This window comes from Panthera uncia (genome assembly GCF_023721935.1).
Source record: "Panthera uncia isolate 11264 chromosome C1 unlocalized genomic scaffold, Puncia_PCG_1.0 HiC_scaffold_4, whole genome shotgun sequence".
Classification (NCBI taxonomy): domain Eukaryota; kingdom Metazoa; phylum Chordata; class Mammalia; order Carnivora; family Felidae; genus Panthera; species Panthera uncia.
Genome location: NW_026057585.1, coordinates 49318549 through 49462727, shown reverse-complemented (window position 1 = coordinate 49462727; position 144179 = coordinate 49318549). Strand labels below are relative to the sequence as shown.

The following is a 144179-nucleotide window of genomic DNA, read 5'->3' as shown; positions in this document are numbered from 1 at the left end:
GGTGTTTAGCATTGAGAGAAACTAAGTCAAAGTTACTCAGGGTCTCTATTATTTCTTATAACTGCATGTGAATCTTCAATTAGCTCAAAGTAAAAAACATTAATTTTAAGAAGCACTTGTAAAAAAACCAGAAGCAACGCAACTCTCACGGCTCCCGATTAAAGCCCAAACTCTTTAGTTTCATATTCCCAGCTCCCTGCAAACAGACCCCCAAATTCCCCTTCAAATCTTACCTTCCCCGAGCCTTCTGCACACACTGACTTCACTGGATATTCTTGGGAGTTCCGTGTGTCTGCTTCTCCAGTCAGCTCTTCCCCCAACCCAGGCCCCTTATCCACATGCCCCAGTTCCACTCCTCTTCAAGGTTCACTCCCAACTGGAAGGAATCTCTCCGAGTTCCCAGGCACCTTTTCACCTTGTATTAAAGCTTTGTAGGTACTTTTTTCTATTTCCCACAAAGCTATTAGCTTTTCTCTGACAGGGCTGAGATTCATTAACTCTGATTTCCTCACAGGGGCTAGTAAGCACTAGTGGGTAGCTCTGAGGCAACCAGTATGCTATGGGGTAACATAGATTCCATCAAGGGGGTGTGGAAGAGCCTAATTGCTCTCCAGCCCTGTTTCCACTACCTCTCTACAGGGTAGCCTTTAACTCTATCCTCAATATCCTCAACTGATAATAGGGGCAGTACATAGCAAGTGTTGACATGTTAAAAAGCACCTTTCTCAACCACCTGGCACCGAGTAGACACTCAGAAAACGCAGCTGGAGTTTGGGGACCTGGTGTCCAGTTCCTGTTTGCTCACGTAGTAGTTGTAGGGACTTGGCCAAACCATTTGTTTTCCTTTTACATCGTTTCCTCACCTGTAAAATGGGGACAAAAGTAATTATGTTTGAGGTAAAACTAATAGACTTATTCGTGTAAAATTCAAGCAGGGTATTGCTTGTAGAATGTGAATGAGCTAACATTCATCCGAGTGTTAGCCATGACACAGGCATTGCTTGAATAATTTTACATGTGTTAACTCATTTAGAACTTACTCTGAGTCTATAAAGTGGAGATAATTTTATGTCCATTTTATAAATGAGGAGACCAGGCATAAAGAGATTAAGTGGTTAATCTTAGGCTGGGAAATCTGGCTAGTTCCAGGGCTTGTGCATTTTACACCATGCTACCTTTTTAGCAGAGAGAGGTGGTGATGTTTGGAACCCTCACAACTGGAATTTTAGAAGTCTTTTTTCTTCCAGTTTCTTTCTAGGCTCCTCCCCTCTTTAAGCTCTGTAGAAAACTAATGGCAGTTGTGTTCCCCATTCTTCACAAAGACATAGTATCTTTACAACTTTGATTTCCAGGATTGGGGTTACTTCAGAATCCCTTCCCTTACCCCATGTAAGCATCTTTTCCCATCCCTACAACTTCTCTTTCTAGCCTGACTGCTCCTACCACCTTCTGGCTACAAATAGCCCGTTGTTCACAGAGCTATCCTCTCCATAAAGAAAGGAGGCCACCAGATAAAATTCCACCAGCCCTGGGGCACCTGGGTGGCTCAGTGGGTTAAGTGTCCGACTGCCTCTCAGGTCATGATCTTGTGGCTCATGAGTTCTGAGACAGCTCAGAGCCTGGAGCCTGCTTCCGATTCTGTGTCTCCCTCTCTCTTTGCCCCTCCCGCGCTCATACTCTGTCTCTCTCTCAAAAATAGATTAAAAAACCTTAAAAAAAAACAAACAAACACTCCACCAGCCCCTGGCCCACACATCTCCTGTGGTATATTTATGCTCTTTTCTCCATCTAGGGTTAATGCTTTCGTCTGAGCCCTAGGTGCTTTTCAACTTGTGGTCCTAGGATCAAGCATATTGGAATCACCTGGGGTTCTTGTTAAAAATACCCAACCCACGTCTACAGAATCAGAATCTATGGTGAGACCTGGGGCGGGGCTGCAATTTATAGGCCCCTTCCTGTAATTCTGATATAGAACAAAATCTTAAAACTACTCCTTTGGGGGGGCGCCTGCATGGCTCAGCTGGTTAAGCATCTGGCTTTTGATTTCTGCTCAGGTCGTGATCTCATAGCTTGTGAGTTCAGGCCTCACGTTGGGTTCTGTGCTGGCAGTGCAGAGCCTGCCTTGGATTCTTGCTCTCACGTTCTCTCTTTCTCAAAATAAATAAACTTTAAAAAAAATACTCCTTTAGAACCTTACTTGATTACTGTATTCCTTTATTAACTTTTTAATGTCTGCCGTATCAGTAGTGATGACCCCTATTTCATTTCCAATACTGGTAATTTGTGTCTTCTCTTTTTTTTCTTGGTTAGCCAGGCCAGTGGTTTATTAATTTTATTAATCTTTTCAAAGAGCCATTTTTTGTTTCATTGATTTTTTTTGGTATGTTTTCCAGTTAATTTTGTTGATTTCTGCTCTGATGTTTTTCATTTCCTTTCCTCTGCTTGATTTAGTTTTAAATTGCGCTTTTTTTCTCTAGTTTTCTAAAGTGAAAGTTTAAGTTAGAGATATCAGATTTTTTCTTCTTCTCTAATAAGGTCACTTCATTCTATAAATTTTGCCTACACGCACTGCTTTCTCTACATCCAATGAAAAGTGTGTTAAGCCTCCAAATATTTGGGAGTTTTTAAAATTTATCATTCTGTTGTTGATTTCTAGTTAAATTCCACTGTGGTCTGAGAACATATCTTGTATGACTTCCAGTCTTTTACATTGGTTCAAGTCTGTTTTATGGCCCCAAATGTGGTTGTGTTGGTAAATGTTCCATATGAGTTTGAAAAAAAATGTGTATGCTGCTCTTATTGGATGAAGTATTTCATAAATGTCAATTAGATCTAGCTGATTAATGGTGCTGTTTACTTCAACCTTATTATTACTCATTTTCTGCCTGCTGGATCTATCAGTTACTGAAGCGGTATTTAAGTTTCCAACTATAATAATGGATTTATCTATTTCTATTTGCAGTTCATTTATTTTTTGCCTCATGTCTTTTGATGTTCTATTATTAGGTACATACATGTTAAAGATTGTTATATTTTCTTGGAGAATTGACACCTTTGTCATTATGTAATGACCCTCTTTATCCCTGATAATTTCCCTTTTCTAAAGTTTAGTTTGTCTGAAATTAAAATAGCTATTCCAGCTTTCTCTTGATTAGTGTTATTATAGTATATCTTGTTTCATCCCTTTACTTCTAACCTGTTTCTTTACATTTAAAATGGGTTTCTTATTAAAAAATATGTAGTTAGGTCTTTTTCTTATCTACTTTGACAGTCTTTGTCTTTTAATTAATGTATTTAGATCATTCATATTTAATGTGATTCTTGATATATTTGGTTTACTATCTACCATGTTTGTAACTGTTTTCTATTCATTGTACATGTTCTGTGTTTTTTACCTTTTTCTTCCTTTTCTGGTTTTAACTGAGCATTTTATGTAATTCCATTTTCTCTCCTCTCTTAGCATATCAATTTACAATATACGTTTATAACAAATTTAAGTCCACTTTCAAATAACACTGTACCACTTCACATGCAATGAAGGTATCTTATAACACAGTATTACAATTCATACCTCCCATCTCTTATACCATTAATGTCATTCATTTCATTCACCCATATGCTATAATCACCTAATAAATTGTTACTATTTACTATTATTACTTTGAACACTTGTCTATTAGAACAATTAATAAGAAATATAAAAGATTTTATCTTACCTTCATTTATTCCATCTTTAACAATCTTTCATTTTTTTTAAAAACTGAGTTCTAAGGAAAAGCTTTATAGAGAAAATGCTGTCTGGAGAGAACCTTGAAGGGAGAAGAGGACATTGGGGAAAAGACATTTCAGAGAGAAGAATGATGCTGAAAGGGCACAGAGCCAAGAAATCATCTATAGATGAAACAGTAGTTGACTTGGAATGTATCCTAGAAATCATCTGTGGTTTAATTACATCATTTCCTAGATGAGTAATTTGCCCAAGGTTACACAGCTAGAAAATTGCAGAACTAAGATTCAAACATAGGAAGAATAATTTAGCACCTATTCTTACCACATAAGGAGATTAAGATGGCCCAGACCATCAGACACAGCGAGGATAGGTCTGTTCCTGTCTCTCAGACCCTTCACCTTTATTCTCCCACAGGTAAACATCCTGAAATATAATTCATGTTCATAAATCCTATGGGGATTATAGAGATGAAGTTAATATAGTCTTCTGGAATCAGGAAAGAAAAAATTCCATAGGAATCAAAAATGATATATTCTTGGGAGGCAGAGAAGATTTATAGAGTAGCACTAATTATAGTTTCCTTCCTTGGAAACTTTCCTAGACAGTCAGATCTGTGTAAGTGAATACTTATATCCTAGACCCAAGGGAATGCGTCAACTAACTGAAGCCTCCTTGAGGAGGGGACTGTTGGGAAGAGTGTCAGACACCACAATGGGACTGGCTAAACAGGGACTTTCTTTCTTCCTTTCTTTCTTCCTTCCTTCCTTCCTTTCTTTCTTTTTTTCTTTCCTTTCCTTTCTCCTTCCTTCCTTCCTTCCTTCCTTCCTTCCTTCCTTCCTTCCTTCCTTCCTTCTTTCCAGGATGCTCACCTTGGAATATCGTGTAGCAATTATAAATGTGTCATATATTCATATAACAATAAGAATGGGTGTTAAAAACATAGTGCTTGCTGAAAAAAGAAAATGGGATGAGATATATTGCACCTCACCATTTATATACATTAAAGATGTATGCCTATCAACAGCATTATACATTTTTTCAGGAACACTTACATACAAGATACATACTAAACACATTAGAAAAGTTGCCTATGGGAGGTAAGGAAAGAGTGATCTTTGTAAGATATGTATATACATATATATATATGACTTACATATTTATAATTATACACACATTATACATAAGGATATAATTTATATATCCTTATTATAAATTATAATACATAATTTATATGTTCATATACAAAGCGTGTGTGTGTGTGTGTGTGTGTGTGTGTGTGTGTTACAACCCTGAACAATGATAAGATGCTTGAGGGTAGCATCTGTAAATGATTCATTTTAGAAGCCTCACACTCCTGGCATACAGTAGACAAACAATAAATACTTCCAAATGAATGGTTTTGTCTTCAACTGCCTGATGTTCTGAACATGACCTGCCAGACAAAGACCTTTCTTCCCTACACATCCCTTACCCCTGCTCCCAGTTCTCTATTTTCACCACATGGTCTATTAAAGTGGCAGAAGAGAGTTACCTAGAAAGAGAGGAATAATTATTTAACAATGAAAATAATTATCCCATTAAAAACAAGAAGCATATTTTATGTCCTTTTTAAATCACAGGATTCTGCAGTGTATTCCCTTTTGATTGTTTCCATATGTGCAGTGTTTCTACTGTAAAGCACTCATTGGCTATACAAAAGTATTTTTTTGTACAAGTCCATAAAGAGAAATCCATTTTCACTCCTTTGTGCCACTACAGCAAGACTCTGGATGATATTGTGGAACATAATGGCATATGCTTTTCATTTCACTGTTTGAAAGCAAAATCCTATTTCTGCCAGTAAAACTGAATTCTACAAGTCTGATTTTCTTAAACATTTTTTAAAAAGTTTATAACCCTCTGGGGCGCCTGGGTGACTCAGTGGGTTGAGCGTCCGACTTGGCTCAGGTCATGATCTCACAGTTCATGAGTTTGAGCCCTTTGTTGGGCTCTGTGCTGACAGCTCAGAGCCTGGAGCCTGGTTTGGATTCTGTGTCTCCCTCTCTCTCTGCCCCTCCCCTGCTCGCAGTCTGTTTCTGTCTCTCAAAAATAAATAAACATAAAAAAAATTAAAAAAAATTTTTGTAACCATTCTAGATTTATAGAATTATTGCAAAGACAGTAAAGAGATATACCTCATCTACCCCACAGCCGGTGTCCCTTTATTACTAACATCTTACATTAGTATGGTACATTTGTCACGATTAATGAATCATTGATGATGCATAATTATGAACTTAAGTCTATACTTTATTCAGATTTCTGCTGGGAGGATCTCAGTTTGTCTCTTAAGGCCTTCAACTGATTGGATAAAGCTCACCCACATTATGGAGGGTAATCTGCTTTCCTCAAAGTCTATCGATTTCATATTATTCACATCTAAAAAGTATCTTCATAGAATCGTCTAGACTTGTGTTTAACCAAACAACTGGGTACTATGGCCTAATCAAATTGACACATAAAATTAACCAGGACAGATGGTATAGTGAGCTCCTATATGTCTCATAGACAGTTTCTCCTCTTACAAATATCTTACATTACTACCATACATTTATTATAATAAATGAACCAATGTTGGTACATCTTTTTTTAACGAATTTCCATTCTTTAGTCAGATGTCCTCGTTTTCTTTTCTAATGTCCTTTATTTCAGGATCCCATGAAGGCTACCTATTGCACTATATTTAGTCACCATCTTTCCTTAGTTTCCTCTCGATTGTGACAGTTTCTCAGACTTTCCCTGTTTTCAGTGACCTTCACAGTTTTGAAGATTATGGGTCAGATACTTTGTAGAATGTCTCTCAGTTGGGACTTGTCTGATGTTCTTCTTGTAATGAGACTGGGGTAATGTTTGGAGAGGAGGAGCACAGACAGGTTTCCATGTATTAACTCAGTTGAACCTCACACCAGCCAGCATTGTGAGGGAAGTACTGTCATTGCCATGTTGCAGATAAAACAAACAAACAAACAGCAACAACAACAAGAACAACCAGGCTTACAGAGTGACCTCAAAGAGGGCAAGTGACTTGTGTAATGTCACACATCCAATAAGTGACGAAGCCAAGACTGAACTGCATGCAGGCTGGCTCTCGAGTCTGTGCTTGCAGCCACGGTTCTCCACCAACTCTGAAACTGATGAGAGTCTTCCAGAGGGCTCACTGAAGCCTTCTTACTCCCACGTATTGTCTTCCGGTTGCTTGTGGGACAGAGCTCCAGCTCAGGGTGCACCGATCTGACATGGACAAAACTCCACGGTCAGGCCCGGCCTCATCTCACCCAGCTTGTCTCCATGCTGGATGCCACAGGCTACCCAACCTCTGCCACCCGTGCCCTTCCCCACACCTGTGAGCAGCTCTGTGCAGAATGGGGGGGCACGGCCTGGAGAGTCAGACAGAGCTGGGTTTGAATTCTGGCTCTGCAATTTATTGTTTCTAGAATAACCTTAGGCAACTATATAATAACATCTACCTACTAGGATTTTCACGAGGATTTAAAGAAATAACATATATGAGTACTTAACATAGTGCACACCATTGATAATATGCACTTCCACTGTAGGAAAAGCGATGTGAAATTCCAGTATTTCCACCTTCAAATATCTCATGGATAGCTATTCATACCCATAACTGGTTGACAAACCCTCTACAGACAAGGCTTTCTGATTTAGGGTGTGGAAAATAGAGTCACAATGTAGCCATTAGAGTGACAGCACAGGAAAGAGCATGCACAGGGGCCTCCAATAGTTAGCAAAACCTTTCAGAGGAAGCTGCATTCAATTCAACCCTGAAGACAAGAATTGATTCATCTAGGTAGAAATAAGTGGGCAAGTTATGGACAAATGCTCAAATGCAAAAAGCACATGGTGTTTTGTGGTGGTGACTTTTGTCTGGTTAATAGGCACCACCCACGGGATCTGCTGGAGATATGTTAGAAAAGTTAGCTTAAGGAAAGATGATAAGGGTCTTGAAATCCCTGCCTTCTCGCCTTTCTCTTATACAACAACAAAGGCAGTAACAGCAAAGACAAAACCTCTCGGAGGAAAACAGCCTGGTTACTAATCTGCACTCTCAGATTAAAAATTAAAACCCAAATCTCAGTATCCCACTTGTAGATGAGGGAGCTTGGGGCCACACAGAAGGGTTCTGGGGGTGTGTTCCTCTTAACAATCAAGCTCTCTGAGGGCTACATTCATTTAGGATGAATCCTGGCAATTTGCAGCTTCGTGTTGATGGAGACGTTTCCATTCTGCTATTGGCCAGTCAGCGTTCAAAGAGTTCTGCCTTCATCTGGTCCAAGATTAAGACAAAAGTGTCACTGAGACCAGAGGAGGAATAGGTGGGGTATGAACCAGCAGGAGCCTCACAGATGAAGACAGAGCATACTTGAATGCCAGCGAGACTCAAAGTCAAGTCAGGCAAGAAGCATTTTTCTAAGGTGTTTGGTTATGTTCCATGTGTAGCTGTTTTTCCATGAGTTCAATTTAATTCTTTTGTTAGTAATTATTAACCTTAGATAATTTCCCCCTTTTGTTTCATCAGTGTTGCTCATAAATTGTCACATCAACTATTACATTATTATGACTGAAGTGTAAACAATTTTGCGAGATTGGCCTGATTAAGGCATTGCTGATTATTGAATTAAATTATTGAAATGTATCTCACATTAAAAAAAAAAAGAGTGTACAGAGGTGCCTGGGTGGCTCAATTGGTTAAAAATCCAACTTTTGATTTCAGCTCAGGTCATGATCTCAAGGTCGCAAAATCAAGCCCCATGTTGAGCTCTGCGCTGAGCATGGAGCCTGCTTGGGATTCTCTCTCTCCCTCTCTCTGCTTTTCCCTACCTTGTGTGCATGCACTCTTGCTCTCTCAAAATAAATAAACATTAAAAAAAAAGAGTGTACAAATCATAAGCATATATCTCAATATAATCCATCCCATAGTCAATAGGACATTTCCAGCACCCCAAAAGCCAAGCTCAGTTCCTCTCAAATCTATTCCCTCCTTATAATTACTATACACACTCTAAGCCGTAGTTTAGTTTTGCTTGTTTTTGACCTTATGTAAATGAAATCATACAATATATATTCTTTTATGTTGGCTTTCTGTGCTCAAAATAATGCTTGTGAGATTTGTTCACATGTCATGTTTCCGTAGTTTTTTCATCATAATTGCTGAAGACTATTTCACTGAATGGGGATGTGGTTCTAATGTGAGTGGATATTTGGGTTGCCTCCAATTTGGGGCTATTAAAATAATACTATGATGAACATTCTTGTAAATATCTTTTTGCATGCATATGCTTGAACTTCTGTTGAGTATGTGCCTAGGAGTGGAGCTGCTGGTCACAGGGTAGAATATGTTTCAATTTGTATTTCTTTGGCTACTAAAGAGGTTGAGCACCTATTGTAGGCATACCAGTTATTTGGATATCCTTTTTTTGTGAAGAAGATATATCGAATCATCTGTACCTCTCTTCCTGATTTGTAAAAGATTTTTCATGTATTTTGAACACAAGTCCTTTGTCAATAACATGTGTTACAAGTATTTCTACTCTGTGGCTTACATTTTCCCTCTTTTAGTGATATCATTTAATAGACAAAGTTCTTAATTTAATGTAGTCCATGTTATTAATATTTTCCTTTATTGTTGGTGATCTTTGTGTCATTTAATAAATGTTTTTCCCTATCTTCACATCATGAAGACATTTTATTTTATCTTTAAATGTTTAATTATTTTTGAGAGAGAGAGAGTGCAAGTGGCGGGGGGGGGTGGGTGGGAAGAGAGAGAGCGGAGGATCCGAAGTGGGCAGAGAGACCGATGCAGGGCTGGAACTCACAAACCATGAGATCATGACCTAAGCTGAAGTCATGCTTAACCAATTGAGCCACTCAGGCACCCCTCTTATTTTATGTTATAGAAATTTTATTTTATCCTTCACAGTTAGAACTACCATCAATTGAGATTTGATTTTTGTGTATGATGTGACATAATAATCAAGTTTATTTTTCCCATAAAGCTACCCAATAGCCTGAACACTGTTTATTCAATGATCCTTTCCCTCTGCTTTTCAGTGTTAACTTATAAGATCAAGTATTCAAATATGTGTGGGTCTTTTTGAGGACTCTTCTGTACTCTGTTTATCTGCACTTACATCAATATCACACTGCCTTAATTTCTGTAGTATTATAATCAGTATTGATATCTAGCAGAATAAGTTCTTTGGCCTTATTCTATCATAGTAGAATCTCAGCTATTTGTGACCCTTAGTATTTCCATATGTAGTTTGGAAGCATCTTATAAGTTTTTATTAAAAAGCACTACTATGATTTTTATGAGGATTATAAATAATGGAGTTTATGTTTTATGGAGTTTTTCAATTCACAAACATGGGATATTTCTCTACTTCTAGAGGTCTTCATTAATATCTCTCAATATTATGTTATTTTATGTGTATAGGCCTTGCACATTTTTTATTAGATTTATTCATAGGTATTTGGTATTTTTGTTGCTACTGTAAATGGTATCTGCTTTCATTTATTTTTTGTAATTTTTACTACTGGTATTGATTTTGTATCTTGACCTGTGTTCAGCAACCTTGCTAAACTAATATTTATTTCTGATAATTTAATTCTGATAATTTAATTATTTCCGATAATTTAATTCTGATAATTTAATTATTTCTGATAATTAAAAATTTCAAGTTTATTGGCAAAAAAAATGTTTATTTTATCATCTTGTAATTTTAGTGTCTACTTGAGTTTAAACAAATTGCCATTCTAGCACCTAGCACAGTGTCTAGTCCCTTGTAACATGCAATAAATTATTTGAGAAATGAATAAATGAATTTGAGTGATGCAGAAACAATGAAGGGATACTGAGAAAATGTTATTTATTGTCATATTAAGCTAGGAATCACAGTTGAAGAAGGCCTTTGCACATGCCAGAAAACTACATGTTTGAGGCCTTGGCCAGTGGTTCTCAAACAACACACCACCATTTCAAACATGTATTTGTAATACCCCCTTTGCTATCTTGAAAAGAAATTCACAAATAATCTACATTTTTAGAAAACAATATATTATGTTGAACAGAGAATAAACAAACAAAAAATAATTTATAATAAAAAGTATATATTTATGGTACAATCCTGGTGGAAAACAGTATAGATGCTCCTCAAAAAATTAAAAATAGAGGGGCACCTGGGTGGCTCAGTTGATTAAGCATCTGACTCTAGATTTTGGTTCAGGTCATGACCTCATGGTTCGTGAGTTCAAACCCCACATCAGGCTCTGTGCTGAGCCTGCTTTGGATTCTCTGTCTCTCTCTCTGCCCCTCTGTGGCAAGTATGTGCTGTCTTTCCCTCTGTCTCAAAGTAAATGAATAAGCTAAAAAAAAATTAAAATTATAACTACCCTATAGTGGAATTACTGGAACATGTGATATGTACCCAAAGAAAACAAAAATACTAATTTGAAAATATGTGTGCACTCCTATGTTTATTGCTGCATTATTTACTGGAGCCAAGATATGGAGGCAACCTAAGTGTCCATAGATGGGTGAATGGATAAATAAGATATGATATATCTATATCTATATCCATATCTATATAATGGAATATTACTCAGCCATAGGGAAGAATGAAATCTTGCCATTTGCAACAACATGGATGAATGTAGAGGATATTATGCTAAGTGAAATAAGTCAGATAGAGAAAGACAAATACCGTAGGACTTCATTTATATGGGGAATCTAAAAAACAAAACAAACAAAAAAAAAAAAAGAAAAAAAACAGGGACAGAATCATAAATACAGAGAACAAACTGGTGGTGGCCAGAGGGGAAAGGATTGGCAGGAGATAGGCGAAATAGGTGAAAGGGATTAAGAGGTACAAACTTCCAGTTGTAAGATAAATAAATCATGGGGATGAAAAGTTCAGCATAGGGAATACAGTCAATAATATTGTAATAACATCGTATGATGATAGATGGTAACGGCACTCATTGTGGGGAGCCTAAGGTACAGAATTGTTGAATCACTGTTGTACTCCTGAAACTAACAACATTGTATGTCAACTATACTTCAGTAAAAGGAAAAGAGAGTATGTATTTCAACCTGGATGTGTTCAGACATGACTACACTAGAGATATAATGAAGTTGGCAGATGTTTGCTTCTATATACAATAAGTAAATTTAGATGTAAGAGAAGTAAGATAATATTCAAATAATATTTATTGTTGACGCTTTTTCTTTATATTGAACATTTTGAGATAAAGGCTACACGGGCATGTTTGTATGTATATATAAGTAGAATCAATATGAATGTGACATCTACAAATGCAAACTGATACAGGCATATTGTATTGAAACAGAAACAGTATCATTGATGATGGAATATTTCTAAATGGTGATCAATTCTTGGTAAAGTTCTGAAACAAAGCACAATCTTCCCTTTGGATTCCTGGAAAATTCAGTATATATTAAAACCATGCAAATTATCCTTTTAAAAAATATGTGAAATGGAGTTAGCTGCTAGGGTCTGGCAACCGTAGAGATTTTTATCTGCCTGAAGTTCCAGTGGAACATTTAAAATTTGTCTGGGACTGTGTCCCTCATTGTAGGACATAAGCAGATTTGTCCCTTGTCCAGTAAATCCGAATAGCATCCCCTAATTATTATGATAATCAATCTCCCCACACCCAACAAATTTTCCCAACACAGAGCATGGTTATCTTTGTTGAGAACCTGTACCTAGTTCCTGTTAAGAGAGAGCTACCTCCTTCACTCCCACTCTCCCAAATCCTCTGCAAGCACAGCACAGGCACTGGAGAATACGGCAAGTCGCTTAGGAAGATTCCAAATTGTATCATTGAATCACCTTTATTTTTATTATTTTTAAAAATTTTATTATCACCTTCCAAAAATGATGCTTTGGTAAATTACAAACAGACACACCCAAGGGGAAAAAGTCTGGTGGGGTAAAGAGTAAGAGAAAAACAGGAAGGCAGGGCAAAGCTGGTGGTGAACCTGGCACCTAAAACATACATTCCCAGGGCTTGCACATTTGCTAAAGGTGAAAGTAAACTGGTTGCCATGAGGGACATTAGATCAGTTACAGAATTCCATCGTCTCTAAAATAACAACAACATAAGAACATGGACTCTGGAGCTGGACTACTTAGATTCAACTTGGCTTCACCCCTACTAGCTTTCGGACCTTGAGTAAATCACCATGTGCTTCAGTTTGCCTATAAATTGATGGTAATAGCACCTATAATACCTACCATGCAGGTCTATTGAGAGGATTAGATATGTTGATGTAACAAGGTGCTTAAAGCAGTACATAGTAGCCAGTTGTATGCATTATATAAGCATTTGCCAAACAAACATGCAAATACGGTCGCTCAGAGAAAACACGGCTTTTTCTAACAGTTTCTCTCACTGAATGGTATAGGATTGAATTACCTAGCTTGGATGCTCTGGGGAAACTTGACATCATTCATCAATTCCAATCTGTTTGTACGGCCGTGCAGGAAAGCTATAGCTGGAGAGTGGAAGTCTAGTGGCCAAGCTCACGTAGCTAAGTTAGTGAAGAATCCAGGTCTCCAGCTCCTGTCTGCTGCTCCTTCAAATACACCGTGGCTAGAGCTGGCCTGGGGTACAGAGAATCAGCCTGTTATCTCTCCTACCCAGAGCTCCCACAGCTCCCCAATCCAGCCTTTCCCCAACTATCCTCTTTCTCTTCCCATCCCTTCCTAAGTACAGAGGGCAAAGAACAAAATAAATCAAGTGTGAGCAATCTATAAATGCAAACACTTAAGGAACATGCAAATTCAAAGTGGATTTGCTTTAAATGTCTAACTTTGGGTAGGAGTAGGAATGGATAAGTAGGGCGTAAAGGTTTTGGCAAGAATTTAAAAGTAAACTATCTGGACTGGCAAAGTTCCACCACTTTCTAGTTGAAACTCCACACAAAGTTACTCAAGAGTCTCTCCAGCCCTCATTTGCATCATCTGTAACATGAGATTGCTGTAAAGAATAAGTGAAATAATATAAGATATGTAGCACTATGCCTGGCACAGAGTCAGGTGCGGGTAAATGCTAATCACCATCGCTGTGATTATTTTGGGCATCAGCAACCTACCACAAGAGAGAGCTTTCCTTTACTTTCTGAAAAATTAAGGCCATATATTATTCTGCCCCAGAAAGGTTTTATTTCAGTGTCTTCCTCCTCCACAAACCCAATTACCTAGTGAAAGGCAAAAACGATGTCTGGAAAGAAAGAACCTGAATGTTAAGTCTCTCCAGGCCCGTGTGAAGCAGGCATAAAGAGGATGGATTTGGGATTGAATCCAATTCAACCACTCACTGTAGCATGTTCTTCTATGTGTTGTTTTCCCTCTCTGATCTTTAGACATTCTTTCATTGTCCAGCACATAATACATGACAGGACTTTCCATTATTAATGTGCTAGTTACTAAAGGAAGAACTTTGAAATATACAAAAAAATCTAGAAAGGTAATGAGCAGGGATGAATCTTCTGATGGTGACAATTCAGAATGATTGGCAGCAAAGGGCTTTGCAAAGTACAGGCTTATAAACACATTCTTTGTTTTACTGGGAAAATTATAAAACTATATTGAGTCATGGTGAGAAATACTGGAAAGTTTACTGAAACGTTTTTATACCCTTAAAAATTCAACAACTCAATAGTTCTGCTCCACTCAAACTTGTCGTTGGAAAGAAATGAAATGTCTCATGGCGGATTTTAGTTTTCAAGGAGACTTTGACCTGTATGTATGTGGGTAGGAGCAAATGTCTTCTTTACAGCTCCTGGGTGCTGCAGTCTTTCTGCACACAGAGGTGTGAGTGGCCAGACGTCTGTTCTTTGGGAAGCAGGGAGAGGCAAGGACTATCTACCATGAGCAGATGTGTGTCTTTAGTATTTCATTCAGTATCTCCCTCCCTGTGGTAGGAAACCATTTTCTCTCCTCCTGCATTCTTGCCAGTCTACAAGGCACAAATTTCTGCCCTCTTTAGAGCATTAGAAAGTTAGCTTGCCCTCATCCCTCTACCTCTCCTTCACTTCTTGCAGTGGGAGGGAATGACTTCTCTTCCTGGTGAACATAAGAGTCCTGAAAGGTGGGCTCTCTTTTTAGGCTAGTTGCACACAGGATGGAGCCTTTTTTTTTTTTTTTTTCTCACTGTTTCTGCTTTCCCATGGGAAGAACAGTTGGATCCCAGCATAGGGTCCAGAGAGCCATGTCTCTCTTTCTCCAGAATTCATGGGTTTGAGGCAGGCTTCCCATCTCATGCATCTGCGCCATAGCCCCAATTCCATCCCTGTAGGGGTCCAGATTCAGTCAGGGTAATGCCATTTTGAAGGTCATTTGGTGGCAGGTCCAGTTTCAAGGCTCCAGTATGGGCCACCAGTAAAGCTGCTATTTCATCTCTGACTGTAAATATGACATTTTTAAAATTGGCTCAGAACCAGAAATTCCTGCTATTTTAAAGAGCTGGAAGAAGCCAGAAAAAATGATACAGCTCAAGCCCCTTACTGTGGTGGTAAAAAGCTGAGAACCAAATGCCCTCTGGCTGGCCCGCCCTCCCAGACCCCAGCAAGGTGCTGGCAGCGTAATAAAGTGCATTGCCCAAGATCGTTCCATGCCTTGGCACTTTGAGCACTGCTCAGGCCCTGTGGAGCTCGATGAGCTGGCTCTGCATCAGACCTCATCGTGTCTCGGCTTTGTCCAGTAGACCCCTGGCCTCAACTTGTTCTGTGCCTGTTGCTTTCATTCACTCAGAAATACCTGAGTCTTCCTTAACCTTCCACTGCTCAGACCCCGTTTCTCTGCTGGGGGCATTGACCACCAGGGTCTTGGGATAAGATCCTATCCTGGATCTGACCCCAGTGGACTGGAAGCTGAATATAGGTCTCCTGCCCCATGCTCAGTGCTCTTTTTGCTCACACCAGGGTGGCTACTCGCTGTGAATTATGTAGTTGGGCTTCTCTTAATATCAGACTCCATTAAATAGAACAATAGTTTTAGCTCATTGTGTGATTCAGAGATGGTTGCTAGGGAAACCAATGGGAACACGTTTAATTTGTAAATCCTGTGATTGGCCTAAGTTAGCTGTAATTTGTGGTTTTGCTTCAAAATGATTTGGGCTAAGCTGACTGGGAAGCAGGTAAGGAGGAGGGAACAATCACAAGTTGGCTTCCACTGTGAGATATTCATGGTCCTTATAAAGGTTTTTTTTTTTTCTACTGCTTTGCCAAAAAGCCAAAGGGATTAAAGAAGGAGCTTGAGGGAACACCATGGTGTCCTTCTAGTGGACCTGGAAAGGGACAAAATAGTGCAGTCCTTCTCTTCTTATGAATTGGGTGGTCAGAGCAGAGTGATTGCGGGCAGCGCCTGAAGTGATGGGGAGAGATTAAAGAACAACTACAAGGACTTTTCATTTTAAAATGGATTTGGAATAAAATTTTGCCATTTGCAACAATGTGGATGGAGCTAGAGAGTATTATGCTAAGCAAAATAAGCCAGAGAAAGACAAATACCATATGAGTTCACTTCTTTGTAGAATTTAAGAAATAAAACAAACAGAAAAAAAAGAGACAAAACAAGAAACAGACTCTTAACCATAGAGAACAAACTGATGGTTACCAGAGGGGAGGTAGGTGAGGGATGAGTAAAATAGGTGATGGGGATTAAGGAAGGCACTTGTGATAAGCACTGGGTGCTGCATGGAAGTGTTGAATCACGAAATTGTACACTTGAAACTAATATTACACTGTATGTTAACCGGACTTGAAATAAAAACTTGAAACTAAAACAATAAAGCATAAACAAATAAATAAATTTAAAAAATGGATTCTGAATCCTAAAATTATAATTCATAACACTCTCCTAACTTCAAATTGGAAGAATCAAGCTATTTGGGAAGTTTCATCATCAGAAAAGAAACCCAGGGTGGTCTAAATGTAGCATGTCAGATTTGGAAGAAAGACTGGTATCATCTCTGCCAAGCTTTTTTTTGATTCACATCCATGATTGGAGGGTTGACCACACTCTGCTCTTAGACATTTTCAATGATGAAGAACTCTTTCCCAAGGCAGTCAATTTTGTTTTAAAACAGCCCAGATTGTTAGTGAAGCTGCCTTATCTTGAGTTTAAAAATGGGATCATTCCTTGATGCTATTAACTGGCTGAGTTCAAAGGCTTGTTTATAACCTGAGACATACTCTTCCTCTGTCATATGTGCCCATCACCGAGCAAGCCACACTGGCTCTGGGGCCCAGGACTACCCAGCCACTTGGAGACTCCTACCTTCTGGAAGAGGGGAGAAGCAGTAGGGAAAAAACTCAATGTTCCTTGATGCAACGTTTGATTAAGAGCAAAGAGAACAACTCCTGTCTCTCAGGGCCCTGTGATGTTCACCTCATTGTGATAAAAACCGAAATCAAAGTGCAGACCCTGTTGCCCAGGGTAGATGTCATATGAAACACTTCTTTCTACAGTATCAGGATCAATGGAGGAGGACTCAGTGTTCCAGATGTGGCCAGGGGCGTTAAGTCCAGGGGGGTCACAGTGCCCTCTTTTGGAAACACCACAGTTTCCTTAATGTGGCTGAACTACACATTAGCTGATGGCAGGTGCATCCCACTGGTGACTCCTGTTGGACTCTTCATAACCAGTGCAAATCCCCAGGCTAGCTCTCTCCTTTGTTGGTGCAACATCATAAGGCTCCCCACCCCAGTTCTGTTGGGTCTATGGGTGTCCAGGGCCCCTTCTAGCCCCTTGGCTGCTTCTGTTGTCAAGTTCATCCACTCGGCTTTAGTGTTTTAAAATTCAGGATCGCAGAGACTATTTACCTCACTGTGATAAAAACCAAAACCGAAGTGCAATCCTATCTCTGATTCTTTGGCATCTCTCCTGGTTTTTAAGGCCCCAGGAGGTCACTGCCTGTGGATAATCTGCATGGTCCAGTTTCTTCAACTCTAATTGATCTAGACCAGCATGTTTAATGAAGCTAAATGTCTAATCTGCCCTTTATCAGTTTCTAGTCTCCTCTTTCTAATTCCTTGACAGAAAAGTTGGAGGAACAGCAGGAGCTGAGGAGTTCTGCTCTTTCTGCAATCTGTTGAAGCATCATAGTTAATTTACCTGATAATATATTGTCCTTGTGAGAGGTAATAGTTTAAGATTTGGGAAAAAGACTTCCCACCTGAGTGTCTATGTTTTGCATAGTCTTCTTACATTGTCTAGGACTGCTATGCTTAATTGTTTTAACAAAGAATTCCAAGGTCTGTTAGAATAGACACATTTGCTAAATTCTCATTCAGTTCAATTACTCTTCTGTAAAGTCAAGTTTAGATTCCACAAAGCCATAACCAAGGTTTGCCCCAAGAACCCAGGAAGAAATAAATGGCAACGTTGCAGATTCCAAATAAGGAAATGAAGGCAGAAGTCGCTACTGTCCAGGGGTCCTGAGCTCCAGGAAATCCAAATTCCAGAGGAAAAGGAATCCTAGTTTTCTCACTGAACTCTGCTCAATATTTACTAGGAAACTAGCTGCCATGCAAAACTAAAAATCCAGAAAAGACATATTTCTTGGAATGTAGAGGTGTGAGTAATCTCAGCCTTAGAGTAAGGAGTCAGAATATGTCTGCCCTAAGGAAATAGGAGTGGAAAGATAGATTTGGATATATGGCTGCATCTGTGGAAATATATTAGTTCTGTACACTGAAAGCCAGAGGAGTGTGCAAAAAAGGGAAAAAGGAAAAAAATGCTTTCAGCCCCTAATGAGAAGAAGGGGCATGGGCTTGGTGTTGAGGTACCAGGGGTGAGAGAAAAGACAGTAAAATACCATCATTTTTCTACTCTCTTCTTTTGGAATAATAACCTTAAACTTAACATTGGTCACTGCAGTCAAAGTTTTATTATAGGAAACCAAGTATATGGCTCTGAAATTCTAGAATTCCTTGGTGCAGATTTTGCCTGGGAAGAATCCCAGCTAAAAACAACTAATGGTCACTCCCATAGCAATGCTCTGTATTTGAAATGTAGACACATCAATAATATATACATTCTTGAGTGGTTTATTAAAAGGCACTTAGAACTATTCATAAAGAGAAAATGCTAGTGTGAGGCAACATGCCCCAAGGGGAGTTAGGGGAGAGTGTTCCAGCAAGATGCTGAGTCTGCATGGGCAGGGCTGGCTGCAAGGAAACCCTAAGGGATCCCTGAAAGTATGTCTGGAAGATAGTGTCCTCAGGGATTCCTAGTCTCTGTGTGACCTCTGCAGCTTGACTGTACCAAAAGGGAGTGTGGAGGATAAAGATATCTCTCGGCAGCAAGTAAAACCCCAGGCCCAATGGCCTCCTGGCCTGGGACTCACACCTTGGAGCTGGGAAATTGGGCTGTGACTTGATTTCACCCCAAGGCAAATAGATCTAAACTTGATTCCAGAAACCTGGTGAATCTAGGAACTAATCACCAGATGTTCATCAATGCCAGATTTCAGGGCAGAAAGTTCCGTGTTCCTCAGGCACTAAATGCCTGAGGCCTCTATACCCATGCAAACATATGCACACATGCACACACACACATATACACACACATTATCACAAAGCAAACAAGCCTCACTCATTTCCTGATGCACCTTGGGTGAGGGAACATTTAATGCTCATGGCAAACCTATAAGGCAGATACTATTCTATTACCCACATTTTATACAGGAGTAAAATGGGACAGGTACACAATCTACCTAATCATAGGCACAATGCTGAGAGTGGCAGAACAGGGACTCAGACCTGGGTTTGCCTGACCCGAGGCCCAGGCTCTGAGGTGAGCACAACGCAGAAGAAGGTCCATCCCACAGTTTTGCAGAAAGTCAGCTCTAGAACCCAGCTCTCTGGGAGATGAATGAAATCATTGGTGGAAACAACCCTAAGGCCAAAGTGGTCCTGACAAGCCCTACAGCCTAGGCTCAAAGGGGGTTTTTATCAATCTGAAAATAGGTATAATAATGCTTATATGTACACAACACCTGTACACTTTAAAGCTGTTTGCTTTACATCCTCTCCTACGGTCCCACTGATAGCTCTGTGCTGTGGCTGAGGTAGGTATCTTATAGGGCAAGAGTGGCTTTTCAAACCTGACACTATATATTTGGACAGAGAAAACTCCAGATGGCCGGTTCCCAAATCATTTGAAAGGGGCATGTTCCCAGCTTCCTGGACGAGGAGCTGGTCTTTATTTTTCTTTTTTTCCACTTCAAATTTTTATTTAAATTCCAGTTAGTCAACATATAGTGCAATACTGGTTTTAACAGTAGAATTTAGTGATTCATCACTTACATACAATAGCCAGTGCTCATGATAACATGTGCTCTCACGGAGGGCCCAATAGGCCCAGTCCTCCCTCCTCCCTCTAAGGCAGTGTACCCACCCACCTCTACCACTCAGCCCCACATGTTCTCTAGTCTAGACAAGGTTCCCCCCTCCCACTTCCTTCTCCACTATGATTGATTGGACCGAGGTGGGCAGTTAAGTTAAAGAGAAGTTAGCTGAACTCAAAAGTGTCCATCAATATACTGAACTGAGTCACTTAGAATCTCCCTTTTTGAGATTTTTATTTCACTGATACCTAAATTTTTATTTTATTTCATTTTAATTTAAATAGCCACACGGAATTAGTGGCTACCATATTGAACAGCTCAGGTCTATAGGCTTATCCTCTGGAGAAGGTAAAACAAGCCGAAGGGCTGGAAAATTGAGGGGAGAATTTTGTATCATGGGAATAATTAGCACACCCCAGAGGCTGTGAGTTCAGAGAAAAGCCAAAGGATTATAAAGAAAGGAAATGGTAATGTTTGAAGATATTCAAGCACTGATTGAGAGGCAGAGATGATTGTGAAGATCAGATAATTTCTGTCTTGAACATCTATACCAAAATCCCCATGTTAGCGGAATCCAGTAGTATTAAAAAGCATTCTGGCACTGTGGAAAACTATGTATGATGGAGTGCTTGCTACTATAAGACCATTACAACCTGATAAAACATACTTTTAATTTGATTTCCAGGCTTGCAGGAAGAGATCTAGGACTCTTCTGCTCCCACCCTGACACAGCAGCAAGTGATGAGTAAAGGTGAAAGCAGTTCACCCACAACTCACAGCAGTTGGCCCTGCTGGCAAATGCTGATGGTCAAACCACAGTCAAAAGCTAAGTAACAAGGTGGACAGATTAAGCCTGGGATTCTAGCAGGGGGCTGAAGTTTTTAATAGGTGGGTAGCACCCTCTGGCTCTGAGCAAAAGCAAATGCAAATCCTTGGTAGAGGAAAGCTTCCTCTCTTTGACTCTCTAGGATTTTCACTGATTAAGATGAAAAATATAACTATCAGCTTTCAGGAAAATATAACCAAACACATGAGTAGCCAAACCACTGTGAGAGAGAAGAGGAAGAAGAAATAAAGAACACCATAGTTAGATCTTGAAGGACTTTAAGTAGTGGAATAATGATATATAAGTGCAAAATAACTATGTATTGAATCCTTAAAGAAATAGAATATGAAGTCCTAGACATAAGCATGCAATGCCATAAAAAATTAAATGGAAGATTTGAAAAATAATTAAAGTTTATAAAGGAAAATTATTATTATTCAAATAAAACCCAGCGGGTGGGTTAAATAGAAGAAGAAAGACGTAGTGAAATGAAAAATAAGTTGAAGAAATTAAACAGGATGCATCCAAGGGAGAAATAGATGATAAATAAGATAGATTAATAAGCAATGATCATAGGTTCTAGATAAAGACAGCAGATTGAACACATACATCTAATTTTATTCCTTTCCCTAAACCCATTAAAACTATAGCAAAATGATTTTTCAAAATGATATAAACCCACAAAGATGAGCAGAACATGAGAAAAGATAATAGCAACAAACTTTTGGAAAATGGAAGGCAGATGAACAAGGGACAGTAAACTTATTAGAATGAAGAAAGCCAAATCCTAAATTGGTGGTGAGGAAAGTACAGGATCAACCTGATTTTCTGGTAAAACAAACAAAAGGAAGGTAGAAGCAAGGATATAATAGAGAAATTAGTATAATAAGAGACAAAAACACAATACAGAAAAACTACCAAAACAATACAGAAAAACTACCAAAGTCTTTTAGAAGACTATAAAAATGAATTAATCTCTGGTAAGATTGAGAAGAGACAAGGTATTAATACATATGAACAAAGGGCATGTCCACAGATAAACAAAGGTTTTAAAAAGGTGGTAATAAAATCTTCTGAAGTATTTATACCCATACTTTCAAAGAAATAAAAACAAATTCTTGGAAAAATATTGCTTATAAAAGTAACTAAGGAAGAAATAGAAAATATAAATAGCCTTATTATTGTGAAATAAATTGAAGCAGTAGCCCAAAATCTTTCCGCAAAGAGAAGGTTCAGATGGTTTTATGGGCATATGATTATATCATTAAATGGAAAAGCTAATGTCCAAAAAGAGCTAAGTTATGTTGAAGACAAACAGGATGAAGGAACGTGCATCACTTTCCAGACTGCATGACTTCCTCGACAGTTAAAGTAATTAAAGCGGGATAGCCAGGACAGTCAAATTGGTCTAAGAAACAGACTATAGAACAGAACTACATATATATGATAAGTTGCTAGATGAAGAAAGTGATGGTGTAGATCATGGGTGGACCATTCAATAAATGGTGCTAAGGTCACTGGCCATCCAATAGGGAAATTAATAAAAGTCAATCCTTATTCAGATATCCAAAAATTAACTTCTGATAGACTAAAATCTTAAATATGAAAAGTGAAGCTTAAAACTTTGAGAAGAAAATTTGAATATCTTTATAATAAACCTTGGGGTTTATCAAAAGACACACGAAGTACCCCTCCCAAAACTGATAAATTGACTGCATTGACACCACCAAAAGATGCCATAAAGAAAGTGAAAAATATCAAACATCTTGGTGGAAGATATTTGTAACAGATATAACAGATATAACTGCCAAGGATTTAACATCCAGATTGTATTTCTTAAAATTCTACCAATCAGTTAGGACAGCTCAGTAAAATATGGAAACAATACAAATAGGCATTTTACAGAAGAAACAATACAAATAGCAAATACACATATAAAAACATGCTTAACTTCAGTAATTGGGAAAATGAAAACTATGACCACTGGGATGCTATTTTACACACCAGATTATACACTATTGGGAAAAACTAATACAATAGCAAGTGTTTATGAGGATGTTGGCTAATGGGAACGTTTATACACAGCTAGTAGCAATGAAATTCGTACAATCACTTTGTAAAGTGATACCATATCGTAAAGTTGAAAACCTGCCTTTTCTATGACCCATAACTCCATTCCTAAATGTGTACCTAGAGGCACTCTTGCATATGTGTGCCTGGAGACACGTCCAAGAGTGTGAAACGCATAGAGTGCAGCCATGTGACCAAGTCAAACGCATCTCACATGGTTTTGAATTCTAGAAAAAAGTACCTCATATAGCATATTATCTTTCTCTAATGTTTAAAACAAGCAAGATGAAACATTCATAAGTATGTGATAAAATATAAAAATAAAACAGAAGAACAGTAAACAACCAAATTCAGAAAGTGACGACCTGGAATGGGCCAAGAAAGTGTGGGGTAGGGCACCAGTACCTAGACAGATACAAAAACCACTGGTAATACTCTAATTCTTTTTTGTTGTTTTAATTAATTTTTTTTTATGTTTATTTATTTTTGACACAGAGACAGAGTGCAAATGGGGGAGGGACAGAGAGAGGGAGACACAGAATCCAAAACAGCCTCCAGGCTCTTGAACTGTCTGCACAAATCTCGACAGGAGGCTCGAACTCTCTAACCGTGAGAACATGACCTGAGCCGAAGTCAGATGCTCAACCACAGAGCCATCCAGGCTCCCCGGTAATAGTCTAACTCTTAAATTGTTGGTGGGCTTTTATTTCATTTAATTGCTTATATAAACATTACATACGCATTTTTTATTATTAAGTATTACATACTAAAAAAAGGTTAAGGAGGAATATTTAAAGTTCTAATAATAACATTTTTTGGCTATAATTTATTATCAGTTATTAATGCGAGGAGCACAGGAATCTGCAAAGGGCCTTTTCTGAGTTCTGTTTCTAGAGTTCACAGTGCATAAGTTTGAAGCCCATGACTGGTTGTGAGCCATGTAGCCTCCCCAGGTCACATGCTGGGTCCAGGTAGAGGCCCGGGGAGGAGGCATGTGGTCAAAAGCTCCGGGCTGGCCACTGGCACTGCCTGCCCTCTGCCTCACCTCCTTGACGAGCGAGAATGAATTTCCCCTTCTCACTGTAAGCACAGCCACGGGGCAAGGAGAGGGGAAGGTTCACCTAGTACTTATCAGCGGGGTGAACAAAGTGGTGAATTACTACCCAGCCTGAGAAGGTTGTGTGGGAGATGCGGGTCTGGCCCAGGGGAAAGAGAGGGCACAGCAGGACCACGTATGACCTTGGAAGTCAGGCCCAGCCTGCAGCCCCACTCATCTGTACTTATGGGCGCCCACCTCTCAAAACAGATGGCTACGGGCCAAAGCCAGGGACCTAACTGTTCTCTTTACCTTTTCTCTGTTTAGCTGTTGGGAGCCCGAGGGGACCATGGGTGAACTTGGATCAGTTGGCTCCACTATGTTCTGTGGTCTCAATTCACAGATCTAGATAGAGAATGAATAAGACTGGGGGGGAAAGAAAAGCAATCGTGGTGAGTGGGGAAAGCTGGTGAAAAGTGGTGCAGAGCAGGCAGCATGCACGCTAACCCTGCTTTGCATCTTCTTGTCCGTGAGAGGCTGGACACCTTACTACGCCTGTTTTCTCTTCTGTCAAGAGTGGGGACCAGTTGTTCTCATTTGGGGGTGATTCAACCCTCGGGAGAGGCCTTTGAAACCTGGAGGGGGAATTTTTTTGGTTGTCACCAAAATGCCAGCAGTACCCTTAATGGGAAGCACTGGTTCTTACAGCCCTTCAAGCCATCTGCATTTCTCTGTGTCATCTGCATCCGTGATATTCCCTGCTGCCAGCAGGGAAACTGTGGGGCACGTTCAAGTGTGCACATCTCTGCCCAACCCCTTGGGACAGTTGGTTGCTGGTCCTACCTTTACGACCCTGAGGGCTACAGATGCTCTGTTCTCATTTCCTGCTTGGGAGCTAAATCATTCCTTTCTTTTCTTTTCTTTTCTTTTCTTTTCTTTTCTTTTCTTTCTTTCTTTCTAATGTTTGAGAGAGAGACAGACAGAACATGACTGGGAGAAGGGCAAAGAGAGAGGAAGACACAGAATCTGAAGCAGGCCCTAGGATCTGAGCTGTTAGCACAGAGCCTGATGCAGGGCTCGAACCCATGAACACTGAGATCATGACCTGAACCGAAGTCGGATGCTTAACAGACTGAGCCACGCAGGTGCCCAGGAGCTAAATCGTTCTTGAAGAAGATTTAGTTGAATTCAGTCGAAGAGGACAAATACAGATACTACAGACCATGCTGGCTTGTTGGGTCAGTCGGCAGCAGAAGAAAACTGGTTTGCTCCAGTTCTAACTGCATTCTCAGAACACCTGTGTGAAGCTGAGCAGCGCCCTCCTTGGGACACACTGGGAATGCATATGACCGGCTATTTGAGAAAACACCAAGTGGCTGTGACTAGAGCCCATCAGACCACTGCCAGCCGATGCAGGTGCCTTAGTAAACACAGAGGAGTGAGAACTGGATTTCAGTGCTCTCTTGCTCCCTTGGCCAGGTACTTTTGTGCAGTGCATGAGCTATACAACTATATTTAGTGGCCAGACCCTCTCATTCCCTCTCAATCTGGTGATCCACCCCCGGCTTCACTCAGGAGCCTCTCTGTGACTGCCTTGTGGCTGCCTGAACCTAACAGCACATACCTCCCAGACTCTAGTTCTAAAGAGATGGACCCAGGTGTCCAGCCCCTATGACCTGACATTCCAAGGTCCAATTTGCTTTTCTACCCAGCACACCCCTGACCTTCTTCTAAGCAGGGTAATTTAGTCCTTGCCTCCCAAATAATGCTTATGAAATTTCACCTTCACAGTCTCTCACACCCATTCTTGTGTTCCCCTGTTATCCAACTATTTGAAAGCTTGGCTCATTTTTGCTTCTCTGGGAAGCCTTTTGAGATTGCCCCAGCATAGGAGTCACTGAAAAGCACCCACTGCACCTCCCATTGGTCACTGGCTATATAGCTCATGCATTGGTAGCCTTGCTCCCCAAGAAGATTAGAAGTTCCTGGAAGGAAAGAACTGATTTGAGGGAGACTTGGTCTCTATGCACACCTACTTAAGAATCTCAATGAGAGGAGCACCTGGTGGCCCAGTCGGTTGAGCGTCCAGCTTGGGCTCAGGTCATGGTCTCGTGGCTCGTGAGTTCGAGCCCCAACATTAGGCCTTCTGCTGTCAGTGCAGAGCCCACTTCAGATCCTCTGTCACCCTCTCTCTCTGCTCTTCCCCCCATCAAAAAACATAAATAAACATTAACAAAAGAGAATCTCAATGAGCAGTTACCATGGCAACAAAGAGCTTCTCTTCCTATTCTCTCTGATCAAAACAAACAGACAGACAAATTGTTGAAGAGCAAGAAAATTGGCTCCCTGTCTGGACTGGCAATGAGGGCATCGGGACAAGGATGAGGCCAAATCTGAGAACCTAGTAAGTTGCCCATGGACTTGCCTTGGAATGCTTTGGTGCCATCTTAAAGAAAGTGCTTCTTTCTGGAGCTACTGGACAGCCTGTGATGCACCCTGAATGCCAACCCAGGAAGCACCCTCTCCGTGAGACTTGGAGACCACAAGGTCTGAGGCTCCCCTAACAAGAAAAGCAGCCCTGTCTTCACAGGCAGAGGCCTCACATAGAAGTTGGCTGAGTCAGATTTGCAAGTTTAAGAAAGACTTGCTTTGGGTGGTTTTCATAATCTTTGGTGAGTCTGCAGCAGTCTTGGACCTTAAGGACTCAGATCCACCACAGCTCAGCAGAGCAAATGTTTCAGAAAATGCTAGGAAAAGGGCAACTTTGCTAATTTCCCTTGCGATGCAATCATTGCGCTGGTGTTTCCTGACCATCTCTGTGATCCAGGCACAGTTCTAGCCTCTGGACACGCCGCTGGGAACTAAAGGGACAGAACTCCCTGTCCTCCCAAGCATCCACTCCAGCTCAGTATCCAGTTCACTTTTCACATGATCCAAGCACAGCAGACATTTGGACTGTGACAGGGATGTCACAGGAGTCCTGGGGAAGGGAATCAAGCAGACAGAGCTTTCAGAAATTTTTCTCAAACACCACTGTTCAAAGCTGTGGTCTGTGGACCGGCAGCATCAGCACCACCTGGGAGCGTGATAGACATGCAGAATCCCAGGCTCCTCCCAGACCTTCTAAAGCAGAAACTGCCTTTCAGAAACTGTTCTTCAGTAAGCTTCCCAGGTGAACCATGTGCAGGTGAAGGTTTGGAAATACTGCCATAGAACGCCAAGTCCCCCAAGCTGTCCCACAAACAAAAGAGAGCCGGATGGCCAAAGAAGTTTGAGAAGGAGCATACCCTGGCCCTCCCTTGCAGACTCAGAAAGCCGGCATGTGAAGGATGAGGATGTCCTCAGAAAAGAAACTTGCTTAAAACACCAATGCTTCTCAAACCTATTTGACAGCCCAACAACGACTCAACAAATGTAAGCATTTGATGGAACTAGTATCCTGTGAAATGCACCCTGGGAAAAACTGTATTGCCCCCCTGGCATTCATAGATTCAGTTTACTTGGTTTAAACAGTACCAGGTGGAATGAGTCTATAGCATGATAACTGGCAGCTTTGCCAAGGCACAAATTTGAATCATGCCCACTGGGCAAAGGTCTCAGTTCTGGGGGGCAGGCTAGGGGATGGAAGGGACCCAGAATCCGCTCCTTCATGTGGCTGGGTTCGTCTCTGCCATGCCTGAGTGAATCTATGGCAATGCTCATGGGGTAATAACAACACAGAATCTCCATGAATACTGGCCACCCCATGAGAGATAAGCCTTCACTCTGATTTTGCTGGTTAACTTACTGTGAGGATATACAGGGGAAATACCGCATTCTAGAAGGCACATGCCATTTGGAGAAACTCAGGGGCAAATATAGCATTTCTTGTTTGTCACTGAGGGAATTTGAGAAGGTCCAGAGCCATATGTAGCCCACAGGCGTCAAGAATTCATGATGACGACGACAATGACGGTGATGATGATGATGATGATGATAGCTAACATTTATTGATAGTTCCTTACACGCCAAGCACTGTCCTAACTCATGTTTTCCTTATAGCAACCTAGGAGAGGAGCGCTGTATTCATTTTACACATGAGGAAACAGAGCAACAGGGCTGGTTCCTCACTTTAACTCCTTTTATGCTGAATTGTGACTTCTCAGATCTAAGTGCCAAGTGACTGGTGGAGACCAAACCTGCCAGATGATGAAGTGGTGCCTCGTCCCCCCACCCCCTCATCCAGCTCCCCAAGAGCTGAGAACCTTGACCAGAGACCCACCCCAAGGTGAACATGATTCAAATTTGTGCCCCAGCCGAACTGCCAGTTACCATGCTATGGAGCTCATTCCTTCTGGAATAGTGTAAACCGAGAAAGTTGAATCTCCTTTGAGAAAAAGTCTCTCATGTTCCAATTTACGGGTGCCATTTCAGTGGGCAAGTGTAGACTAGAGTGGCCTCAGTGGTGGGCCCAAGGCTGGGAGGAGATGCCGGGTTTGTTTGAGATTCTGCATTTCTATCATGCCGCTGGGCTATCCTGGAAGAGGACAGGGTGCTGGATTGCAGGTAGGACTGACCTTGCACTTGTAAGGCCTGGGCTGTAGTCCCAGTTCTGGCCCCCAGTGCTACATGGCCTCTGGTAAGCTTCCTCCCCTGGGACACAGTCCCTTCTCCTTAATGCTTGGATAAATGGTACTCTCCACCCCCACCCCACATAAGGCTACCGAGAGCCTCTCACTAGCATAGGGGACAGTCCTGGCACTTCATATTTCAACTCACTGCTTCCTAAGAGGTCCCTTCCGGGGCTCTCTTGGGCTTGTGGTGGCTCCACACTGCCAGATCTGCATCACGTGAGAACAGACCTACCCACCCCTCTCTCAGGGACACACAGATCTGTTGCCTCCAAATCACACCAATGGGTCAGACAAAACCCAGGGATAAATTCTCTCTGCTTCTTGGGATGATTCTTCAAGATCTCTAAGACCTAGAGGCGGGTCACTCAGTTTATATCGCTTCCCTTATTTTGGGACATAGTATAGAGTGGTGGTAATGGGGTCATCCAGGCACAGCTTTGAGTGTTGGCTGTGTAACCCCAGGCAAATGACATAACCTCTCTGAATTTCAGTGTACTCATCTCTAAGTTTTGTAAATAACAGTATCTATTTCATGGGGCTGCTGTGAGATGCTGGCACATAATCTGTGCTTCTTAAATGGCAGCTATCATTATTGCTGTTATTTGGACACTGGTGACAAGAGAGGATTCTGGGGTATACCATAACAGAATACTTTTAAAAACTGTCTTAAAAAGTCAACAAAATTTTTAATGAAATTAAAAAATATGTTCTTCTCTCCCTATAAAATTAATATTTTGTATGAGGTTGAGCACACAAGATTTAAAAAATAAACAAATAAAAATCAAGGGCTTCTAAAAATTCTAGGACTCCGGGGGCACCTCAGTGACTCAGTCGGTTAAGTGTCTGGCTCTTGATTTTGGCTCAGGTCATGATCTCATTGTTCATGAGTTCAAGCCCCGCACCAGGCTTCAAGCTCACAGCCTGAGGCCTGCTTGGGATTCTCCCTCTCTCTCTCTCTTCCCCTCCTCTGCTCGTGCTGTCTTTCTCTCTCAAAATAAATAAATAAACTTTAAAAAAATAAAAAAAGATAAAAATTCTAGGACCCCTTCAACACTTCCTGTGTTCTGTCACTTTCCACCCGCTCCCTCCTGGCAGCAGCTGCTGGCGGTTTACCGTTTACAGCAGCCCTCTCTGGAGACTGGCAGGTCTCCACCCCCCACGTGCAGGCAGGTCAGTAGATGCCAGCTTTCCCCGGAGCAGACCCGAAACCCTCTTGCTGTCTCTTTGCCCTGGAGATCTAGTCCAGGCAGGGAAGACTTTCTGGTTTCATCAGTAACTTCCAAATTGCCTCCTACTCTTAACGCTGAACTGCAGAAGCAAGAATCACAAAGACCTCAAGACAGGAGCAGCTGGTCAGAAATTCAGCTCCTCCTGTAGCTTCCTTGACCTTCCCATCCAAGGGCCAGCTTCTGGGAGGGAGGAGAATGGGGAAAACACCTAAAGACCCCTGCTGGGAGCACGCACTTGCCATGCGTTAATCTTCTCACAACTACCTGGGGTAAGGGACCGGCTTGAGGCTGCACAGTGGCAGAGATTGATGACTGGCTGAACCAGATGAGCAGAGCCGGTGTTTGCCATATAATAACGCCGTTGTCTATACAATATTTGGGGCAGGAAGGAAAGCCTAATTACTAGGACATAACAGTAAAGAGGATGTATGGAGTGGTTAAGAACAGGTCCTGGAGCCAGATGGATGGATTTAAATGAGGCTCAATTACTTCCAGCTCTGCGACCCCAGCTGAATCAGTCAACCTCTCTCTCTGCAGCAATTTCCTCATTGGCAAATGGGAAAGAGTCATACCTAACCCATGGGATTGATTTGAGGGTTAAAATGAGTTGATAAAACCAAGCAGTTAAAATACCTGGCACCTACATGGCCAGGACTCTAAACGTTAGATGTTATAACTGTTGTTACTGAATTAAATACTGTGAAGGTAGGAATCTTTGTCTATTTTGACCACTGGTCTGTTTTATTTTTTTTAATGTTTATTTATTTTGAGAGAAATGAAAAGTGTACATGTAGGTGCACGTGAGCAGGGGAAGGTCAGAGAGAGAGAGAGGATCCCAAGTAGGCTCCACACTAGCAGCACAGAGCCCAACCAGGGCTGGAACTCACAACCTGAGCCGAAATCCACAGTAGGACGCTTAACCGACTAAGCCACCCAGGCGTCCCCTGGTCTGTGTTAGAACGGTGTCTAGTACTTAATAGGAGCTCCATAAATATTTGTTGGGTAAATGAATATTATTGCCATCAGAAATATCGGTTTTTTGTAATGCAGACATTATTTATTTTGGCCAGCAGAGGTCAGCAAATAGCTATGACTGACACTGATTCTGGGAGAGGGTGGTTTTCAATGTCAACTTTGAAGGTTAATGGGACTGTCCTTCCTGAGCTGGCTGGCAGGTTAATAGGTCATTATTGCACCTATATGACCTGTATAGTCCCTACCCCTCTAACTCGCACTGTGTCAGCTGGAATGATTGGCAGAAATTTCAACTCACAACAAATTTTGGTGCAATTTTTTCTCACAGGCCCAACTTATTTTCAATTTCCTCCCCCACCCTCCGTCTCTTCTTTCCCTTCGTTGTCCTCTAAGGATCTGTTTCTCACACACACACTCCTCCGCATCAAGTAGAATACTGTGCACACTCCCAAATTTTTATCAGTATAACTGCAGCCTGTGCTCCAAACCATGCAATCTAGGGTGCATATCCTTATGCAGTAATTCTTCCCAACTAATGATGCTAAATGTGACATAATAAAAAAGAACATCCGATTTGATCAAACTCGACCCAGAGAGGTACTGTAACTTGGCTGAGGACGCACAACAATTAGTCGCAGAGTGAGAGGGCTAGCCAGGCAGGGCCTTGTGTTCTGCCCACCGCACCAGGTCACCACTTGGCTTTTTTTACCCACAGAGGAGGCTCAAGTAGTCCCTGGGTACTGTTCTAATCAATGCAGCTGTCAGCTTCTGGCCCCAGATGCTGTTGCCCTGGACAACAGCACAGAGGAGCAGATTGCTCTCCAGGGCAGCTCACTCAGAGGTCCAGGGACGGTGGGCAGGAGACCATCACTGCCTACTCACCACTCAGCTTGCTCAGCCTCTGCCTACAGCTCCCACATTTCCTCTGTGACCCAGAGCAAGTCGATCTTCCCCAGATGGTGCGTTTCCTTGGCACTGACAGGGCCCATACCGCCACAATCAAAGGTGCTTTTCTTGGGAGCCTCTGGGTAGCCCCTTGGATAGCAGAAGCCAGAATACACTCTCCACTGGCAGCCTCCAGCAACAGCCGGCAGGGGAATGGTTCCCCTGCGTCAGCCTCACGGCAGCTCCAGAGTCTCAGCTCTGGTGGCCCACGGCCATGGCCTCCCCATTTTAAGATCCTGCCTTTCCCAATTATTATCAAAAAACTTATGCCACGATACCTATTTGGAGAAAATATTGAATTGAGACTCCTACAGAAAACCGAATTCTTCGTGAATTGATGAGTTGAAGAAAGAAAACTAAAAAGAAAAAAATTAAACCTAGAAAAAACAGGGGTAACCCACTCTATTACCTTGCATAGCTAGTGAAGCATTTCCATTGGGTCAGCATGTGAGGAATGGCAGCCAAACGTCAGGTGGGAAGATTTCATGTGGTGGCCACTTCTGTCTGTTGCTTAGTCTCTCAAGAGTTCCTGAATTGGAGACATTCTGCTTAACTGGGAGTAAAGACCATCCCCACCTGGGCTCACCCAATGGAAAGAGCTGCTGGATACAGGAGCCACCTGAGGTAGCTCAGAAGAGCAATGACAGGTATCTATGGGGCTGCAGAGCCAAAAACTGGGGTCTATTTACATTAGCACCCCCACATGGCGATGTCCAGTGGATTTGGATCAGGCACCCTATATTACTACAGGACATCATTGCATACAGCCTCCTTTATGATTCTTAGAATCAGGGCTGGTAAGGACTTCAGAGATTACCTAGGTCAAAGAGGGTGGTGGTGCTCGGCTGCCCTGGGAATCCCAGAGTAAAGTTGTAGGCCAAGCCAAGACCAGAATTCACTAAAAAGCAATAATATCCTGGAGCAGTTACATATTTCCCAGATTCCAAGGTCTGACTTTTGTCCTGAGGATTTGCTCAATCGTAGCTGTCATCCTCCCTTTGGCCAGAGGAGGGCAGACACTTGCCATTGATGGAGGTAGAGAGCAGGCAGATATTTTTTTAGGCTGGAATAACATCTCCCTAATAAGGTCATTCTGCTCTAATGAGAATTCCAACTCAAAAGAAAATTCTTGATGCTTCTGCTACAAATATGCTACTCAAAAGACAGTGAGGTTTAGGGACTGAAAATCTCTTCTTAGTTCCAAATTAATCACTTACCTCTCAGAGCCTCATTCTTTTATTATCTACTATGTGACTATGAAGAACTGATATTAGGGGGAAAATATGTAAATTATAAATTTCCTTATTACAGAACACACAAAAAGAAAGGGAGTTCAACAGCAATGGGATATGTGTTTATGTGTTGTGTCTGAAGCAGAGTGAGAGCTGGACAGAGGAGAGCGGTCCAAGCTGTTGGGAGGGTTTTCTGGTCGTGGATGAATATATTTCTAAATTCTGTGGCAGTTGAAACCAACCCATTTTGCACTTGGAAAGCACTTTACTACTTGCACTTACATTTCGAACTGTGCTTACTTTAAAACTTAAAGATGTGCCTTACCTATTGAATCTGTATAAGAAAAGTGAAATATCACAGGGATACATGTAAAGTCCAACAATTAAGTTGAAAAATGCTGCTGAATACACAAGAAGGTATTGGTGATATTTGTTTTTGAAACACCAAGTGTTTGAGTGGTTATGTGGTCACAAGAAGCAAAAAAGTAAGACGTAGATATTTTTAAAACACCTAGTGCCATTTTCTTAGGATGTCACACCCCAGTACAAGTATTATTGTCACGCTAATCTGTGCCAAATACTGCAGTCTGAATATCACATTTTGGAACAGTGAGGAATTAGAGTGCAGTTAACAGGCAAGTGGTCATAAGGGGAGGGTCGCGAAACCACATCTGCAGGAAGAGCTTTGGAACTGAGACATGAACCTGGAGAAGTGCAGCCCAGTGTGGGAGAGGACCTATGGGAAGGGATTCAGTAAGAGGGTCAAAGCCACAAAGGAAAGGCTGGTCTCAATACTTAAGGGCCTTCTCAACAAGTAAAGCTAAATGCATTGCTACAGACAGGCAGCTGTGTATACTGGACAGTTCAAGGAGTGCCTAGAAGACCCTTCTGATGTCCAGAGAAAAGGCACTGCTGATGTAGTCTTGGAAACCAAGTTATCTCTATACAACCAAATCAGTCATGTATCAAAATATGGTGGGTGAGAGCAAGCTTGCAGAAATCGGAATGGTTCTTGTAGCCCAGCAGGACGAAAGGACCTTGAAATACAGGGGACAGTGGTACAGTCCCATGAAAGTCAGTTTGCACCGGTAAGTTTGGCCAAATCAGGAGCACAAACATGTCCTGAAAGGAGCAAAGGTGGCTTGAATCAAAAAAGGATAGGGGTCCTAAAGAATTCATGTTTCCACAGCAAACCGAGATTAGGATTAGCCAAGGTATGTTCACCAACCCTCCCCGATGGAATTCCCACATTATGCTAAGCACTTTTGAGGGAGCTGTATTTTCTTTGGAGGCTCAGGGATGATCCCTCAGGCTTCTTGTGGTTGACATGTTATCCCTTTCTTCTGTTTCCTCTTTCAGCCACTATGGTTACTGGACAATGGGATGATGGAGCCACAGAAGGTGTGTGTATGCTGCATTGTAAAAGATTGCGTGGGAATCGTAGTTTATTGAGATTCCCCAACATGACCGGTCAGTCTCTGAGAGACTGATCAGTTTGAAAGAGTTGATAAAACATAGTTTCTAGAACTGCCAAGGTGTGAATGAGACCCAAGACCAATATTCCCTCTGAACTTCTTTCAACCTTCTCAAAGGTACCTGCCAGGGGTGTGACTTCAAGGGCCCCAGCAGATCTGAGAGATGCACCCAGGGACTCAGGCATCAGAACTGTTGCAGTGATTTACCTTAGTTCCGAGAAAGGTTAAAACTACCTGGAGGTCATGTAGGGAAGCACTTACTTCATTATTATGGACATTTTCTTCCTGGAAGGGAAAAATATAGGAACACCTAGTGAATACTCAGTGGGACTGAACTGATAAAACTGATTTTGTTTTCTCTATTAAACAGTAACTGTATTTTATTTGCTTGCTGAATGTTGGTGAATTTTCTTACTGTTTAAAACCAGATAATTGGAGAAGCTTATACTTCTTTTCTATAATACTCTTGAAAGCCACCTGCAAAATTCAGATCAACTTGTAAAACTGGTATACATGGCCAGTAAATAATTTCTTTCTCTAGGTTTCTAGTCTTTAATAAAGGCTTCTTCTCACTGCTTGAAGAGTTTCTTGAACTTCCACTGATGGAAAATGGTTGTGTTCAACCTGCATTCTTTTTTTAAATTTTTAAATGTTTATTTATTGTTGAGAGAGAAAGAGAGAGGGAGTGCAAGCAGAGGAAGGACAGAGAGAGAGAGAGAGACACAGAATCTGAAGCAGGCTCCAGGCTCTGAGCGCTCAGCACAGAGCCTGATGCGGGGCTCGAACCCACGAACTGTAAGATCATGACCTGAGCCGAAGTCAGACGCTTAACCGACTGAGCCACCCAGGTGCCCCCAAACCTGCATTCTTGAAACTGAGACCTTCTTTAGTAAAACTCCAACACTCATTTCATGTTTGCAGAGGAGACAGAACATTCAGAGAGAGAGACAGGCTGCAAGTTTTTCTCTCCTTTGGACTTCAACTTTCTCCTCCAACATCCATCTGCTATTTCTCTCCTGTCTCAGGATGAAACCTTTCACCTTTTTGAAACTAACCCACGAGCTTGTGTCCTTGATTCCAAATCTCTGAACTTCCTTGGGGCTTATGTTAGCTCATCGTCATCTTGACTTCATGGCTGGCTCTTAAGCCTCAGGTTTACAAACTCAGTCCAGTTCTCTCCTCAGACTAAAACATGCAAGCCCTCCCTTTATTCTGGTTCCTCTTGTGACAACAATCCTACCTCTTTCCTTCCCAAAATGACCACCTATTAATTCTGCTCCACCTCTAACCTGTGTCCTAACCATTTGAGAAAGTCACAGACATCCGAACACCAAATCCAACAGGTTTCGTTCCCTAAATGCTGTCAAATCTCAGGATTTCTAACTTCTTCCCCGGTGAATCTGGTTTTCTTTGGCTTCTTTGACAACTTGCATTTTTCTGGGTAATCCACCTCATTTCTTTCTTTCCTATATTAATGAAGCTGTGCCTGGTTCACCACTCTTGCCAGTTGTCTTCCCCAATGCTTTGATGCCCTGCCCCAGCTGTACTTCTTATTCCTGATGGTAATGACCGCCAAACCTCCTACCCCAGGTGGTCTGCTTCACCTTTCATTTCCAATGGTTGGCTTGTCAATTCTTCCAGAAGATGGCTTTTAAAACTCAGCCCAGGCAAATCCAAGCTCATCATCCTCATTTTGGCAGATCTTTTCTGTTTGTCCAGCTCAAAATGGATTCTCTGGAAACTAACCCCAATCCACAGGGTGAGCCACTAGCAGCTATTTGACTTGACTTCCTGAACACAGTTGATTGGCGAAAGGACAGGCACCTGCCTGAGGCAGAGCCACTCGCATACTCCCTCCTAGTTTTGCAGTGAGACAGAGACTTGGACTAGTTGTAAATGGTACAGCTTTAGGGGAAAGGTCCGTGGATTCCTAGTGCTTGGGTCTCTTAGAGTTGTCCCAGTTGCTCATCTTTCTGTTTAATTCCACTTTTTTGTGGATCCATGAAATACTCTAGGAAAGTGCTAGTAAAGTCCTTCTTTTGGCTAAGGTTGCTAGAGTTGTCTTCTACTACTTATAGACCTTTAAGTAATAGACCCACAGACACATCTCTAGGTATCTCCAATTCCATCAAGGGCCCTACCATTCCCTCACACAGCAAGGGCTTGAGATTGGACTCTGCTCTCGACTTTTATGAGACTCTCATTCAGAACACTCAAACCCTGTCAGTTTTATCTCCAAATAATTCCCTGCCTCTCCATGTCCTCTACTATCACCCTGGTTCTGGCCTTTGTGATCTCTTTGCTGGGCTTATCTAGCTTCTCCATGCTCTGGTGTTCATTCTGATCTTACCACTTTTCTGCCTAAAACCTTAGGGTAGGGCTACAGCTCTTACCACAGCACTAAAAGCCCTTCCCATTGTGGGCTCAAGGTGCATGGGGCTCATCTGCTATTTACTCCTTCCGTGGGCCAGCCAGGCCTGAGGACCAGCCTCATCCAAACATTCTCTGTTCTTCACATCCTCTAGGATTTTGGTACTGCTGTTCCCTCTGCCCTTTCACCTTGGTGAAATCTTACTCCTTGAAGGCCTATGTCCTTAGAAGAAACTCTTCCTCCATCCTTTTGGAGAGGAGACCACTAGTCACATTTTATGTTCATCTTCCCTTCCAGACCACTAGGCACAAGTTACACTGAATTCCTGGCACCACAGTGGTTGATCAGAAAGTGGATGTTGAAGGCATTGGATCATACACCATCCCTTGTTTACCAGGACAGGAAAAGGCCTGGGAGAAGAGCCAAAGCCAAAGTATATTTCTTTCCATCGCGGCTCAGCATGACTTTAGCCAAAATCAGGGTACGTTAAATGGACTGTGACTCAGACCTGCAGGAGTGTGTGTCTGAAAAATACTCACAAAATTGTTTTTGGATTCCAGGAAGAACACATTTATATGGCTTAGAGTTTAAGAGACATTTCCATATACTTTAACTCATTTAATTGGCACCGCAAGCCCATGAAGCAGTTAAAGTTTATGAATTCCAGCTTGTAGGTGAGGGAACACCGAGGTCAGGTGGCTTCAACCAGGTCACATTGTTAATGAGAGACCTTTGACAGGAAACTGAGCCTTCTAACATCAGATCCAGTATCCTTTCTCTCTGCCATACCACGCTGTCTCTCGGAAGGCAGAGGTAAAATACAATGAAACAGGCTACTGGGGAAGTGAGAATAAGGTGGTGGGGGCAGCTGTCTGCTTGTATGTCCTAGAACTTTCCTTCCCCGCCCCTGTGGCCACTCACTGTCCCGCCGGGGTGGGGGAGCGGGGACAGTGGTTAACCACCCAGCACAGAAAATATTACCCTCTTTCCAGACACAGATACCATCCCCAAGCACTCTGATTTGGTGGCAAAATATTTTAATTTTTCATAAAGCTATTTCCCCACCCGTTCCCCACCCCATAGACTCAGCAGGGAAAAGAATCTGTGGGCATGTGTGCTGGTAGGGCAGGAGGGTGACGTGTGCATATACATATGTGCGTACGTGTACAGGTTTATTTAAATGATCAGATCTACACTTTTGGAGGCTGCTGGAAGCATCTTATCAAAAGAAAACACATTTTAAGCAAGAGGTTAAAAAAGCTTTTCAGACCCAAAGGCCATTTAATACAGTAAATCCTACTTGGGTAGTTTAGCAAACATTTTTTTAAAACCCACATCCAACAGACTGGTTAGTATTGGATACACAGATTTGGTTTCAAAGCTGAAATGCCCCTGGCGTAACAGACCTTCTCATGAGATTCAGTTATTTTATATTATGCCATAAAAAAATAGGGACACATATCTATCGACAACTTAAATATTAACTCAATAGGCTACTTGGTGATATAAATAGAAAAAAAAAAACCACAAGTGGTCACAGACTAGGATTGAGAAGACTATGACATCAGCCTATCCTGGGCTGCAAAAATGTTAAAATCTATCCTAGAATCTAAAACAGGAAAAAGAGTCAAATAATTCCACTCCATATAGACCCCATCTGGCCCAAACCATCCCCCAAGGAAAACACCCCCAACACATGAGGTTTACTAACCACCTGCTACAGATGTTACTATGTCACTAATTAACAATGATCACAGAAAATGTGTCATATCAGAGGTTTTGTTATACACAATGCATTAGTGGCTGCAGGAATCCTCCTGTGAGAGCTACAGTCAGAAGGCAAGCTGACAAACGTCCATGCCGCGGATCCAAGAAGAAACCCCAGCTAAGAGCCTCAAGCATTCCTTTGCACCTGAGCTCTCTCTGGCACACTCCCCGCTCTAGTTAGAGGGGCTGGGATGTGGGGGACAGTCCCAGCCAGGTGCTGCAGGCTCTTACTCCTGGGCCTCTTTGCGGGTCAGCTTGTAGATCTCAGTGGGTCCGTCCACATGGGTGATGGTGGTGGTGAGCTGGAGTTCTTCCCCACTGTGGACACCCAGATCACCTGAAAGAGGGTTTTGGTGTTAGATGTGTTCAGGGAAGAAGAAAGACAGGATGCACCTCAGTAACAACTGCCCTGACCCCAGCCCTCTTTCACATCCTGAGCTTATAGAGACAACCAGGGCACCCACGCGTAGGGCTAACTCCTAACCTTTTTCCTCAAGACTCTGCAGTAGTTTCACAGCATTCTTCTCCCAGAGAAGAGATATGAATGATGGATGAGTCAGCATAATGCTTATTATCATTTGTAGTAATTATTAACATTTAATGAGAACTTACTTTGTACCCGACGCTATTTGCAATGTTTTATATGTAATCGTATTTAATCCTCACGAGAGCCAGCCCAGGTGAGCACTCTGATCATGGCAGCTTTACAGACGAGGAAACAGGGAGGGAAGTAAGGTAACTGCCCCAGGTAAAGGGGCAGACACATGACAGAGCCGGGAACTAGGCCAGGGAAGGAAAGTCTGACTCTAAGGTCTCTGCTGTGGGCTAAGCCAGCACCGCATGCCTCCCCAGTGATGGGGAGGGAGGCACGTACCCACTCCATGTGAGTAATTGACAAAGCAGCTACGCCACGTGAAGGGAAACAAGACCTGCCTATATTTACCAACAGATTGGGCAGGGAATACACGTAACACATTTAGAAACATTTAAGAGTTTTCTTCTCCAGGAAAAAAGTACCAGAAATGTGTTCTGAATTTTCTGCTGCCCCCAGGATTCCGTATACAACACCAGTGTTTTGGACTCATCATCAGTGACAGAGGTGTTCCTCTGCTAAAATGGAATAATGTAGTGTTTTCTCCACCAGCAAGAAAAAGTAAGTTTCTGTAAATTAAAGCGTTCTCCTACCTGCCAGGACACAAATTAAATGAATGTATAATTGGCAAAGGGAAAATGGAAAACATCAGGACCTAACTGTTTAAGGACTGTTGTCTGAGGGGCACACACGTGGATTTGGGTATTTACAGAAAGGGGTGCTGGTTATGTCTGTGATTTTTATATTTATGCCATGTACGCACGATTTCATATTTTGGGGAACTAAAATGTTTCCTAAATGAAACCACAGAATTAAATAAATAAGTGCTGTTTTCAACTGGGACTGAAACTTAGAAGCGACTTTGGCCCTACACTTACAGCTAATGTCTTATCACTAGTCTAAGAATTGCTGAGCATCAGTGAATCTCATGGTCTCAGAACCCCAGGAGTCACCCCACACACTGGTCCCACAGGCTGCATGGCACCTTTCACATGTGCCATATGTATTAGTTTTTCATTGTAGACCCATTTCCCAGCAGCTGTGCAGATCAATCGGTCTTATTAAATGCTAGTCTGTGACTCTCTACCTAAGAGACCCTACTTTCAGCAGCAGTCCTAAGCTGTTGCAGAGGACTGCTAATGGTTATTTGGGGCTACTGAGGTAAGGGTCCAATCCACAGGACTAGGGGCAGAGCAAGTAATAAAGGGGGTATCAGCCCAGCCTCTGGCACATCCAGCTTCATCGTCCTTTGGGCAAGGGCACAGACCAGTTGGGTGCAAAGGCTGCAGACGCTTTACACAGGGCCCCCTGGGGTCATGCTGAACCGTGATTTGTACAACAAGTATATTTCCCCAGGTCACTAGCTTGCATTCTCACTACTGCAACTTCTAGCCCACTTCTCAGCCTACCATAATGCAGAGGCCTCAAATTTCTTGGTCAAAACTAGTTCTTGATTTGCATATCTGGGTGAGCCATCAGAACTTCAAAGCCACTGTCAGATCTGCATGTCTGTGTGAGTCATCAAACTTTCAAAGAGAGCCCCACCCACCCCGGTAAATGCATTAGCATCTCCTAGTGTTTACCTAAAGAATCCCTTTCACCAAAGACTTAAAAATAGACACTAGAATGTAATTCTACCGAGGTTTTGAACCCAAGATGCTAATTCTTTAAGCTTAGAATGTGATTCTAATTAGCATGTCCTAAAAAATGTATATGATTCTACAGATCACTTGAGCCAAAATAACTTTGGCTTCTTTATTTTTTTTAAACTTTTTTTAAATGTTTATTTTTGAGAGAGAGAGAGAGAGAGTGTGAAAGGGGGAAGAACAGAGAGAGAGAGACACACACACACACACAGAATCTGAAGCAGGCTCCAGGCTCTGAGCTGTTAGCACAGAGCCCAACGCAGGGCTCGAACCCATGAACCCTGAGACCATGACCTGAGCCAAAGTCGGATGCTTAACCAGCGGAGCCACCCAGGCGCCCCTGGCTTCTTTATTTTAATGAGTACCCATGTTATAGTGTTTTATCATGTACCTGACACTGTTCTAAATACTAATGTATTTAATCCTCATACCAGACCTTTGACAGAAATACTGTCATCATTCTCATTCTACTGATGAAAACACTGAGGCACAGAGAGGTTAAGTAACTTGCCCAAGGGCCAGATTAGTAAATTATGTGGGATTCAAACCAGAACAATAAGGCTCCAGAATCCAGGCTCTCAACCTTTAGGCTATGTTGATTCTTTTGTAAATATTCTAGTTTCCAACAGCCAAAGAGTCTGCCAGCAAAGTATGAGTCCACACGTAATGTGTTATGGTCATAAATATATACACGCAATAATCTGGATGAATTGTTCAGCATATTAATTTTACTTTTGCGTTTGATAAACAAGAATTTATAGTACACAATATCAGTGCACTGATAGTACGGAGAGTTGTTATTTATGAGTATTTATCGTATGCACTATTAGGGGCTCAGCATGCCCTGTATTTCTTTGTAAGACAGGAAGGAAGACACTGAGGCTCAAATAGGCGATTAGAGAAATTATTCTCTAATGTGGCCCAGTTTGCTCCTGGTAGAGCTGGGATGAGGACCCAGCCAGTGGGTCTCTGGCTAGAAAACTCTATGATTCACATGTGCTTTTATTGTACCCTGAAGGCTAACCCCGCCCCCCCTCCGCCTTAGGGAGTAAATGTGGGAATATGGCAGTAACATGGCAGGAGTGGGGATCCCTCCATTCCCTCCAAATTCCATCAACTCCTACTTCTGCCAAGGTCTTGCTCCATCTGTTATTCTCCTTCTTTCTTGGCTCCTGCTACTCAGTGCACAAACATGCTCGGAGTCTCTTTCCATCTAAGACAAAAAAAAAAAAAAAAAGCCTTTCCGAAAATGCAGTATGTTACATACTTAGTGGGGAGGGGAAGAATAAAAGGGAAAAAATACATTAAGAAAGGTAAAGAAAAGAATTCTTCAGTTTGCAGTAAGTCTCTTTCCCTGGTTATGGTGTCAGCTCCTCTCAGATAATTAACAAGGAGATGAAGGCTTGTTTGTGTCTAGCCGTTGCAAAATGAGACCAGTCTCTGGCATTGGATTTAATCACCGAGGACTATCAACAGATCCATATTTGTGATATTGCACCCACAGGTATGTAGCTGCTTGCTACTGGATTCTAACTGGCTGGAATGCATCCTGGGGACACACAAAGCTATATAAACTGCACTATAACGTGACAACAATAACCACAACTCCCTACGACTGGCTGCATTTTAATGCCCATCCCTTGCCTATCTGTGGCTACTTTAGTATAAAAGGAAGGAAAACTGCTAAGATAATTCCAAGATTATTTCACAGAATCTGGGAGACTACCAGTCTTAGAATATGAAAGGGGCTACTTAATTCTAGCCTCACAACCACCACTAAGGCAAATGAACACCCCATTACCCAGATCCAGAAGCCAGAAAGCTCCCATACCATGAGTTTATATTTCTTTAGGTCATACTCAGTACATACTGGAGCCAGGATTCCAAACGGCCTATGTCTACCTCCAAACCTTATGTTCTTTCTGTAACACTCTTGACTTCATTCTTTCTTGTGGAATTTTCTCTAGTCCCATACCTACTGACCTCCTATTCTTCAGAGCTAAGCTCAAAAGATAACTCTCTGTAATAAAGTCCAGGCTGGTTCATGGCAGAAGGAGAAAAACAATGAGGTGGTTTATAGCAAGCTTGGGATGAGCCATTCCCCACCCACCTCCAAAGTGCCTCCAGATACCAAGTTCTGGGCAATTGCAAGAGGGTGGACACAATAAAACCTAGAAGCTGTGAGTGAAATCTTAATGTTATAGGCTGAATTATACCCTCCCCAAATTTATGTGTTAAAGTCCTAATTCCCACCCACTACCTCAGAATATGACTATATTTGGACATGGGGTCTTTAAAGAGGTAATTACGTTAAAATGAGGTCATTGGGGTGGGCTCTAATCCAATATGACCTATGTCCTCATACGAAAAGGAGATGAGGATACACATACACACAGAGCGAAGATGGCCATCTACAAGCCAAGGAAAGAAACTGCAGAAGAAATCAATCCTGGGGATACCTTGAACTTGGACTTCTAGCCTTCAGAACTGTGAGAAAATAAATAAATCTCTATTGTTTAAGCCTCCTAGCCTGCAGTATTTGTAACAGCAGCCTTGCCAAACTGATACATTTAGGAAGCAGAAAGTTACTCCCCCAAAAGTAACTGAGGGAAACAGTGACTGAGGTACCTCCTATTATAGTGGAGTGATGGTAATTCTAAGCCCTGGAAAAAATGATCTACTTTGCCTGGGAAAGGAGAGATCAGGTCACTGGAGGGACAGCAACCTTGGGAGAGGCAGGAGACAGAAAGTGCCCAACTACAAATAACAGAGCAAGAGGTGCTAGGCTAATGATGGCTTGTGACCTGCTTGCGAACTTCATTAGAAAATGGGAAAAGGCTACTGAGACCCGCTTCCAAGTCTGAGCCCAGCCCTGGTGGTAAGACCATTTCCATCACTGCTCACAGACATCGAAAAGCCAGGCTAGCCATGGGTGGGTCATCTAACATGCAACCAAGGGGAAGGCCTCAATAAAAGGCAGCCACTGTCAGAGCCTCATGACTCAAACCAAACATTTACTGAGGCAACAAAAGCCAAAGCCACCTTTTCTGTGAAACAAGCAGCAGGAGACCTTAGAAGCCTCTGGCAGTAAAATTGACGCAGTGTGGTAGTGAGCTACCATGACATGGGACCTGGGGCTGCTGCTGTGGCTTCCAGCAGAATGAGTGTGTCAGACAGAAGACATTTAGTGCGAATAGAAATAGAAAGGAACCGGTTGGCAATTAGAGTGTCTCCTGTTCCCTTCGTCATAGTCATCCAGTCAGGAATTCCGTTCCTCAGTTTTTTTCTAAAACCTTCTGACAAGAATTCTATAGACGAAAGAACACAAAAATCAAAGCTATTATTAAGAATCATCTGACTTTATAAGCAGCTCCGACTTTTTTTCCCACGTGAACTGATGTCTGAGAGGATTTGGACAGTTCGTCGTGTGTGCAGGACATCGATGCTGAACCCCTGGGAGATGCTGTCTTCATTCCAACCTAAGGTTAGCTGAGATCCATTCCTGCCTGGGAAGACATCCAGAATGATTCACAAATTGCTATTGGAAACAGGTAAAAAAGAACAACTTTAATGAAAAGGCAGCAGGAGCAGGGCAGAAAATGTGAATGGTCCTTGAAAGAGAGTTCTAAAATATCTCTGCTAAATTAAAAAAATTTAAATATATGTTTGTATATGTGTATACATATATGTACACATACACATAAAATGTTTATATATAAACATATGTACATAGATACAGAGTCATATATATATGTATGTATATAAAATTGATCCATGTAAACATGTTGGTACCAGCAGCTATGGTAACCCATAGCTTCACATCCTTGCAAAAAGATGGAACCCATAGCTTCAGATCCTTGCAGCACCAGTGAGCTGCTAAAAACATGAGGGCATTCTGGCCTGGAGATGTTCTGCCATATCCCGAGTTTCAGGAGGCAGTCAAGGAAGCCTGGTCTCTCAGACAAGGCTACCAGCTCTCCATGAAAGCAGGGACTCTGTCTTAGTCACTCCTTTGGGCTTCATGTCACTCCATCTTATCAAACCTGACACAGTGCTAAGTACTGAAGCACTGAGTGGTTCATTTCTAAGGGTCGCTTCCTGATGCACACAATAAAAGAGAAAATATATATATAAGAAAACAAGCTCTCTGGAAGCTGACCCTTTCTAGAACTTGCCATCTGCTTTGTTTCTGTCAGTCTATTCCTTGACCAAAAGGGAGAAACAAAATCTATGCTCTCTGCTTTCATTTCCTCCCTACCCACTCCCTCCTGACACTTGGCATCTCTTTCCACGTCCAAACAAAACAACCCCTCTCAATGTTCTTTCTCTTTCCTTATCCCCTTTGGCTGCATCAGAAACTGCCTGCCAACTTCCTGGAAAGGAGCTTTTTCCAGAGGTCTCTCCAGGATCCGTCTCACGAAGGCAAAAAGCACCACAAACCTGGGATTCATTCTCCATAGCAAGAGAACTGAATTCTTGGCTCCAGACCTTAAAAGCAAGGTGGTGGGGGTGTGGGGGAGCCCAAGCCAACTTAAAAATAAAAACTTTCCACGAGAAAGGAAGAGGAGCAGGGGAAGGCTGGGGGAGGAGAAGGGATGTCATCCAGAGACCCAGAGAATTTTAAAATACAGAAGTTCATTTTCTAGGTTTCTGTGTGATATTCCAAACTAGCTCTTTCCAAGGAGCTTCAAAATTTTGGCAAATGCTCCATAGTTCCTAGGAGACATTGTGTGGTCTGGCAACAGATGAAGAGATGAAAAGTGAAAGAGGGTAGAGAAGGAAAATGATCAGAGAACCCAACATGGAAGACTCCCTTCCAAATGCACAAGGTCACAGTACCATGTGACCATGGGAAGGGAAGGGCACAACAAACTGCCAGGTGCTCATGGGCTGCTGTGAAGTCACAGCTGATCATGTCACCATCACAGAACTACTCAACTGTGTGACTTGTGTTTATGATCAGAACAGGGTCCCAAAAAAGTCTACCCACGAAACTGCTTGAAGAATGTTTTTCAACATGGATTCTATCGGCATTTGAGGCAGGGTAATTCTCTAGTACAAGGGACTGTTTTGCTCATTGAAGGATACTTAGCATCCCTAGAATCTGGCCACTAAATGCTAGTGGTATGTCCCAGTCGTAGTGACATCCAAAAAAAAAAAAAAAAAATCAAAACAAAACCATGAATACTTCTGAACGCCAGTTGGCAAGGGATTTGGGGGATATGACCACCTGCTGAGAACTAGCTTTTGAACTTTTTGTGAAATTACAGGTCAAGCTGCCTTCAAACAAAAAAACTCTGATGGGGAACAGATCAAGTGCTATTCTCAACTGCAAGGTTTCAAGCCTCAGGGGGTGGCTGTTGTGCAGAGTAAGAAGTCCTAATGGGAGCTGCCTGACATCTGGCTTGCACATCAAGCCTCTGGCCCAATAGCATGGCGGGCAGTCATCCTCCCACTGCAGGCTGGGCCATGGCTCTGGCCTCTCATGTACCTAAAAGTGCCGGGATGGGCAAATTCTCACCGGTGTTTGGAAACCCCTTACCTATGACAGAATCACCCTCTGGGCTGCCACCTTAGGACAGGAGGTGCTCTTCTGCTCCTTCTTTGCCAACGGGAAGGAAGAGAACCACAGAATTTTATGGTTCCAAAAGACTTTAAGAGATCACTTGCAGTTGGGAGAATGGTAAGAGATCACTTACAGTTGGGAGAAATGGGGAGAGGTTAAGCAGTCTGCCACTCGCCGCATAGCAAAAAACAACCATAATAGTTTACATAGAGCACCCTAGCACACAGTCAGAATTCAGTAACTATTACCCATTAGTAGTATTATTCCAACTTCCCAGGAAGTCCAGCCACTGCTTTATGTGGTATTTCCCTGGAAGGGAGGAACTTCACCTACTGGGTTCCTGCTTAATATTCTCAAGTCACACACACGTCCATATGATTTCTGTCAAAGTCCAACAGGATGACCATGAAATGAAATCAAGATTCTTGTTCACAAGCCCAGAGTCCCTTCCTGCTGGTGTTATGAAGGTCCACTGTTTGAGAGGCCATGTGCCCCCATTTCCCACACTGAGTGTGACCAGCCAAGGAGGAGGGAGGAAGACCGGCCTGAAGGATGCTCTTGCACAGAAGTGGCAGGTATAGTACTGGAGGTGGATGGTGGTTAAGACTAGTCACTATTCCAACCCTCAGCACAGATGCCCTTCACTTCCCACATCATCTCCTCTCATGTCATCACCCCGTCCTTTTACCCCAACTCTCAAGATCATTGGCCCATCTGTGAAATATGAAAACTAATCTAGAACTCTTATTTCTGAAGCATTAATTCAATCAACACTTTCAAACCACCCTTAAGAACCTGTCCTTGGCTCTTAAGGAGTTAATATTCCAGCAGGAAAGGGAAGGCACAGGCAAACTCATCTATTACATTTATGCAGTGTCATATGAAATGTGTAATCATGTTCCCCCAGGCCTGTTCCTTAGAACACTAGTTCCAAACAAATACAGTGCCTGGAAAAAGGGGTCTGGGGCCAAACGGTTTAACAATTTGGAGGGGTATCTGGGTGGCTCAGTCGGTTAAATGTCCAAATCTTGATTTGGGCTCAGGTCGTGATCTCATGGTTCGTGAATTCAAGCCCCGCATTGGGCTCTGTGCTGACCGGTGTTAAGGTTGCTTGCGATCTTCTCTCTCCCTCTCTCTCTGCCCCTCCCCAGCTCATTCCCTCTCTCTCTTTCTCTATCAAAATAAATACATTTTATAAAAAAGTAATCTGGGGAAACACTATTCCTCCTACCCATTTAAAATGACTTACAGTAAAAATTAATGTACTAAAGGCATTAAGATGTTTTATTTTTATTTATTTATTTTTTTTTCTGGGAGGATGTTTTAAATAAAAACCTCATTAATGCCGATTAAAAACCCAATGATTCTCAAATTGACTACTAAAACCTATCAACATCCTATGGCAACAATATTCTATTGAACACGGTTTGCTGATCTGCAACTGGAGTGATGAGGAATAGGTTTCAAGAAAAAGGAACCATTTTGAATGTGCCCAAAAGATGGGTAGGGTTTTATTAGGCCCAAATGGACATAGGATATGAATCCATTCATTCAACACACACATGGTAAGAACTTCTTATGAGCAAGACCCACCTGTGGTGCCATAGCACACATGCAGACCTTCAAGCCCTGATCTCTGCTCCAAGGCAGTGAAGGGCACTAGCTCTGATTTGAGAAAGAACACCTTATATTTGAGGAATAGCAAGTAAATGGCTAAGGTGAAGCAGGTGTGAAAAAGAGAAGGAAGAATAAGGGTGCAGCCAAACAGTGTAGGACTAAGTATTCAAAAAAAAAAAAAAAAAGGAGCTCTTAGATCAGGTGTCACTTAGCAGGGCACCTATTCCAAGTTAAGAGCATGGCCTAGGCAGTGACAGTCATTTCCCTCTGTTATGGCTGGCAGAGAAACCCCAGGCAAGCCCTTCCTTTCTGTGGGCCTCAGTTTCATCACTTACAAAATAACCAGACTGGCTAAGTTCCCTAAGGCTCCTGGTAGCACCAACTGCCCTTAAGAAGAAGGCCATGGACACAGGTAGGTAAATAGCTATTGGTCTGGATGCAGGTCAACAAACAGCCTTGCAGAAGAATGAGCAGGAGAAAAAAATGAATCCAGCTCAATCTTCAAATCTCAGGACCTAGTTCCACTCTACATGATACCTTAAGATTTTGCCTCTCAAACTAGAAGAATAAATATGGCATAATCTCCAATAGTCAATTTTGCTCAAAAAAATTAAGGAAAGCAAATTTAAGTTTTATACTAAAACTGGCACATGTTTCAGGCTAGAATGCAGTATCCCTAATACTTAAAGATTAAGAAAGTAGAAGATGGGCACCTGGGTGGCTCAGTTGAGCATCCTACTTCAGCTCAGGTCATGATCTTGTGGTTCATGAGTTCAAGCCCATCATATAGGGCTCTCTGCTGTCAGCGCAGAGCCTGCTTCAGAGCCTTGGTCCCTCTCTCTCTGTCCCTCCCCTGCTTGTGCTCTCTCAAAAATAAATAAAACATTAAAAACAAAAAAAGAAGACGACTTAAAGAAATACCTGCCTTGTGCTGGCTTTTTATCTTATGGCTCTCCAGTCCCTGGGGGCACTCACTGACATTTGGAGGGAAAGTTTGCCTGGGGAACCCAGAGCCTTTGCTATGTGAGCCTTGTAGAGACTGAAGCCTATATCCTGAATACAGCTGTTCTAAAGAAACTGAAACTCACCATTGGACTGGTCTTCCCCGTAGTTCTTATGGGATGGTGCATATAGGAACATCAGAGCAAAGACATACAGGTTCCACATTCCATAGATGCCTGTGAAAAAGGCACTGTTCACTTGGACTGTGACGCCGCCCCACTTCCAGTGGCCTTCAGTCACCTATGGAAAAAGGACAGTGACATGCAATTAGAACCAAGAAGAAACATAACACCAAGACAGGAGCCAACCAACACAAAAACCAAATGCCTTCTAACCTCCAGGAAAACTAAAGGGCTGTGTAAGACTCCTTTTAAAACCTAAATCGTACCAGTATGGATTTAGGTTCACTGAGGGCTTACTGTGTGTCAGGTACGAAGTCAGTAGTTCTCACATTGGCTGTATATCAGAATCACCCAGAGAGTATCTCTTCCTTGAACAGCAGTACATAGTTATCCTTAATTTAAAGAAATTGTGTTTGGGGGTGCCTGGGTGGCTTGGTCGGATAAGTGTCTGACTTTGGCTCAGGTCATGATCTCACGGTCCGTGAGTTCGAGCCCCGTGTCGGGCTCTGTGCTGACAGCTCAGAGCCTGGAGCCTGTTTCAGATTCTGTGTCTCCCTCTCTCTCTGTTCCTCCCCTGTTCATGCTCTGTCTCTGTCTCAAAAGTAAATAAACGTTAAAAAAAAATTAAAAAAAAAAAAAAGAAATTGTGTTTGAGTCTCACACTTATCCATAACTATAACTCCTCTTCTGTCTGTCTTCCCAGCTAGATGTAACGCCCTGTAGGCAGAAACCATTTCCGATTTGTTTACTGCCATACCCTCGGTGCCTGACACATCACAGTGGCTCAATGAAGACAAGCTGATTAAAGAAGCAAGTGAGTGAGAGTGAGTTGCTTTCCTTAGTGGGGCAGAGTGGGGAAGCAGAGAGACACAGGCTTGGGGTCAGAGATGGGGTTCAATGCAGACTTTACCACGCACTCTCTGCTTAATGTAAGTGAAGTTAAGATGAAGACTCTGAACTTCAATGACCTTAAGGGCAATATAAAAACTTGCAGGGTTACTGAGGAGAATTAAGTAAACATATTCCTAGAAATGTCCTGACACACAGTAAACACAATAAATCTTAGGTCTTACATTGTCACTCTATGTAAGTCACTCATGAAGGTAATTATGAAGCTTTCATATGCTTTATAATTCTACAAGAATGTTTTGAGGCTGATTTTGTCTATGTTAATGACTTGATAATTGTTTTGAGGGCTGTCTGATGACATATGGATTACACTGAGAACTGTCAACAGAACTGTTGACCCGAGTGACTAGACATTTGTGCCAGCTCTGAGATCAATGAAACGACTCTGACCACTTCTGCTTGCTACAGGAAATCTTAAATGGGAGTAAAAGAATACTGGACAAATGTTCCTGTGATAACTTAATAAGACTGCATTATGTAAACCATCTCTAGGAGACCCTTCTTGGAGCTAAAGTGTAAGATGGTAATCTATTCATTTGTATCTGATACAGATGGTATCTGTATTCATTTGACACCGTCTTTATAGCCCGCGACCCCAGGGGCCCCAGGCATAATAAAGCTGTAAGTACAGGTGTTTCCTTTTGAAATACCTGGAGTGTCAGTTAATTAAGTTAACTGTAGACTTACCAGTTTTAGTTTGGCCTTGATGACACATAATTTTTCATTTTTGTGATGCATAAACCACCATTGCAAACTCTTATTTATTTTCAAAAATAATTCACTTGATATGATGTGCTCAGGAATATTTTTTGGCCAAGAAGAATTTCATAACCATTATTGATTTTAGAACAATGTACAAGCATTCAAGCTACTTAGGGCTGACTTTTTAGCAATGTCTCCAAATGTCACTCTTTTTACTTTAAAGAAGAATATCCTAACTTTATAAAAATTACAGTACTTAGGGCATACTTAAGATGATTTTTAGTGAATATAATGGAAGAGGAGAGGAAGTCTTAAGATAGTTCCTGGAAATATATGTACCTGCTGTCATAACAAAGAGAACCGTTCTGTGTGATGGAGGAGGGGAGGCTGGGATGGGAACTGTCGGTAAAATGGAGTAAGACAGTTCTGATTTTCTTCTACTCTGTTAAGGCGGCGGGTCCCTCAATAAGGGAAGGGCCTTCAAGAGACCCTACTTCCAATGACATACGCTGGGAATACTCAGTACTGAATTTTGCTGAAATGGATTCTTGTCAGGACTGGCATGACTGATCTCAAGAAAACAGTCACCTGTATTCCTGGTACACAATGGTACTCGACAGACAGACGGTTGTTGAATGAATATGGACAAAAGTACTGGCACGTGCAGGAATGCAAGTGCAAATCCATGGAAATGGAAAGGGAGGATAGAAACAGTCACTCTAAGAAAATATCAGATTGCAAAGTAAAGAGAAAATATTGCATTCCATAGTAAATAATGATACTTTTACTTAAAAGTAAGACGTCAATGGTAAGTGTTATTTCACTTAAATATTGCTAACACAGATATTAGCAAAGCTAAGACATTTTAAAATAATAACAAAGATAATGATAGTTGACATTTATTCAAAGCTAATATGTCAGGCACTACAGTAAGAATTTTACATGGAAGAGATCAGTCTTAATAACAGCTTTATGAGGTAGGCAGGTAATATTTCCACTCAACACATGGTAAACCATGCCATAGGGAGGTACGTTATCTCGCCCAAGATTGCTCAGCCAGAAAGTCATGGCTCTGACTCCAAAAGAAGGTATTCTTAACAGTAGGAATATTATTGTAAACAGGGGTGAGTGTGTTAAGTTGGCATATGAAGCCACTATTGCGGAAGACCAAACTTCCTTTGAAAACTCACTTAATTAACCATAATGCACATTATTATACACAGGTTCATATATTCAAATCCGTATAGTAATATATACGCACTATATATCCTAGACATAGTAATGTATGGTACAATAAACTGGATATATATGCAAACTACAACTTTACAGTAGAACCACTGAAATGAGAATGCTCATACCACGAGGGGTACACAGGCGCTCAGGTGGCCTGAGGAGCCACAGCAGATTCGTGCCCCTGTCTCATGTCTGCTGTGAGACACATGCGCCTTGTTTAGCATGGAGTTGCAGAATTACCCATACCCATAATTTGTCATCTCTAAATGTATTATTTCCTGCTGAGGGCAAAGAGTTGAATTTGCATAAGTGAGCTGTATACACAGTGTCACTCGACTGTGTGTGCCTGCCCTTCTCCTCCCTCAATTATTCCTGCCTGAGACCTCCTGAGCTCTGAGCACATTCCCACCAACGTGAACCATAGTAAGCAGCCTCAACAGAGCAGGCAGGCCCTGTAAATCCAAAATCTTATTAACGCCAAGGCAGAGAGGTGACACTCACCCTCTTTTAACTTCTGGAGAAAAAAATCAGATAGCCCCCAGTGAAAAAAAAAAAGAAAAGAAAAGAAAATCATCTTCCCCCTGCATAAGTCTTATTTCTAAAAGTCCCTGTTTTTCCTGATTTAACATTTGAACAATTTACTTTTGTGTGAAACCACCCAATTATACCCCTGGAGCCAAGTGAAGGTCAAATCCCTTTACACCCAGTAGTCTTGACAACCAACATTCCACTTAACAACAAGATTTCCAAATCCCAGACACAGGCTCTCTTACTGGAAACATTTCCTCCGTAAGTGACAGAATGAAGTGATCACACACACACACACACACACAAAAGAGCCGGGGACAGGCTCTCTGGGAGTTTGCTGCATGTGGCTTGACCTGAATGTCAGGCACCTGGGGGTCCCCTTAGTGAAGGTTGGTGACCTTCTTCCCTGCATTGCACTTCTGTTCCCTACTGTCCGCTACCTCTAAACGGAACGCCTCTTTCTTTTCCAGAGGGAAGGGGCTAAAATACCAGACTGTGATGTACCATCTCTCGGTTGCTATGACTGAGGCCATTAAAATGGCAGGCATTAAAAGACTGCCCCTCAGGACCCAGCTACAAAGCCTCAAGGTCACTGCATTCCACAGCTTCCTGTTAGCCCTTCATTCCTGGCCTCAGAGCTTCAATATCCTGGCGAGATCCCCTCGCATTATATTTCATGGGGCTTAAATGCAAGCTCTCTCAGCAAGCCCGAGAGTATAATGGGAGTTTTAATACATTCCTTTTACCTAAGGCTGGGATCTATTTCAAAAAGTTACCCAATAGGTTTTCTTTCAGGTGAGCTCATTGCTGAGACATTCCAAAATGACATTAAAAAATAAATCCTCTGATGACTATATTAGTACAGTACCTGGGACATTGAGAGTTATGCCTGAAAACGTCTTAGATATCTATAAATAAACCTTAAAAAAATAACCCAGCAGGAGGAATGTGAGGAGCTAATGGAATCCAAAAGAACTCGCTGCTACCCCCTTGGAGTAGAAATCCACTCCGGGCTGACTGTCGCGGCAGATATAAAAAGCCAGCCACAGGCTGGAGCTATGTTAGAAAATACTGGGGCAATGGAATATTAATCTTTTTCTCCAAAGAAAAGCCACAAACTCTGCTCCTTAGAAGAATTGGCCTACCTTGCTTTAAAAAGGTGCGCTATCTAACATATACAAGGCTAAATTCGGGAAACACATAGGTACCTCAAAGATCGGCCAGTTGTCCCTTCTTGACTTCAGGTGGAAGGGACCCTCTGCAGAGGCAGGAGGGTAAGTAGCATGGGGACTGTGGTGGTGTGGCTTCAGCTTTCTAAGGTGGCAGACACATGTTGTTAGGACCAAAAGTGCCCTTTCTTTCTGCCTCCCTGGGAACATATCTTGGGATTGCCTTTTATTCTTGAGTCCAGCTTAACTTGAGGCTCTTTTCCTCCAAGCACACCCTGCTCTCTCGGACTCCCCCAACTGGCCATATTAAGTACCACAGCGCGTTACCGCGGCACTGGAGGGCTGGACACTTTGGTCACACGAGGGAACTGGCCAAAGGATAAGTCAGGCCTCAGACACCCTTGTTTGAGTCTCTGCTGGTTGAATAAAAAACTCATTCAGAATTTGAAATATTTTTACTGCATTTGGAGTGGCGAGTGAAATTTCCAAGGCTTTATAAACAAACAGTCTGATACAAACACAGCACTGGTGTAGGTCACAGCAGATGTGGTAAGCTGAACTTACGAAGACAGATATGCATATTTGTTTTATTTTTTTTTTCCACATTCACGTCAGCCTTCAACAGCAACACTAACACTGCCCAGTGGGCAGAGCCCACATGGCTCGAGGGGCTCCTAACTTGGGTCAGAGGCGCCCTTGGGTGTCCTTCCATAAAGTTCAAGAGGTCCATGAACCGGAATGAGAACAATTATATCTTTATTTTCACCCGTTTCTAACTGAAAGTTACCATTTCTTTCATTTATGAATGTAGAAAACAAGTTCCTGTTAATATTAGCACCACTGATAATTCTGCCACCAATAGAAATCATAATTTCGTATCAATCACAATTATAGATATAGATCTGTAATATCTGTAACATATATAATTGCAAATACCTATATATCTGATTCCCTTTGAAGTCCAAAGTTTTTATTTTACTCATTTAAAAACATTCCAAGAAGAAGCCCTCAGCCTCCACCAGGTTGCCCAAGGGGGTTGGTCTATGGCACAAAAAAACACAGGGGCCCCTCTGAGGAAATAAGCTAGCAGAACAAGACAAATCTGCATCCTAAGGCTCTATCTGCACTACTTACATTCTCAGTTTGGGCCAAATACAGGGAGGACAGAACAGCTGGCAAAAAAAGAAAAGAAAAAGTCAAAAGGACTGGGTTCTGGTCCCTAACTTACTGAATGTCCTTTGGCACAATATTTACCCTTTTTTTTTTTTATTCACAAGAGCACAGCTATTCCTGCCCACGATGTGCCAGGCACTCTGCAAATTACTTTGCAAGCATTGCTGCCCGCGGTCCTTACAGCCACCTTTTGCAGAACATCCGTTCTACATATAAGAAAATTCAACCTTAGAACTGTGAAATAACCCATCCACAATCCTACCCGGCTGGAAAAGAGCACAAATGGGAAATGTCTCTAAGGCTATCGATTTCATGTCTTAGCAACTGGGATAGCAAAACTTACCCTACTTCCCCACAGGATTTTTGCGAAGCTCCAATGAATGACAGAAAGGTAGCATGTCAGATTTAAACAGTAGTTTCCACTTTCCAAAACCAGTTACCAATATTTAAACATTATTACCATTATTGAGGTCATCAAGAGAGCAAAAGTTTGAGTTTTGGAAATAACCAGCAGAAAGGTAAGATTCTATCAAGGGGACTTGTGAATTATATTTCATGTTTAAGTGGCAATATAATTACTGCAAAGAATGGCTGATGGACTGTAAAAGGATCTATGTTAATGCCAGATAAGGATCAAATCAAACTGATACTTGCTTATTGCTGTTCTGCTATAGGGCTTGAAAGTGTATTCTCAACTAAATGAAGTAAGTGCCCTTCCATCTGGCTGCAGGCTTTTAATTTATTCAGCAACTTCTTCTTTCCGTGAGGCTGTACTGAAAGGGAAAATTCCGTCCACCTCCGGCCAGGTGGAATGTCCCTTAAAAAACATGGTTTGAAGAGCTGCCCAGCATTATAGCCTCCCTGCTCCTTCCTCAGCAGCTCTCTAGAATTTTCTATGCAGAGTAGAGGCACCTCTCCAGCACATTCTCACCCTGACTGTTCAGGATCCACTTACCTGACTAACGATGAAGAAAATGACAGTCATAGCAGCACAGGCCAAGGTTATCAGCATGAGGAACTTGAACCTGAAAATCAGCCCCTGTTAGGAAGGAGAAAAAGAGTACCTTAACACTCTCCCAGCTGGTACCAATCCTTTTCTCAATATATAAATCTATAAAAAACTAATTTTAAAGAAATCTATAAAACCAAATCCCTAAGAGTGACTAGTAAAATAATTTCACACAGTAACATTTCTCCTGCAGAGGTGAATGTGGCTGAAAAATTTATTGGGCCAAATATTTCTTATGTTCTTATCTCTCATGAAACAGTGATACCAGAGCCTGGGAAATTATATTCACAGCACGTGGTGAGGCTGCTAATTTCCCTGCTAAGCTGGTTATGCTTCTCTGCAAGGGTTCAAAGTCACCAAATCCAAGTTTTCTGCGGTTGTAATAAAATTCTGCTCCAGTGAACAAAAAGAAATGTGCATATTAATCAACATGAAGTGGATTTGGTTGAATTTTCTCATGTGTCACTCCAGCTCTAGAGCCAGGCAAAGCTTCAGCAAGTGCCCAGGGTTTCCTGAGAGCAGGATTTAAGGGAACCTGTGTTTCAGGGAGAGACACCTCTTATTCAGGGGTGCTTAGTTGCAGATCCACTGCATATAAAAACCCTGGGGTTCTGCAGTTTCTGTTTCTTTTCACGGAGGAATTAGGCCCATGTCTCTCCAAGGACAGCCACTTAGGCATGAGTCCAAGGGATCCTTGAAAAATTAAGAATGTGTTGCTTGTATTAGAGATTAGAGGATGTTGAGTGTTTTCCCTTGAATGAGATGCATAACATATAAACAGAAATTACCGAATTCTATCTGATCACCTGCTGGATATTTTAGGGGAAATGTAGCCTCTTGGGAGTCTAAAAATCAGATCACCTGGGCTGAAGCCCAGTCTCAAGGCTGATTCTGCCCTAGTCAAATCTCCCATCTAGTATCACCCACATTCCACCCCAAAGCTGAAGAACCTGCTGAACAAGTTCACCCCTAGTGAGGACAGAAAGACATATATACCACAGAAAACTCCAAGATCCACGCAGGCCAGCTAGGTGTTTTTAGGGTCGGATTTAGCCTCTTATTTTGCCCAGAGCTCCTATATTACATGAGAACCTCTCGATGTGTATTTGAAATAAAGGCTTCTAATCTCCAGGTATAGGTGTGTGGTATGTGTTTACATATCAAGCAGGAGACACTGAGTAACCAGATCCTGCATGAGCCAAGAAATTTGCTCACCTCATAGTGCAGCCGCCGGACTTTGCTCATGGCTGGCAGGCTGGACTGCTTCCCACTGATGTTCCGAAACACCTGAAACACCATGAAGCACAGAAACAGGAAGTAGAGGCAGAGGCAGATGCCAGCCACAATGATGAAGGCCATCTGATGGTTTCCAGTAAAGGAAATGGCAGGCTAGCTGGGGACACAAGCATGTCTCAGCTCTGTTGGCAACAACACCCTCTGTCTCCAAATAGTTGGGCAATTTTCAGGAGGATAAAACATTAAAACTGGTATTCTAATGCCAGTGATAGAGATTTTCTGACACAGAAGTACAACAGAATGGAATGAACCAAATTGCTCTCTGAGGCAAGGAAGAAGAGGAATGGAGTCTTGCTTGTTAGAAATGCAGATTCCAGGGCCCACCTTAGACTTACTAAATCAGAATCTGCCTCTTAAGATCCCCAGGAGATATGTATGTACAATAAATTTGAAAAGCACTAAAATACTGGATATCAGTTGCAAATTACTGATCAGGTAGAATGCTGCATTAAAATCACCTGAAGTGTTAAAATGCAGCCCAGGTTTCACTGAAGATGTATGAAATCAGATTTTTCAAGAGCAGGGAAACCAAGAGCAGGGATCAAGTTTAAGAACCACTGGGCTAGTTAGTCCTTGGATTTTTATAAGAAGACTGAGACACCCTGGAATCAGGAAGTGATGGAGTGGGGGATGGAAGCAGCCACAGCAGCTAGAAGGGATGCTGGGCATGGGACCTAAGTCCTTGAAGTAAAACCAGGGAGGAAATTCTGTTTGCAATCTTCTGTTACCACAAGAAAAATCTTGTCAAATGGGACAGGAGGCAGAAGGACAGATGGCCAAATTGGGAGATGAGGGTGGGGGCAGTATATACGTTGAAACTGATCAGGGCAACCCTGAGACCTATCTTTAAAGCTCAACTTGAGAACCACCAAGGCTTGGGGTACACTGAGCTGGCTTGGGAGGCAGGTGACCTGAATGCAAGTCCTTTCTGCTCCAACTCTACCCCAAGTTGCATATTTTAAAAAATTTTAACAAGTATGAACTCAGCATGTATATTTCATTAAGTAATACATTTCATGAAGTTTCTCCTTCTTCCATAAAGCTAACAGTACCCTGGAATGAGGAAACCTGACATTTTATTTGCCTCCCTGGACCTCCATCATATCTGTACAATGAAAAGGTTGAAGTAGACTTAACATTATGAGTATTTCCCGTGTTGTGCAGCTCACATTTTGGAGAGGAAGGATGGGAGTCATGGTGAGATCAACTCTCTCATCTTTAAGGTAATGATACTACTGAATCAGTTTGCTCACAAAGTTCTTGTGACACTAAGAAGCCCAGATAAACATCATGGCCGAACAAAGCATTATTTACCAGCACGTGACAAGATATTATCCATCAGGAAATAATACAACTCCAGCCTTTCTCCCCACTCCAGAGGAGAGTCTTTTTCTCCCAAAGCTCTTGACATATTATTCAGGAAGATAAAATATTTAAATCCAGCATCCTAAAGGGGATAAGCTAAGACTGTCGCTTCTGCTTCATGAAGATGACTCAGACAGAGTTTACACCAACCAACCAGAAGCGTCAGCAACTCCCCTGGAACTAATCACCTTAGCCTTATCTCCATGCGGTCTCAGAAAGGAATGGCAGCAGCACGTACGCTGGCACACCAAGGTCACTGTGAGAAGTCGCGCACACAGATGACTTTGGAAACGGGCTCTCCCACAGGGGCCCAGATATGAGCCTCTGTGGCTGCAGGGAAAAGCTGGCCATGCCGGAGCCTGCGGTAAACAAGCATATAGATCATTTAGACAGGCTGTGGTAAGACTAGCAACTCTGATCCATCTGCTGTGAGGACGCACTGCAACTTCTTCATTTTGCCTCCTCTCACAGGGCTTAAAAGCAAGCATTCATTCTTCTTCTTATTTGCCTTAATTGCACCGTTATCATTGGTCTGAGGATCAAAGCTCTGGCTGAGCACACATGGAGAACATTAGCAGGACTTAGAAAATCATCTTGAGGGACCAGGTGGCTATGACAAGAAATGAAACCCTGAACCCAGCAAGGAAGGATACAGCCAGCTCTGTTCCAACATCTGTAGTCCAGATACTGTAGAAGGGATTCGTGAGTTGTACCCCTCTACAAAGAAAAACGATATGGAAAGACACGATTAATACAGAGGCAAAGGGGAACTTTCTTTTTACACATTCTTAGTTTCTCACAGCCAGAGGGGTGGGAGCTGTATTTAGACTAAGAGAGGCTGGCAGACTTAAAGAGAAACAGAGTCTGAAGGATAGGGCCAGCACAAACATCTTCCACCTATAAAGGGCTTTGTCTTTGATTTAATCCCAATCTTTATCTGAGGATGTGACCATGTCCAGTGCTTTCACCCCATAGGCTCCCGGCCACCCTTCCCCTCTTTGAATACCTCTAAAGGAGCTGGAGTGGACATAAGGATGCACATGTTAGCCCAGGACCCCACAGGCACCTGCTCACCTCTCACACATATCAAATATGAAGAGGCAGAAAGAGCCAACAGCAATTGGTCCAACTTGCTTCCAATACCCTGCTATGTGATTCCGCTCATGCTGATCCTGAGGAAAACCAAATTGAGAAATGAGACAGGAGAAAGCAAAGCACTTCTATAGTTAAGTCAGTCATTCAAACACCTGTTGTATATCAAGCATCACGCTAGGCTCTAGGCAGAGGAGAATAAGACCAAAATCTTTGTTCCAAAGGAGCTCATTGTTATCAGCCCACCCATAGGGGCCCTCACAGCAATAGGAACAGGATGCTATGGGAACCCAAAGAAAGGTCTTGTACCCTCAGGAGTGGAAGATCTATGGTCTGTAAAAGGACTCATTCAGAGTTGAACTCCTATGTGACTAAACACTTGTGTTTGATCAGGTGGGTGGTGCCCAGAGGACAAAATAAAGACTCTAAGGCATTAAAATATGTCAAGAGATATATCAATATCTCTCATGGTTAGGATAATAGACATATATTCTCCCTGTCTTCATTAAAATCAAGAGTGGTTCCTCTTGAGAGATACAGAGAGATACCAAGAGACAGAGAATGAAGGAATATAAAGTGAGAAAACAGGGAAAGGCAGAAGACAAATTGTAGCAGCCAGGCTGGAGCCCAGGTGGGGACACTGCACACAACTCACTCTGGGCACTCCACCATGGCAGGCTGCGCTGCTCTACCCGAGTCTCCTGTATCCTGTCCCTGCTGTGAGGGCTCATTCTCAGTGCATCACTGCTGGAGGGGCCCTTATGGCTACCCCAGCCGTAAGCTAACACCTCTCTCTCCTCTCACTGCTCTCCTACAAGGGCTGCAAGTCTTCAGAAGCAATGATCAAACCATTATGGGATTTAAAAACAGTCCGCTACTACGAAGCTGATTGTGCCTGACAGGAGGACCAAGCTCCAGCTGGCACATCACCTTAGCCACAACGTGATGACTGCACCATTCTTATTTTTATCCATGGTACCTTCAGTCCCGCCTGAAATATGATTTGATGTCTGTGCAAACTGAGACCAGGGAGGTAATAGGGGTTACTAGGCCACCTGATCAAGTTGCCAGTGGGAAAGAGCCAGGCCCACATTCACTGGGGGTTACCTTGGTCCTGGGGACAAGAAGAGCTGAAGTCAAAGCAGAGGAAATGGTGGTAATTGTTGACATTTGTGTGTTTACTTTCTGTAAAAAATACATCATCTCATTTAAATCTCGCAAAACTCTATGCTTTAGGCCTTTAAACTCCATCTTACAGACAAGAAACCTGAAATTCTGAGTGATTAAATCACTTGCCTAAGGCCACCTGGCTAGTTCGTAAGTGGTAGAGTAGAAATCTGAACCTCTGGTCTGACTCCAGACACTTCCTTCTAGTCCCTTCCTTCGTCAGGAGGCTCTTACCATCATGTGCTCGCCACAGAAGATGATCCAGAAGGAGAGAAGCATCGCATAGAAGATGCCCTGTCGGATGTCACCAAACAGCAGCATCCAGGTCCAGTCAAATCCAATGGAAAACCACTCCACCGGGATGTTGATAAAAGTCATGGAAATCCCAAGGGCAAAGATAACTCTGATCATGAGAGAATATCAGGAAAACCACTTTATTCATCTGGGAGGCAGATTTTCAAAAAAAAAAAACAAAAAAAAAAAAACAACCCAGTTTTGGGAAATGAGATGTTTCATATTAGGACTGAAGCCATATGATCAGTTTCTTAGCTCTCATTTCTACAGAGATGCAAAATGTCTTATTTCGTTAGCACCACTGCAGAACGAAGGAGTGTTACATTAACATTTTCTATGTAATTGAACCCAACCTCCTTAATGCCCTGAACTTTATTTTGGTACCAAATCAGATTAAGAGCTTCCTACAATGTTTTCCCCCGCCTTTGCCTTCTTAAGCAGACCTCTTTGAACATAATTATCCCCCCTTACCTATTCAGGTAATCATTAACCTGATCATTAAGAACACTCATTATCATCATTATTATGATATCCTCAGCAACTATGAACGAGCATGATTGTTTCAATAATAAATCACTCCAAACAACATGAAATACTTGTTTTAGCTGTGTGTTTAGTTTTTATTTTGTTTTTTCCCTATTGTACTATTAATTGCCACTGCTCTATCAAGTTCATGCATTTTGTCACTGATTTATTCATACTTCCATTCATACCTATGAAATACAAGGGTTAATTAAGCACGGATGACATACCAAGCATTTTGTTAGGGCTAGAGATACCTAAGAGAGTAGCCCTCTTCTACTCAAGGAGATATATGTAGTGGCTGAGCCAAATAAAGTGTGACAAGTGATATGACAGAAGTGTGCACAGGCTGCCACACGGACTTCTAACTTTGACAGAGACAGAAACTGAGAAGAGCTGGGAGTCAAGACTGGGGAGGTGGAAGGACATTTCAAGCAAAGGGAAAAGCCTGGATGGAGGCACAGAAGCCTGGAACAGCCTGAAGCATTTGGGGATCTGCATGTAGCACATACCAGGAAACAACAGGACATGACACTAAATAAGGAAAAAACGAAACAAAACAAAACCAAAAAAGCTGAGTTCATGAAGAAACTTGCCTACCCCATCAGAGAACTTGAAATTTGTCTTAAAAGGACTGAGGATCCAATAAGAAGGTTAAACAGTGGAATGATATCATTCATTCATTCAACACATTCGTATTTATTGAGTTCCTACTATGTGCCAGTCACTATTCTAGATGCTGGGGATATAGTAGTAAACAACGTAGGCAAAGATCCTGCTCTAACGATGCTTGCATTCAGCAGGGGTGAGAGGATGGGTCTGGGAGGAAAGATAACAAATAAATATAGAATATAATGAAGAAAAATAAATCAAGGTAAGAAAATGAAGAAAGAAGGAATACTACTTTACATAAGGTGGAGAGGAAAAAGTCTCTAAGATAAGAGACATTATGACAGGGCCTGAAGAAAATGAGGAATTGGGCTACAGAGATATCTAGGAAAGAGCATTTCAGACGAAGAGAACAGCAGTGCAAAGGCCATGGGGTGGGAGCATACCAGGCATGTCTAAGCATCATCAAGGGGGATGGTGAATGGTAGAGAGGATTGGAGATGAAATCAGAGGATTTGAAATGAAAAGCCAACAGAGAGCTTTGAGCAGAGGAGTGACAAGATCTGATTTATACTTGAAAGTGAACACTGGCTGCTATGAGAATAGACTATAGGAAGGACAAGAGTGGAAGCAAGAAGAGCAATTGAGAGGCTATTTCTAGTCATCCAGGTGAGAAATGAGAAGTGAAAGTGAGTTAGACTATGGTGGTAGCAATGGATACGGTGAGATTTCCAGCTGGGTTGGACGAGGGGTGTGAAAAAAAGAAGTAAAGGATGACTCCTACTTCTCTAATCTGAGCAGCTGAAAGGATGGAGCTGCGATTTCCTTCAGTGGGGATGCCTAGGAGAGGGGCAAGTTTGATGCAGAGGAAATAAAATGTTGTTCTTTGCATGTGTTACATTTTTGTGCAAGCGAAGATGTTAAATAAACAGCTGGAATATTTGGGTTGAGGGCTGAGAGAGGCTGAGGTTGAGGATATAAATTAAGAGTCATCAGAGTGTAGGTGATTTTTAAGACCACAAGACTAGACGACATCACTCTGGGAACAGGCATAGCTAATAAAGAGAAGAGGTCCAAAGACTGAGCACTGGCTCCCAAGTTTAAGAGGTTGAAAAGATGGTTGGAAACAGCACTGGAGACAGTGATGATCAGCAAAGGAGGAGAATAACCATGAGAAGGGTGAAGAAGGCTCTGTGAAGAAAAAGGAAATGACCAATTACATCGAATACTGGTGATGAGTCAAGTGAGAACTGAGAAGTGACCATTGGACTTAGAATGTGAAGGTCACTGGAGATCCTGTCAAGAGCAGTTTTATTGAGGGGTGGAATGGGCCCAAGAAAGGACAGGTGGAGGAGATATACGGACAAAATTTTTGAGGAGTTTTGATATGAAGAGGAGTAGAGAGACGGTGTGGTGGCTTCAGGGGGAAATAGGAAAATCAAGAGTTTTGTCTAAGAATGTGAAATGGTATAGTGTGTTTGTATGTTAATGGGAATAATCCAGCAGAAAGGAAAAGTCAGTAATGTGGGACAGAAAGGGGATATATCTACAAGCATATCATCTTTATGGAGGTGAGAGGGTTGGGCTTAGGAGCAAGGCAGTTTGTCCACAGTGACAGAGAGAAGTATCTGACTCAGACCACGGGAATGAAGAGCAAAGACAGAATAGAGAAACAGAAATGTGAGAGAGGTTTAATCTTTAGGATTTAATAATAAGTTGCATGTGAAAGCTGAAGGAGTAAAAAGAGTCCAGGATGATTCCTGGTCTAATCACCTGCCTAAGTACCACAATGACCACTTGAACTAAACCCCAGCAAAACCAGGACCATGGCAGGAAGATCTAGAATGCCAGTGTTCTTTAAGAGTGCTCTGAAATCAGTTCTTACTTTTCTAGAAGCACTGGGGGTCGGGACATCATAGTGATCCTCCTCCAGTACCACACCATAATGATGAAGATGCTGGGCGTAAGGAAGGTCTTCATTGCAAACCACACCTTGGTGAAGCCTCCATTTTGATGGATTCCCTAGAAAAAGACCAATCATAATTTTGAAGGTGACTATATCTTAGTGTTATTTCCTACCAGAAAACGCATTTTGGGGAGAAGTGAAAAGAGATCTTTTCTGCTGAACTTTCAAGATCAAGAGCTTTAATATTCATAGCATGTACCCTCTTCACCCTTCCCCTGCCCCCTCCTCAGGCACTGTAAGAAATCTAAATAAAAGGCAAAAAAAATGGACCCACTCTATACAAAGGGAATCACTAAGAGCATGATTAAAGATTTTTCTGTGAGACTTTTTTATTGAAAAATTGGAGCTATTTTAAGATAGCTCCCAAAATGTTGGGACAGTAAAATGTGTTAAGGTAAATCTATACAGTGGAATGCTACACAGTATTGCAAAGTATATTTATATTATATTCACAATATACTATTAAACAAAAAAAAAGCAAGGAACAAAGAAGTCAGTTGAGTATGATTTTTTTTTTTGTTTGGAAAAACTATATGCATGTATCTTTCTATCTGTATAGAAAAAGTCTGTAGGGATATATATATATATATATATATATATATATATATATATATATATATCAAAACGTCAACAGTGATTATTTCTCTAGATATTACGGGCAATTTTTATGTTATTTGTTGTGTTTACTTTTGCTTCCTAATTTTCTACAATAAATGTGCATTTCTTATGTGACTTTTTTAGATAAAAAAGACTCTTGGTCCATGTTCTATTTTTTTTTTTTTTTTTTGCCTGTTAAACAAATAAAATGGAAAGAACCTAAAAAACACCATTGCTACCTTTAACATTTGTGCTTGAAATAAACTTAAAAAAGAAAAAAGAAAGAAAAAAGAAAAGAAAGAGGAGGGGGGTGCCTGGGTGGCTCAGTTGGTTAAGCATCTGACTTTTGGTTTTGGCTCAGGTCATGATCTCACAGTTTGTGAGTTTGAGCCCCACACAGGGTGCTGTGCTGACAGCGTGGAGCCTGTTTGGGATTCTCTTTCTCCCTCTCTGCCCCTCCACTGCTCTCCCTCTCAAAATAAATAAATAAACTTAAAAAAAAGAAACATTTGTCCTTGCAAGGTGAGACATGTGAATAAAAATTACTTTTATCTTGGTATTATTACACAATCATGACCATTATAATAAAATCTTAAATGGGTACAATAACTGCATTACTTTCCATTGCTGTAATCTCTCATGTCAATTGAAATCTCAGCCATCATTTCTATTTCTCAGGTGACGCAATGGGCACACGGAGATCCCAAGGGTGAGATGGAGTTACTTTCCAACACACATGCTCACAAACCACCATTCTGAGCCAGTGTTCTAATGTCACATGCTGCCTGGACCCAGTAGATTCACTTACCACCAACTGAATATCCTTTATTTCCCCAATTCCAACATTGATTTTCTTCTTCTCATTCACAGGCAGCCGGATGTTCAGAAGGTAGTACTTATGAGCTACAGACCCGATTTCCATAAAAGGAAGGACATCACATTCATAGTAACGACCCTCATACTCTGGGGTCTGGAAGAAGAGCAGAGCGTTTGAGACAGAATCACTATTTCCAACAGACTATGTCTAAATTGTCTTACCTTCGCCTCATATCACCAATGCTGAAAAGCTAATGCTTAAAGGTATACCTCAGAGCTACAGATAATAGGGCACACTGGAGGCATGGTATCCAATGGCTGCTCCCTCCACCCCCCCCCCCCAAAAAAAAGACGCAGCCACATTTGAAGTGGAACCAGAAAATTTTAGATAAAAAACAGAAATCTCCTCTCTTAGCAAACACTTCCTCAGTTCTTCAATCCGCATTAAGCTTCACATCAGAATAACCTGGTCTACCAGGCCTATAAAGGGCTTTTTATTTGCAGCACATCATGGAAGACCACTACTATTCCATGACTGTTGGCTGCATGGAACAGTCAACTTCTGAAATATTCATCACACTCTTGGATGCCAAGAGTAATTTTCACGGCTTTTGCCTGAAGCTACAAGAAGGTGAAAATATCTTCTTTTTATTGATTTGATAGAAAAAGAAGCAAGTCAAGGAACAGTTAGAATTTGGGGAAGATAGAAGGGATAAAAGGTAATAATGGGATTAGGTTGTCAGAGATGCCAACTTGGAATTTTCTGCCTCTGAAGCTTCCTAACTGCCCAAGAGGTTAGATGGCAGAAGGGAGCAGAAATTTTAATTAAGCCAAATTTAGCCCAATTTCTAGAAAAGCCTCTTGGACTTCCTGCCAATGATTGAAGAGCTACTGCTCAGAAAGCATGGTTGTGAGACATTAAAGAGTAGGGGTACAGGTTGCTTTTGAAAACTAAATTCTGCTCTACCTCACCAGGACTCCTGGCTATGTGGCCCTGCTGAGGGGTCAGGGTAGGGGAGTAAATATGGGCATGTAGAGGCATCAGCTTTAGTAGCTAGGGACTTTTCCCTGATAAAAGAGATGAGTGTCTGCCATCGATGTAGGGTTTATATGCCAGCTTCAGTATTTTCCTGGTGTACACCTCTTAACCAAGTGATAGGGAAGACCTAATTCGTTGTTCCTAAGCCTATATTCTCAGGACCAACATAATTTTTTTGTGTATCTTTAGAGTAAAAAGTCCAGTGGAGAAATCAGAAGGAAGACAACAAGTAATCCACAATCCGACTGGTGTATGAAGAGTCTCTCACCCTTTGGTGATCTTGGAGAATTCTTTATTGGACAGAGCTTAGAGCGCAATAAACAGAATTTTGTATAGAGACAGAGACAAAAGTAGAGGTACAGCAGGCTAATATCTGGCTTTTATGCTTCCACTCTTCCCTTCCTCACTCATAGCAGACATTACAAATCAATCATAATAGTTTTTCATCCCCTAAGGTTTGAAGGACTCTTTCAGAACTATTAGTTGACTAGACTTGGCTTATGAGATTTCAAACAATTCTTCTGTCGAAAGCTTTTTGCTTCTGTTCCAAACTTCAGTTGCAGACTGGATGATTCTTCTTATGTAGATTCCTTCTCTCTTCTCTACTCCTTTCCTTTACACTTATAAATCAGGGCAAGTATTGGGGCTCTGCAGGAACTACCCTGCTCAAATTTGGCCTCAGACTAATCCACACTGAAGAAGTTAATTGTCCTCTATGTTAACGGCAAGAAAGAATTTTCTTATGTGCTTTCCTTCAAGGTCTTGTTTTATTTCTAGAAATTGAGGTTTTGAGAGGGAAGGGAACAAAACTTACTTAGTCTATTGCCACTGACTTGATTGTATTTCTCGCCCAAGGTCCCAAAGTAGTAGCAGTACTGGGTTGGGGGACATAGGTCTTCCAAATCCAGCCTCTAACTCTGATGGGGAAGAGGACCCTCAAGTACAGCAGGGAGAAGACAGTGATGTTTCCCCAGACATGTACTGAGGCATGTGTCTGTGGTAGGGAAGGCACTGAACGTCACGTCAGGAGACTTCTATTCTAGCCCTGATCTGGCCCCCTGCTGGATTCCTTGAGAAGGTCATCTGCCTCATTCAGCCTCACTTTCCTCCTAAGTAAAAACAAGATCTCCAGGGTTCCTTCTAATTCCCCATTCATGGTTCTCTCAGTGTCCTCCACTTCCTCGTCCTTATAGAGAGGGTAACACTACCACTTCATGAGACAAATTTACCTTCAACAAATTAGGCACATCAGATTCTGGGATCTTGGCCTGGCCTACCTGTCTCCGAGACAAATTCACTGTCTCCTGTTGGGAACTTATCCTTATGCACCAAGGTTCTGCCTCTGCCAGTATTTAGGACATTTAGGAAGAAAGGCACTCCCCCCACTTCCTTTCCCCATCCCCCTCAGTCCTCCCCCAACTCCAGCATGAGACTGGCTAATTAGGACAAATTACAGCAGGTGGCAACTTGACTTTTTTTTTTTTTTTTCCCAACTCACAATCCACCAGGGACTAAAAAGCTTTAAAGCAATTTCTCATTTAATCTTCAGACTCAAGACTAAATTTCACTGCAATCAAAAAGCAGAGATTTGATGATTCATTTCCTTCACACTTTTCAAGGTTTAATATCTTTCTTGAAAGGGATCAACACATCCTAAAGATAATTAAGCAGCCATCATTAAGAAGCAGTTCCAGGCTTCTTAATGACCTCCCCCTCACTCTGCTTCTCAGCGCCCTCCAAGTGTGTAAGTGAGGCAAGAAATGACTTTTCCATTTTCTGAGGATGAAATTCCATACCCCAAAGCTTCATATACTTTAGCTTAGATATCCAACCAGTCTCACCTCTGAAAGATGCAATCAACGTGCAGTGACAGAAAGGTTTTAATTAATTTTTCCCACTGCATATAAAGATTTGAAAATGTCAGATATTCCTCTCTCCTGCTACCTCAGGTTTCTCTCTACCACTCATTTTCACCTACAGATTACCCCCAAGTACCTACCCCAAACAATTCCAGATGATTTTTTTAGGGGATGGTACTACATTTGGCAGACAGCAGAGGGTCTAGGGCAGTGACATTTAAACTTCATGAAACCGCAGGAGTTGAAATCCTGTTAAAACACAGATTCCTTGGTCCTATACCCTGAGATTTTGACTTACTAGGTTTTGGGTGTGAACCAGGCCTGGGAATCTGCATTTCCTACAAGCTCCGAGGTCATACTGGTGTTGCTGGTCCTCAGACCACACTTTCTGTAGTTCTGGTCTAGGGAACCTGGGGAAGGGAGAGTTCATAAATACCAGGTTCCCCTATATATAGGGTGTGTGGGTTGCCCACAACAGTCCTGGTGGCCCACCTGGTGAAACCTCCTCTTTCATTCCCAAACATATCCCAGAGAGGATACGAAATAATAAGGTCACCCTGCTTGTGTCCACCATCTCATTTAATCCTTCTAAAGAAACCCAAAGCAGCTATTATTATCCCACTTTGCAGATGAAAAAATTAAGCTTGGACAGATTAAGTACGTTTGCCTAAGGCCATGCAGTCAGTAAGTGATACAGCCTGGAACTGAAGCCAAGTGTGTTTTGTTCCAAATCCACACTTTTAACTAAATGGTAATACTATGAACCTGCCCTTCCCCATCTTACTCCTCTTCAGTGTAGGGTGGGCAGCTGGGGCATGATACCCAGAAGCTTCAACCTACCATTCCTACCATTCATTCCACAGGACACCCCATCTTTGCAGCGATAGCCAAAAGTGAGGCCAGGAAAGGCCAATGCTAGGAGAGAAGAAGTACTAAACTGATCGATGGAGCAGGTACTACAAAGCTGCCCAAGTCCTTTAAAAGCAACTGATCCAAAGATGCCAGATGACATAATCAAGAATGTGTTTCAGTGCTGTTGGGTCTCTCATGCACTTCACACAGAAAAAATGAGATAATTTCTGTACCCGAAGGGACATCAGAGGTCACCTAGCTGATGGTGCTCCATGTCAATACCCTTAAGGAATGTAACCATGAGTGACAATAACCATGGCTCCATTTCATCTTCACAGAAACTTTAGTCAGTACGGGCAGGGGAGTCAGAACCTGGGAAGGTGTGTGTGAGGACAGCACTTGGCAATGAAAAGGGCCCCTGGCTAACTGTGACCTGGTCCTTATACCATCAAATCCTACTATCCTTTGAGGGTCACTGAGTCAATCTTTGCATTTTCATTTATGAGGAATCATAAAATTAAAGGTCTTTGCCCAAAACAAAATGTCTCCTTATTTTCAATGCAGGAGAGTAACCTCCCTCCTGTGGGCGGTTGAAAGAGTCCTCCTGGATGAACCAGAGAAGGGAGAGCCTTAAAAATGGGTTAGAAGACCCAGGTCTCAAATGAAATTAGATTTCCTCCCTCAGGGCCTCTTTTTTGTATGTGGTATTCACTGGGATTTTTAGTCTTTGTACCTGCACATTAACTCTGGCAACAAAGGAATGCCTAAGAATCAGAGAAGCAGACACAAGCATTGATTCAATATGAACAGATTCTCACACCTCAAAATAACTTAGCAACATTCTTCAGACACTCTCAGTGCTTAAGAACCAAGGGTTTATTTGTATGGAGCGATTTCAGAGAAACAACCACATCACTTCAAACAGACATTCTTTCTTCTGTTCTTTCTTCCTGAACAGGGACTACAATCACCACATTGCCCTTTTCTCCACTAAGACAAAGGATGACGACTAATCTTTGTGGGTCATTCATACTAAAGAACATACCTGTGAGCTGTAAAGTAAATCTTCCCACATACCTGGAACCCAAATAAAAACCCTATCAACTTAGACACCAAGGCATCCTACCTTGGGGGATGTGAAGGTACATTTGAGTTTCCGGGGCACTCTCTCGTGGGCCATTTCAGTCCATTCAGCAAACATATCATCACGGTAAGCCAGGGAAACATCCATGGAAACTTCTGCATTTTCTTCTGCAAGAGAAAGGATGCACAATTCAGAAATGGCATCTGGGAAGGTATTTTGGAAACAGTTCAAAAATTCTCATAGGCTCTGCCATGGAAACGAAGACAAAACAATATATATTAATTTCTCTCAAACTCCAGATCCAAGTCTCCAAATCTGAAACTTAAAAGTCATAGGGTGAATGTTGAAGTTGGATGCTCGGTCCCTTCCTTAACCTCTCTGCCAAAGAGTCAAACAGCTTTCATGTAAACTCCTCCAGAGACAGGGGTCTAACTCTCTCTGAAGCAGCTCAAGTGGTCAGATTGTGACTCATGATCAGCACTTATCTTCCTGAGACTTGCAACACAGGTCCTAGGCCTGCCCAGAGGAGTTACATGGAACGTGAAGTCCTTCTTTCACAGAAGTGCCTTAGGTATCTGAAACCCATACTTCATCTGCCTGTGTTTTCTCTCCTATCTGATAAAAATAACCACGGCTCAGAGACATGATTTAAGTACGCTCTGTGCTGCCTTTGTAACACACTCTAGACTCAAGGCGTCTTTCTTAAAATTACTTCCAAAGAAGTTCTCAAAAATGGGATCTTTTATTTCTCAAAAACTCAAAACCCCTTCTGCAAATGGAGGGGAAAGTTAACGTAAAAGATGAAGGGTTTTTCCAAAATTAAAGACTTATATATGCACAGATAAGAATATAATAATAAGCACATCATTGTGCAAATGAATATTCACATGTACTTCCATATCAGTAAGAACCATAAATGGGTTTAACTCACCACAGAACTCACTAAGGAGACGAGATGAATAAAAATTGCATCTATCCATTATGTCTGTCTTAAACTGTGCCGAGCAAGTTCAAGAACAGGAGAGTCTTAATTGGGGAAAAAAACCCACACAGATCACATTTCCAAAATGATTGGAGAACCAGCTTTCACTGGCGTTATGAGATGGGGTTCAATTCTAGGCTCTAGAAACAGATGATAACTGCTGTTTGGAAAATTAGGGCTTTCCATCCACTGGCCCAGTGTGACCTGAAGCCAATCTGACAATGTGAACCCCAAGTTCTCTGAAATCCAGAAAGAGAAAGAAAGAATGCAAGAAAGGAGGGATCTGAGGCCATCTGGATGTAGATGAAACCCTCAATGAACACCAGTGTCCTGCTACTTTCTTAGTACAATTTAAATCCTCAAACATGGTGAATTGGCCATTCCTATTTTCCTCCTCTCCCTCCTGAAATGCCACAGAACAAACAGTAAAGGAATTCAAAGGATATTAAATCACAAGGGGAAAAAGTGGTGATGACACGAGCAGATCAGGGATTGCAGCACTTTAAAAAAAATGAAAGTTACATGAAATAGAGCTTCCTGACAGCCAGAGAGAGGGGCACAGCCTAAACTGCAACAGAAGGGCTACTGTGGGAAAGTGAGCCATCATGTCCAGTAGACCCCCAAGGAGCTCAAAATTTGAAAACACCAGTGTTGCAGAAGACAGGTGAGGCATGGTGCTGACAACAGGGTAACTGGCTCAAAGTTTGTACACAAAATCATTGGATCTCCAGGTCTTCTATATCTGCCTGTCTCTGCACAGTTTGAGGAGAAACTCTGGACTTGGAGACACCAGGCAGTGCAGAGACTCAGGGCTGAAAACAGGGAAGTACAAGTCCCTACATAAGAAACTGTGTGATACCCAGCTTGACAGAAAGAATGCTTACAGCGTTTGTATGTCCTCTTGGTTGGGGCTCAAGCTGGCCACAGCTGCTCCTTGCTTGACAGCCTCAGTGGTCAACAGAATGAACTGGCCAGAGCTCTCACATTAGACACCAAGCTTTTTCATCCTTTTCATTTCTTTTTTTTTTTCCTAAAGTTTATTTATTTACTTTGAAAAAGAGCACGAGCAAGTGGGGGAGGGGCGGAGAGGGAGGGAGACAGAATCCTAAGCAGGCTCCACACTGACAATGCAGAGCCTGATGCAGGGCTCGAACCCACGAACTGTGAGATCATGACCTGAGCTGAAATCAAGAGTCGGACGCTTAGCCAACTGGGCCACCCAGGCGCCCCTACATCCTTTTCATTTCTAAAACTGGCATTAGCAATTGGGACTTTCAGCTATGTTGTGTTGAAAGAACACTTCCAGAACCACAGGACTCAAGAGTATAAATGTGAAAAGCTGTAAAAGAAGATATCAGTCCACACACTGGGCTTCTTGGGGCCCCAGGGTTCAGAGTAGCACTGGCCTTAGATATTGGCAGGAAGGGCCCTTAATTTGGGTCCAAATTTTAAAGGGCCCTACTGTCTGGCCCTCTTCTAACTATTCCCTTTCTCACAGGAAGAGAAACCCTCAAGTGAAAGGGACATGCCCACCGAGGGCCTAAACCCCTTACCCCTACTTTTAGAATATGCTTGGGGCTCCTGGGTGGCTCAGTTGGTTAAACAGCCGACTTCAGCTCAGGTCATGATCTCGTGCTCCATGGGTTCGAGCCCCGCATTGGGCTTTGTGCTGATGGCTCAGAGCCTGGAGTCTGCTTCAGATTCTATGTCTCTCCCTCTCTCTGCCCCTCTCATGCTCATGCTCTGTCTCTGTCTCTCAATAATAAATTTAAAAAGTTAAAAAAAATTAGAATATGCTCCAAGAACTCAGGAGCCCAGAATACCCTACCCTGATAGCTCTGAGCCTATCTCCATGGCCTTGGTGGGGGGGGTCTTCCCCAGATCTGGCCTCCTAAGGGGAACTATACAACCACTTGCGCACCCCCTGGGCTCAGGACTGGTCAAAGGCTACTCTTTGTAGGATACAGTCAGAGATGGAGCAAGGAGGTTGGGGTGTCCATACACATAACACTCAAAGCTCCTTTTCTGTAGGGGATGGAGCCAGGGGTGGAAAGAAAAGGCATTTAGGGGCCCACAACTCCTTGGTCAGTCCCATTTTGGCACAGAATTCCAAGAAGTGGAAGAATCCGAAATTCAAACCTGGCTTTCCAGTGCATTATGAAGGCAAATGTTATAATCAGATAGAACTTAACTTGGCTTAACAATTTGTTGGCCTGATTTATCACTTTTAGGTATTTAGACATATGACAGCTATGCTTTCTTAGGCACTCTTGCCTTGGGCCCAAATGTTAGGGGTGAGCTTCATCAGAACAGGTGCCTCAGGGAGAGGGAAGGCCAGACAGACTCACCTCCTGGCCTTCTCCCAGCTTTAAGAGTTATTCCTATCTGTTGGGAATCCCTAAAGGAAAAACTGTTTTAAAGGACGCTGTTAAAAGCAAACAAATTTTAAACACTGCTTTCATGTCTGATTACTCTGTATTTAAGCCCATATGACTTCCGCGCTTTCATTTAAATGATATCATTTAATGTTCCCAACAAACTCTATGAAGTGGGGCACAGATATTTCCTTTTGATTAGTGAATTAGCTGAGGTCCTCAGGTATTAAGTAATTTGCCTGAAATCATACTGTTGTTGGTAATGGGAGGGAGACAACCATTTTCAAATTGCCTTAAAACACAATTATCTTTTTTTAACGTTGCTTAGAGAAGACTGACTACTTGGTATTAAAAGTAGCCCATCAAACTAGTCACAAAAGATGAATAAGTAAGTCTTCAGCAAAAACACAGGCTCTAGGCAGACACCCTCTCCTTGATGCCTGGCATCCATCCTGTGAGTAAGAGGTTAGAAATTTCCCAAGAATACATAGCTAGTAAATGACAGAGTTGGGACTTAAACCTGGGTCTGGGTCACCCCGAAACCCCACTACCCTCAACTACCTTTGTTGGTAGAAAACAGCAGACTTCAAAAGAAACCTAACAGGGGGCACATGGCTGGCTCAGTTGGCAGACGGTGTAACTCTTGATCTCAGGGTCCAGAGTTCAAGCCCCAAGTTGAGCGTAGAGCTTACTTTAAAAACAAACAAAATGGAACTTGACACCTGAATCAAGCACACTGCGGTAACTCAGGCTACTCAATGCTAACCAAACAGCCTTTGCAGCTTTCTACGGGAGAGAAATATGTAGTGCTTTGGAGGCCATGAGCATGGCTTGCAGAGTGTCTGGAATTCTCTCATCTGAGCTACACAGCGCCATTTCAGAAACCTGACTGGGGAAGTGTGACATGCCATAAGAACGTGATGTGACGTGACATGATGGAGCTGGAAGCCTGGGGCCAGCTAAGTTCATGTTGTAGTCTGCCCCTAACCACATGGGAGATCAGGGACAGGGTGGGTCTGGATGTGGCATTAAGCCCATCTGTTGGAGGCGGCCGCTTGTAGCTCCAGACCACAGCCATCGTGAAGCAGTACAGGTCAGTCTCACCAGACCTTCTGCTTTTTTCAAGACAAAGCAGAAATGCAAATTGTTACGAAACATCTCTCCATTTTTAAATGTCTGTAATTAATTCACTAAAAACAAAAACTAAGCTACAACAAAATGAAACTCTCTGTGCAGTTCAGCTAATGAAGTATCAGGTGATCTGGGTGATACTGTGGAGGTGACACTTTTCATACTGCCTTCACACCACCATTCTTTTCTTTCTGTTCCACCATCAAGTGAAGTTCTTTCTAAAACTTTCTATTACTATTCACAAACTGTATCACATGTTTCGCCTTATCCTCACAATCACTTACTTCCTGTGCTGTCTGAGACAGCTGTCATCATTCCTGAGCTAGAGAAGTCAAGACTCCAAAAGCCCCACTTCTAGAAACATCAGAATCAAGCTTCTAGAGTTTCATGAACTGCAGTCCTATACCTTTTGGCTGTCTTTCATAGTGTACTTAAAAAACAGAAACCACAGGGAGAATGGCAGGTTCAAGTAACCCTCTGACCTTCCCTTACTGGACTTTGTGATATCACCCCCTCGCACATATGCTCAGGCTTCTAACCCTGCTGGAACAGGACTTGTCTCTTAGGATTTTGTGACCATTAAGTTAGTTATCACATGGAAAAAAAAATACTTAGAACACTTCAGAAAGCATGAAGGATTGGCTACTGTTTTTACCATTTTATTAGGGAACTGAAAATCTAATACCTACCTTTAATTCAACATCATTACCAGGTCTCAGGAACATCAAACTTCCCACTATGAACCCCTATCCAAACCTGGAACACAGAACTCAGAAACAGGAAAGCACTGGCCAGAGAAACCCAGCAAAGCTGTGAAGTCAGCCCCCTGAATCATTTTCTCTTCTGCCTCCAATGGACTCAGAAATAAAGTTCAGCTTTAATGACTATGTTGCATGTAATAAAACACCGGTTTCATGACTCCCGGGATACTGCGTGGGCAATACTGCCCCCCTTCCCCCAACACCCCCAGAGATAATGAAAGTGAAGAATCCAATTTGAACTCCCTGGGAGAATAGGCAGGAAGGCCAAGGCTACCCCTGGCACCTGGAGAACGATCCCTATAAAACGAGGACACTGGTTATACCTGTTCCATGGGGAAAAGTGGTAAGGTATCAATATAGGGCATTTGTAGATTTGAAACCCATGGTTTTCCACACCTATACCAAACCAGCAGCTTTGCTATTCTGTGGGCTGTCCAAGCTTCCCATTTCTCAAATGGCTTTGGAGACACATTTTAGTTGGGTGGAAAATTCATTTGGAATACTGGGAAAGGAGGTGTGGAAAGGCACTGTGGTTCTTCACATTTACTATTTTCATCCTGTTATGGGGGTGGTGCTCTGACATGAGGAAATCTGTACTCCATGGTTCTGTAGGTGCAGACTCAGACTGCAGAGTATTACTGCAGGTGGAAAGATCTATGCCTTTCCATATTGGGAAGCATTGACCAATCATATCCTTAGGAATCATGTTACCTTCTCAGTTAAACTGCCCTGCCCTGCCCTGCATGAGAAAAGCATTTGCCAATCAGTTTTCCAAAGACAAGAAGAAAGCCAGAGAGGAGAGCAAGTCCTTTGCATAAAGCAAGAAATGGTTGGGGAGACAAACAGGAAGAATCTGAGCACCACAGAATATCTAGGGCAGCTGTTTAACATTAAGAATGGATCCCGGTGGGGTGAAGCAATAAAAGATGAAGATTCATTGAGGAAGTGATCAGGATGCTTCTCATTTAGACTTCTTGAAATGGGCATTTTCCAGTCAAGATAGTAGAGCCTGTGGGCCAAAGAGATCTGTTTCGGAATTCTATCTTTACGTCTTTCTGGATGAGTGACCTTGAATGAGTCTCAGTTTGCACATGCAAAATAGAAATCATGGGACCTACTTCCCTAGGCTGTTGACAGGACCATTTGGTACACAAGTACTTAAAAATACTAGTTCCCCTTCCACCCTGGTTTAGGATGGTTGGGTTGACCAGTTACCAGGAAATAAAGGGGAGAAAGGGGAAGGCAAGTTACATTAAGAGGAAATAAAGAATTATATTATGGTTGTCAGAAGCTTTTAGGTTCCCTGAGAAACCTTGGTTTTCCTGGGCCTTTGCCCTGGGAAGAAATTAAAGAAATTTCAAAATGCTCACATGCACTCCCACATTCCATAGGAGAGCCGCCAGTCACCAGGGCTTGTTTGGGTAACCTCAGAAGGAGGCCGCACAGACCAGCCTCCTCCCAGCCTCCAGCAGACATATAATCTGGGGTTATTTATGCCAGCGTTCCTTCCCCAATCAAAAACTCTCTGACCTGGCTTGTATTTTCTTGACGCTTTCAATTAAGGAAATAACAAAACCAACCCTGTCCTACATCCATGGTTAAGCCAGGCAAAAATGGACTCAGCTAATTATAAATTTGGCCCTGGCTGTTTTCTTAAGATGCCCTACAGGCCTGGGTGTGCACAGTTATAAAAATGAATGAGTACAATTATTTTGCAAACCAGCCTAACAGTTTAGTTCACATTACCTCTGTCGTTTTTCTCCATCACGTCAAGCATTTGCATTCTGGAGAAGTATTTTCCGCGTGTAAGAAGCCATTTTGCTAAGCATTGTCAAAATGATCCCTTGCTATAATGTGAAGCACCTTCTCCTAGTTGAAGTAAGCAGTATGAAATATGCAATGGGGGAAACGTTCCTCCCATCAGGCCTTTTGCAAAGTGACAACTCAGAAAACATCCACTTATCCCTACTGTACTGCTTAAAGGCTATACATTTGGAAAAGGAGCTGGGGATATAACTGTTTCATAAACGAATGAGTCTGAAGTACCACGGGATATAGTAAAACTACATCCATTGGTGTTTGCCAGGTTGTAGAGGGGCTCTCTTCTCACTTCACTTGCCCTGAGAAGTGTGTCACCAGCCCCTCTCAAGTTCAGATTTCCCTCCGGAGTTTCAAACCTGCAGGCTCACTTCCCACTGGAGGTCTCTACTTCCACGGTTCAGAAAGCCAAACAACCAAAGCTGGTACACAATCTGCTCATCAAGTCTTGCAGATTTATTCCCCTCTCTCTCCTCACAGTCACTCCTCTTGCTCAAGGCCACCATGCTCTCGGGCCTAAATAACTCAACCACATGCCCCATTCCTGTCTGTTCTCCACACTACAGCCAGGGAGATGACTTCTGAAATACTTTCAATGCCTTTACATGGTCCTCCTTAAAATGTTTAAAAGTTGAAACTCCTTGAGGCACCCTGGTGGCTCAGTCAGTTAAGTGTCTGACTTCAGTTCAGGTCATGATTTCATGGTTTGTGAGTTCGAGCCCCACATCAGGCTCTCTGCTGACAGTGCACAGCCTGCTTTGGATCCCCTGTCTCCCTTTCTCCGTCCCTCCCCTGCTTGTGAGTCCTCTCTCTCTCAAATAAATAAACATTTAAAACTAAAAATAAAATAAATAAAATAAGATCTGGAACTCCCTGAATGGCATAAAAGACTAATTTCTGGCCCCTGGTTGGTATTCTAGGTTCATATTTTAGGAGTTCCTCCCTACTCCTGTCACCCAGGTGGCAGGTCACCTTGAGTGTAGCCCGCCACTCCGCCTCCAGCCTTGGAATATGGGTGACAGCCTGGAATTGTAGCCCACCTAGACCACTTGGTGCCTGTGCAATGGTGGGCAAGTCACCCAACTCTTCTATCTACAGATGAGGACAGCGGTAATGCCCATCTCCTACAGTTGGGACGATTAAATGAGATAACGCGCATGAATTGCTGAGCACGGCCCTGGCATACAGCGAACACTCAGTAAATGCTAGCTGCTATTCAAGGTTAACTACACTGGCTGTACTCAAGGTCCCTGCCAGCACCCCAAATTTTAAAAAGGTGTCGCCTCTGAGCAGATGAATTAGAAAAAGGTTCCTTTTATTCTGAGCTGAGGATAGCACTCTGCATCCCCACTCATGCCAGACTCCTGTTCATCTTCTAAAATTTGATAGACTTAATCCTGCCTTCCCTCACTCACTAAAACTTGATGAAGTGGCCCTCGCACCCTGTGCATCCATCACTGTAACACTTACCCTCCTACAGTCCGACTACCTGACTATTTCTCTCCCTACCCACTTCCCACGAAGACGGAGAAGTTTCTGAAAGCCAGGGACTGCCTCAGTCTCTTTCACCACTCTTATCGCCCATGTCTTTACAGAACAGATATTCATTAAGTATCTGCCAAATTAACACCACCCTTCTTTCTCCAAATACTTCTATGACCCAAAATTTCTTCTGTTACTCCACCATTTCTATACCCCACATGTGTGGTTTATAGTTTGCTCTGTTTTGGTGGCATTCATTCTTTCCCCAGGGCCTGCTGCCCTTTTCCTACTCCCACACATATGCATACATGTACACATACACACACACACACCCCTCAGAAAGATTCCTCAAAGTTGGCCCAATGGTCCTACTGAAGAACAATGTACCTGTTCCCCAGGGTGAAAGGAGAGCTTTTAAGGGAAGTCATCCTGAGGGAGGTAGTGTCTCCTTTCCCCATGTCTGTCTAAATTATAATATGGAGCTGCATAAATATTCTGCCTGAGAGGGCTAGTGGGGGCAAAGGAGGAAACAAGATGTAACCTCAGGGGCTAGAAACCAAAGAATTTCTCTGAGTTTAACGATTAGCAAAGCAATAAAAGGGTTGGCCTTTGAGGTCTATATCCCAAGTGTGTAGGGATAAGGGAATAGGTGGGATTACTTGCAAGAGATTCCAGAGAAGAAAACCTGTACGGCACTCACTGAGGTATAACATGTCATGTCTTTGGTAATCTACTCAAGCCTCCTTTGCCAAGTTGGAAAGGAAGTTCATGAGGAACTGAGAACCCATAATACCCGGTGCTGCCAAGAGGGGAATCAATACACCTCTGAAACCCCTAATGCTAGGTAGACCATTCCATCCAATTCATTTTTTCCTTCCACCAAATATTTTTAAGCACTTGCTAGTTTCCATGCACAATAGTGAGGGATAAAAAAAAAAAAAGGACATAAAATGTGAAGTTTGCTCTTAATTGTTTACAGTAGCGTAGGGAAGCCAGGCATAAACACAAATAAGTATAATCACATGTGGTTAGTACTACATTAGAATATAAAGTATACCATCAGTACAAAGATGTCAAGAGTGCTGGCTAGGGGGTCAAAGAATATAGCACAGAATACATAATCTTCCGGATAACCTCATCCATAAGAGGTGATGTTTAACTGTAACTTACAGGATGAGTAAGAGTTCATTAGGTAATGAAGAGAAAGATTTACAGGCAGAGGGAACTGCATGAATAAAAAGCCATGGAAGCATAAACAATATCATGGAGTCAGAGAAATTGAGAAATCAACTAATTCAATATGGCAGAGAATGGGAGTGGAGAGAATGGGTAAGGCGGGTGAGCAGGAAGGGTCTGATGACAAAGGGAAGAAGCTTGCTCTGAATGCTGTAGCATTTTGTTTAGAAAGATGTTTACGAAAAGAGGCCCGGCAGCTGTGTGAGAGGGTGGGGACATTAGCGTAGAGAGATCTAGAGAAAACTCAGGCCCACTGCACTGACACAGTTCTCAGCATACTTAAGATTACCTAATCTCGTAGAAACTATCACCAGAAGAACCATCCCTGTTTTCCAAGTAATCTGAATTCAACAATGAACCGATCTTTGCCTAAGAATGCTTGAGAAATCAGAACCATTCAAGCTGGCAAGTGTTAAAACACTGGAAAGCAAACATGGCAATAGCTCTTTCCCATTTGACCATAATCAACATAAATGCGGAGAGAAAATAAACTTGACAGCCAAGGGAGCAAAACACACAGTGGGCTTCTTTGCTTTCTCCCCAGGACACTGTCAACGTACACAGCATTTAGAATAGCTGATTTGATGGTTACAGAAATCTACCTGCTTCTTCCTCTCGCCCCCACCCCTTCTCTCCGAAAGCAATTAGAGAAGAGAGCTTCATTCACACTGAATCTAAAAATAGATGGCAGAGTTCACAGACTGACAGCTGCATTCTCATACAGTAACCAGGAAAGGAAAGGGATGGCTAATTTAACTTAACAACTTCCAAAACAAACAGGGCAGAAGTAGTCCAGGATAAAGAGAAAACACAAAGGTCAGCTCTTCAAAGAGCTGGAAGAGGAATGGGGTCACTTGGTGGCAGTTTATTAGTCCTCCCCAAATCCTGATGAAATCAGCTAAGTATTTTGCCCAGATCTGCCTAGAGTCCTTCAGACAAGAGCTCTGCCAGACAAAGCTGCTACAGGAATCCAAGCAAGATCAGGCAGAAGGGCCAAGACTTGCCCTCTTAACTTCTCCATGCATCACCTGGATACCCACAAGCTGAGTAAGTCACTACGTTTTCTGGATAAGATAAATGAACACATTCCCCACTCCTACCACCACATCTAAATCATACTGCCTAGCCTGGGGCAGAGAAAAAAAAAAGTTATCCAAGAAATTAACAAGGATCGCTAAAAGGGAAAAACCAGGTGTCTAAAAGGAGTGACCGTTTCTTTTCCTCTTCTGGGTCCTAAAATGTTTTAGTTTCTCTCCTCATTCTGGCCTCCCCAGGGAGGGGATTATGGTTGCGCTTCAAAGAAACAAGGGAATGCCTGTGGGCGGGAAGCAGATTCTCTGCAGCACCGGCTCTCAGGGGGGCTCCCAGCCAGCTAAATGTCGGAGCACTGTACCCCAGCATTCCCCTGCCGCACTGCCTCCATTGCCCTGGTGACTAAGCTGTTTCAACAGCTGTGTTATTGCTGGATTCAGGCCAGTGTTCTTCACACAGAGGATTTGTGTGGGGAATTCAGGATTTGGGGCTCTATTTGCAGATGAGGGCCTACCCTTGATCAATCAGCAAGGGCCTTCCCCAGACTCAGGCTCCAAACAGCAATGAGACGATATTGGGCTGCCTGCCACCCAGCCTTCCAGAAGATGGACAGACTCCTTACAGCACAAAGGGGGGGGGGGGGGGGGGGGGGGGGGGGCGGAGAAGGTGATGTGTCCATGACAGGGAGAGAGAAAGAGAAAGAAGGAAGCAAAATCAAAACCACCCTTGGTTGAGCCCCAGAAGACCTCCACTGCCCCTCCCTCAATATAAGACACCTGCAGGAACATGCTCCTTTTTCTTCTCTTTCCCTCCTGCCATCTCCCTCAGTCTCTCCTTTGAAATAACTTCTCTTGCCCTTCAGGTGTTGTTGGCACCCCCTTTGCCTCTACAACACAAAGTCTGGGCAGCCCGTGGCCTCCCTGCCTCTCATCACATCACTTACACTCATTTATGTTCCTATCACCTCTGAGGCAAGCCGGGCCTGCTGACTTGTTCCCTCACTACCCCAGCCTCTAGGTTCTTTGCTCAGCAGGCAGGCACTCCTTTACTAACTGCTGAACAAACCACCAAAGTCCTTTGCACAGAGGGGTGACCCTTATTTCCTGTGTGTGTGGGGGGGGGGCAACAATTTTCATTTCTAGTCCATTCCAGGATGCACCTAAGAGCTCTATATTAACCTGCTCTCTCTCCTAAGTTCTCATCAAGAGGAACTAGGCTATATTTTCTGATATTGAAGAGACCATGGAAATGGGAGTTTTTGCATAAAGAAGGTATTGTATTCTTTTTTAATTTTTTAATGTTTATTTATTTTTGAGAGAGAGAGAGAGGGACAGAGACAGAGACACAGCATGAGAGGCAGAGGGGCAGAGAGAGAAGGAGACACAGAATCCGAAGCAAGCTCCAGGCTCTGAGCTGTCAGCACAGAGCCCGACATGGGGTCCGAACTCACAGAGTACAAGATCATGACCTCAGCTGAAGTCAGAGGCTTAACTGACTGAGCCACCCAGGTGCCCCAAGAAGGTATCGTATTTTCAAAAGAAATAAAACAACGATTTTTAAAATTTCCAACTTTTGAGTGCCTACTCCATGCAGACATATTCAGATGTGTAAACATTTTCAGACACATACATGCCAGCCTGACACAGATGATTGATTATCTGCTGTCTCAACACGAGGAAAATGAGGCCTGTGATCATACTGCTAGAACGGGAGAGAGGCAAACTACGAACTCAAGTGTGCCTGACACCACAGCTCAAGTTGTTTGCCATTATGTCACAGATCAGTTGAGTTAGGAGCCCTGTTTCTTGGTCTAGGTAAAGCCAATTAATAGCTGTACCATTTGAGTATTTTATGCATCGTATTCTTTCATTAATTACTGAAGTTGGATCAAACTAAGGTCCATCTAGTTCTAACATTTCACGAATGTAGAAATCTAACACACCACCAGCTGCTGAGCTGCATTCTGCACTTGCGGCATTGTGGCAAAAACAAAGAACAATAAAACAATCCCTGCCCTCAGGCCACTTGTAAAGGCGTTAGAGTGACAAGGGATAAAAACTCCAGTCTGACGAATGTAAGAGTTAAACAGTAGCAAATACAAAAATCCCAGAGTACACAGCAGTACTTGAGAAACAACCATCCTAACTATAAAAGGACAATAGTACATTTCAACAGTGTTTGTCTCCCCTCACCCCAAAATATCTTTTTGCTGCCAGCAGGACTAGCCAGCTAGCAGAAGGGATTCCGTCTGTTTCACGGGAAAGCTTTGTTTCTGACAAGTTTCGTAAAGGAAAAAGTAGGCTAGAACAAGCTTTTTATTTCCAACCCACCTTTTCTTCGTTCCCATGAATGAGGAGGGGATACAAATGAAGGCAGGCAGCCAGGGAGAAAAATAATATGGCTGGTGGTTCCTGACCTCTTGGATTCCTGCCGTCAGAGAAGCCCGAGAGGCAACATTTAATTGTGGAAAAACCAGCCTTGCTCTTCTCTTATCTTTTTCCTCTGTGACTTAAACCCACAATTACTGGCAACCCCTAGATTCCGAGTCACTCAGCTGGTGGTGGCAGCGATGGCTGTGTCTGTAGCTGAAAAGCAAAAGGGGAGTCAGATTTTACCTGCCTCCGAAGGCAGCCAGCCTCGAGCGAGCAGCCCTAACCCAGCTTTACGACTTCTCCCATTAAAAAGTTCACAGATGCCCTCCCGTCGGGAATACCACCGTGTGAGAAGTCCAAATGGAAAAAAAAAAAAAAAAAGAAAGAAATGCGATTTCCAGCTGCTGCATAATACAAAGAACAAGCTACGAATCTCAAATCCTGAATTCCACATTTTATTTCAGCACTGGATACGTGATTTTAAATTCCTTTTCTTAAGGATCAAACTCCAAATTTCTTTGCCTGGCCATCAATGCAACTCACTAACTGCCCCCTCAGTCTTTTAGGAGCTTATCTTTTCTCTCCAATATGAATTCTTCTCCAGGCTAACAAATGGGCTCTCTGTCCTTCACATACATGTTCTTTCACAGCATTTCATGGTGGGAAAATAGGGATCTTGGCCCTGACTTCCTCACCTATTAACGAGGTGACCCTGGAGAAGTCACTGCCATAGTTTTAGTCTGCAGAGCTTTGAGAGGTTGTGTCCCATACACTTCTACTCTTATCTTAAATTATTATCCTATTCCAAAACATTTTAATTTATATGTTAACACACGTTTACAGTCAAATGTAATTAAACCATGCCTTGTGGGCATATTCTCCTAAGGATGCTGAAAAGTTCCCACATCTTCTATTTTAGGGTGTTCTCCGATTTCTTAAGTACTGATCAACATGTAATTTGAAACTCATGGGGTCCACCAATATCATGAAGTTGGAGCTCTTACCTAAAGATTCATGGATAACCTCTGGGGGTTCAGTTGAAACATGAATACAAGATGTCTCAATGGGACTTATGCACATTTTTCTCTGAAGGTCAAGGTCCTTGATCCAAAGTTAAGAACCACTGTCCTGAAGTAATGAAAGACCTATTGCCAGCAACCACCCAGGTCCTTGTATTGCACACTCAGCCCTGCTATCTTCCTTTCTGGACTTCTTCGTTCTCTCCAGAACTCACACTCCTTTCTGCTTGAGTCCAAGAATAATAAGAACTCAACTTTACTGAGCATTGACCATGTACCAAGCACTTACTATGTAAAAGCTGCATAAGTATTATGCTAGTTTCATCCTTAAAACAATCTTATAAGGGTGGCACTACAATTACACACCTCTATTTTATAGATGAAGAAAATGAAGTACAAGGAAGTTCATTAACTTATCAAAGGTATCACAAAACTTATAAGTGTCAGGTCAAGAACTTAGCCCAAACACTCTGGTTTCCTAGAACAAAATTCAGCTACTCTTGGACTGTTTCTTTGCCATCATATATTAGTCACAAATTTCAACATCTCCTTCAAGATTCTACCCTTCAGGACTTGGTTAAAAAATTACCTTCTCAGTTAAGTTAATCATTTCCCCTTCTTTGTTTATGGAATACTCTAGGCACTTAGCACTGAACACATTGGTGTAATTTTTAATTTCTTTCTCTCTGCACTAGACTGAGCTCCTAATTAGTTATTTTGAGTACATCTTGAGTATTTACACAGCCTGGGGCTATGCTAAGTATGGAGACAAAAAGATGAACAAGATACAGTCCCTGCCTTCAAAATTCAGTCTTGCAGGATAGAGAGAAGTAACAAAGAAGGGCCATGAGGTTTTTTAAAACTGTAGTATAAAGGATAAGGACTTATCTTTGTATCTTAAATCCTAAGTCCAAAAAATGCCAGCACGTAGTAGAAGCCCAATAAATGACCACTCAATGAATGAAGGAAGTTGGGAAGAGGGACTCAGAAGCCGGACTGTTGAATTAAAAGATCGACCTTCCTTTTATGAAAACTCTTTGAGGTTATTTATACACTGACTCACCTAAAAACTGCTTCCTGTGTTGGTGTCTATGATACATTTTTTAATGTCAGACTAAAAATACACTTCCAGTACACCAACCCTGTCTGCCTACCCAAGGACTAGAAATGAACACAAGGTAAACACATAACAAAATAAAATACTAGAAAACTCACTCATGTCAACACTAAGCTCACCCACTAGCAAAGGGGCATCTTCAAAAATGGTTCATACTTGAGGGTCTGTGAAGTCACCTATTTATAATGCTGAAGGGATACTCATAAGATTTTTATAAAGCAAAAGAATCTTAAGTGAGTCATGGACTAGCAGCAAAAGAGAGCTGGAGTGATAGGACCTCAGGAGTCATCTGGTATAATTTCCTGTTCAGAACAGGGAGATGCTCCATAGCACTACAGACGGACTGGGGGTGGGGTCAAGGCACTGGACTCCAGAGATCATTTTTGCTCATAACCCCTCTATTTCTCAGCTGTAAGACTCTGAATATGTCAATTTCCTCACTCTGCCAGAGAGACCTGTTGATATGATCAGATGAAATAAAAGTAAAGTTGTCTTGATCAGAGAGGATTCGGTTGCAGGTAGCAGGATTTCACCCACACTAGGTAGGAAGAAATCAGCTGGAAGGAGCCTGGGTGGCTCAGTCAGTTAAGCACCCGACTTTGGCTCAGGTCATGATCTCACAGTTTGTGGGTTCGAGCACCGCATTGGGCTCAGTGCTGACAGCTCAGAGTGTGGAGCCTGCTTTGGATTCTGTGTTTCCCTCTCTCTCTGCCCCTCCCCAGCTCTCTCTCTCTCTCAAAAATAAATAAACATTAAAAAATTAAAAAAAAAAAAAAAAAAAAGAAAAGAAATCAGCTGGATGGAGACAAGGGTATCTCAAGAAATTTGAGGGCAGAAAGTACTACCAAACCTGAGGGACTAGAACCAGGAAGAAAGTCATCTTTTGTAGTCGATTGTAATTATACCCCATAGACCTTCACCTCCACTTGTCTCTTTGCACCTGGTTTTCCCACTCTGTGGCTTCTTCATACATGTGGTGAATGATGGTTGCCCAGGGAGCCCTCAGGGCTTCTCATTTAGATGCCAGTAAAGGTCGGCCTAGAAATACTGAATCCCAATGTTGCACAAGAGAGAATCTGATTGCTCTCCTTAGGTCGAGGGCCCATCCTAATCCAATCAGCTGCGGCTGGGGGGCTGGTCGTGCGGCCAGCAGCCCACTTAGCTGGTGTGGTGGAAGCCCGCACTCTGAGGGACAGGAAATATGGTAGTTCTGCAAGAAAATGGTATGAAGCCAAAGCGAATGGCTGGCCACAAAGACAACCATCAGCACCACCCTGTGCAAAGTATCACTGTGGTCACCATTACGATTCTCTCTACTCCAATAAGCTTTTGCTTGATTACTACCAGTGTTAAGCTGCTCCATACTTCAAGAGACAACTTCAACTGTGTGGCAGCAACTTTTTTTTTAAGATGCTGGATTTAAATATTTTGAATATTTAAAAATTTAAGTTTAAATATTTAAATTAAAATAAATATAAAATTTCAATATTTTAAATCCTCCCCCAAACCTTACCTGTAAAGAAGATATAACCTTCTTTGTTAGGTTAGGTCTGAACTTCCCTTATGGCCATAATATGAATAACAGGTAAGGCAGGAAAGACAGATTCCTTGAACAATTATTTTAGGAAATAACCTCGACCAGAAAAATTTAAAAACCAGAACCTCCTCTTGCTCTAAAGAATTACTACTACCTCTCCAACTAACACTATTAGTACTAATTTACTAAAGCAAAAGAGGAACTGGAACCATATCTAGCCTCAGTGTGGAGACAATAGGTAGATATTAAGGGAATTTTTTTTTTTTTCAAATGTAGAGTCCCTGGCACTTTTGCAAGTAGAATTCTGCTTTGTTGAACAGAGGATTTTCCTTCCCCCAACTAACTTATTTTTGTTTTGAAAAGCATAATCCAGAAAATCGTTTCTCTTTATATTTTCTTAAGTCAACCAAAATTGAAGTATGATTCTGGGGAAAACAACCTCACATTAGCTATGTGATGACTGACTGGCATTTAAATACTGACAAGAATACCCAAAGTCAGAAGAGGAGGTTAAAAAAAAAAAAAGAAAAAAAAACCCAAACACCTTATATATAGTGGGGGTGCCATCAAGGAATCTGTTGCTGCTAGCTGCTTTGCTATTCACATTCTTCATTGATGTCACCAGGATTTATTTTAGTAACCAGGATATACTTGTTATGGATGCAAAGAGAATCTCCTCGTTTATATTCTAAACTCAGAGCAGGAAATCAGACACGTGGGTGATCTGCAGCTGTGGTACTATAAACAGATTCTAGACTGCACTACATTCGCTGAACTACAGATTGGGAGATCTAAGAGAGAAAAATAGAAAATGCACCATCTTAGAAAGACCAGTGCAACTTCTGTCCAAGAATATTTGGGTGCTGTTTGGTAGAAGGCTCACTGACCTGTATAAGTTGTGTACTTGTTGCTGTGTACCATCCACCTACCTACATGGTTGATGTACAACTAGGAGATCCTGCTTTGTATTCAGCCAGCTATGCTACAGTGGGCAAGTATCTCAGGGTGTAAGGTTTCTTCATCCAGTAAATTAAAAGATTAGTCCTTTAACATTTTTGGGACAAGTACCCAACTTGAAAACTTGACAAAAGCCACAAACCCTCTTAGTCTAAAAATAGATACAATAAATATGACTGGAATTTTACACAGAATACCAGGGGGCTTCCCTGGCCCTTGAAGTCCACCCATAAGGCTTCTTGGTTGAAGATTATTAGACTAGCAGCATTTTACGTTCCTTGCAGTGCTCAAAGTCTGCAATCACACAGCTGAGGTTTAATAACAATTACTATAAATTATTCAAACCATAGATGAGTATGTTTTGTTATGACTAGAAACTAACCTGATACAATCTACTTTCCAATGTTAAAGTGACCCGCAAGCCAATGGATAACCGGAAGGAAATAGGAGGGACTGGATATACCAAACTATAAACATTAATTTAAAAATCATGGGAAGGTTTTAGAGGAGCCCAATTCTGTTTCTAGGCTGTATTTCTTCTCTTGGATATACATAACACAAAACCTTTGAGCCAGATAATGGAGATCCAGAGAGTTTATAGTGATGCTATCCAAGTAATGAGCTTACCAATAATCACACCCAAATAAAACAAAGTCACAGGTTCCCATGTTCCTGCCAATATAAACCTGTTCACAATGGTTAATTCCAAAGTTGTGGCTGAAGAGAGTCCCTCAAAGGGAAAGATAATCCATAAATGAAAGCAAACAAACACGATGTTCCTAATCTCTACTGTTCTGGTTAATCAACAAAATATATTCTTCTCCCGTGATTTTAGTTTCTTTCTATCCTAAGTCAGTAGGTAAGGCTGATTCATACTAGAAAATTCTAGGTTCTTGCCTTGGTTTTAAGGGGGCACAGAACTCCACATGAAGAAAGCCAACTGGTCACAGAAGCTCATCTCAAATATTGACAACCTCCCTATCTTTTACCCACCTCCTCAAGCCCCACCACATTTAAGTCTCCTGGATCTTTTTGATGTATTTTGAGCTTTTTCAGTTTATCTTTTTTGGGGAGGAGAGGGCAGAGGGAAAATCTGAAGTCATTTTTGTTCACACTGACTCTGAGTAAGGTAGGTAAAGAAATATAAAAGGTAACTGAAAAAATATTGATGACACCAGCCTGTAATAAAAATTATCCAATCAGAAATGTTTCTTAGAAACAGAGACTGTCACATGGTCATGACTTAAATACGGTCTCTTTTTGAAAGTAATGGGAGGGTAGAATTACATTTCTTCTCAGTAGTTGCTTCAACATATTTTGTTAAAAAAGACTATCTGATAAAGCACAGAACTCCAGCCGCATGAATACCATTTTACCAATGGTCTGGTTCCATCCATCATTAGCAGTTGTAGTTCTATGGCATATGGAATCCTCTCCCCCATTAAGCTCTCTTTGTGGAATCTTCCCAAAAGGCATCTGGAAACCTAGACTTAAGAACCAAGATTCTTGCTAATGGCTAAGAATGAGTTCACAGACTTTCTTCCTCCTATAAATTCACCCCTAATCATTCTGGATAACATGACTGTTTTTTACAGTCAACAGATTGTTCTTTTATTCTAATTGTCTTTGTGTGTGGTGTCTAACATTCCATAACAGGTGTACAAATGGAAGAGCACGGTCACTTTGTAAAAAGTGAAGCAGAACTCTCAGCTATTGAACTTGAAAACTGGGTAATATTATCATTCTAATTATTTTTTTTGACTAGAAATATGTTTTATAGAAATGTTTTCAGTTTGAGAGAAGAAAAATCACTTGTCAGTTACAGAAATAATTCCATCATTTCGTGCAGTCATTTACAGTAATGAAACAAGCAAATAAAACTTAACACTCGATCGCAGTGGCTCAAGGCAAGACAATGACTTCATTACCGAAGAACAGAATAGATGTGCTGGCTTTTCTTAACACACAGCATTTACCATTATTTCTTCAGTGTAAGGAATTTTCAAACCCCTTAACATTCTAGATTTAGTACTCGACACAGATCAATCTATCTTAAGGCTCTCTGCCAATGAATCTCGGTGCTTCTACTTCAACAGCCTGTGGATTTGAAAGCGTGGTAGATGCATGTCAAAAAAAAAAAAGTTTCTTTGATCTCTGCACCCAGGTTCCTCAAAAGAAGCCCCATGGAGAGTCTGAGGTTATGCTAAGTATGTGACTTGCAGTTGTAATCAGTAGAGTGAAATTCCTTTTAACAAGTGGGCACCATCTTAGCCAATCCAAACCTGTCTTTCACAAATGCATACAGAAATCGAGTGACTGATAATACACTTTAAAAAGAATGAGATACACCCACTTTAGAGGGTATTTTCAAATAACAGAATTTGGTGTCACAGACAATCTAAGCCCATCACACAGATAAGCATTCATTTTTTGCAGTGATTAACCATATATCCAGATACCAGATGTTTCACCTGACTTTTCTCTGACACCCTTTTGTATACTCATACTCTCTCCATTTCCTCTATGTGGTAGAAACTGAAGTCCTGTGTCCCTTACAACTCTACAGAAGCACCATGTTTGTGACCTGACAAAGAGGTTAATTCCAAGGCTTTGAAAGGTTCAGAAAAAGTTAGCAACAACTCAATCACAGATTTTTGACAGATAGGTCTGCTAGGAATTTGTCATTGGTATTTCACTGAAAGGTCAATTATTCCTGTTTCCAAGCATCTATAGGTCTCTAGATTCCCTTGAATGGGACTCCCCTCCCCAGCTCTTATAGCGTATTGGGTTTTTTTTTAAAATTTTTTTTCTTTAATCTTTATTTTTGAGACAGAGGGAGACAGAGTGAGAGCGGGGAAGGGACAGAGAGAGAGGGAGACACAGAATCCAAAGCAGGCTCCAGGTTCCGAGCTGACAGCATAGAGCCTGATGCGGAGCTTGAACTCACAAACCATGAGATCAGGACCTGAGCCAAAGTCCCACTGAGCCACCCAGGCGCCCCCAGCCTGTTGTTTTAAAACTATCACCACTTCAAAGCTGAACCGCCTACTGCTTTCCATACTTATCACTGAAGGACAATTGTAGGTTGTAAAATGTTTATGTTTAAAAGGTGAAAAATAGGGGTTCTGTTTAAAGTTGCTTTTTCAAACACGGATTACCTTTTTTACATAAGGTACATAGACTATCTTCTTCGTCAATAATCAAATATAATATACATTCTCTAACCACTTTTGTCACTATAAATTTCCCTAGAATGTCATCACTCCCCCCCCAAGGCATCAATCTGATGAAATCTTAGAACTGATTACATAATGACAAGCTTTTAAAGAGTAAGTCAATATTTTCCAGATTCTGAGGGTTTGTCAAGATCTCAAATTCTAGCTAAAACCAGTATCACCTTAAATGGAAAAGTCTGAAAAGAATATACATTTAATATCAAATGACTAAAAGTCATTTAAAATATATAATTCTTAGGGCATCTGGGTGGCTCAGTTGGTTGAATGACTGACTCTTGATTTCAGCTCAGGTCATGATACCACAGTCACGGTCATGGGATAGAACCCCTCATTGGGCTCCATGCTGAGTGTGGAGCCTGTTTAAGATATTCATATTCTCTCTTTCTCTCCCCACACCCCCCACACTCTCTCTTCCCCACTGGTGCTCTCCCTTTCAAATTAAAATACAATACATAATTCTTAGATTATTTTATCTGCTCAAAGACTCTTCAAAGGTATGTTTATTAGATAGAGAAAAATTTTACATATCAAACAGGTAAAATCTCTTATTTGAAATCTGGAACTCATTTCATCGACTGCCTAAGAAAGTTTAAAGAAAAAAATAGAATTGGTCCTGACTTCTCCTTACATTTGAGGTAATATTGTTACAGCTGAATCTCTGATAAGCAGGAAGCCATTCACATATAATAGGATCCTATTTACCACACCTCTGATCCCTTCTTTCTTGTCCTACTGCTTCTGCCAGAAAGGCATCCAAACTAACGATAAAATATAAAAAGTAGACAGCAGTCTCATGTGTTAACACAGGATCAGAGGAAAACATAGACCTCCAGCGTCTTATAAATATTATTACAATTAAAAATCTCTCTATAAGCAGACAAGTAATCACTATTTAATTGATGCCTTCCTCAGTGTCCGTAAACAAAGGTATAGAGAATAAATGTAGGGAAAAAATATTCCCACAAACCTAACATGTAACCTTCTCATATTAAAGTTAACAGCTCTCACCTATAGCTACTGCCCCAAAAAAGTATTTTATTGACCTGGTTTTCTTGATGGCTCTACGGTGTCAGTTACTTTATACATTCATTGAAGGAGCTGTTAGTTGCTGATCTTAATTTTTTAGTCTGCCCCCATCAGGTATGGGCCCTCATGTTACAAGAAATTTAACAATTTTTTAAAGAATCTTTAGTACAATCTTTTTTCTAGATGAAGATAAAATATATTTTGGAGGCAGAATACATACTTGAGAGAGAAAAAAAACAGAAGACGTTGAAATTCATTTACATATAGAAATGTTTAAAGCCTCACCACTGAAGGCATTTTTAATATTTAGGATTAGTATTTGCTGGGAAGTAATTCATTTGTGAAGTTGTTAACATATATATAATAGGTTCTGATCACCAAATAGGGTGTGTGTGTGTGTGTGTTTGTGTGTGTGTGCACGCGCGTGTGTATTGGCAGTGGGTACTCCCATATCCAACAATTCTCTGACACCAGCAGAGTGTCCTACAACACAACTCAATTCTGACACTATCTAACTGGAGATGGCACCTAATCCCAAAGGGTAAGGGCTCAGTTCCACAGGGAACCTTCCGCTTTACATGCCAATCTCAGGCCCAGGGTGCTACCTGTACTTCTGACCAACTGGCTATAAAATTAGAGGTTCCCACAAAACCCTACTTGGGTTTAATCTGCTAGAGCAGTTCAAAGAATTCAGAAAACCCATTAACTCACTAGATTACCAATTTATTACAAAGGATATGAATCAACAGCCAGATCAGAGTTACATGGGGCAAGGTCCCTAGTGAAATTCCTTCTTGGGGGCGCCTGGGTGTCTCAGTGGGTTGAGTGTCCTACTTTGGTTCAGGTCATGATCTCATGGTTCATGAGTTCAAGTCCCGGCGCAGAGCTTGCTTCAGATTCTCTGTCTCTGTCTCTCTCTGCTCCTCCCAATCGCTCTCAAAAATAAACGAACATTTAAAAGAAAGAAAAGAAGGAAGGAAGGAAGGAAGGAAGGAAGGAAGGAAGGAAAGAAGGAAGGAAAGAAGGAAGGAAGGAAGGAATTCCTTGTTTCCTCATAAAGCTTGTGGCCCAGCAGGGTAGCATAGGAGGTGTTCTGGTTTCCCAACCTGGGAGCTCTCTGAAATCCCTTCCTTTGGGGTTTTTATGGAGGTCTCATTACATAGGCATGACTCATTAAATCTTTGGCTATAGGTGACTGAGTCGACCTTCAGCTCCTCTCCCCTCCCTGAAAATCAAGAGTTTTCATGCTTGGTTCCCCTGGCAACCAGCCCCCACCCTTAGTGCTTTCCAAAAGTCACCCCAGTATATAAGCCCAGTTGTGGTGGAAAGGGGCTTGTTATGAACAAGATACCCATTTCACCTTTATGGATTGATGCACCAAATATCATAACAAAAGATGCTCCCATTGTTCTTATCGCTCAGGAAATTCCAAGGGTTGTGGGAACTGTAAGCCAGGAACTGGATAAAGACCAAATATATATGAGAAGTATATTTTGGTGATCTGAATGACCAAATACACATTTCTTACAAATCACAGTGTCACAACATTGCATATTCCTCTCATTGTAGCACATATCTTTCTTTTTGGTAAGTCAAATGTTTCCCAAACACTGTCTTTCCCAACTCCTTAAAAGAACATGTTCTTGTTCAGTCTCGTATCTTTAGTACTTAGTGTTTAACATACGGTTGGGACATAATGAAGTCTGAATGAGTGAATGAATAAATGTGTTACACAAACAATGAAGAAGACAAATAGGCAAGAGAATGTGAACATGTGAAATACAAAATACACCACGGAATGCTTCAGGCTGTGCAAATCTGGACCTTCATATCAGACATTCCTTCTAGCTTGAATGTTCTTTTATTTGTCCCCACCCTCACCCCCAACTCCTCATCTGGGTTTTCACTCTTTGACACTCACTTTAAATATCTATTTGCTCACTTCTACACACACACACGCATGTACATACACACATGTACGTGTGTGCCAAGGCAGTCTTCCCTTTCCACGTTCTAAAGACTTTTCTTTGTATTTCCACAGCCTCCTGTGCACACCGTGGTTGCAGCCCCTAGCACATCATACTAGAATGATTGTTTATTTGCTCATCATTGCCACTTGACTATAAACCCCTTAAAGGACAGTGTCTTCATCTGTATCCGTATCCATATGTCTAGCCATCAGCACAATGCCTAGTGGTAGTAGGCACTCCACAACAGTTTGAAATAATGGGTATGAGACTGAATGAATGGAAGAGGCTCTCTATTCTGGAAAGTCATCTTAGCATATCTTTTTGTTCCCAATAAGAGGCCAATCAAGCACATGTATTGGTAACTCCTGTAGAAAATGAAATTAATGATTAAATATTGAGATTATTGCCTATACAGGAAAATAAGAATTGGAAACAGTGATGCTTTAATCCATGGACATGCCTCAGGCAGAGAGGACTCCAACACACCTTTTCCTCTTTCCATCTCACCCTGGATCCTGTGTCAGTAAGAAATGTTTTCTTCCTAGGGGCACCTGGGTGGCTCAGTTGCTTAAGCACCCGACTTCGGCTCAGGTCATGATCTCAAGGTTTGTGAGTTTAAGCCCCAGCATCAGATCCTCTGTCCCCTCCCTCTCTGCATCTCCCTCGCTTGCACGCTCTCTCTCTCTCCCAAAAATAAATAAAACATTAAAAAAAAGTGTTTTCTTCCTTCTCAACTTAAGTTTCCCTATACTGTTTTCAGATGCCACACATAGATCTGTCTTCCAGAAATCATCCAGTAATCTCCTGCTCATGCAATGTGTATATGTCTCATGTCCTCAGAATCTTGAACCACAGCTGAGTAAGCTAAACACACACACACACGCACACAACAAACAAACAAAAAAAAACAAACAAACAAAACCCTAGTTTTATGGGAAAATGGGTGCTCATGGGTTGGCATTCCCATTTTGACAGGGATCTTGACTAATATGATGGCTTTTCTCAACATGGGACCTTTAAGAAATCCTCAAATCTCTCTGCTGGGATGAGTTCCTTCTTAACACTAGAAAGGTGAGAAAGCTTGGCGTTTAGGGCAAGACTTTGAAGCCAGGCTGCATGGGTTTGAATCCTAGCCCTTCTACTCTCTCACCTGACCTTAAGCAACCTCACTGATGCCCAAGGTTTCTATCTGTAAAATGAAATAATAAGACTTATCTCACAAAGTTGCTAGGAATATGAAACGGATTAGTAAAAGTAGGATATTCAGAAAAGTGCCTAGCAAGTAGTCAGTAATTTTCTGCTATTAATATTTTCATTTTCTGTTATTAGAACTGGCTCTGAAAGAACCTGAAGGGAAAAATGTCCAAAGTAGTAAAGGGATAAGAGAGAACACTTACTGATTTGGTTGTTCAGCTTGAATGCAATGTCCAGCTGCAGGATAAACAGCATGAATTGGAACCAAGGACTCATCTCCATGGAGGGAAGGGGAATGTGGACAGAAAACACAATGTCATTGGCTTCAATTTCCCTTGGAATTGCTTCCTCGATGTCTCGGATCTTGTCGCATTGGTTGGATCCCCAAGGCATTAACCATTTTGTCTTGTGATGGTTTTTACGGACATCCACACATTTCACTGACATGTAGGACACTGCCGTCGTGGGCCCTGGAGCTGAAAAGAAAATGTTTTCTGATTTAGAAAAATCATCCACTGAAGTGCTCATTTTTTGGCTAACATTTGTCCCCAATTTTTATATCGCCTTCTATAATTGGGATCAGTAATATCTAGGGATCCCCCAAATCCAGGTGAGGATCCTTCAGTGACCTCCACAGGTGTCATAAAGTATCTCTAAGAGCCTTCCCATTATGTCTTCAATCACCATCACTTTTATTGAAAGAATATATTTGTAACCACTTTGGTTCCGTTACTTCCTTACTCCAAACAAATGTCACAAAAATCAACTGTGCTTCAGTTTCCACAGGCCTCAGGGCTTGGAGGGTTCTGGGACTTCACAGAGCACAGTGTCTGAAGTCAGAAGTCCTGCGTCTGAAGCCTGGTTGAACAACTTACTGTCAGTTCATCTTGGGTAAATTGGTTAAATCTAGTGGTTTCAGGACACTCATCTGAGAAACAAGATGGTTAGTTTCTAAGATTGACCAAGACAGTAGGTTTCTAAGATTCTCCTTAGTTCTAACCCTGCTTTTGATCGAGAGAAAGAACTAGGTTGACCTCAGGCCCTCACTTAGTATGGTACCTATCAGAGGTAGAAACTGAAACACTGACTGCTACTTCAGAGATATAGAAAAGCCATGCTTTTGATCTGTGCATTTCAATAGACATCATCACACCTGAACTACGTAACATTAAAAAAAAACCAAAACACTGTTTTGTGATTGTAAAACAGTTAGGTGATTATAAAAGAAAATCTGTAAAATACAGAAATCTTAAAGTTCAAAACAACATTCACCCAAAATCCCACTAGAGGGAAGTAACACTGTTGGAAAAATATCAAAATACTGTCTTTTCTATGAGTGTGTAATTAGATAAAAAATTATAAACGAATTATAGGACTTTAAAATACATACATATTAACATATATTTCTATAAAACAGGATCACAACATACATAGGTTTGTAGCTTTTTCTTTTCATTCACTTAAAGAAGCAGAGTAGTTCAGTGGTGAGTACCACCAGCTCCAGGCCAACCTGCCTGGTGCCCCATCCTGATTCCCTAATTCCTACCTGTGTCACCACTCATTCACACTAAGAAATTTTTGGGTGAATTACTAAAGCTCTCTATGTGTATTTTTTCATCTCTTAAATGGCAATAACAATAGTATGTACTTCTGGGGCACTTGGGTGGCTCAGTTGGTTGGGCGTCCGACTTCAGCTCAGGTCACCATCTCGCAGTCTGTGAGTTCAAGCCCTGAGTCAGGCTCTGTGCTGACGGCTCAGAGCCCGGAGCCTGTTTCGGATTCTGTGTCTCCCTCTCTCTCTGCCCCTTCCCCGCTCATGCGCTCTCTCTCTCTCTCTCTCTCTCTCTCTCTCTGTCAAAAATAAATAAACATTAAAAAAAATGTTTTTAAAAACAATAATATGTACTTCTGTGAGTCACTGTATATATTAAAGGAGTTAACATGAAAAGTATGTACTGTGAACAGTGTTTGAGCACATGAAAAGTACAAAAATTAGCTATTACATTTTTATATGATTAAAAATTTTCAACCAGTGTTTGCAAAATAATCAGTCACATGATAACACCAAATTTAATTTCTCAAAATCCCCCTCGCTTATAAAGGTTGTCTGTAAATAATTATTTGCCTAATATTTTTTGCTAGTAACTTACCTTAACTTTCCCATCTGCTGTCTAAATTTGTTTATGGCATACTTAAATCTAGAGAAGTTCCAGATTTTATGTAGAATGTCTGTTTTGCTTTTTCTCATGATTTTGTGCTTAGACTTTCTTTATATCCAAATTCAATGAACAGCCACATTTATTAATTTCTAGTTATTTTTTTTACAATTTCTTTTTTTCTTAAATATTTAAATAGTTGGTCCATATGAAATTTGTTTTGATGTAAAAGATGAAGTGAGGTTCTAAGTTTTATTTTTTTCTAAATATTTAAATTATTCTTTACTGAACAGACTCTCCTTTCTTGTTGGTTTAGGATACCGCCTTTATCTCATGTAAACCAAACAGAGGTTTTTGGGAAATCTGCTCTATTTCATGTATTGGACTGTCACATCATGGCTCAATACAACATTGTTTTGAATCCAATAAAATGATGGTTTGTATCAGTATCTGGTAGGGTAAATCCCCTCCACAAATCCATTCAAGTTTATCCTTTTTATCCTTTCGCTGGGATTTGACTGAAATTGCATTAAATCTACAAATGAATGTGGACAGAATTGGCATCCTTTTTCAACATTTAGTTTTCCTATCCAAGAACAATGATTGCTTCTCCATTAACTAGAGTTCATGTTTATATTTCTTTGAAAATTTTCACAGTTTTCATCATGTGGGTCCTGGTATTACAATATATTTTTAAAATGTATTTATAAAACTTATCTCTGGAAATGAGCAGGGAAAGGAAAACATTATAAATTATGCAAGTTTAAATGTCTAATTCTGTGCATATTATAATTGGCATACTGTACTTTCAGACCTTTTAGGAGCAGAAATCATTTCTTTTGTAATAGAGATCAGATAACACCTAGAGAAATATGTAAAGCAAGAGGAAAGTCACTTAGGAGGCAAAAGAGTACATTATTAATATTTGCCCTGCTTCTAATGCTCAAATACATATTTTTCTATCCCTAAATATCTGTCCTAATGGTAAATTTTGAGTAGTAAAATGTTATGTTTGCAGAGAGTTGGGGCAATGTCCACTAAAACTTACCCAGAAACACAGCACAACTGAACTCTAGCTGAAAGTCTTTCAGTATACCACAGAAGCACCACAAATCCATGCAAGGGAAGGTTTTCTTTAAAACCCAAAGCTGTGGGGCACCTGGGTGGCTCAATTGGTTAAGCGTCCGACTTCAGCTCAGGTCACGATCTCGCGGTCCGTGAGTTCGAGCCCCAAGTCGGGCTCTGGGCTGATGGCTCAGAGCCTGGAGCCTGCTTCTGATTCTGTGTCTCCCTCTCTCTCTGCCCCTCCCCTGTTCATGCTCTGTCTCTCTCTGTCTCAAAAAATAAAAATGTTTAAAAAAAAATTAAAAAAAAATAAAAAATAAAACCCAAAGCTGTATCACGAAGACATTTTACATGTAATCCACCTAAAGTCAGACTTCTAGCTTATTAGAAATATGAATCAATCAAACTTTGGTTATGCTGACTCAGCCAAATAGCCCTCTGACATTAGAAAAACTAAATGGCACATTTAACTGAATGCTTAATGTGGCTGGAGAAATAAACATAGAGACAAAAGTCATGAATTCTATTTTTGGCTAACATACTCAAACTGACTATTTGCTGCAGAAAATAGTTACTACATTTTAAAACTTCGATTCTTCTAAAATGAACCTAACCTTTTTTAATTTCTTCCCTCCCCCCCCCCGACTTTGAAAAACAAGTCTCTCCCTCCTTAGACCAAAATGAAAAATAACTAGCTGAGTTCCTCAGCTAAGCTCCAAAACCACATTCCAAACTTAATAACAGAGAAGCTGAACACTTTACGGGCACAAAGGCTGCATTTTTAATGGACACAGTGAACGCCTGCCTTTGTAGCGGCCTGAATTATTTTCATTCTTTCATTAGTCTAGTGTATCTTGCATAAAGAAAAAAAATCCCAGGAATACTAATATTTTCATAAATCTCATGGCAATGAACTTGGAGAAGCCTCAAGTGCATCTCAAGTTATACTATGGGAATCACAAATATTTTTCTACACATGAATAAATAAATAAATTGTGAGACTAGTCTCTAGTCTCAAAAACCTTTTACATGCCTTAAATACCTAAAGATAATTCAACATCTTCAATTTTTCCAATAGTGCTCAAAACACAAAATATTTGTATTGTTTGAGAAAGTAAAAAAGACATTCTGATATTCAAACATGGACAGTTCATGTTCTCGCAATAATATATTTACAACTTAGGACAATCTCCTACAACAGTTAAAAGTGAATTCCCAGGTATTTCTTTAGGTAGAAAGCCTATCAGAGAACTAAAAACAAAGATAATACCTAATAGAAAGTGTTTTCACTAGCTACAGACAAAATTGTGACTACATGCATCGTAAAACAGTGTCTAAAATTTAAAAAAAGTTTACTTTCTGTCTTTAAATAAAAAAAAAAAGAAGTATGAAGGATATTACTGTAAGAGAAAAGAATAAAATGGAAGATGTTGAAATTATCTGCAACCTTTGAAGAAGCCACAATCAACTAACAGGTATATGTAACGAAGGCCCTACTTAGTCACTAGCGTGGTTTAAGGATTAATAGAGTTTGTATATTTAAGAAGGGGCTGGATGGATTCAGGTCAACAAACTGAGTCATGTTTGCTCAGGTGAAAGCTAAAAATAACCACTCCTCAGTATTCCTAGGATAGTAATGCAATATCACCCAGCTGCCTCAGCACACATTATAAATGTCCCCTCTACCCATCCATAGCATTTACTTGCGGAGAAAAAAAATGGGCCAAAAGCTACTTTAACATCAGGGCAATTTAGTAGTCAGAGCAATCTGGCCAAAAGTGAATTTGCCCAGGCACTGTGGATTGGTTAACTCGTGGTAGCTTAAGACCGCATTTAGATCATGCAAAGAAGTCATAAAACCACAAGTTATTCATTGAAAACTCTGACCTGTTTTGAGTTCAGCTCCGTTTACTATGTCAAACATGGGCCATTTTTTCTTTCCTTATCTGGACTTCAACAGCCAGTATTTTTGGCCTCCTCCACCTCTCTGCTACAGTACAGGAATTGTGAAATGTGATACTATATGACATTTAATTTTAAAGGGATATGAAATCAATAAGACTTCTAACTCGAGGTGGTGAAAAACTGCACAAACTCATCTTGAAGCTTCTTTGAAAATTCAGTGGCTCTTCAATTAACATAAATTACAAAGGTTCATACTACATTCACCAAATATGTCTTAAGTACCTACTTTGCACTAGGTACTCTTCGATGCTACAGTGAACCCAATAGACATCAGCTTTCCAGCCATGTGAAATGTACAAATGATGGGGTTATCGGACAATAAATAATTCACAGTAAAAAGTAATTATAATTTCGGATGCTACATTTATCCTGACATTACCTGAGAAAGGGCAACAGAAAGATACTTGGGAGGTAAGAGAAATGAATTCGCTAGAATGAGGTAAAAATTCCAGTCATCATTACAACATAACCTTGAGTAAAAATGTAAGTGAACAATGACTAAACCTGTACTCCTTTTGGAACAATATTCATTGACTCCAGCCAGCTTCCTGTTATAGCATCTCAAATGGCTGTCCAGTTTACAAATTACCATCTAGCCAACCACTACCGCTATCATGCTCAAAGTTGAGTCAACATCAAATCATTAGCCCCTACTCCCTCCAGAACCTGTCATTAAAGAGTTGGACAGAGATACAAGACTTAGTTGGCTCCTAGAAAAGTTAAAATAAAATTAAAACAACATGCTAACATGACACATGGTCTCCGTTTAAGCCAGCACAGACTATTTCTTTCTTTGCTTTATTACAAGTAAAGAAGGTTCCTTTAGCAATTATCTAGGAATATCATTATTATGCGGGCATTGTGCTAACTAAAGATAGAGTCAAATGACAGTCCCAGACCCCGAGTTGCTCACAGTTGAGTGTGGGAGGCTGAGAAACTGGCAGAGAAGTACATCCTGATTGAAACTTGCTCGGACGGAGGTTTGCGCAGGATGCACCAGCAGTAAAGAGGGGTGGGGCTGGCGGTACTACTTCAGGAGGCCTGGACTTAGCCTTGAAAGAGAGCACGTGTCAGTTGGCCAGAGGGAAAAGGGGGACAGCCGAGTGGGGAAGACACTGGAGAAGAGCTTGTGCCAGATCACAGGATATCTAGCATATGACAGTAAGTTCTGCAGATGTCTGAGTTTGAGTCTTAAAATTTATAAAGAGATCATTTGATAGTTGAAAATGTAGTATCAGCCTAACTTTGTGTGCTTCCTCTAATTAGCGGCATCCTTCTACTAGGGTGCTTCGGCTTCTGCTCCCTACCAGCTCTGCTCCACTCTACAGAGCGATGTAAGGAAGAATAAAGAAAGATCCACAAATAGCAGAGAGTTTGTATTTAGGGGGCTCTTTCCTTCTGAGACACCATCTCTGTCCTGTAGGTAGCCACGAGGCTAGCCATGAACTCTCCTGGAAAGAAAAGGAGGAGGGTGGTGGGGAGGGAATGGAGAAGGTCTGCCTTCTATCCTGGCAACTGGGCCTTCAAGGAGCTCCTTTGAAGTCTAGATCACCTAAACCAGAGGAAGAATATATTCCTGCAACAAAGGTGATATTTAAAGATTAATCTGCTTTGGGCTATAAGGGGAAGCAATGTGCAGAACAGACCAGTTAAAAGGGTAAGTCATGGGGCACCTGGGTGGCACAGTCGGTTAAGCATCTGACTCTTGATCTCAATTCAGGTCATGCTCTCACAGTTCACGAGTTTGAGCCCTGCATTGGGCTCCGGGCTGATGGTACAGAGCCTTCTTGGGATTCTGTCTCTCCTTCTCTCTGCCCCTTCCCCGCTTGTTCTCTCTCAGGCTCTCTCTCAAAATAAGTAAATAAACTTAAAAAAAAAGAAAGAAAGAAAGAAAGAAAGAAAACTGCATGTAAAAACAAGGTAAGTTATGTTTATGAACATTAATAATCAGAACTCCTCAGTTTGAAAAAGTAATGATTTTAGGTAAAAATGGTCAAATGTATTTAAGAAATATTTCAGAGAATTTTACTTTCACCATAGCAATTAGCTGACAGAAATGAAAACAAAACTATACACCCTGATTTAAACAATGTAGACATAATTGCTAACAGATACCTTCTTCTACTGACTCAAGGAGGTTGCTCTAACTCTTGAAATCTAGTGACAGTTAAAAATCTGCTGTCATGATCTTCACACCCATAAAAATACAAATGCTTGGTTTATTTATCTGTGTTTTATAATGTCATGTATTTATTTTCTACCTCATTCCTAAAAGATTTTGGATATTAGAAAATAGAAAGTAGATATTAGACTTAATTTAAAAAATCTTTTTAAATGTTTGTTTCTTTAAAAAAAATTTTTAATGTTTATTTTTGAGAGAGAGAGAGAGAGAGAGAGAGAGAGAGTGGGGGAGGGGCAGAGAGAGAGAGGGAGACGCAGAATCTGAAGCAGGCTCCAGGTTCTGAGCTGTCAGCACAGAGCCCGATGTGGGGCTCAAACTCATGAACCGTGAGATCATGATCTGAGCCAAAGTTGGACGCTTAATGGCCTGAGCCACCCAGGCACCCCAATGTTTATTTATTTTTGAGGGAGTGAGAGAGACAGAGCGTGAGCAGGGCAAGGGCAGAGAGAGAGAGAGAGAGAGCAAGAGAGAGAGAGAGAGCACGCTCAGGCAAGAGAAACACAGAATCCATAGCAGGCTCCAGGCTCCAAGCTGTCAGCACAGAGCCTGAAGCAGGGCTCAAACCCATGAACTGTGAGAGCATGACCTAAGCCGAAGTGGGACGTTTAACCAATTGAGCCACACAAGTGCCCCAAGACTTTATTTTTTTTTAATGTTTAACCGTGAGATCATGACCTGAGCTGAAATCAAGAGTCAAATGCTTAACTGAGCCACCCAGGCACCCCTAGACTTTATTTTAAAAGAAGAATTGAGGCTGATTTAAAAGGAGAGGATTAATGTTGGGGGCACACTAAGAATTACTTGGCTGCAGTCCATATCTAGAAAAGTAGAGAACAAAAGCAGTAGCTGGATAATGTAAGCCTCCACAACGTTCACCTGAGCTACAAAGCTAAAGGTAGCTAAAAACTACTTTTCCCTATGTAATGTAGAGGAATTTCTACTGTTTCACAATGAAATGGATTTATAATTCATTAAATATCAGACACTCAAATTGCTTCTATACTTTGCCTATCTGAATATCTATGTTTGCTTTAATGAGAACTTATATGAAATGTATTGGGTATTCGGGCCCTTGGATAACTCCAGGGAGTGTTGAGGATTTTTTTGATGTGCCTCAAGGAGAGGAGCAGAAAAGAAAGGAAAAGGAACATAGGTGGCAGAAACCAAGGAGACCAGATAAATTTCTGTTATTTGTACAAGTACAGTTTTTATTCAAAGGCCCCCAAAAGCACTTATTTAACCTAAAAGAAACTTCAGCTAAATTTAGAAATTAGCTTTTAAATGTGTTAAATTGAGTTCCCTCAGAGATTCTGTCTCCCTTTCTCAAGCTCAAAAACCTCCTGCTTTATTTCTAGTTAAAAGGAAACATGTGGGGTAGGTATACTGTACAAACGAAGTAGCCAGATCATATTATCTGGTTGAGTTGGGAGGTTTTTAGACGACTAGCAATTCTTTGAGCCAATTCTGCTTACCGTTCCCTCCAGGTCAGTTCCTAAAAAGATTTCTTAGTGTCTGCTACAGCAGGTATCCAAGTTGTAGAATGTCCCATTATAATGACAGTTTCAAAAGTTTTAGCTAAAGAAAGTGTAAATACTTGTGTTAAACTGACTTAGTGCCTCGGAATTAACTGACTCAGTCTGTTAATTCCTCTACTGAAATTGCTCTGAAGTTATAATGGTCAGGACATTCACTCCACTTCTGCCACTGACTTTGAAAATGAAATTCTCCTATATTTCAACCATACCAATTAAATCTCACTAGATTATTAAGTGAAATATTATTTCACAATTCAATCTCAATTACTGGGCAGCTGAAAGTGAGTCTAGAGGGCCAAGACCTGGAGAGGTGATTTTCTGAATTATCCTAGCTATGCCCTAGTGCATGTAATGGGGTATGCTAAGTGAAATGTAATTCGTTCTTGCCAGCAATTTTCAGTAAGTAGTTAATTATGCTAACATCTGTTCTAGGAAAGCTAAATTTTTAAACACAGCAGAACATTCCTCTAAACTACTACCACCAAAACACACAAACACACATACACACACACCACACAGCCAAGCTGCATGCAAAGTAATTTGTACCGCACGCACAAAAGTCAAGCACTTACTAATAGGTCCCTACCACGTAAACTCACGCATAAATGACACAGCCATTTTGACGGCAAAGTTTCAGAAATTACAGCACATGCTCGTGTAATTCATTCTGATAAAAAAATATTGAAAAATATTATATGTTTTACATCTCAGGCTGATGAGGATTTTAAATGCTTGGCCTGCAAACTCCATTGTTCTGGAGCCAAAGATGTAACAGCTTTGAAGAATAGAAGAATTACTCTATATTTGTCAGAACCTACGCGGCAAGCAAGCAGCACCACTTGGCTTCCATTATTTGCCTGGCTTGGATCCCGTGGAAATGAGGAACGTTGGAACCAAGAGGAAAAAAATTAGAGTGCTTTGGGACACAGAGCCAAACTCTTACATAGTATCTGAAATGCTGTGGTAAACATGAGATTACTTTAGGCTCAAGACTGGTGTAGTTTTGGCTTGGGGGGGGGGGCGGTTAAAAATTTTTATGAAAAAAATAAAATGCACATAAACAGCCTGGCACCAAAGGGTACATAAAATCTGTTGACCATTAGACATGCTAATTGGGAGAGAAATCCCAAACCCTGAATTCAGATTAAAAACCTGACCCCCACCTTTAACATCTAGCAGCAAAGAAAAACTAAATCACTTCAATGTAAGTACATCAAATTACTTTTTCTAACCTCTGTCTGTGAAAAATGCCTACAATTACTATTTCTCCATCACTCCAGAAATACTCAAAACAGTAAAAATTAAATGCACATGAAGTAAACACAAAAGACCTCCACAGAAAAACCAAATGGCTCATCTGTTGATGTTATTGCTCACTGCTCGGCTAACCAGTCATCTGGGCTGAATTTTTGAGTTTGTGCCAGTGCTTCAAAATCAGCCACCTTTTAGCCAAAAGGCTGTGGAATGTAGCCAAGACCACCTATGGAAAGTGAATTATAGCATCTTATAATTTACTACCTTGGCTATGATCTCATAAACCCAGCATGGAGGATGAACCAGCTCTTGTGTGGGAAATCTCTGAGCCCTGGGAGGGGCCCCCAAAGCTGCTCTGGCAGAGCTGCAGCCGTAGGGGTGACAAAAAGGTGGGCAACCGGCCCCACTTCATGAGCAAGCTCACCACCGGCACATTTTGGCATTAAAATTTTAGGGTTAGGAAAGCCCCAAATTAAACATGGTAGGAGAAACAGCTGCTTTGTTCTGGAGTACCTGTCACACTCTATAAATTTCACACAGTTGTTACTTATAATTGATTATTCATAAATCACAGATATTCTCCTTTTGTCAATATTGTCACAAACACTAACACAAACACTAACTAATATGTGGACTGCACATTACATCGTACAAAGCACTTTTCACATGCTTGGGTCATCAAATCTTCACAGTAAACAGATAAATCATTACAATGACCCCTACCGCGCAGGAGAAGATTGATGGGTTGTGTCCCACCAGCAAGCGGCAGAGCTCAGACTAAAACCACCAACGCTCCTTCCACTACATCACATTGCCTCTCCATTGCTCGATTATTAGCTCACACTATTAATTAGCTCTCTCAAATTACCTGAGGGGTAATGTGTAGAGCAAAGAGATGGATGAGAAAGACTGACTGGGGCCATCGGGAACTTGCTGAAGCTCCACCAACAAGACACTACCCAGCGTTGGACTGGGCACCACATAAAGGGAACCATCAGGATAGCTCATTTGGGAGACTCAGTCAGTGACAAAGTACCTCCAGAGAGTACCATAAAGGCGTGGTGGAAAGAAGCTCCCAAAAAGCACAGACAGAAACTAATGGCTACTCTCCCATAACTTACTGGGGTTCAGATTCTAGGCTAGAATTTCAGCCTAGAGAAAATCCAACTCAGGAACACATGACAGAGCTGCCATGGATGACTCTATGACAGATCTTGTAGGCAGAATAAGGGCCAAGGATACAAGTTAGAGGTAGGCTAGACAATTTGGGTAAGCAAACAATGGCACAACTTGACTCAGGAAAGGGCAAGTTCTCCATCCATGGAAACATTCAGGAAGTCACCAAATAGATAAAAGCCTGAACTAACGAAGGTTTTCTCAGTGACACCAAAATGATAAAGTCTCCCATTCACACATGTGAAATACTAGGGAATGGAGGCTGTACGGCCCAATAGAAAGCTTCATGCAATTTACTGATTTGTTTTTCTCTCTATTCTGTTGTTCAGAACAATGCAAAGCAATTAAAAAAACAAAAGGGGGCATTGGCATTCTGAAGGGTCAGAACTTCAGTGCTGGATAGTACAAGCTAAGGTCAACAAGGGTTATTAATGGCTTTATCTGGAATTTCACAAATGCCAGGAATAATCCCTGATTATTCAAAGAAAAGGTAAGACCTTAGAACTTCTGAATTCCCTAGAATTGAAGGCAGAGAGGTAAATTTTAAGGGTAAACTGCAAATTTAACAGTCATACTCTTAGGAAATGTTGGGTTTTTTAAAAGCCCTGAAATAACAAAATTAAGTAAAATCACCACACGACTGTTAAATATTTTAATATTTTCATTAGTTCTAGGTTCTATCTCAAGTGCCACCTCCTTCATTCAATCTGTTAAATGCCTATAATGTGCCAGCACCTGAGGCCTTCACCAATATCCCTCCAGTAACAAATGATCCTTACTTCCTCTGATGCCAAGATCATCTGGTCTATGTCCTTATTATAGCATTCCACTTTATTTGCAAACATATCTTCTGAACCCTACAGAATTACAAGCTCCTGAGAGGAGGGACCACATTTTTATTGCTCCTTGTGACACCAAGCATAGAGATTTGAACATGTGCATCCTCCAAACCTGAATTAAAGGGTCTTTTTGTCATAATAAACACATTAACATTAAATTATGCTGATTTAGGGGCACCTGGCTGGCTCAGTAGACAGAGCACATGACTCTTGATCTCAGGGTTGTAAGTTCGAGCCCCACATTTGGTACAGAGATTACTAAAAAGACATTAACTTAAAAAAACCCAAACAAATAACAACAACAACAAAATGAACTTTTCCTAAACTGAAATACTATCATCCCAGTCCACAGGAAAGAAAGTAAATTTACACATCAAAAGAATGTGTATGAGACAGACAACAGGCAAGCAAAAACATGGTAATTTCTTAGTAAAAAATTTTTTTGAGTTTATTTTTTGAGAGAAAGACAGCATGAGTGGGGGCAGGGCAGAGAGAGAGGGAGAGAGAGAGAGAGAAAGAGAGAGAGAGAGAGAGAGAGAGAGAGAGAATCCCAAGTAGGCTCCACACTGCCAGTGTGGAGCCTGACGTGGGACTCGAACTCACGAAACTATGAGATCATGACCTGAGAGTTGGACACTTACCGAGACAAACCGAGAGTTGGACACTTAACCGACTGAGCCACCCAGGAGCCCTGAAAAACATGGTAATTTCTGAAAAATTTCTCCCAAAGGGATTATAGCCAACATTAAAACTGTGGGAGCATGTTTAGGCAACTACTCTCAAGCATCTTTTCTGAAAACTGAGGTTCTCAAAAGTAGGACTAACTTATTTGAGTGATTTATCCTATTTGAGTACTGCCCTATGGAGATCAATGCCTGCATTCTAGAAAGAAAACTGAGGACAAAATGAGATAAAATGTTCACACCTTTGCCTTAAATGTATAGAATTCATGGCTGCATATTTGAAGATTTAATAGCAAAATCTATATTCTTAAGAACACACAGAGGGAAAATTCTGGCCATTAATATCCTCCAAACAAGTCTTATTAGAGAGAAAAGCAAACACCCCTTCTAAAGGCATCAAATCCTACTTTTGAGGTCAAATCTACAAAATAGGCCCAGACAGAAATTTGGGCAAAACTCAGCTACACGAACGGTTTATTTACCCAGCAGCTCTAAAGGCATTTTTCTCACCAGTCTAATGAATTATATATGGAAGTTCCCAAAGAACTAGCAAAGAAAAGCAATGGAAGACCCGGTGTGAAGGAACTGTGGAGCATGGGATGGGTACCAGACTTTTTGAGACGACACACAGGAATTCTGAATGGTGACAGGTAGATGCAATCATGAGTAGGAAGGAAGCACTATTCAGGAGGAAGAATTTACAGACCCTATTGATCCGTGTGGGATGTGAGTGAGAAAGAGAAGTCAAGGATGTTCCCACGTTTCTTGCATGGGTAGCAGATGGATGGCAATGTTATTTGCTAGGAAAGGAATCAAAGGAAAACAAATCCTGTCACAGGTAGAATATGTAGAAGCCGACATCTTGTTACAGAAAACAGCTCAGTTTAGAGGGGGCCAGAGGGAAGGGGTTACAGATAAAAGGTCAAATACGTGAATGATTGAGATTTGGAAGAGAAATTAGATTTATCCTAGGTAGTCCCAAAGTTGCAGGTTCTAAGGAAGGAAATCTGAGATCAGTAAAATCTGAGGATCCTAAGGTCACCAGTTGAAGACAATGAACAGCCCACACCTGTGTGCATACAGGTGTTCCTGCCGGTAACACTTGGTGAGTGCAAAGCGTGCAGAGGACATTAGAGCACTAGATGGGGAGGAAAAAACAGCCTGTAGGGCTTTCTTCAGCATTAACATTCCATGACACCCCTTCACACATTTACCGTTCCAGTTCGGGGTCACAAACTGGTCTGCTATTCCTGAACTACTGCAGATTTGAGGAGAAACTTGGCAGAATGAATTATCCCACGAAGCAGGATTGCTGAGTTCTAGCGCTGGATATATGACTAACCAGGCAAATTATTTGATCAACACTGGGTCCCAGTTCTCTCAACTGTGAAAGGTGGTATTTTAACTGTTAGTCACTTCTGACTTAGAAATTCCATGAGTCTTAAGGGAATTTCTATACTCTATGTTATGGCAAAAGTCATTCTTTTAAGGTTAAAACATATCCTTTTAAATTAGGGTCAATTTATATGCCAAGAGTAGAGGCTGCCAAGCCTTGTCCATCTAGGCCCCTTGTCCCCTCATTTCCTTTGGATGTTCACATCTGTTAGAGGAAGAGACCTTAATCATCCTACTCTGTTCTTTTGCTGTTAGGGGTCAGAAGGGTCTCTGAGTGTTTTCTATCTTCCAACTACTGGTGAGACCACTGAACTGAGCTAGAAAGCAAGGGCGAACAAGAGCCAACTGTAAAACTTCATATTGATGTATTCAGCATGATGAAATGTATCTCCATAATATAAACCATGGGAAGGTGGGTCCAATCCAATCATAATGAAATTGTTTAGTGGATGAAAAAGCAAAACTCCATTCCAGCTTCCAGCCAGTGGCCCGTACACTCACAGTATACTACAACACAAAGACATTCCAATACAATGAAATAATCTGGAGCATGTCCAACCTCTATTTTTCAGGATGATAGAAATAAGCTCACCAGAGCTGGGTCTATTATTCAGAAGAAATGGAAGTTGTGGCACACACTGCCCTAAGCCAAAAGATCATTGACAAAATTTGCTAATGAGACATCAACTCCTAACATTCATTCGAATTTTCCATTTAAACTGTTGGATTCTTAATATATTTCAAAATTTACCCAGATTACTCTTTACACAAAACTACTCCACAGGAGAAAAACAATGATCACAATGCAGCAAGGGAACTGCTTTTACAGGAAGGTTCTTTATGTTGCTGAAGAAACATGAAATATTCTACAAGATCAGAATAAGAGAAGTTAAAAGCAAAAGTTGTCAATGCAAAAACAAAAACAAAAAACCCCAAAACCAACCAACCAACCAAACAAACAAACAAAACAAGCAAAACTTGGATTCAAATCCCAGTTCTATTACTTACTAGCAATTCAGTTGGGGAACTTACAGAGCTTTACAGAATGCCAGTTTCCTTTTTGTAAAATTTTACTAGGAGTTCCCACCCCATAGATTTCTTGTGAGGATAAAATAATTAATAGGAAGAGCCTATTTCAGCACCTTGCACATAGTGAGGACTTAAATGTTAACTTGGGAATAACAATGCTGTCGACAGATGGAGAAGAATAATCTGGTGGGAGATGGCACATACTGCCCGTTCTCTAGCCTGTCATCTTCCCCTGAGGGATGTATTAACCAACATTTAGAGAACTAGAAGGTCTGGATCTTGGGTCATTAAAAACAGAGGTTCTCCTTGTCACTCAGTGACTGGCCCCAACTCAGAGATGATTCCATAAAGAACTTTAACTTGTATGTTTCAGATGTCATTCCCTGAGAAATACCCTAGGAGTATTGTTGTTTGAGGGAGCACAAAATTAGCCCTTAGTTTTCTACACAGTGAAATGGGACTATAACACCTTTTCTCCACAGTTATTTTTATAAACTGTTTTATTTTTATAAACAGTTATTATTATAAAATAATTATAGCCAGAAATGTTAACACATCTTCTCTACTCCTTCCCCTCTTCCCTATCTTCCCTACAGATACAGAGAATACTTTTTGCCTGTTCTGTTGCACACCCTCACCTGCCCCTGCCCCCATGAGAGTTCAGCTGTCACTAGATGGACTCTCTGGGTTTTCATGATACACAATCAAGAGAAAGGGGCCAGTAGAAGAAATAGGCTTAGGCTGGAGAAGCAGTTTTATCAGAGGCGAATCAGTCTTTTAGAGATTTTAGAAGAGAGGCTAGAAGCATCAAAGTGGATGGGAAAGGAAAGGGGAATTTCACCATGTTTTGGCAGTAGAAATAAAGAACTGAAGTTATTACATTATATTAAACTTACTTCTGTTGGTTGTCCATTTCTGTGACAGAATGACTACTTCAAGACTAGACCAATCAGGTCATTCATGTCTTTAGTAGGGTCAGCATAAGAAAAGAAGATAACAGGCACAAAAACCTCATATAAACCTTTGGCAGGATTTATTTAACTAGCACATGACATTGGGAAGCTGGAAAGGATTGACATCTTAGAAAGGCACATTAGGATGGTGGGGCTAGACTAAATGAGGTTAGAGCTATAGCTACACTAGTCATCATCTTATTTCAGTATTTTGTCTGAAGCCGGGGCTCCTCGTCATCAGACAGTTACACCTGCCAATTCCTTCTTAGTATTCCTGGATGTCTTGCTCCTGTCCTTCTATCTCAGGGTTTCTCAACCTAGGCACTACTGACATTTGGGGTTGGATAACTCGGGGCCATCTTGTGCACTGCAGGCTGCTGTGCATTGTAGGATGCTAGCTGTTCGTACCACTAGTTGCTAGTAGCATTTTCCCTCCTCCCCCAGCAAGTCATGAAAATCAAAACTGTCTCCAGACATTGCCAAATATCCCCTTGTGGACAAAATTGCTCTTAGTTGAGAACCCCTGTTTTATCCCAATCACCCAGGCTTAGAAGAAATATTTATACCTCACAAGCCATTCTGTGACACTCCCTTTTCAGAATTTGCGACTACAGGGATATCAAGTTCTCAACCACTGCAGTTGCCTACCTGCTGGACTGTCTGCATCAGGCTGTCATCTACAAAATATAAATTATTACAACAGCTACTATTTGTTGGAAATTTCTTATGTACCTCGTATTGGGCTAGGGGATTTAACTTGATTGATTTTCATTCTTATACAGAAGTGGTAGATATAATCTCCACTTAGAGATAAGTAAAATGAGGCTCTGAAATGTAAATAACTCATCCAAGGTCACAGCCAGTAAGCAACTGAACTGGGGTTTGAACCTAAACTCATCTGAGCCTACAGTCTTTCTTTGTCTCATGCCACACTATGTCTCTTAGTGAGAAAAACCAATGCAGAGAGATATTTGGGAAATGCATTTGGTATAAGGTATAGGAGTTAATATGGTGAGGCCAGTGCACAGAGAATTGCAAACCTCAAGGTTGTCTGCAATAAGCTGACCACCAGAAATATAAATTCTTTTGTTCTAAGGACATTAGCATGTTGACTTCTAAATTACAGATTTTCTACTGAAAACAGGAAAATGGTGGTTTCCTCTAAAGTAGAAACAACAAGCAGTAGCTGGTTGCCATAGTAGCTGAGATAATCTTGACTGGGAATACAATCACCAAAGAGGGACAGCAAGTATGGTAAGGAGTCTACACCAAAGGTTTTTCACCTAGAAAACGGAAAGTCAACAGACAGAAATGGTAATCATTTTCAGTGATTTCAAAGACGACTGTCTAACAGAAGGGAAGCACATGTTCTAGATTATTTCAAAAGGAAAATCCAGGATTTGTGAGTGGAAATTACGACGTGGTAATGGAAACCAGCTTTCCACTAAATGATAAGAAAGAACATTGAACCATCGTAGTGTTTCAACTGGACCAAAAAATTAAACATGCTGTCTAAAGAACAGCTAACTCATCACTGGAATGGGAGGGTGATGGAGGGAGGCCATCCCTGTTGGGAGACCCCAGTGTGGGTGAGGCTGGACTAGACAAATTCCCAGGCCCCTTACAAAACAAGAATCTGTTTCTATGAAGAACCGTGAAATAGACAATTCCTGTTGAAAACACACAAACAGCACATAGGGGCAGTGGAGTCTCCACTGGGCAGAAAGCATCAGTAGTAGCTTATCACCATAATAGGAGAGGTAAACTCCAATCATGCCTGGGAAGAAAATATTTAGGCGAGATCAGATCAGACTTTGTGGGGGATTTTTCTCCTTCTGCTCTAAACAGATAACCAAGGGATAGGGGGTATTGGGGGTAAAAAAGAAAAATAGACCAAGGATCAGGCAGCTTTTTCTTCTTCCAACCCTAAAACATTGTGGTGCCTCTTTCTTGGAAATTACAGCCACTTCTCACTATTTTGGTTTCAAATTTCCATTTAAAGAAAATAGGCAAGGGGTGCCTGGGTGGCTCAGTCAGCTAAGCATCCAACCCTTGATTTGGGCTCAGGTCATGATCTCACGGTTCCACGAGATCAAGCCCCCTTTTGGTTTCTTCACTGGCAGTGCAGAGCCTGCTTGAATACTCTGTCTCTGTCTTTGTTTCTCTCTCTCTCTCTCTCTCTCTCTCTCAAAAATAAATAAATAAACTAAAAAAAAAAAAAGAAAATAGGCAAACACACAGTTAGGGGATAGCTAGAGTTATCGTTGATCAGCTGTCTCGTAAAACACTAATATTATCTTTGGTTTCACTACCCTTGATTCACCCTCAACCAACAATTCATTATAAAACATCTAACCACTAGAGTCAGGGAATGGAGAGAGGACAGGGCTAACCTCAAACTTTCCTCTTGGAAAATCAACCACATTGTAAATTTGCAGGACCTGTCTTGGAAAATTAAATTGTTACAAAGTCAACCTCTGTTGAGGCACACAACTTCCCTTATAAAAGAAAGGTGCTGAAAGCATAACAGGTTTAAAAAAATTATTCTGATTCATCTTTGCATATTAAATATGAATAATACTTAAGAGAATGTTCCCTATCTCTTCATCTCCAGGGCACTCAAAGCATTTACAGTCTCATTATTTTACACAATGCTGGTTAAGTGGATACCAAAGATTACTATCCTTCTTTGATTTCTAAGAAAGCAACTATAGAAAGATTAAACAAGTAAGTTGTCCAAGGTTCCTTGGTAAATTGAGATGCTTGAAGTTTTCCATTCAGTGCTTATTTTAGGGACTTAGTACTAAAAAGTGATTGGATCTTGTAAACTCATCAAAACCGCCAAGTCTTACCCATCTCTTCCACATTTCTCACACGCACATGAAATTTTCATCATCTAAGCACAAAGCTGCCACCATGTAGATTTTGGACAAGGGTATCCTACCAGACCAGTGCCATGACTGCAGGAAACTTGGCCCACACCTGAATTGGTTTTCCAATCAGAACTGACCCACTCCTTTATCAAGTGAAGTTGATTCTGCCTGGCTGTGTCTGGGAAATTTTTAACCCCTCAATTAGCTATAACAATTGGTCTAACTCAGACGAGACAGAAGACAAAATAATAGTGGGCTGAAAAAAATGCCTCCACCATTCTGATTACAAAGGAGGCATGATTAACGAAGTTTCCTTTGTGTCCAAGCTCCATTCTGAAAGCCAGAGAAAGAGCTTTCCACTTGCTTTGTTGACTGCTGAGTCTTTACCTACTTGTCTCATCACCCACACAATCTGTTCATAGCCCAGAGAGACAATCCAGCCAGTCTGTGGAGAGTTCCTAAAACATTCATGTCGTGAAAGCAGACAGGATGAACAGGACCTCATCTCAACAAAGGATGATGGGACATTCAGCAAAAGAGTTCACAAAGGAAAATACCGACGGAAGGCCCTGGTGAATGGACCTGCCCACAATGTCTAACATAATGCCTGTCCTTATGGGTATTTGTAAACCTTCTGGTCAATTTACAACCACCTCCAGGTTTTATCCCCCAAACTCCATTGCTTTTAGAATAAAGGTTTTGGGTTCTTTTTTTAATACAATTAACAAGTTAAGGAAGTCCAAAACACTGCTTTAAGGATCCTCCGGTCTCTAAGATCTTTAAACATAAAAACAAAAGTGAGACAAAGATTCTTGTTCCAACTCAGCCACCTCAGTAGTTGAGATCACGTGTATAAAACACTTTGCATATTCCGGGCATACAGTAAATGTTCAATTAATATTTCTTTTTGTAATATGCTGTTCTGTTTTACTAACAATATTCTTAGATATATGTCCTGCATACTTAAATCAACTAAAACACTGCCACTTTGTTTTTGGTGCATTACAAAAGATAAGTACCATCTTCATCTTCTTATACATCACTGTCATGGATCCCACAGATCTATGGTTGGTTACAGATGGGATCCTAAAAGCAAACCTTGTCTCACAGCTGGCGAGTGGTCAATTCCCAGACTCGTTCATTTCACATCCAGTGATTTCTTTCCATAACACCACAGATGAACAGATTATCATGTTTTGTGCCTCCTTACATTCCTCAGAATTCAGCAAAGCACTAAAATAGACCTTAATCACCATCTAAACAAATTTCTAATCTGTAGGTACCCTAAAGATTCTGAGGATTTACTGAGGATTTTCTAATAAAAAGGAAAGAAACGGGTGGAAAGGCCAACATATTTGGCTTTATAAAGACATGTTTCTATTTGCCAAGGGAAAGCATTACCATGTCCAATTAGCAAATAATAAAGGTAAGAAGAAGCATGGGGATTGAGTGATAAGTCTATGGAGGCAAAAGAAGCCAGAGTTAGATCTCTTGATACTCTGTTCATACCTTTTTCTATTAAGCTCATTTTTAATTTAGTGCCTTAAACGAGGTGAGTCTTGTTGTGGATTATGCACATAAAGTTGTGTTTCAAATGACCACCCAGACTTCAAAGGCCCAGGTCAAACTCTCTAGTTCTTCAAAAAAAAACAAAAACAAAAAACAAACCTTTTTATCTGATCTAAAAAATGCTTAGAACACACTCTATTTCACCCAACTTTGACCTTAACGACAAAATGTCTAATGTTATTGATCCTGTCTCTCCAATCAAATTTATGTTGCTCGAAGGCAAGAGCCACGTGTGCACTTCCTTCTGTTAGCCCATCACTAAACCAGTTCAGGGACTACAGTAACATGCTGGCTCATTCTTTGTTCTGCTTCACAGACTCTGGGATGTCCTAAAGAAACCTCAAGCCATTGTAACATCTACTCAAGTTTCCCAACCATCCCCAGAAATACTGCTCTGCTTGGGCAGTCATTAAAGCTTTTCCTATGCCTTCAAGAACCTCATTTTATCTGCTGGGACATCCTGTTGCCATCCATTTCACACAGACATCCAGCTCAGCAGGAGCATGTGTTGCAATGAGCTTCACTTCAAAGCCAACAGCCTGGCCAAGTTCCAGGAAGTGTCACTAATGATCTTCACCAGCCACTTGATGCTCCAACAGTGGTACAATACACACACACACACACACACACACACACACACACACACACCATTTCCTCTACCACTCTGGTTGGACGAGCTATGCCTCACAAAGGTTGGTTCCATACCTGATTTTATTTTTTATTGTTACAGAAGACTTATTCCATGAAACATGAGCAAACTCTCAAGATACACCTTATGCAATATAGTAATAGTTTCCATCAACCTATCTTTAAACCAAGACACAGAAAGTACATCAGTCTGGAGTCTTTTGGCTGTAAGAGAAATGGAAATCTTGCTCAAAGTTGCTTTAGCAAAAATTAAATTAATCAATTAGCAAGCTGAAGCTGAAAATGTCCAGAGATAGAATAGTCTTTAGATAGTGGTTGTTTTGAGAAATCAAATTATGTGAACAGATCTTACTTCTCTACAGTCACTGAATTCTACCTTATATTTTATTAGCTTCATTCTCAGGCTTCATTAGAAGGACTCCCAACAGTTCTAGGCTCATATTATCTGGATTGAAGTTCAGTAGGAAAAAGAGAAGACATCTCTCTGTGGCATCCAACAAGCTTCAGAATCCACTGTGAATAGACTAACTTGAGCCACGTGTTCATTATGGCTTGGTTAACTGATCTTTTTCCTTGGCATAATCAAGGTCAACCCTGTGGTAAATCTTAAGAAGGAGGTACGGAGTGCCTAGATCAGAGTGAAACTTTACCTGTGAAGTTTATAAGATGAAGATTCTTTTCAACCACAGATGCAGTGTGGAGAGGAATGAGTGCAACAAGGAAACTCAGGGTCCTTCCATCAACAGAAGTAGGCTGAACCATCCTCCCCAATAAGTCTTCCTTCCTTCTCTAATCTCTAAGAAGTTATATTACAGGGATAGAAATAAATGAAGGAAGTAACCAGGCAGGTCACAAAAGAATAGCCAGAAAGCATAAGAAAAGAGATTCATCCTTACCAATACTCAAAGACACATAAATTAAAAGACATTCTTGGCACATTAGAATTTTTTTCTAAATAAAAACAATGCCCAGTACTGGCTAAGATGCAGGGAGATGGACACTTCCAGATTTGACTAATGGGTGATATGGTGATTATCACTGATCTGTGAAAGGCAAGTTGGCAGTCTCAATCAAAATCTTTAAAAATAAGCATGCCTTCTGGGGTGCCTGGATGGCTCAGTAAGTTAAATGTCTCACTTCGGCTCAGGTCATGATCTCACAGTTCGTGGTTTTGAGCCCCGCATTGGGCTCTGTGCTGACAGCTCAGAGCCTGGAGCCTGATTTGGATTCCCTCTCTCTCTCACTCTCTCTCTCTCTCTCTCTCTGCCCCTCCCCTGCTTGTGCGGTCTCTCTCTCGCTCTCTCTCTCAAAAATAAATAAATAAACATTTTAAAAAATGACCATGCCTTTTGACCTAAGATAAATTCACAGAAGTGAAGTTTCTAAGGAAATAATTAAGGGTATGAATAAGAATTTAACTACAAGGAAGTCTTCCCCAGTATTGCTAATATACAGTCCCCACACTGGAAATACCATCTGTGTCCACCAATAGGAAATTGGGTAACTTCATTATGGTACATCCATTCCAACAGATATCAAAGCAACATCAAAAATGGCCTTTTGCTGCATATTTACTAGCAGGACATAAATAAGGGAGGAAGGCAGACAGAAGTGTTAATGCAGTGAACGACCACACCATAGCACCATTCACTAGTTAAACCTCGTAAATTAGTTTCACTCTCATCTAGGCACTCCGTACCTCCTTCTTAAGATTTACCACAGGGTTGACCCTGATTATGCCAAGGAAAAAGATCAAAACATCTGAATACTCTGAGTAGGCTGAAATTTGTTGTTCCTTCAAACAGAGATTCCTTCTATATTTGTTTAATAGTTGTTTATGGGAGCAACTGTTACACCAGGTAAGGTGAAGAAGATGGACCACTGATGGCGTTGATTTTTCTTGGCGACACCTCAAAAAGCAATGCTTGGCTAATATACGGTGACTTCTATGACAATTAAACTTCATATAGCAATAATAGCAATAGCAATTAAACTTCAAATCCCCAGAGTAATTCCACCACAAACAAATCTCACCAAGTCAAACTTTCTCAAACAAAACTCACCACAAACACAGCTATTCTCCCTCTAAGTTGCCATAACTTTAAAATGTGACTATCCCTGGTGAACCAGCAGCCTATCTTGGAGTACCACTGGTAAGGTCAAGTGAGATGATGTCTATGCAAGTGCTTTGAAGACGGATAAAAGCACCATCCAAATGTGAGGTTGTAAGAGTATAAATTCATCACCTACATTTGACATATATTCAGCAAAACACCTGAGAGTCCATGTCAAGCCTCTGGCTCTACCACCGACTTTATGTTCTTTTCCCATAGTCATCTGTGAAAAACAGATGTTGGCCTGCAAAGTCTCCCTGCAACAGAAGGACAGGGCCTTCTCTACTTTCAGATCACCCAGAGTGATCACAAAACTATGGTGTTTCTAACTATTGAAACTGAGGTAATGAAATAATGGAGAGAAATGCCAAAGATAATCCAAGAAGCAGAAAGCCTTGCCTGGTATCGATGGGAGCCTGCAATGGAAAAGGGCAGCAGCATGAACAAGTACAGGGGTTAATGGTTTTCGTACTATCTCATTCAAGCCACAGCAATTAAAAATCCCAGAAGATGTAAACTTCTGAGAGTGAGAATTCTTTTAGAATTAGCACACAGTACTAATACTAGCAATATGTTATAGCGCTCCAAATATCGTCCCAAAGGAAATCACTGCTTTAAAACAAAAACAAAAAAAAACTTGTTTCTTGGTAGCGCTGTGCCTCTGTACTAGAGACGTACATAGTGTTTCTTCTACAGTCTCTTTCCCATTTTGAAGAACGGTAAAAGTTTTAAATAAAGCATGGATGGATCAATAATAAGTGCACTGAAGTTCTTAAATGCCCTTCTTTTTAAACCTCTACCGCAATTACATCCCTCCCTTGAGGATATTTACAATCCTCTATGACACATGCTCTGTACCTTCTTGGTTCAAGGAAAACACACCTACAGCATTTCAAATTAACTACTGACCCTTACTCTCACACTATAAACAAACCCTTTTCAAAATCTCAATTGCATTGTGTCCACATTGATTAAAGCTTGAAGCCTGGTGACCTCATGTGGTGTTAACTTCTCCCATGCACCAACAGCATTCTGCCTTTCTACTCAATTACCCCCTTTGGTGCCAGAGGATCGCTACCCAATGAACATACACAATGGACTTCTGCTTCATTACACTAATCAACAGCAGGATAGAAATAAGCAGAAGAGGAATAAACAAGCTAATTTATCATGAGGACAGAGCAAGCTTTCACCAGTCTCGCCACGGAAAACTTCAGTGGTTAACGGGAATATCAATAGTCTGGGGGAGATGTTTATGATCTTACAGATTATAGACAGAGCCAAAACAGAATTGCAGTCATTAAAGAATTTTGAAGATTAGCAGGTGTGAGCAACATGCACATGGAACCCATCCATGCCTTAAAACTCTGGGGTCCTACATAAAACCTACTTAATAATTATTTGGGGAAGTACAACCCAGGGCTTTGGATAATGTGGACTGACACCCTGGTAATTTGCCCCAAGTGTTCGACCTAACTGTGGGGCCTCTCTTATTCATCTTTGACAAGGTGGTCAGGAGGGACCCAACCTCTTTGTGAGAAGGATCTGGATGCCCCCCCTCCCCCCGCCTTCATTAGGCATGGCAAGGGCGCAGCGGCTGATTGAATTAACAACTTCGGAGGGCTTCAGTCCCAGTTCCCAGACATTAGCACCATCATCCAGAACAAATTAAAAGTCTCACAGCAATTAAGCAGATTTTGAAAATGAATTTCCCATGGTTCAATGGTTCAACAAGCAATCTTGAGTTAAGTATCAGAGGAAAGTTTAGAAGGAGGAGAGGAGGAGCTGACTGCTGCATTTCCAAAGTAAACATACAATTGGTGGAGATGTAAACAATAAACTTTTCAGCCTCTGCTAAGTAGGCTTTTATACTTTTTTATATAAAATTGGCGATGTTCAGTCACAGGAAGTGAAAGAATAAAAAATTAGCATGGAACTGTATTAAAATGATGGATGTCAGGAGGTTTTTTTTCTTTGTTTTTAATACCTTTCACATCATTGTATTCTTGTTCAAAAACATAAATAAATTGGGAGATAACAAAAGCACATGTACATTTTAAATGTACACACACAACATAAACCTGACTCTAGAAGCATCTACATCTCTCTGAACCAGGATGGCCAAGTTCAGAGCAGGCAGAAAACCTTCTATGCGAGCCTCCCAAAGGACCATGGGTGATTCAACAACAGAAACTCCCTCCTGGGTTAAAAGAATAACATCGATAGTAAAAGAGTACCTAGCATAAACAGTACCTAGCACATGGTAAGGGTCTACCATGTGCCGGGCACTTTTCACTTTCTTATCTCATTTCATCTTTTCACTTATTGTGTCATTTAACTCTCAGAAACGTCAAGAGGTGAGCATTACTGCTCCCATTTTACCAATTTGAAAGACAAGGAAACTTAGGCTCTAAGAGGCAGTAATTTCCTCAGGGCCACAGAGGCAGCATGTGGAAGAGCTGAGATATGCATCCAGTGCTCCCAACCCCAGTTCTTTCTTATGTTTAGAATAGTAAACTCCGGTTGCCAGTGGGGTTTTACCCAGTCTTTACAGTCCTGGATGCGGCCATAGAAAAAAAAAAAGTATCATTATTTTAGAGGGAGTACAGGATGACATCATGACCAGCTGAGGAGGCACTCCTGGCCGCCTTTCTTTCAAGCCCCTAACATTCTCCCAAAGCCACCGCCTCCCTCCCCCCCTTACTAGATGCTGCTCTGCACAGCCTCCCCCCGCAATACTCCCTCCTCTAAGAGAAGTCCAAGTCCGGCTTCCGCGTGGCTTTCTCCTTGGCTTTTGCTTCCTTCCCTCTCAGTTTACATCTGCTCCCTAAATCTCTCTTCCCATCTTCACCTGCTCCACTAGCCAGTCAACAGGCTCAGTTCCTCTTTGCCCGCAGGCACACATTCAGCTCAGGGCGGCTCAGTACCCTTCAGGAGCCTGGAGGACCTCGTGGAGAAATTCATTCCCACACACCAGTCCACCAGCCGAACACAATGGCCCGCAGAGGTGGTTACTGGAATGTATTAGGCTTTCTTGTCAAGGGCAGTCAGTTAGAAAAGCCGACATAATAAATATATTACTGATCTCTACGAAGAGGCGCAAGTAACACCTGCAAAATTTTTTTTTAATGTTTTTATTTGTTTTTGAGACAGAGAGAGACAGAGCATGAGCAAGGGAGGGGCAGGGAGAGAGAGAGAGACACAGAATCCGAAGCAGGCTCCAGGAGCTGTCAGCACAGAGCCTGACGCAGGGCTCGAACTTAAGGACTTTGAGATCATGACCTGAGCTGAATTCCGACGCTTAACCGACTGAGCCACCCAGGCGCCCCTACTTCTACAAAATTCTTAGGAGGAAAGCTCTGAAAGATTAATTTCCCGTCTTTAAAAATTTATAAAAAATAAAACAAACTACATGGTCTTCTGAAAGAAGCCCCTAAAAACCAGCCCTCATGGAGCAGAAGAAACACATTTACTTCTTAAAGACAATAAAATGCAAAACTGCCACTATCATTCAGTATTCTCATTTGAATATTCAAAGTCTGGAAATACAGATAGTAGTGTGTGTTCCCTTCCTCCCAGCAAACTTTATCAACCAGTAAGGGCAAGCAGTCACAGTCAATTTTCTACCCTTATGGCCAAGTAAAGACCAAATACATAGATTAGACATAATAGTAATCAGTGTAACCACAGGCTAGGGCAATGAAACACTCCACTAGTGGTCAGGACATTTCATTCAAAGCTTATTGTGTCACTGTGACTTCTCTAGGCCTTAGTTTCCACAATATAATAGGTGAAGGTCCCTTTCCAGAACTCCAAAAATTATACACTTTTATAAATGGAAGCATACAAACCATGAAGGTGGCACCATCTTTTAAGTTCAAGTGAATAATAAGAAACCTTTCTCTCATTTAAATTATAAGAGAGTAGTTTGGACTATAATGTTAAAGTCTTAGGGCAGACCTTAAAGTTGGAACATTTTAGCTACTTCTGCAGTAAGTCCAAAGGCAAGGCATTTCTTTCTTTCTTCTAGAAGTTTTTCTGGTCACCTATATTGCACTACCCTGTTGTAACCAGTCAAGAGAAAAATAAGCAGGGGCACTTGGGTGGCTTAGTCAGGTAAGCGTCCGACTCTTGATATCAGGTCAGGTCATGACCTCACAGTTCATGAGATCAAGCCCCATTTCGGAATCTGGGCTGACAGCGCAGAGCCTGCTTAAGCTTCTCTCTCCCCTTCTTTCTCTGCCCCTCCCCTGCATGCTCTCTTTCTCTTCTCAAAATAAATAAACTTTGAAAAAAAGGATGAAGGCAAGCAAATTAGATATTCCTTGCTCTCATGCAGCTTACAGTCTTACAGAGGTTATATTTTTATCTTTACTTTTTGTTCATAATTTCTTACAAAATAGCATTATAATTCTAGCTAATGTGTCAGAAGTAGTTAATATTTTATAAGAAAAAGAATCATTTTTTTCCTCGAAGCTTGACTTTCAAAGGTCTTTGTCATTTACGTTATATCTAGAAGCAAAAAAAATTCCCAACGGATAACGACTTCAATTTTATAATTTAAAACAGAACAACTGGGATTCACTTTGCAGCAAGCATGGATGGAATCCAGATCTCTTCCATGTATTGAGTAATATCCATTTAAAAGTCTTGCTACCTGGGCTTATCCATGCTGTAAAGAGTCGTGAAAACTCATTCAGCATTTTAAAAGCAAAATTTAAGATTCAAATTAAACCTTGGTGAAAACTATCACTAACTGGATCAAAAGTTAATCGCTCTAATTCACCAAATGGGTAAATGACATGCTTCTTAAATTGTTGGGCAGCATGCATTGTGCCTAATAGAAGGCTATCAAGCAGGGTTGCTGGGTTTTAATTTCATATAATCCACTAAGAAGCAGAAATGACCTGCTATGATCCTAACCAGACAGAGGATGACAAGAAAGAAAGAAAGAAAGAAAGAAAGAAAGAAAGAAAGAAAGAAGAGAGAGAGAAAAAGAAAGAAAGAGAATCTTGAGAAGTTAATTAGTGACAACTTGTAAATAAGGGAAATAGTTAACATATATGGATTGATCCAACACATATATATAGGTAACTTATGTTCTCTCATTAAACCCTACAACCTTTCTATGAAGGGGAAAGTTTTATTTATTTATTTAAGTAAGCTCTACACCCAGTGTGGGACTTACACACACTATCCTGAGATCAAGAGTTACACACTCTACTGATTGAGCTAGCCTGGTGTCCTTTAGATGAGGAAATTGAGGCTCACAGCATATAAATGGCTTGTCCAAGTTACAAAGCAAGTTTGATAATAAACCAGATCACACCCATTGATTAAACATAAAACTACAGGCCATCAGTTAGAAATCTGATCACTTTGAATGGAAGGATCAGTACATTTATCAAAAACAGAAACAGCATAAGGAAAACCTGGAACCAACACCATGTTGTTTATAGTGTTTCCTAGAAATGCCATAAGAAGCCCAAGTCCTCAAAGGAAATTTTCAAAATTATTGCAGCATTTCTGCTTAGCCAGGAGACTTACTCTACAATGAGACAGAGGACTTCCCTGGATGGAGCTGGTATCTGTACCTAACCCAAGTCCCCCAGGAAAAAGTATTGTCTCAAATATATACTCATGAGGATTTTGTTCAAATCCCACACAGACTGCTGATCCTTCTCCCAAACTATATTTTCTTTCTTTCCCTTTTTTAACAGGTGGGTGAGGTAGGGAGGAGGGGGAAGGGAGGGATTCTTCTGACACCTAGAAAAAAAGAAACATGCCAATTGAAAGGTGACCTTAAGTGTCCTTTTAGTTTAAAAATCTTGTGTCTACAAATTATCCTGTTTCTTTCTCTTTCATCAACTATTATCCAGAAATATCATGTTCTCAGAGCGCAAAACTCTCTTCTGTTTGGGCATGTTGAAAGAATGGTGCCAGGGATTTAACACCAGCTCTCTGCAAACTTTGTAAAATGAAGAGAAAGAGTGACTCAAAGGATGTCTAAGGTCCCAGGGTTGCCAGTCACAGCCACGCCCCACACCACCCCCACTTCTGAAGAAGCTGATTCCTTCCAAGCTTATAGAGGTGTGTTCTATAAATGACAGCGAGGCCCATGACACAGTCTTTTCAAACCCTCAGTAAAATTCTTATCTACAACTTCCCTGGGCCCAGGCAAGCTGGGGCTAAAGTTGGAGCCCATTTTACACAAGCCAGAACTAGCTCAACAGAACAGAGAAAAGAAAGGAATGTGGGGACGTGTCTTTTCCACATTTAAGGCATTCCGTTCTCGGGCGAGTTACAACCTAAATGAGAGCAGATAAAATCTATAAGAACCCAGAATGAAAAAGAACAGGGCCTCAAAAAGGCATGATTTGCCTTGAGAAAGGGCTGGATTTAATAAAATGTGGAATCCAACTTTTTGGTTGTGATCACCTAAAGGCAAGCATGTTAAACAGAGACATAGAAGTTAAGATTTGAAGCAAGAATATACAATGGGGAAAGGACGGTCTCTTCAGTAAATGGGAAAACTGGACAGCCACGTGCAAAGGAATGAAATTAGATTACTATCCTACACCACGCACAAAAATAAACTCAAGACGGATTAAAGACTTGAATGTACGACCTGAAACCATAAAACTCTTAGAAGAAAATATAGTTGGTAAGCTCCTTGACATTGATCTTGGCAATGATTTTTTGGATCTGACTTCAAAGGCAAGGGCAACAAAAGCAAAAATAAACAAGTGGAGCTACATCAAACTAAAAAGCTTCTGTGCAGCAAAGGAAACCATCAACAAAATGAAAAGGAAATCTACTGAATTATTTGCAAAACATATATCCAAAAAGAGGTTAATATCCAAAATACACGAAGAACTCAGGGCACCTAACTTAGTCAGTAGAGCATGTGACTCTTGATCTCAGAGTTGTCAGTTCGAGCCCCACATTCGGTTCCATGCAGGGAATGGCGCCTACTTAAAAAAAAAAATCTTAAAATAACCCCAGAACTCATACAACTCAACAACATCAGCAACAACACACATACACACTTACACAGATACACACACAAAACAAACAATCTGATTTTAAAATGAGCAGAGAACCATTTGAATAGGCACTTTTCTAAAGAAGACATACAGATGGCTAACAGACACATGAAAAGATGTTCAACATAACTAATCATCACAGAGGTGCAAATCAAAACCACAGTGAGATATCACTGCACACCTGTTAGAATGGCTAGTATCAAAAAGACAAGAAATAACAAGCGCTGGCAAAGATGTGGAATAAAGAGAACCCTTGTGCACTGTTACAATGTAAGTTAGGGCAGCCACTCTGTAAAACAGTGGAAAACCTATGAACGTTCCTCAAACTATTAAAAATTAAATGACCATATGATCCAGTAATTCCACTTCTGAGTATTTATCCAAAGAAAATGAAAACACTAATTCAAAAAAATATATTCACCCCCATAATCATTGCAGCATTATTTACAATAGTCAAGATATGGAAACATTCTAAGTGTCCACTGATAGATGAATGGATAAAAAGGTGTGGTGTATATACACAATGGAATACTGCTGAGCCATAAAAAAGAGTGAGGTCTTGTCATTTGCAACAACACAGGTGGATCTTGAATGTATTATGCTAAGTAAAATACATCAGACAAAGACAAATACCGTATGATTTCATTTATATATACACATGGCATCTAAATTCCAAAACCAATGAACAAACAAAACAGAACTAACAGACACAGAGAATAGATTGGTAGTTACCAGAGGGGAAGGCGATAGGGGCTAGGCAAAACTGATGAAAAAGTTCAAGTGGTACAAACTCCCAGTTCTAAAATGAAGCATGGGGATGTAATTAGTGTGCAGCATGGTGACTACAGTCAATAATATTGTATTGCATATTTGAAAGTTGCTAAAAGAGTAAATTTTAAAAGTTCTCATCACTGGGGCACCTGGGTGGCTCAGCTGGTTAAGTGTCCAACTCTTGACTTTGGCTCTGGTCATCATCTCATGGTTCATGGGTTTGAGCCCCACATCAGGCTGTGTGCTGATGATATGGAGCCTGCTTGGGATACTTTCTCTCCCCCTCTCTCTGCCCCTCCTTCTATTCACATTGATGCTCTCTCTCGCTCTCTCTCAAAAAAAAATTTTTTTTTAAAGTTCTCATCACAAGACAAAACTATTTTGTAACTTTGTGTGGTAACCAGACTTATTGTGGTTATTTCACAGGGCATACAAATATTGAACCATTATGTTACACCTGAAACTAATATGATGTAGGTTAAATACACCTCAATTAAAAAGTCCATATTCATTCCCACTAACGCAGAGGATGCAGAAAACACACAGTGCTTTGTGATTCTGCTTACTTTCAACAAAAAGGCAGGAGTGAGAATTTACAATATAACCCTTGTACCCCTAGAATCACGAAAATATGGATGGCAATTATAACATCATGGGGCTCCCAACCCTATTTTCCCAATTTGAATTTTCTGCTTGCAATTACCTTCAGAGTCAAGAGGTGGCAGAGATGAAGAATGAACAATTTTGTTCTCTTTTGTATGCAAAAAGACCAAAAACATAGGGCATGTCACTTCCCCCAAACTCACTACAACTTCAGAATTACGCCTGCCACAAACATTCCCTGAAAGCACAAAAGTTAGTCACAGACTTTAGACAAGGGAGCCTCAGATTGATTAAGTCTTAAAACTAAACACAAGGACAGTACTTTGATTGGATTAGTAAGGGCCATAGTCTTGGGTTGTTGTTGTCTTTTGTTTTATTGTTGTTGTTTTTTTTTTTAAGTTTGTTTACTTTATTTTGAGAGAAAGAGAGAGAGAGAGAGAGAGTGTGCGCAGGGGAGGGGCAGAGAAACAGGGAGAGAGAGAATCACAAGCAATCTTCTTGCTGTCAGCACAGAGCCAGACCGGGCTGGAACTCATGAACCATGAGATCTTGAACTGATCAAGAGCCAGAGGCTTAACCCACTGAGCCACCCAGGCACCCCCGTTTTGTTTTGTTTTTAATTTATGTTTCAAATGTACAACATTTTTCAAGTAAGAGTTAGGGCATGTAGCATACTCAGCAAGCAAGGAAGGAATTTAGTTGTTTTAAATTCTGTGGTGTTCTTAAAAATTCACACACAACAGCGTAACACTGGGGCGCCCGAGTAGCAGTCAGTGAAGCATCTGACTCGGTTTTGGCTCCAGTCATGATCTGACTTAGAGCCCCATGTTGGGTTCTGCGTTGTTGTGGAGCCTGCTTGGGATTCTCTCCCTCTCTCCCTGCCTCTCCTACTCGCACCCTATAACTCTCTCTCTGAAAATAAAGAAAATAAACGTTAAAAAAAATTAAAAAACAAAAGAACAGCATAACACTACATGTAATTCTATTGCTAAGAATATTAAGTATACAGATATTAAGAGGGAGGGACTAAGAGGGAGAAGACGTTAAAGTTATTGCTGTTTTATTTTCGAGTAACAGAAAAGTCAATAGAACTGTAAGAACCACAAGGTGGGAATTTTCTGCTCATTAGCTCTATGGCCTTCCAATGATCTTCACGCTGAAACTCAGAAGCACAGTGCTGATGAGCATTTGAATCTGAGTCCAAGCCATGGCTCAGCCTCCAACTGTATAGACCGAGTCCCTTCCTTTTCCTGGGACTCTGATTCCTCTTCCAAGGAGGTAGGACAAGATGGTCTCCAAGACCCTTTTTAAAATTTAATAGCAAAAGCCCCACAGCTTCCATTCAGGCCAAATATACATCAATATATACAGATAAAGTGGACCCAACAAGTGGCACTCATGGCAAGTAATAAGAGCACACAGCTTTAGAGCAGAACCAATTATCATATCAGCTTATAAAGTAACGATGCCACCAAGGGGGGCTACTGAGGTATGGAATGCCTCGCCTGTATCCCAGGGTCCCAGAATCCTGGGCGTTCTTCCTTTGTCCTGATGCTACCTACTACACTCCTGCATCTCTCTGCTACCAGTGAATTTTGGTAACAAATCGTGCCAACTGTTGTGCACTTAGAAAATAGCTTACTAAATCTCTACTAAAATTGTGTATAAACCAGGGACACCTGGATGGCTCAGTTGGTTAAGCATCTGACTCCTGATCCTGGCTCAGGTTATGACATGGTTTGTGAGTTCAGGCCCTGCGTCAGGCTCTGCGCTGGTGATGCAGAACCTGCTTGGGATTCTCTCTCACTCCCTCTCTTTCTGACCCTCTAGTGCTCTCTCTCTTTCTCTCTCAAAACAAATAAACTTAAAGAAAAAAAAAGGCAGAGACAGCTGGCTGGCTCAGTGGGTGGACCATGCAACTCTTCATCTTGGGGTTGTTTGTATGAGACCCACATTTCCAGTTGGGAGTACAGATTAAATATTTTTTAAAACTGTGTATAAAGTAAAGTAAAAGTAATGAACAGACCTCGAGTCAAAGCACATCACGTTGAGGAGGGAGATGCCAAGGGGCTTTTGTGACTTGAGATCATTGAGACCACAGGTGGGTTCTGCAGTTCCAGTCAGGTTTCTCTCCACCGTGTGTTACTGCCTTAAAATCAGGAGATCTCTCTTTGGGAGGGGCTCAGCCAGGGCTAAAGCAGCAGTTTAGTTGCCCCCCCCCCCAACCAGTTCTCAAGAGCTTAGCCTTATTAATCTGGGGTTTGCAAAGAAACTGAGCCAGCCATTTACAGATCCATTACCTTCTTTCTAATGAAAAATCATAACACTTTGCCAAAACAAATGTAATAACTTGGCATCTTCTTTCAATTACCTCTGCTTTCTTGGAAACGTGTATTTGTGGATAAAGCTGCTGAGTTAACCCAGGGAATTAACCAGAAGTTTAAGAAGGCCCTATAATTCCTAGGGGCTAGTGAAGAAAGAACACCTCTTTACCTGGAAATGTTAACAGAATGGAGTAGGAAGGAAAAAGAGGGAGCATAAAATTGCCCTTGGAGGCCCAGGACTTTAAAAGTCAGAGGAGACAGAAACACTAGCTCAGTATGCGGGAAGTGGGTGGTATCGGAAAAAGGTTTTGGAAATCCAAATACAAGCTGTGTCCCAAAGAGATGGCCTTGTATGTCTATAAAGGCCTTAGTTTTTCTTTCCTGAGTTCATATTCTACCCCCATCTTCCTTCCCCTCACCTGTAGTCAATAGCTATATTCAGGATCTATTCTGTATGCTAAGTCCAGGCAGCCTTCCGGTTGGAAGGTTGGTTCAGGAGGTTGGTTATTGTGACACATTTTCAGTAACAATTTTCAGTTCCTCTTTGCTATGTGTAATAATTTCTCTTTGGAGGGAGCTGAGGTATTATTTTCTCAGGCCTGCACCCTCACCCCCGCCCCCAGCATGGCCTGCAAGCACTGGTCAACATTTACAGTGGCTGCTGTATTCAAAATCAGGATCATCTGTTTAGGAAGTAACCAAGACAATGATTATTAGTACCCGTGCAGTGACGGGAGTATGTGGTTTTGGAAAGAGGCAGAAACAGAAAAAGGGGAAACTAAGCTTCCATCTTCTATTAAACCTGTGTAGAGTCAATTTTATCACACTCCGCACCTTGTTTCCTATAGGAATTAAAGGTACAATAGGAGAGGGGCGCCTGGGTGGCTCTGTCGGTTAAGCGTCCGACTTCAGCTCAGGTCACGATCTCACGGTCCGTGAGTTCGAGCCCCGCGTCGGGCTCTGTGCTGACAGCTCAGAGCCTGGATCCTGTGTCTCCCGCTCTCTCTGACCCTCCCCCGTTCATGCTCTGTCTCTCTCTGTCTCAAAAATAAATAAACGTTAAAAAAAAAAAAAAAGGTACAATAGGAGAGTGGCATTAGACTTACAATATCTTTTAGAATTCAGTCAAAGATCATGCACTTGAGTGCCTGCCCTCTACTTTACTACCTCTGTCACCTCTGAAAAGTTCCTTAAATGAGCATCTAATCTATCTGAAAACTGGAGAAAGCATCTGCTTCTCTAGGTTGCTATGATCATTCAACGAATCAATACAAGTAAAATACTTTTTCCACTGCCACCCAATAAATCCTCAAAAAGCAACAAATCATAATAAACCAAATCCCTCACTACTGGTCTGATGACAATCTGATTATTACTTTTGCTCCCATATAAAATTTAATTAGAGGTAGAACATGGGGGAAGCTGGGAAAAGAGGTAGCAGTAAAAGGTGAAAAGGTGAGCCTAAGAATTTTTGTGTTCTAAAACATGAGTTGCTCTTTTCTGCTATTTAGCAATCCTTTTAGATTAGCCCTATTATGAGAATGGTAATTGCAAAACATTTCATCATCAGTTTGAAAATGCCAACACCTCAAGTTCCTCTCCACTCCCATCCCCCTCCCTATCAGACACGTTCTCTCAGAAATGTCCACCTCTGGCACATCCGTGTATTCTATTAGGCTACCATCACAACACCCCAGAGAAGACACAAGACATAAATGAAACAGACATGATCATTTCACGTCTTGATGTTCCCCGTCTCTTTTCATCTGTTACAGCCTCTATCAAAATTGAGAGCAGTAAATCTTTGAATAGACAAAGTCTATCAGCAGTTTTCCCAAAGAACAAAATGTACCTATTCATGGTGTCAGCATGGAAACCTCTAGTTTGAAATGCTCTCATTATTATGCATGGGTGTGTACACAAACAGAAATTATCCTTTGGGGAACAGAATTTTCAACTCTGAGTAAAAGGCTCTTCTTTCAACTGCTTGACCATCACTGCCAATCCACACCCTCGAAAATCCTCTCCAACCACAGCTGATTTCCTTCTCTCTGCTTCCTTTGGAAAAGTCCAGACATATATAACTACATAACTATGTTAAAACCACTAACCTGAGAAAATAAAATCGACTAATCTTCCTTAAAGTGGCAGAACTCAAACGCTTTTATGGATAATGAACTTGGCTGCTCAGCCAAATGGATGATTCACACAATTATAGGAACTAGTTAGAACCTGTAAGAAATTGGTCAGATGGGCATAGGCAGACTTCTCCAAAGGTGTCCTCCCATAGCCTTGGCCAGGCAGTTATGTAAAGCTGAACTCCATTTCATTCACCATATTTGATTTTTTTCCATTTGCTACGTTACCTAATGATTAAAATGAGACAGCAGTTGCATTTGTAATGTTACTCATCATCTTTCTGGCTTTAAACCACATTTATTCAATCTTAAAAGTCAAGGCTTTGAGAGGTGGGGGCAGGATAACCTGATGGTGGAGGACTGTGGCTCTGATGTCAGATCCACTGGAGCCCATTCAGAACTTTGACCCTGGCTAGCTAGGTAATCCCAAATTACTTACATGTAAAATAGGTACACCACCACCAATCTGGCAAGGCTTTGCATGGATTAAATTAGATAAAAGTGCACTGTGTGCCAGACCTTAACTAATGTTGAACATCTGTTAAATTATTTTAGTAATAAATTTATTTCAAGATGAAATATTAATAAAATTATTTGATAGTATAATTAACAGTGTTTCTCATTTCATGTGTTCTCAGATTCCCAGTAAGTGAGAATTATCTTGATGCTACAAACGTCATCACAGGAAATCCTTTGCTGGTGGACTTGGATTAAGAAGGGCTCTCTTCTACCTCTAGCTCTCCTAGGTTACTCAGACTTCAAGTTCCCTCTTTCCTAACCCCCAATCAGCACTGCAGCCCTATCCTGGGCACACAGCAGGCTCAAATCAATATTTTACATGTTAGGTATGAACTCTACCTAAGAACTTTCATACAATCTCAAATTCCAAATCTCCATAGAAACACCTTTATGAGGAAGATAAGGTAAGATTCTTTCCTCAGTCTATATGGATTAAAAAAAAATTTTTTTAATGCCAAATTATTGCGAAATGTCAACTAGCTAGGAAAGGCTTTGAGTCTAGATCTGAGTTCCAGGCAGGAGATTTGAAAACCTTACAAAGCCATACTCTGCATTATTATGTCAAGGAAATGTTTCTCACTTTGAATAAGAAAAAGGGAAAGTACCAAAAGAAGGCCAGACAGGCTCTATGGAAGGATTAGATGAAAGCTTGGTTTGAGATTGTTAGAACAAGCATGATTTTGTTGTAATAACCAAGTAGGTAGTTAAGTTTAAAAGTAAAGTAATGTAATATCAGCTATAAAAAATTTCCCACCTTTTACAAGAAGAATTTTTGAGATTGCACAGTACTCCTACAAACCACATTAGACACTCGGGTAGTTTAACAAAGAAAAAAAAAATGACATGGTTCAGTCAGATACGAAATTTTACAAAATAAAAAAGGAGAATCAAATACAGAAAGTAATGTGGGCTAACATCAACCAAAAGCCAAGTGATTAGTTCTTTTTGAGATTTTCACCAGACACCCAAACACTGCAGGGTTACTGGCATCACATTATTAAAATATGCTAAAATATAATAAATACCACGAGCTTAAAACCTAATGTACTGGGAAGCAAACCTTTACATGCTCCGCCTAGCCTTTACATTAATTCTGCGTAATTTTATTTCTTAAAATCCTTGAACTTCCAAATAATAACAGAAACAAAAATTCACAAGAATGGATCACAAACAAGATTATCAATAGTTCCCATTTAAATAGTAATAGCACAATAATATGGGTTATATCACTGAAAAGCAGTAGAGAAGTCCATGTAAAAATTAAGTGATTATATATGCTTATATGTACACATAACATTCTCAGCATTAAAAAACAAAACAAAAAAGACTACTGGTATGGTAAGCTTTTCACAGAAAGCAATTCTCCCTGAAGATACAATATTGGCAATTTGTTGATACTTCTTTGGAGTTTAAGTTTGGGATATTCTCATTTATGCTATGCTTAAAACAATGCAATCATTTTTTATTCATTCAGTTCTGATCTTCATACTCTTAACAGTTTTAGAACAGGTGGGAACAGTGACCTGCTTTTTTCAACCATTATATCCCCCAGACATGACTAATTTGAAGCTGAGCAAATTGCACATAATGGGCCAGGGATTCAAGTTCACAATTTTTAGTAGGCTGCACTCTTGTTTCAGGGCACATGGTTCTCCTTCCCTTCCCCCCTTCCACCACCCCTGCAGCTGCCTCTCCATGAACTAAATTCACCAAACATGAAATCAAAGGGAAATTATTTTTTGCATTTTCTGCAGGCTTATTTTCAAGGAGGATAAAGATTAGGCTACATCTTTAAAAATATTTTCTTTTCCTTTAGGGGTTCTTAAGTTTTTAAATACATTCTAAATTCGAAAGAAGCTAGCTACTTAAGAAACCTTCTCAACACATAAGAAAACAATAAGATGCATCATTTTATACTGGTTCAAAGTTTTTATAAAAGCATGGCATAATTCAGCGAAATTTTAAATACCCCAAATTCCACCTTATAAAATATTGTGTTCTAGAGCCTTTTTACAAAATACCATTAAAGGTTTGCAGTATATAGACACTGGCACAAGAAAAACTAACAAACAAAACAAGCAGGAAACAAAACAAAAACTTGGTTCTCGAAAGGCCATTGGGGTAGGGAAGTGTGTAAGCTGGCTAAACCAAAACCCAATCCCTCCTATTTGCTTTTTATCTGATGTCTAAATTTCCCCCACCAATTCTAGAAGGCTGCAACCAAATGCCAGTGTAAAAACAGCATATAAAATTCTCCAAGTATTGAAACATTCGTACAATTTTGTAACTAGAGACTGAACTCATTGATCTACCAATGAAGAAAATGAAACTTGTTGGTTAACTGATTTGGTCACTTTGGGGTGCATGGTTTGTCATGACTGTTTGGTGGGGGGGGGGGATGGATGGTTGTTTTTGTTTTGTATATACGTGTATGGAGTACTTTTATAATCAGGAACTTTGCCATTCAGAGCCTCCCCTTTCTAGGTTGCCATGTTTCCTTTCATGGGAACCAACAATGATCAAAAAGAAATGTAAATTATGTTGATATCACTTTCTCAATTAGCCTCTGCAGACGCATTAAAAAGAAGTGAAGTCATCCCCCCATCTCACACACACACTCAACACACACACACACACACACCCCTGACTTCCTACTTATCAGTGGAGTTCTCTTCTCACTGAGAAGAACGGAGAAGAGGTTTCTGAACTTTACTTCAACTTTCCAGCCTACAAACTGCTTCAACTACTGATTCCACTTGCCACTTTGTTGAAGTTCCAGGCTTTGCTCGGTTTCACCTGCTTTTCATTTTAGGGAAGTCTGGTGGGAAAACACTGCACTTACCTTTTGTTGATATTTATTTCCCATTTGGGGGTCTTGTAGTGTACCCAAGTTCCTTGATTTGTTTAACAGCAAAAACAAACAAACAAACATAAACACTGTCTAAACAGTTGAGACAAAGGCTAAGTCACTATTTAGTGTTTAAGGTGAACTGAATCTGATCTTTGCAGTCTACTATGGCCAGAGCAGGGGACATCGTCTTGGCAACTGAGGAAGGAGGGGAGCTAAGGAGTAAACTTACACAACTCCCCCCCAAGAAGTGTTATAGATGTTTTTTTCTTTTCCAAGGAAATTGGAACTGCAACAGTTTACCTATTGAGAAGAATCTAGTTGGAGTTAGGACCTATCACTAACTTTTTGCGATGATTATCGAGTATGGTCACCAACCAAATTCTCTGGGCAAAACAACTCCTGGCACCACTTACTCTAGGCAAACCCCTTTGAATATAAAACTGTTCTGATCCTACAGCAACGTTAATGTCCAGCAGCCACTCACCAGTGTCTTTGCACCTTTGCTCCACAGTACTAAGATCCCAGAAATTATACTAGTTCCGGAAGCGCCCTAAGAAACCCACAACAGTGGATAATGGGCTCTTCGAGGCTAGGAGATCAGCTTCTTAGGAAAAGAAAAAGAAACCCACACCAACAAACACCAGGGAACTATGTGTAATGGTTCGCTGCTTGTGCAAAAACCTCAAAGAGGATGAAGGTCAGACAGGGATAATAGGCCAATTTAATTCTGAAAGCACAAGGTGCAAGAAATTTTAATTATGGTCTGCCACTGAAATCACACAAGATCCAATGGCATCTAACTGCAACTGCTCATCAAGGGAGACAAGAGGTGTAATTGTAACCGCTGCATAATCACTGTGAGGGCACAGGGAAGGCTGCCTTCAGCTCCCAGCAGAGAATGTATTAAGAGCCTCGAAAAAATCCAATACAGGGAAACATGGAGATTGTACGTAGCCAAACAGGAGCTCTTAACAGGAAAGCCAAACCCCGTTGTGTGTGTGCGCGCGCGTGTATGTGTTTGAGAGGTGAGGGTTCCAGGAACAAAAAGATTAAGCTGTTTGGCCCAAATTGAGAATATGGGCTTGTAAAACTCCGAACCCCTTTCTGCTTTGTGGATACATACGCAGAGAGAAAGGCATGATCTCCTCCAGAAATTTCTGCCTCGGTGAAGCTTCACTCACTCTCCTTTGTTTAAAACAATTAGCTTGGATGTTACAGTGATTTACAGAACCAGACTCCCTTTAATTTGTTCGCATCAAACCCGAGTCTGGAGACAAAACGGCACACACAGGGCTCGAGGTGCCCAAGCCTGTGCGGCTCTCACCACCACGCCGACGACGGCGCCCGCGCGGCGCTGACTCTCGCAAAGGGACGGGCGGAGAAAGCCCCTCCGCGGACTCTCCACTCCGCAAAGTTTCGCAGGTCCGCGAAGAAAGCAAAACCACCCCATCCGCGCCCGTTGCAAAGTTGGCACTGAAGTTTGTACCGGGATGTCCTAAATCCCAAGGGGGAAGGGGACGCTAGTGTGCGGCGAGGCTGGAGGATGGATGAAGAAGGAGAGACAGCCAAGAGGGAGTTTTTCCGAGTGGAAGATCCGTGAGACCATCTTCTTCACTCGGAAGCCTGTTTGGCTCCCAGAGGTCCGGGCCGCGCTCGCCAGGGGAGGCGCCGTCGCCGGGGGCCGGAGAGCTGTCACCTGCGGGGAGCCGCGGCGGGGGCGGGAGGCGGGAGGCGCTCTGCTAGGCGCCCTGGGAGGACTGGGGGCTTCAGAATCCCCAGCTCTGCGGGCTCTGAGAAGTGGGGGAGGGGAGATTCGCGAGAGGGCAGGAGGCCAAGAGCAACACCTTACGGATACGCTTTTCCCTTCCGACCTCTCCAACTTCCCGCAGCGCCAGCCAAGGACTTTCTCCCACCGCACCCCACGGCATCTCGCCTCCGGGCCCACCTCGCAGACCCGTCCGCGGCCGCGGCGGGGGATGGGGGTGGGGGGGTGCGGTGAGGAAGCAGCGGGCGCGAAGGCTGGGACCCCAAAACGCAAACTCTCACCCCCTAGCTGAGACGACCAAATGGGTTTACACAGGCAACGATCACAGCCCTGTAGCAGGACTCCGGGTTAGCGCCGGGCGCAGTTCCCTGACTCTTCTGTTGTTCCCAATAAAGTCGATTACGTTGCCCTCCGGGAGCTGATTGGGAGGGAACGGAGAGGAAAAGGGGGGAACGCGGGAAAAAGCGGGGGGAGCAGCAATCAACTTTGTAACCCAGCGCTTCCTCGCGCGATCCGTCGCCATGCTTAAGATTCCCACCCCCGCCACCCCCCTCCTTCCTTTCAAGTGGATACTGAAACTAGGCCAAAACTTTTTCCCCTCCTTTTCTCTTAGCCACTAGACTGGATTGTGCCCCACGGAGCCCCATGGAGCTCTGCTTTCTTAAGCACAATAGCCGGACTAATTAGATCATAGAAGCAAGGCAGTGATACTGTAACAAGTAGCCCGAGAGGCAAAGAGGGAAGGGGCCCGAAAAGAGAGAAAGGGGGAAAAGTTTGCAGCTCTCGCACTTACCAATCAAGCCTCCCACCAGAAAGGCGATGATTTGGAACACGAGCAGAATCCCACCAACAATGCACAGCTTCTTGGTGCTCATGTTTTCTATAATTGCCCCAGCCATTTTTGCGCCCCCCTTTTTCTTTCCTCCTTGAAATAAATGTTTTAGGGTGTGCTATTTGCCCCCTCTCCTCTCAGGCTCCCTCCTCCCTCGCCTCCTTTCTGGGCGCTGCAAAACTTCAGGGGTGCGGGAGCGCGGCGAGGATGGGACCGGGACGCACGGCGCCCGCACGGATTCCCCCGGCGCAGCCGGCTCGGGCTCCCCCAATGCCCGGAGCTGTGATTGTGGCCGCTCCGCCGCCTGTGGACGCTTAAAGGAGCAGGGAAGCGGATCACATGACGCTGCCTGCCTCCCTCCCTTTCTTCCTCCCTCCCTCTCGCGCTTCCTCCCTCCCTCCCTCCCTCTCTCTCTTCCTCTCCCCGTTGCCCGCCTGTGCGGGGCTCCGAGCTCCGGAGGGTGCTGGCGTCCCGACCCCGGTCTGTCTGGCAGCCTGTCCCGCCTGGGGCTGGTGTCGTTTGGGGGTTGATGTTGTTGTTAAGTGGGTTCCCCCTACCCCGCCTCTCACGTTTCCTTTTCTGGTGCGAGATTTAAATCACCCATGGACAGCTTTGCAGACCTTTAACTTACGCGTTGACTTTAGGAAACGGGCCCCACCCGCAACTGCTAGAACTCTCTTTGGGAAAGAGAAGAATTTTTTAAAGGGACCTAAAGATGCTTAAGTCAAAGCACAGAGATGCAGAATAGTCTTCGGCTTCCTTCGACCTGGTCCCAGCCTTAGTTATTGGGCATATACACAGCTAAATTTCCTCCGCTGCACCCCTGGAGGAATCCTGTGCTCCAGCCAAGTCAGACCACTGTTCATTATCCCCCATTCCATGAGTTTCCAGAGCCTTGACCCTGGCCCTTAAATATATATATTCTACTCCGTCGGAGTTTTAAACCTCATTTAAAAACCAGCTCGTCACCTAAGTTTCCAAATCACCTCCGTGTAGTATTTCCGTGAACTAAACCCCTACAACTCGTGTTTACATTCTTAGCTCCTATTGTGAGGACCTGTGTGTACATGTTTGTCTCCACAGAGCTGTAAACTCCTGGGGGATAGGGACCGAGTTTTATTCATCTTTGAACCCCACCCCCACCCCCCGTGGTGCCTAACAAAATTCTAGGTCTTGTAGGTCCTCCATAAACTTTTGTGGAATGAATAAATGAATGTGAAAGCAAGCCCACGGTTTGCATTTCAAAAGCCTGAAAGAGACCTTATTTGATTTAGATGGTACACTTATTTAGTTGCAATGTTTGTTGTCTCTTTGTGAGGATATATTTATATTTACACTTAACTTCTAGAGGAGAAGGAAGCTGAGACTCGTCAGAGATTTCCTGTTCTATCAAGCCTAAATTCCTGGACCTGGTTTTTCCATGTTCCATAAATAGGTCACTTGATCAGCACAACTCATTTGCCCAACAGACCCTTGGTTTGGTCACCCCCCACTCCTACACAAACAAGGTTTCTACCACCCACCGTTCCTTAGACACCTGGCTTCTTGTCCCTTCCCTCTATCCACAGCCTCTTTATGCCAAGGTAATACCCCAAATCCTCTCTTCTCTGCTCTATTTTTGAACTTGCATTGCCCTTATGGAAGATACCATGCAGATTACACTTAATAGAAGTATTCATTTCTAGTCTCCAGCTAGACTAGATACTCCTCAAGGACGGGTACCATACTTTATGTATTGAAAACCCATCTCCTTGCAGTCTAACAGTTCTTAAGAGTTCTGGGGATATAGTTGCTATTTATCCATTCATTCCCTCAACCTTTTAACCAGTAGGGCTCACATATTGAGCCCTTAACCTGTTCCAGGCTTTCTGTTTTAAGCCCTTGAGGATACCAAGGTATGAAGACACTCCTGTCCTGGAGGAGCCCACATCCAGCTGTTATTCACTGAATAGTGATTAATGACCTTTACTTTGGAGAACACCAGATCAGATGGGAAGCAGCACACAGAATTGCTGTCAACAGTAGTGGTCAGAAGTGTTTGGTACCAAACACAGAGAGACCAGTGTGGGATATTTGCCTTCCTTCTTTACCTTTTCAGAGCTTACATCACTTTTCTTCCCCTTGACTGGAGTAGGTCCCAGGGCATCATAAAAAGAAGTAGGAATGCCTTTCTCACCTCTGCTGCTAGTTAACCCCACATTCTGTGTTCTTATCTCAGCAAGCTACCAACTTCCACACATTTGGATAATAATGATGCCTTTGGGTTCGAATTTCTTTTTAATACCAAGGAATTTTTTTTAATTAAGGTTGATAGGATTCACTATCAAGATTTACTCTCCATTTGATATTAAGTTTCTCTGTTTAAGAAGACAGAAATGGTATTCTATGAACTTCAAATATGAAGTGGAGCCACAAGAATGTTGAATTGGTTTATCGTCATCCCCCCTTATCCAGGGTTTAGTTTTCTGTGGTTTCAGTTACCTGCAGTCAACTGCAGTCTGATGGTCTGAAAGCAGATGATCCTTCTGACCTATTGTCAGAAGGTCAATAAGTAGCCTAATGCTACAACACAATGCCTTTGTCATTCACCTCACTTCCTGTCAACACAAAGGCATTTTATCATCTCTCGTCATCACAAGAAGGCTGAGTACAGTACAATAAGGTATTTTGAGAGACTACATTCGCATAGCTTTAATTACAGTATATTTTTATAATTGTTTTATTCTATTGTTAGTTATTGTTGTTAATCTCCTACTGTACCCAACTTTATCATAGGTATATACACATAGGATAAGACATAGTATATACAGGGTTTGGTATTATCTGCGATTCCAGGCATCCACTGGGGATCATGGAACATATATCCCACAGAGAAGGGAGTGTACTATATTTGTTTAACATTAGCAAGCTCCTTCAGTCATTTTTCCTTTTTTTAAAAAAATTTTAATGTTTATTTATTTTTGAGACACAGGGAGAGAGAGAGAGAGACAGAACATGAGTGGGGTAGGGCAGAGAGAGAGAGACACACACAGAATCTGAAGCAGGCTCCAGGCTCTGAGCTGTCTGCACAGAGCCTGACATGGGGCTCGAACCCACGAACTGTGAGATCATGACCTGAGGCAATGTCGGCCGCTTAACCCACTGAGTCACCCAGGTGACCCTCCTCAAGTCATTTTTCTGTTAACTGCTACAACACACTCTACTCCCTTGGTTCACAAGTGCATCTCTTTAGAGTAACTGGTCTCACTTCTTTGGCACCAGTTTCCCCATCTGAAAATGAGATTATTGGAATAAAATACTGTTTCCCCACAAGGGTGGTCCCCTATTTTTAAAGGGCATTTATTAGATGACCATTTTAATTAAAAAGAAATATTTCTGGGGCACCTGGGTGGCTCAGTGAGTTGAGCGTCTGACTTCAGCTCAGGTCATGATCTCATGGCTCATGAGTTTGAGCTCTATGTCAGGCTCCGTGCTGACAGCTCAGAGCCTGGAGCCTGCTTTGGATTCTGTGTCTCACTCTCTCTCTCTCTCTGCCCCTCCCCTGCTCGCACTCTGTCACTCTCTCTCTCTCTCTCAAAAATAAACATTAAAAAAATTTTTTTTTAATATTTCTAATTGCTAATCAATGCTTCTAACTCTCATGAGATGACCAATATTACCAAACTGTGTGTGGAACAGACATTTTCAGTATTTATCACCATGAGCTGCTTCAAGAAAAATTTATAATTTCTATGATATCTTTTTAAAAATTTAAAATGACTGTCAGATCCTTATTTTCCAAGGGAATAACACACACAAGTTGAAAAGATCATGAGTGTTTGAGTTGTCTGGGTTTGGAATGGAGCTTACACCCCAGCTCTGCCCCTTGCTTGTTATGTGTGATTATGGGCCACTACAGTTACCTAGCACTCCGAAGCTTAGCTTTCTTGTCTCTAAAATGCAGATAATTGGGGCACCAGGGTGGCTCAGTTGTTAAGCGGCCGACTTCGGCTCAGGTCATGATCTCGCAGTCTGTGAGTTCGAGCCCCGCATCGGGCTCTGTGCTGACAGCTCAGAGCCTGGAGCCTGTTTCAGATTCTGTGTCTCCCTCTCTCTTACCCTCCCCCTTTCATGCTCTGTCTCCCTCTGTCTCAAAAAGTAAATAAACGTTAAAAATAAATAAATAAATAAATAAAAGTAAATAAATAAAATGCAGATAATGGCAACATCTGCCTCATGGTATTCTTGCAAGACATGGTGATGATGATTATACTGAAGAACCCTTAAGGGAAACCGATAACCTTGCATTAAAAACTAGTAAAACTGATCATTAATTGGTTCTTCCTCAGCTCTAAAATGTTACCACATTATCATTATTTTTCGAGGCATATTTTAGGAACAGTGTGAGAGATTAACTCTACTTGAGAAGGGCTTTAGAAAGGTTAACATCTAGTATGGAACTCTGAACAACAGTAGGTAAAATTGAAACATAGAAACATTCTATTCTAAAAAATACTTTCAATCACCCGTAAAGCACTTGTTGTGGGTCCTGAGGTAGATCGTCCCAGACACTGGATAATCCAAGAGTGCAATCCAACTTTTCCAACAGCATTGGATCATTCCAATTCTATTTCACTAGACTTTAAATTGGAGATCCTGATTTATCCATCATTTTATTTGAAGGGTTTGTCTTATGGAAGAATATACTGATGTTCAAGGCATATTTATTGAATGGATGAATGAATAAATGGATGAATAAATGAGTAAGTGAAGGTAAATTAACTGCCACCAGCCCTGCCCCCACCCCCCAAATTCCTATATAGCATATACTGACAAATTCCTATCTGGCATATGTAACCTGGGCTGTAGTTTTCACATATATCTATATATATGCTGTATTGTCACCCTGGTTTGCAAGCCGCTTAAACACAAGGAAAGTGTGACCAGAGCCTTTGTCTCTCTTACAGCCCCAGCACTGCACCTTGCACAGAGGAGGACTCAGTTCCTGGAGCTGAGAAAGCCCACTTTGGAAGCCAAGGGCAGCATTCCATTATTGTCATTGAAATAAATGTAATGCAGAGATCTAAAAGAATTGCATATACCTACTCAAACACCTAATTTACTTCCCAGAGGGACCTAACAAGAGTAATAATCCCACTCCAGTCTTCTCATTCTCATAAATAGCTTTTACCCATAAATGGCATCCCCGGGGCTCTTCTGTTGTTGGCATTTTCTTGTAGTTAGTGCCTGTGAATGTGAGCAGGCACTTTGGGTTCCTACTCTATTATTCAGTGTCACTTTTCACTCAGTATACATACATGAATATATATATATATATATATATATATATATATATTCACAGCTTCTTTCAAAATCCTTTTCTTCCCCCACCCCCAACCATCCTTCCCTTCTTTCTCTGTGATCCCCATTGTCTTATTTTGTATGTAAATACAAGAGCTTTTCTACCACCTCCTTTCACACACTAATCTTGGTTAGGAACTGTTCAGAACCCAGAGCTTAGAAGACCAGTACATTAAGGTGATCTTTTTTGATGAAATAGTTTAATAAATACCCCACAACTGCCTCCCTTTTTACACATCAGCACCCAGCTTTACATCTTTTCTTTAACATTCCGCATACATTTCAGACATTAGGTTTATTCAATCACAGCTTTAAATCTTATGGTTGTGTAAATAAATAAGAGAATTACTTAGCTTTCTGAGGCTTACTCTTCTTATTTCTTAAAACAAAAGAAGATGCTAATACTAACTTCATAGGCTGTGGTAAGCATTAAACATATGTTACAAAGTGCCTAGGTCAGAGCCTGACACAGAGTGGGCACTCAATGAATATTTTGCATGTTATAAGGGAGAAGGTTTCTGTTCCCAAATAGAAAAAAAAAAGAACTATAAACCCCTTAATTATTGTCTCTTATGAAATTGCTTTTTGAACCCAGGCAACTTGGAAGGGCAAAGTAAAAAAAACTTTACAGGTTTCCAGAGGCCTCTGGTGGGAGGCAGCTGACAACTTGAAGTAGTCAGCCAGGCCCCCGTTGTTTCCCAGGCTTGAAAGAGACTGCTGCAGAGGGCTGGGATGTGCCAGTGTTTAAACCTCCAAGATCACATGTGCTTGGTTCCT

The 144179-nt window shown here is 41.5% G+C and overlaps 2 protein-coding genes across 4 annotated transcripts in view; both read right to left on the bottom strand.

The window, feature by feature from the left end:
- DIRAS3 (DIRAS family GTPase 3) overlaps positions 1-359 on the bottom strand; it is an 8739-nt gene extending 8380 nt beyond the window's left edge. The window contains exon 1 of the mRNA XM_049617035.1: positions 234-359. The gene's annotated coding sequence lies outside the window, so the exon portion shown is untranslated. The remainder of the gene's footprint in view (positions 1-233) is intronic.
- A 29929-nt stretch (positions 360-30288) lies between these two features.
- On the bottom strand, positions 30289-138386 carry WLS (Wnt ligand secretion mediator). 3 transcript variants are annotated; one of them, XM_049617029.1, is made up of 12 exons: positions 138024-138384; positions 95981-96253; positions 70575-70699; positions 65691-65852; positions 64205-64341; positions 61129-61297; positions 59710-59807; positions 59289-59352; positions 57190-57333; positions 55921-56004; positions 49216-49369; positions 30289-39043 (listed from the first exon to the last, which is right to left on the bottom strand). In XM_049617029.1, exons 1-12 carry the CDS (start codon positions 138127-138129, stop codon positions 38934-38936), a joined length of 1626 nt encoding a protein of 541 aa, XP_049472986.1. In that variant the 5' UTR covers positions 138130-138384; the 3' UTR covers positions 30289-38933. The 3 variants fall into 3 exon arrangements, with proteins under 3 accessions (XP_049472986.1, XP_049472988.1, XP_049472987.1); XM_049617031.1 differs by having other exon boundaries at positions 38966-42157; positions 138024-138386; XM_049617030.1 differs by lacking the exon at positions 30289-39043 and adding an exon at positions 42160-44482 and having other exon boundaries at positions 138024-138386.
- Positions 138387-144179: the final 5793 nt, after the last annotated feature.

Coding starts and splice junctions, on each gene's coding strand:
- WLS (XM_049617029.1), bottom strand. CDS start 138,129: ATGGCTGGGGCAATTATAGAAAACATGAGCACCAAGAAGCTGTGCATT. Junction 64,342..65,690: donor TAAAGGATATTCAGTTGGTG/GTAAGTGAATCT, acceptor GTCTTTTTCTAG/GGAATCCATCAAAATGGAGG. Junction 59,353..59,709: donor ATATTTGATATGTGTGAGAG/GTGAGCAGGTGC, acceptor TTTTCTTTGTAG/AGGGGTACAACTCACGAATC.